This window comes from Diceros bicornis, unplaced genomic scaffold (assembly GCF_020826845.1).
Source record: "Diceros bicornis minor isolate mBicDic1 unplaced genomic scaffold, mDicBic1.mat.cur scaffold_161_ctg1, whole genome shotgun sequence".
In the NCBI taxonomy this organism is placed as follows: domain Eukaryota; kingdom Metazoa; phylum Chordata; class Mammalia; order Perissodactyla; family Rhinocerotidae; genus Diceros; species Diceros bicornis.
Window position 1 is genome coordinate 530,631 of NW_026691067.1, and position 144,179 is coordinate 674,809.

Here is a 144,179-nt window from a genome sequence, read left to right on the forward strand (position 1 = left end):
CGTCCCGTATAAAGTAGAAGAGGATGGGCACGGGTGTTAGCCCAGGGCCAGTCTTCCTCCAGAAAAAAGAGGAGGATTGGCATCGGATGTTAGCTCAGGGCTAGTCGTCCTCACAAACAAAAAAAAACAACACACAAGAGAAACAAATAGAAAACAGTAATGAATATAGTAAGTATATGTCAGCTATATCAAAAAACACTTTAAATGTCAATGATCTAAATGTCCCACTTAAAAAACAGAGAACGTCAGAAGGGATCAAAAAACATGACCTAACTATATGTTGTCTACCAGAAACCCACTTTCAATACAAAGACACATATAGATTAAAAGTAAATGGGCAGAGAGAAATATACCATGCTAACAATAATCAAAACAAAGCAACAGTAGCTATAGTAATCTCAGACAGAGCAGACTTTAAAGTAAGGAAAGTTATCAGAGATAAATAAAAGCATTATATAATGATAAAGGGGTCAATTCTCAAAGAAAACATAACAATTCTGAACGTGCATGTGCCTAACAACAGAGTGTCAAACTATGTGAGGCAAAAACTGATAGAACTATAAGCAGAAATAGACAAATCCACTATAATAGTTGGCGACTTCAACACCCCTCTCTCAGAAATGGACAGATCTAGCAGGCAGAAAATCAATAAGGACATAGTTGAACTCAACAGCATCATCAATCAACTAGATATAATTGACATCTATAGAGCAATTCATCCAATGATAGCAGATTACACTTTCTTCTCAAGCTTGCATGGAGCATTCACCAAGATAGACCACATCCTGAGACATAAAACACCTTAACAAATTTAAAAAAATAGAAATCATATAATGCCTGCTTTCAGACCACAATGGAATGAAACTAGAAATCAATAATAACACTTTACATGTTTTAAATTTACATAATTCACTCTTTGTGATGTATATTTCTATGGATTTTGACAAATGCATAGAACTGTGTATACCATCACAGTCATGATCCAAAAAGTTTCATCACCCCAAAAATTCCTGCTTGCTGCCTCTTTGTGATCAACCCCTCCCCACACCCCACTCCTGGCAACCTCAGATTTGTCTTCTATCTCAATAGTTTAGCCTTTCCCAGAATGTCATATAAATGGAGTCATACAATATGATGCCTTTGGGTTCTAGCTTCTTTCACTTAACAAAATACTTTTGAGATTCACACATGTTGTTGCATGAATCCATCAGGGTTACTTTCTCCCTTGTGTTGCTAAGTAGTATTCCAGTGTATAGATATACCACAAACTGTTGATTCATTTATTCACATTTGAGTTGTTTCCAAGTTTTAACAATTAAAAATAAAGCTGAAATAAACATGCGTGTACAGATTTTTGTGTGCACGTAAGTTTTTAGTTCTCTTGGGTAAATATTTGGGAGTAAGACTGCTACTCCCATATAAGAATAAGTAAACATATAAGCACTGTATATGTTTAAATTTGTTTGTTAGAAAAACTATTAAACAGTTTTTCAAAGTGGCCATACTGTTTTATAGTCTTATCAGCAAAGCATGAGGATTCCAGTTGTTCCACATCTTTGTCAACACTTGGTAGTGTCAGGATTTTTTTTTTTTACCTTCTAATAGACGTATAGTGGTGTTTCATTGTGATTTTACTTTGTGTTTCCATCATGAGTATTGGCATCTTTTCATATGCTTATTTACCATCAATATGTCTTTTTGAGTAAAGTGTCAGTTCAAAACTTATGTTTATGTTTTTTGAGTTATTTCTTGTTGAATTTTGTGAATTCTTTATATTCTGAATAAAAGTCTTATTTTATTGAGGTATAATTGATATATAACATTATATTAGTTTCAGGTGTATAAAATAATGATTTGCTATTTGTATATATTGGGAAATGATCACCACAATAAGTCTAGTTAACATCTGTCACCATGCATAGTTACAAAATTTTTTCTTGTGATGAGAACTTTGAAGATTTACTCTCTTAGCAACTTTCAACTATGCGGTACAGTATTAACTATAGTTATTATGCTGTACATTACATCCCCACTACTTATTTATTTTATAACTGGAAATTTGTACCTTTTGATCTCCTTCACTCACTTTGCCCACCCCGGCACCCCTCAACTTTGGCAACCAGCAATCTGTTCTCTGTAGGCATGAGCTTGTTTTTTTGTTTGTTTTAGATCCCACATGTAAGTGAAATCCTACAGTATTTGTCTTTCTCTGTCTGTCTTATTTCACTTAGCATAATGCCCTTAAGGTCCATCCATGTTGTCATAAATGGCAAGATTTCATTCCTTTTTATGGCTGAATAATATTTCAGTGTATATATACACCACATCTTCTTTATCCATTCATCCATCAGTGGACACTTAGGTTGTTTCCATGTCTTGGCCACTGCAAATAATGCTGCAATGAACATGCAATGAATATGAAGTCTTTTGTCAGAAATGAGACTTCTAAATATTTTCTCTCAGTCTGTAGGTTTATCTTTTCCTTCTCTTAACAGTGATTGTTTCAGAACAAAAAGTTTTAATGTTTATAATTGCTCACGTTTTGGCAGCATTTGACATTGGCTTTCTCATCCTTCAAGACTCAGTTTCAGGAGGCCTACCTGAATTAGGCTCCTCCAGCTCCTTTATCTTAGCAAATTTCTATCATATCACCCTATACATTTTCTTTATGGCACCTCTCACAAACTGTAATTATTTTATTCATTTATTATGTTTATTATCTGTATTCCCCACTACATTATAAGCTCTGTGAGGAATGGGGGCTGCATCTGCTTTTTCACTAGTACTATCAATGACTAATACAGCGCCTGGCAAATAACTATGGAAAGGAAGGAAACAAGGAGAGAAAGAAGGAAGGCACAAAGGAAGAAAAGGAAAATCTTGAAGGAGAGGTCAAAGATTATTCTGAGAATTCAACTTCAAGAAACTAGCTAATTGTTATGATTTAAATGGAAATAGAAAATACAGGATTGAACAGCAACTCCCCACTTCCAGCCCACCCCCCATCAGCCCTTGGCAACCACCATTTTACTTTCTGTTTCTATGAGTTTGGCTACTTTAGATACCTTATATAAGTGGAATCATGCAGTATTTGTCCTTCTGTGACTGACTTATTTCACTTAGCATAATGTCCTTAAGGTTCATCCATATTGTAGAATATGATAGCATTCTCTTCTTTTTTAAGGCTGAATAATATTCCATTGTATGTATGTACCACATTTTCTTTATTCATTCATCTGTTAATGAACATGTAAGTTGTTTCCACCTCTTGCCTATTGTAAATAATGCTGCAGTGAATGTGGGAACGCAAAATATCTTTGAGATTCTGTTTTCAATTCTTTTAAATAAATATCCAAAAGTAGGATGGCTGGATCATATGGTAGTTCTAGTTTCAATTTTTTGAGGAACCTCATACTGTTTTCCGTAGTGGCTGCACCATTTTAATTACCATCAACAGTGCACAAGTGTTCCAATTTTTCAACATCCTTACCAACACTTGTTTCTTTGACAATGGACATCCTAACAGGTGTGAGGTCATATTTCATTGTGGTTTTGATTTGCATCTCCCTGATAATTAGTGATGTTGAGCATTTTTCGTATACCTGTTGGCCATTTGTATGTCTTTTTTTTTTTGTGAGGAAGATCAGCCCTGATCGGATGGCACCCTAACATCGGATGCCAATCCTCCTCTTTTTGCCGAGGAAGATTGGCCCTGGGATAACATCTGTGTCCATCTTCCTCTACTTTATATGGGACACCACCACAGCATGGCTTGACAAGCTGTGCGTCGGTGCGCTACCAGGATCCAAACCTGCAAACCCTTGGGCCGCCGAAGCGGAGCACGCACACTTAACTGCTGCGCCACCGGGCAGACCCCTGTACGTCTTCTTTGAAGAAATGTCTATTCAAGTTTTTTGCCCACTTTTTAATTGGTTATTAGTTTTTCGGCTATTGAGTTTTATGAGTTTCTTATATATTTTAGATATTAACCCCTCATTGGATAACTGGTTTGCAAATATTTTCTCCCATTCTGTAGGTTGCCTCTTCATTCTGTTGATGGTTTCCTTTGCTGCACAGAAACTTTTCAGTTTGATGCAGTCTCACTTAATCTATTTTTGCTTTTGTTGCCTGTGCTTCTCGTGATATATAAGAACAAACCTTTTAGCAAGGTATTCCAGGCTTTCAAATTCTGACCCCAGCCTGCCTTTCTTCTTTGAGCTTCACCATCACACCACTGCACACCACAGTCCAGGGCACTGGAGCACTCCCAGTCCCTGAGAATGCCATGCACGTGGATGTGTCTCTACATATCGTCCTTTCTTCTTGGAATATTCACCCTCTGCTGTCTACCCAGCAGGTGCAGTATTACAAAAGTCTCTGGTGGCTTTCCTGATCCTCTTCCTCCCAAGGAAGGATTAGTTGCATTCAGCTTTGTTTGGTCCCCTAGTGAAGTATGTACTAGAGTTGTTTACAAAATTGTTTCCTATTCTAGACTATATCCCAGAAATTAATATCTATGCTAATATCTATGTTATTTTTTAAATAAATTTGGTCATTTTTTCTCAATTTATTTATCTATAAAATGACAGTGCTTTTAAATTTGCTTGTCAATAATAACCAGCCGAAACTCATTTTTGAAATACAGATTCGAGGCTCCCTCCCATAGATTATGATTGCAGGGTTCCAGGAATTCATATTTGAAATGACCTCACTATGTGATGCTTATAATCAGGTATGTTTAAAAGAACTGAGTTAGATTACTCTAGGGCCCTACCCTGCTCTAAATTTTTTCCTTTTTTTGTTTATAATTTCTTACGGCATAGAAGAGAATAAAAGTGAAGGACAAAGGTGAAGGGCATGTTTTAAGATGACTAGCCGGAGTTTTGGTAACTGACACCCATCCCCTCTCCTTCAGTCCTTATTTTCAAGGGCAATTTTGAAATTTTAAGCCTGGTAAACATGTGGAAATGTGATTAGAGTAAAGAGAAAGTAAGAGGAGAAACTGATTCGATGTATATCTAAATTACAAAAATACCTTAGACAATTTTCCATCAATAATCAAAATAACAGCTTACACCGGTACAATGCTTACAACTTGCAAAATACTTTCCACTTCCTTTATCTTTTTTACACTTTATAACCACACTGTAAGTTCAGCAGGGAAAAGCAGGACAGCAATCATTATTTCCATTTTATACAAATAGTTTTTGAGTGCCTATGTCATATGAGGAAAAAATAGAGTATTTCATATAGAAAAAGGCTATGATCTTCTATGCGTTTAAAAGAGGTAAAGTTCTCAAACTGTATATGCCCAGGTAAAGAGTTATTGGACTGAGTTGGAAAGATATATTATCCAGATATTTCAAGGCCATCGAAATCTTTTTTTCCCACCATCTATGCAGAGTTATTTAGGGAACTGCTATAAATGCCCTCTTGACTTTTCAAATTTGAAATAATTTCAGAATTACAGAAAAGTTGCAAAAATAGTAGTTTCCATATACCTTTCATCCAGCTTCCTCTAATGTTAACATTTTACATACCACAGTACAGTTATCAAAATCAGGAAATTAATGTTGGTACAATACTAGTGACTAAACTACAGACTTTAACATTTTTCCACTAAGGTCCATTTTCTGATGCAGGATCTAATCCAGGATCCCACATTGCATTTAGTTGTCAAGTCTCCTTAGTCTCCTTCAATCTGAGATAGTTCCTTGGTCTTTCTCTCTCTTTCGTGACCTTGACACTTTGGCAGAGATACTGGTGGAGTTATTGTGTCGCATATCCCTCGATTTGGGTTTGTCTGATGCTTTCTCATGTTTAGATGAAGGTTATGCATTTTTGGCAAGAACACCACAGAAATGGCATTGTGCCCTTCTCAGAGCATAAAGTCAGGAGACATGGTGGTCTCTGCCAAGTTTCTCCATGTAATTATTCCCCTTCCCTTGTCATTAATAAATATCTTAGGGGAAATACTGAGACTATGCAAATATCCTGCTTCTCCTCAAACTTTTACCCACTAATTTTAGCATCCTTCAATATATTTTGCCTCTGATAATTATCACTATGGTGTTTGTCTAATGAAGATTTTCTTTCTTCTTCTTCTTCTTTTTTTTTTTTTTGGATATCTGATCTTATTTGTTACTCTTAGAAAATTTCATTTTTGACAGGACTCAGACTTAGAGGTAGAAGCTCTCAGGACAGCCCCCGTCTCTTGGCAATCTGTTCCTGGTGTTTTTCTTTGGCCTCCTTCACTCTCTTGGCCAAAAGTTCAGCATATTCTGCAGCCTCTTCCTTTTTTTCTTAGTACACTGTTTCTTCAGAGCAATAGGCCGCCGTTAGTGTTGCAGGACGCGTGGAGTAACAAGATGCTGAATCCTAGTGGATATTGACAGACAATGTGAAGGATCATCACACTTTTGTGAGGCATGGAAGGGGATGCGCAGTGGAAAATTTTTTGGAGGGAGCTGAGGAATTAGAGTTCCTTAATATCATTTGCTCCTCCTTGTGAGTCCCATTCTTATGACTAAAATTTCACTTTCTGGCATTCAATGTAAAAACTCTGGTGTCAGACACAAGGTGGCAAAAAAAAATTATGTTGCAATGCAGTGGGTTTCCTCAGTAACTTCCTGATCTGGTTATATATTCTCAGACCAAAGGCAAATTGGCTTCCAATAATTGTCAAATTTGCTCCAATCTACTTTCATCTGAGAACTTTGTTTAGAATTCCTCTCTTCTCTAATATAGTTTCCAAAACTCCATGTTCAGTAACTGCCACACTTGACATTTTTTATATTTGGCTACCAAGTTCTCTAAAGCCCTACCTCAGTGACTATATAGTTGGAGTTCTAAGACACTATTGGAGAAAGCCTGTGTAAATGATTTACTATTGCATAACACACACACAAACAAGTTCCCATTTTAGGGCAGGAAAGTCTTTATTGCCTGCTACCCCACCTTGATTCAGCCAGTTTCACTTTCTCTGAGGTTTGTTATTTCCAACCCCATTCACAGTCAAACTGGAGCAGGACTCTTCCAGTTGTAATTGGCTGAAATTCACTTAAACCAGTTTAAGCAAAGACATGACATTGTATTATAAGGATAAATTATGATAAATAATTCAAAGATAGGGAGCAGACTCGACCTTCTCAAAGGACTGAGATCAGGAACGGTAAAACTATCAGGAACGAAAGCAGCTATCAGATCCGTGTCTGATATGTCAGCACTGCTCCATGAAAGCACAGACTCTGGAGTCACACTGCCTGAGTTTTATTTTAGCTTTAGCCCTTCCTTAATTTAGCCAAGCTTCTCAGTTTCCTTACCTATAAAGTAGGGATAACAGTACCAACCTCGCAGAGTTACAACACTCAGAACACGGAGTGACGAGGTAAGTGATCTGAGAGTATTCTTGTTCTACAACACACCTCTCAATCTCCACATGCTGCTACCAAACATGGCAGCCCTCGCCTCAATTGATAGGTTTCTTAGAACAGATCAGCTGTCTGATAAACTTTCTCAATCAAGTGTAAATCCTCAGGACAATCTGACTGGTCCAGACAGGGGTCAGGGTTCATCCTTGCTAAAGCCAGAGGCGTTAAGTCACCTAACACTACACACCTGCTGAGGCCACCCCTAAACGCCTGTGGATATTTCTCAGTGCTGGGGGATCACAAACCAAAGCTAAAATCCCCCCCCAAAAACAAAAGAAAAGGAGTTTTCAGTACTTCTCTCAACTCGCTGCTCTTCTGCTCTTCCATAGTCACAACAGGTCCTGAGGTGAGTAACTGCTCAGCATCACAGAGCCAATAATCAAGCTGGGGCTCAAAACCAGGTCTGACTCCAAACCCCAAATTCATTCCCACTGAACACTGCACTAGAGTTGTTTACATTTATTGAGACCACACTACGCAGCTGACCCTGTATCTAACCAAACACTGGAGATGCAAGACTTCCAGTACTTCAAAATTAGGTTTCCTGGGTTTTTTCCCTAATTTTTAATTTTTAAAAATTGGGGTATAGCATATGCACAGTAAAGTTCACAAAATTAAAATGTTCGACTTGATGAGCTTTCTCATACATATACACTCATATCCACCCAGATCAAGATACGGAACATTCCCATCATTTTATGAGGCTTCCTTACGCCCCTTCCAAGTCAATACCCATGCCCAGAAAGGTAACTGCTATCCTGACTTCTATCATCATAAACTAGTTTTGTTTGTTCTTGATTTCATATAAATGGAATTATATAATATGAATGCTTTTGTGTCTATTTCACTCAACATAAATTATTGTTTGTAGCAATTTATTCTTTTTTATTGCTGGGTAATATTCCATTGTATGAATATACTTCACTTTGTTCCAGTTTGAAGCCAAAATGAATCAAACTGCTAGGAAGATTCTTATACAATGCTTTTAGGAGACACCTGCATTCATTTCTCGTGGATATACACTCGGGAGTGAAACTGCTGAATTATAGGATAGGCATAAGTTTAGCTACAATGTACACTGCCTGTGAATTTTCCAAAGTGGCTGTAACCAATTTACACCCCCACCAGCAATAATACTTTCAGTTGCACTATAATCTTTTTTTAAACAAGGAAAATAATATAATCAGTCTATTGTGCTAGTCACATTTCTTAGTTCTGCAAACGGATTTTATTTGAGGCTCTTTTGTTGCTGGTTACAAGCAAGGCTTAGTTTTAGGCTAAGTTGTTACGTAGAATAGATCCTCCTCATTCATTAGCACCCTTACCAAACCACAACCCCCACCCACTGAGATTTCACTAAAAGATACTACCTAGTTTGCCATCCTTTATAGCCGGGTTTCTCAACAATGGCATTATTGTCATTTTGGGCCAGATAATTCTCTGTTGTGGGGGGCTGTCCAGTGCATTCTAGGATCTTTAGCAGTATCCCTGGCCTCTGCCCAATACATGTCAGTAGCAGCCCCCACCCAATTCATTGTGACAACCACAAATGTTTCCAGATTCTTGCCAAACATCCCCTGAGGTGCAAAATCTCCACCCACCACTGCCCTGTTAATAACCACTATTTTCTAAATAAATATTCTGGCCTCTCCACACTTCATCTAAACCAAATGTCATGAGTCAATGCAGTGTTAATACAATGATGTCCATAGTTTCTCAATACTAATGGCACATTAGAATCATCTTTGTAAAAGGGGAGCTTTGAAAGAACGCATATGCCAAGGCCCCACCTTAGAACAATGGAATGAAATCTCTTAAGTAAGTCTTGAGCATTTTTCTTTTTCTTTTTTTTGGTGAAGAAGATTAGCTCTGAGCTAACATCTGCTGCCAATCTTCCTCTTTTTGCTAAGGAAGATTAGCCCTGAGCTAACAGCTGCGCCCATCTTCCCCTATTTTTGTACACGGTTTGCCACCACAGCATGACTTGATGAGCAGTGCATAGGTCCGCAGCCAGGACCTGAACCTGCGAACCCCAGGCCGCCAAGGCAGACTGCGTGAACTTAACCATTACACCACCAGGCCGGCCCCTTGAGCATTTTTATTTTAAAGCTCCTTAGGTAATTCTAAACTTCGGCACAGCTGAGAACTACCTTCTTAACATATTACTCTTCCCAGGAATATATGCTTTCAAATAGATTTCTACCAAGGACTTTTCAAACATTAGTAGAGCATGAGGCATGTATCTGGGGAGTAAAAGACTCACAGAAATTCTCAAATTACACCAATTAAGTGTCTATAGCCCATAACTATAAACAGTGATATCTAGTGTTCAGTTCCCGATTGGAAAAAAAAAAGGTATATGTGTTAATTCTTACAGCTAACTCTAATATATTCAACCTCTCTTTCAAAGGGATATTTCCCATTGTCTTTGAAACACCTTAAATCTTTCACCTAAACAAACAAAAATCCACAAGCCCCCCCAAAAAAACAAACAGAAAAATTCATATTCACTCTCAAGTCAAAGTCAAACTGTCTGAGAGAGAAATTGAGACTCACTGATTCCATTTCTTCATTTATCACATCCCACTCCAATCTGGCTTCTGGTCCTATTATTCCAACAAAATAGTTCTTGCTAAGGTAAATGACCCTTATGTTACTAAATCTAATGGATATTATTCAGGCCTTAGTTCACGTGACTTCTCAACAGCATTGGACACTACTCACCACTCCTTCCTTGAATCATTTATGCCTTTGTCTTCCATTGCACAACACCCATCTGATATCTGCAACTCCTTAGCCAGCTCATCTTCCTCTACCTAGCCAAAAATTAATTTAAATTCTTCATTGCACACTCCTAGGTTGTCTGCTAAGTCTATTTCATGTATACTCAAGACTTTAATTTCTCCCTACATACTCAACAGTTAGTTTTCAGTCTAGATCTTACTTCTCAGCTCTAGACTTCTATCCAAAAGCCTCTTGGATGACTCAAAGGCATCAGAAACTCAGTAAGTCCTACACCAATGATCTCCACACCTACTCATCTCCAAACATATTACCTTTCAAACGGATGTCATCAATCAGCTCCATCCCATTCCATTGTATGTACAGCTTCCCTCCTCCTCCTGACCTTGAATCCAGTTGCATCAACAAATCCCTCCTCGCGCCCAGTGGGGAAGGGGAGCGAGCAGGGAGCTTACGTCGCGCGGGCGGCGGCGGCGGCGGCGGCTACGACGGAGACGGCTGCGCTTGCTCTGTCGGCGTTACGGCGGCTGCCGGGAGCCAATAAGCGGCGGGAGCGGGAGCGCGCGCGTGGCTGCGGCGACGACGGCTCCACGGCTCGTTCCTTCTCGCGCTCGTTCCTTCTCGCCCTCGCCGTTGGTGCAATGGATTGTTGGATCCGCTCCGCAGGGGGTCGCGCGTGGGAGCCGTGGGCCGGGGCTTCCCCTCCCCCTCCCCCTCCCGGACTCCTGCTTACCCCCAGACCCGGAGCCCGAGGACTCACCCGGCGGCGGAGACCTGAGTGGGCTCCCTCCGCCCCCGCGAAGCCTGCACGGCCGCCGGTAAGAAAGGGGGCGGCGGGCAGGTCAGGATGTGGCGGGGAGGCCGGGAGCCGGCCGGGCGGGGGCGGGGGCGCCGGGCGAAGGCCGGGGCGGCTCTGCGACGGCGGCGGCGGCGGCGGCCGGGCTGGGCGCGCGGGGGGCGCGTGAGTGGCGCGCAGGCGGCTCCGCGGAGCGCGTCCTAGCGCCGGCGGGCGGCGGAGCCCGGGCCTCCTCGGCGTGGGCGCGGCGGGGCCGCGAGGGCGGAGCCGCGGGGCACGAGCGGCGAGCGCTTGGCCGGCGCGTCGCCCCAGCCGCCACCCGGCCTCCCGGCACGTGGGGGGCGGCGGCGAGGGGGAGGGGCGGCGGCCCAGGCGAGCCCGGGAGGGCGCGGAGCGGGGCGGCGGGAAGTGTGAGGCGGGAAGAGAGACTCGGGGACCGGGAGGGAGGCCCTGGGAGGGACGGGGGTGGGAGTGTGCGTCCGGCCGGGAGACTGACTGGAGCGAAGCTGCGATGGACGGAGGAGGGAGGAGGAAGGCTTCCAGCCTCCTTTCGAGCCCCGCTTGGGAAACTCAGCAGGAGCAGAGCAGCTGTTGAAGGACCGGGCCCAGGGGAGGAGGGTTGGAGAGGTTTGACTTCATTGTTGAGACGCGGGAAAGGCTGGAGAGAGCTGCGTGCGCCTGGAGCTGCAGCACTCAGGGCTGTGAGCAGGGCCTCAGAAAGAGGACCGACTCGGGGAAGGCAGATGAGGGGGAAAAAGGAAGTTAGAATGTCCAGAGAAAGCCGTTTTGAGGAGCGAAAGGAAGGTGGAAAGGAAAGAACGAACAGAGGAGTGAACTTTCTCAACGCAGAGAGACTTTCGGGAAAGAGGCGGTTTGTTAGAGTCCCTAGATTTTTAAGACTTGTTGAACAGTAAAGCTCTTTCACGGGTTGGAATTAATCTTTAACATGAGGAATAAATGTTGTGTGGAAGAGTTACTTTTTGGATAACCAGTTCTTGCAAAGAGTCTACTGGACCTTAGTCTCTGGAGAATTAAAATCTCGATCTAGATGTAGAGTTTGCTGTGATGAAGTTGGCAACAGCCTGTTTTCCTCCTCTTTTTTTGTGGAATGGAGATCATCGTAGGACTGAATTCTCTTTGCTGAGGTCGGAGGACAGCTCTGCTCTCAGTCGGCTATCTCGGTCCTTTCTGGCTGGGGAAGGATCTGACGTCTCCTTCCCCCGCTTCCTCCTCTCCCTCCCTTGCCAGAGATCTTTGTTTATTCGTGGATGGCTTGTAGGTGACTCTCCAGTGTTGTGCTGAAATCTTGAAAGGTGGGAATGCTGTGTCTTGGTCAGTGATTTCTGCCCCAAACCTGTTACTTAAAAAATCATAGTGTATATTCCATTACCTTTTTTTCTTTTTTAATGAAATCTCTGCAAGTCCAACCTGGATAAATATTATTTAAATTGTATCATTCCACTGTCGGCTTACCTGTGAAAGTACACGTTTATTTTGACCTGTACAGTTTTTGCGAAGATTGTATGATACTTTTATTCTTCTGTTCTTATGTGAGCATTTTCAAAACTTTGCCTCATTCAAGTGTATGAAGTTCTTGGTGATATGAATTAGTGTTTGATTAAAGGTAACCTTTTCCCCCCTTACTTGGTTTGACAAAGTATCTAATAAGACTCCGTTTTCTATTCTTGGAATGTATGTATATGTTATATATTACCGTTTTTCTTTAGTTAGCTAGTTATCCGTAATGTGTATATATGTATCGCTACACAGCTGCAGTTAGTCTAAAAGTTTTATCACTCAGCAGATTTTCTGATTTCCTCTGTCAAAAATAAGCACTGGTGTGATATAAATTCTAGTAAGTAGTCAGGAATGTAGTTAATGGAAGCCTAGGTATTTCTGATTGGCCTAGGTAGGTTTGTATAAGTTCTAACTAGACTTATCTTTTTCTCTACAGGAAGTTTTCTTATTTTCTTAATATGTTTTCTTTAGGTGAATCAAAAAGGGTCCCAGGAAACCTGTGAATGTTGAAGAAAATTCGTCTGTGAATTTTTGGTATTCAAGGAGGAGTCAGTATTTATATTCATCTTTTAAACTGGGAAGATTTATATTTTATTTTAAAACTTGATATTTACAATGAATGGACACAGTGATGAAGAAAGTGTTAGAAACAGTAGTGGAGAATCAAGGTAAGCACTTTATTATCAAGTATTTATTATGAAGAGAATGGAAAACTTGTGTGACTCTTTTTAGTTTTCTTAGTAGATGGCAGTTTTCGGGTTCAAATTCTTCCTCTTAGGTATCCAAACAGTAAAAAGTTTCTAATATAAGGAGCTTTGTTGATAATACAGGTTTTAGTTATTTTTTTCCTTTGAGATACACAAAGAAGAATTTAAGTATAGAAGTTTGGGTTACTTAAATCTCCTTGGAGGTATATATTGTTTGGGTTAATAACTGAAGCTAGAACAAGTAGGAAAAGAGATTTAAATTGATTTGACTGTTAGTGCACTCTCTAAATAAAGGCAATAAGAATTTCTTTCCTCATCTTTTTCTGGCATTTTATCTTCTACCTGTGCTGTCCAATATAGTAGCCACTAGCCACATGTGGCCGTTTAAATGTAAATTAATTAAAATTACACAATATTCAAAATTCAGTTACTCAATCACACTAGACACATTTCAAATGCTGAATAGTCACATGTGGCTAGTGGCTACCATGATGGACGGTGCAGATAGAAAACATTACTATCACTACAGAAAGTTCTTTTGGACAATGCTGATCTGGATATTTGTTAAAGTATTGTTGCAACTCTTTTTTTCCTGCTATTTTCTTTAATTTGAGTTTTAATTATATATGAGTGAGTTAAGAGTTCTTACTTGGGCCATGTCTTTTTAAGGAAGATATAGTTTATGGGAATAAGCCATATTAAGCTATTTTAATGTGAAAGAAGCCTCTTCAAATACAAAGACTCTTTAAATTCTTCTGTAGCCCCCAAATTTTGAGTTATCTGCATATTAATAATAAAGTCCATGTAGTTATATATACTTATCATATGTAGACATCAGGAATATGGACATTGGAGTGAGACTGCCTGATTACTTATCCTGGTTCTACTTCTGGTTAGCTCTGTGAATTAGGACAAATTATTTAACCTCTGGGGCCAGCCCCATGGCCTAGTGGTTAAGTTTGGTATGCTCTGCTTCAGTGGCCCGGGTTCAGTTCCTGGGCACCGACCTACATCACTCATTGGTGGCCATGCTGTGGCGGCGACCCACATACAAAATAGAGGAAGACTGGCACAGATGTTAGCTCAGGGTGAATCTTCCTCAAGCCAAAAGAGGAAGATTGGCAACACATCTTAGCTCAGGGCCAATCTTCCTCAGCAAAAAAAAAAAAAAAAGAGAGAGAGAGAGAAAAAGAAAAAATTAACTTCTGAGGCTTTGATTTTTGCAGTTTTGAAATGGGGATTACAGTATTATTTATCTTATTTGAAGTTGAGGATTAAGTGAGATGCTACATCTAAAGGTCTTAATATAGTTCCTGATATAATGAGCACTCAATATTTGCTTATTATGATTAGCATTATGTTTTATGTAACATAGGGTACTAGATAACTAAAACATTAATTATAGTGATAGAGAAATGTGATGGACAAGAAACAGGAAAGTTTTGGCAGTTAGGAGGGTTTCAGAAAAAATGTTGGGGTAGAAAATGAAGCAGTGGTATATGTATTTGACCTGAGACTTGGGATTTTCTGGTCATTCTAGGAATACTTGAGTTTATCAGCTTTCACAGGTGCACTGTTTGGATAACAAGAACATCATAGAGAAGGAGGAGTAGTTACAGAAAGCAGCATGATTTAGCAGAACAAGTGTTGGTCTGGAGTTACAAAACCTGAGTGGACACCATCTAACTAGTTCTCTGAATGATTTCTCAACTGTAAAGTAATTAAGAGTTGAACTAAATGATTTTGAAGTTTCATCCTATCACTTGTACAATGTGTAATAAAATTTTAGATAACAGAGTTTCTGGTGATTCTAGTCAAACTCTATCTAAAACTTTATGAATCACCAGAGTTGAGAGGTAAATTAGAAGACTTTTGAATCTCAGTTTTGATTCAGATCTCTACAGGTATATTGACTATAGTAAGTGAATAGGAGAGTCACATTGTCCCGCATTGTCTTATTCATTAGTGAGCAGTGAAATGGTTGATAGGTAGAAATACCTAGAGGAGACACAGGAACAAAACTACCTGGAAAATAGGAAGTAAGCCTCTTGAGAGTAAATCCTCTTGTTGAGTATGCGGAGAGATCGCGTGCTGTTATATTCTGACCGCTTACCTGTTCGAGTAATCTTTTATATATTTTACTGCCATATCTAAAGCAAAGGTGAGTAGTAAGTCAAATTAGATGGTATAGTTGAAAAAAGTTAAACCCTGTGGAAGCAGATTTACTTACAGGAGTCTTTTATAATGCATACTCATTTAAAATAATTGCAAAGCATATTCTGTAATTATTCTGAGTCACCATTTCTACCATACAAGGTATGTGCTTCTGAGAAGTATGATTGTCGAGTTATCTAACTCTTTCAACTGCCTTGGTGTTTGTTTATCAGGAGGAGGAAGACCTGCTTCTATTTTGCTTTCATTTTCTTCCTTACTGCTGTTATGCTATCCTTTTCCTTTGCTCTACTGTCATTGTTACTAACCCTGAGACCCCCTCCCCAAAGCTTTTATAACAAGGCAGTACAGAGAAGGGAGATTGTGCCTAGTTAGTTAAAAGAGTGAGGAGGTGAACTTTATAGACATAGGGATTTTCTTGCAAACAACAAAAGTTTCAGTAACTATGAATGTTAATATAGAGTGATGCGAGGAGAAATATGCTCTCCTTTTAAAATTAATATACACTGTAAATAGTTTTTTTTTTGTGTGTGTGAGGACATCAGCCCTGAGCTAACATCTGCCAATCCTCCTCTTTTTTTGCTGAGGAAGACGGCCCTGGGCTAACATCTGTGCCTATCTTCCTCCACTTTCTATGGGACGCCGCCACAACATGGCTTACCAAGCAGTGCGTCGGTGCGCGCCCGGGATCCGAACCAGCGAACCCCGGGCCGCTGCAGTGGAGCGCGCGCACTTAACCGCTTGCGCCACCGGCCCGGCCCCTGTAAATAGTTTTTAAAGTAAAATTTGGTTTTTATTGGCTAGAATTTTGAAATGTATTTTTGCTTTAGCGTTTCTTTTTTCCTTTATGAAAATGAAGTTTATGAAATGAAATAGACTTAAGAAGTCATTTAGCATTTTTGGTTGGTATAATTAGCTTTCTACTAAAAAAAATGGTTTTTTGATTCTTTCCATGTAGAAAGCTTTCTATAACCATTGACTGAAGGGAAGAAGAATACATAGGAAAATGTCTCTTGGGCTGTGCTATAACGGACAGTTTTGAAACTTATTTACTAAGAAATCTGGGTCAGGATGCACCTGTACATCAGTTTCAGCTCAGCACAAAGTTTATTATGTAACTGAAGTTAAGCTTTCTGAAGATACTATTGGAAGATTTCAGAGCATCAATTCCTCACTGTGTGGATGTGTTGTTATTTGCAACCAAATTTCTCAAATCCTGGGTAGATATTTTTTATTTTAAAATTATCTTGAATGATGATTTACTCCAGGACTAGATTTATGGGTAAAGACCAGAAATATATTATCATATTTTGCTCATTTTTGGATGATTGATACATGCTTAATACTCAGAAGAATTTCTCTGCTTGCCTGTAGATTAAATTTTAATAATATGTTTGTCCATGTAAATTTGAGAATTTATTTGAATCACTTTAATTAGTCTCTGTATATTATGCTCTTGAAAAATTCTTACAGGGTGAGGAAGGTTGTTAGTGATGTGCTGTAATGGTCTCAACCATTTAGAATTAATCTCTAGCTGGCAATGGAGCTTTGTTGACCTGTAACACTTCAATTTCCTTGGCTTATAGAAAATATGTTAATTATAATTTTATGGTTCAAGAACCTTTGGATCTCAGCTTGTAAAGTGTTCTGGGTAGGCAGTGAATAGGGAATATGATCACTGGAAATGTTCCAAATGAAAACCTCCTTTTTAGAAATTCAGAGTTTTAAAGGCTTTTTAGAGGCTTTGAGAAGCCCTAGAGCCTCAATGACCTGTGAAATTTAAGGAAAACCGATTCAGAGTTAATTTGAACACAGGGCACAGTTTGCACCATGGATCTGTTAGTGTCCTGTTGAATTCTACTATGGTATACTGTGTTTGGAAACATTGTATTTATGTATACACATACCAGAAAGATTTCTTGCCATCAAAATCAGTTAGTTTCTTTCACTAAATAAATTTGAACAATTTTTAAAGTCAATACCAGTTAAAATGGTGTTTGCTGAGCTTATTTTGCAGTTATCTCAGAGTTTTTAAAAAAATGTCATTTTTTAAATTTCCAAAGTTTGTGTTAAGAAACATTTTAAGGAGGATGGGAAAGTGTGAAATCACAAAGCCAGAATGGCTAGAAATCATTGAGTTAAGGAAACTGGTTTTTAAAATTTTCTGTGATGTCATTAATTGCAGGAAAGTATGACTCTTTTACATCTCATTTTTTGTTATTCCCTATTTCTCAGTTCAGCATGTGCTTTCTTCATCTTTTCCTCTTTTTTCTCTCAAATATCCTGTATATGCTACTAAATCTAAGATCATCTAAGATCGCTTCTTATCCTTTGAAAACTCAAATCGTTAAGCAGGAGCCTTAGTAATAGGATACTCTGTTTCCAAACAGAATTTACCAAATTAAAATTTTCACACAATTTCCTAAGATTGTGGTTAATCTAGGTTACTGTAAAGTATTTAGGCTTTTTTATCTGATAAGGCTAAGAGAATTGTATATGACTTGACTTTGCAAGACATTACTTTTATCTACGTAGGTATGAGATCATGTGGGGGCAAACATTAATGTGTAGTTACCCCTTTTTTGTACAGTAGCCTCCCCTCATCCACGGGGGATGTGTTACAAGACCCCAAGTGGATGCCTGAAACTGCGGATAATACAGAACCCTGTATATACTATATTCTTTGCTATGCATTCATACCTGTGATACAGTCTAATTTATAAATTAGGCACCGTAAGAGATTAACAACAACAATAATAAAATAGAACAGTTATAACCATATACTGTAAAAATAGTTCTGTGAATGTGGTCTCTCTCTCTCAAGATACCTTATTGTACTGTACTCACCCTTCCTCTTGTGAGGATGTGAGATGATACAATGCCTACATGTTGAGATGAAGTGAGGTGAATGATCTAGGCATTGTGATGTAGCGCTAGGTTAATATTGACCTTCTGACAATACATGAGGAGGATCATTGAGCCGTGATGATGTTGATGGTTGGATGTCATAAGCAGATGATGTCCATGGTTGTTAGAACACAAGCACTGTGATACTGCGATAGTCAATCTGATAACTGAGATAGCTACTAAGTGACTAAATGGGCAGGTAGCTTATGCAGTGTGGATACGCTGGACAAAGGGTTGATTCACGTCCCAGGTGGGATGGAGCGAGATTTCATCATGCTACTCAGAACAGCACGAAGTTTAAAACTTACGAAGTTGGGAATTTTCTATTTAATATTTTCAGACCACAGTTGACTGCAGGTAACTGAAACTGTGGAAGGCAAAACTGCGTATAAGCGGGGAAGACTGTACTGTTGAAATAGTTGCTTATTTAAGATCTTGACGACTGGTGGGTTACATATGATATAGTTGGGTTTAAAAATAAGAGTATTTTTTGTGGTGAAGAGATAAAGAATAGATGGAGAAAACTTTATTGTATTTTTTAAGGAAAATTTAAAAACATGCAGAAATAGAAAAGTTGCAGCCCCAATTTTGGTCCTTGGGCCAGCAGCATTGGCGTCATTTGGGAGCTTGTTCAAAAGTAAAACCTTGGCCCTTAGCCCAGACCTTGTGAATCAGAATCTTCATTTTAACAAGATTCTCCAGTAATTCATATTCATATTAAATTCATACGCATATATATGAAGCGGTTCATTCAGCACCTTGCCGCTTTTTTTGTTACTGATGTTGTTATACATCGTTTTTATTTTCTGGAAACTCCCAAAGAACGGTGTCATAGGCCCTGCCATCAAGAGGCTGGGTACATTTCATTGCTCTAGAAACAATAATGCAACCAATAATCATTGAGCTCTTAACTCTGACTGAGCCAGGCATGGTGCACAGTACATGGTGCATTATGTGAATTTATCACAGTTCATCCTCACAAAACTCCTGTGATGTTCACAGTATTATGAGTCCCATTCTCTAGAAGGAGAAACCAGATTTATAACCATTAAAAAAAAAAAAAAAAGCTATTGGGGCCAGCCTGGTGGTGCAGTGATTTAGTTCACGTGCTCTCCTTCCGCGGCCCAGGGTTCGCAGGTTCGGATCCTGGGCGCAGACGTATGCACCACTTATCAAGCCATGCTGTGGCAAGTGTCCCACAGAAAATGGAGGAAGATGGACACAGATGTTAGCCCAGGGCCAGTCTTCCTCAGCAAAAAGAGGAGGATTGGCATGGATGTTAGCTCAGGGCTAATCTTTCTCACCAAAAAAAAAAATAAATTTCAAACTTCACTTGGATTTCATTGACTTTTCCATTAATGCCTTCTTTCTATTCCAGGATTCAACCCAGGGTACCATGTTATGTTTAATTGTCAGCTCTCTCCAGTGTCCTCTGTTCTGTGAGAGTTTCTTAGCCTTTGTTTGATTTCCTTAACAGTCATCAGAAGTACTGGCTAGGTGTCCTGTAGAATGTCCTCCAGTTTGGATTAGTCTGATATTTTTGTTAGGATAAACTAGGGTTATCAGTTTTTAGCACGAATATCACAGAGATGAAGTGTTCTTCCAGTCACATCGTATGGGGAGCATAATATCCACGTGACATTACTGTTGATGATAACGTCCATCACTTGGCCAAGGTAGTATTTGCCAGGTTTCTCCACTGTAAAGTTACTGTTTGTTTTTCCCTTTCCGTGCTGTATTCTTTGGAAGCAAGTGACTGTGTCTGGCTCACTCTCAAGGGGGTGGAGGGAGTGGGAATTAAGTTCCGTCTCCTGCTGGGAGGGAGTGTCTACATATATTATAATGGAATTCTTCTGTAGAGAAGTCATTTCTCCCCCGTTTAGTCACTCATTCATTTATATAAGCGTGGACTTATGTATATGTATTTTATACTTTGGGCTATAATCCAATAAATTTATTTTGTTGCTCAAATTGTTCTAGCCTTGCCCATTGTGAGCTTTCTTTCGAGTTGGCTTCTGTGTCCTTTTGACACATTCCCATTCTTTTGCCCTCGAGTCACTCATTTCTCCAAAGAGCTCTGGTTCCTTTTATTGGAGAAAAGGGTATTAGAAAGCAGATTTGGGTGCTGGGTATGCTCATTGCTACTCAGCTGTCACTACTTCTAGGCCCTCTCAGCAGACAAAGCAGACAGAGCTAGTAACATATGTATATATAGTAAACCACGTATGTCGGCATATCTATAGTTTTTTCTGTATCTGTCCATCTGTATACATATTAAGGTAAACTTGAGTTTGTACTGATGTCTCCAGCTATAATCCTGAACTACAGGATTCATCCTAACCTTCCTTTCTTGCTCCTTTATAATTTCTATCTCCAACAGAGAAACCTGGTTCCCACCATCCTCTACCTACCATCCATACTCTTCACGCTCAGCATATGGGTAAAGCAGTTGCAGAATTTCTAGGCTATTCTCACAGAAGAAACAAATTTACCAACTAGAATACAGTGTTTACGTACAGTGTACAGTTCCTATTATATTTAGCCTTACAGTTTCTAGTCAAAACACCCATTTTCCAAAGTTACTCAAGTTAGCTTCTGCCCCCCAACCCCCTTCAGTATGATGATATCATAAATTTATAATAATGTTAGATTCATTTGTCACAGTTTGCATTCCATCCTGGGATACTCAGTCACATGGGTTGATTTTTTTTAAACTTGCACGTATTACATACACTCTGTGCTACACGGTTTTGTGGGCTTTGACAAATGCATAGAATCATTTATTCTCCGCCACAGTACTGCCAGAATGATTCCTGGCTACCACTGATTTGTTGTCCTTCCCTACAGTTTTGCCTTTTCCAGAATGTCATACGATGGAAGCATGCAACATATGGCTTTCTGTCTCTTTCGCTTAGCAAAATGAGTTTGATGCAAATTAAGGTATAATTTACATGCAGTTTAACGTACAGATCTTAAGTGTACAGTTTAATGCATTTTGATAAATGCATACACCTGTGTAACCTATTCCTGTCAAGATATAGAACATTTTTCTCACCCCATAAAGTTCCTTCTTGTCCCTTACCAGTCAATCCCAGCTACTGCCTCACCTCCCTCACCTCACACTTTGATGCAACCACTGTTCTGATTTTTTCCCCCAACAGAGATTATTTTCTGCCTGTTCTAGAAACCTATATAAATAGAATCATATAGTATTTACTCCTTTCTGTCTGGCTTCTTTTGCTTGGCATATTCCTGCAAAAAATTTTAATTAATTCACAATAGAAGATGAAATACATATACAGTCTTTCCTATATACCAGGAAGTTTCATAAGTGCTTTACATATATCAACCAATTGAATCCTTAATACAAGTCTACGAAGTGGGCACTTTCATGTTCCCATTTTACAGATGAAGAAACTGGAGCACAAAACATGTTACTTGCCTGAGGTGAGCAGGTTATTAAGTGGTAGAGTCTAGACTTGAACGCAAATGGTCTCTCTCCAGAGTCCATACTCTTAAACTCTATGCTACAGAGCACTGCCTGAGTACCGGGTGTGATTTGTGGCACAAGATCTACAGTAATGGATCACACACACAGTCGTTGCCATCATGGTGCTTACAACCTAGTGGGGGTTGGGATGGAATAAATATTAGTCAAATAAATAAGTATATAGAGAGTTAATTGGATGGTGATATGTGCTATTGAGACGAATATCTCCCAATAATGATAAGAAATGTGGGAATTGGAGACTTGCTCATTTATCTGGAGTGAGAATGAATGCCTCTCTGTTCAGGGGACACTTGAGCAGAGACCTAAGTGAACTGAGAGTGAGCCATGTGGCTACATTGGGGGATATCAGTCTAGGCAGTACAGAGACCCTGACATTGAATTGTGCTGGGGTGAGGGAGCTACAGCAAGACCAGTATGGCTACAGTGGATGGAGCAAATAGGGGAGTGGTGGAAGGTGAGGTCAGTGATGTGATGAATCCTGATTATTTGGGGGCCCTGTAGGAAATGGTACAGACTTTCCATTATGCTCTCCATGCACTGATGTGTCACTAGGCCAGAATTATTCATGTTAACAGGACTAGGGTGTACGGAAACCAAAGAGGGATACTGCATATTCAGTCACTGGAAGAGCAAGGAAGAAAAGGTGAGGGGAGGGGGGTGAGTCTGGGGTCATAGTGGGCAGAGGGGAGACAGCTGCACCACAGGGGCTGAGAAGAGCTCAAGGGTAACATCTGGACCCCAGTTCTCCTGCAGGGATATAGTCACGGCATGGAGTCACTCTCCTCCATCCCTCTGATCTCCTATCTGGGCTCCCCACTGACCAACCCAAACAGAAGCCTAAGGCAAATGAGCTCTTTGATATAGTCCATCAACCTCCCCAAGCACAGAGCAGCGTAGACTAGAGGGGAGAGTGCCAGTGTTTGCCATTCCTTATATACAGAGTGTTCCTCTGCAGTGTATTTCTCATGTGTGTCTTTAGGGATGAGGGTCCTCTGAAGGGTTTTCCATTTTGATGATATTCATAGAGTTTTCCCTTAGTGTAAATTGTGACGTGACTCCCGAAGGCTATCACTGAAGGCTTTCCTATAGCTATTGCATTCTTTAGGTTTCTCCCCAGTAGGTCATCTTCTGGCACACAGTAGAGTCAGAGTTTGTGTTGAAGGTTTTACCACATAGAGTGCACTTAGAAGGCTTCTCTCCAGAGTGAGTTAACGTGTGGGTTATTGAATGCTACTCCATATTGTCAGATTAGAAGGATGAGGGTGTGCTGAAGGCTTTTCTTCACTGAAGGCCAGACTCCAAGAGGATTCCCAGTGATCTCTGTCTCCTGGTATTCATATCCTGTGTAGTTCCCTCCCACTGTGTGGCAGGATCAGTCTGGGTGACCAACACAATCCAGATGAAGAGAGAATATGGTCTTCTGAGGCTAGGTCATAAAAGACTTATGGCTTCTGCATGGGCTCTTTTGGATCACTTCCTTTGGAGGGAACCTGCTTCCGTATTGTGATGATACTCAGCACCATGGAGAGACCTACATAAGGAGAAACTGAAGGACTCCTGCCAACAACTGGCACTAATTTGCAAGGGATGTGAGTAAGCTACCTTGGAAGTGGACCCTTCAGTCCCAAAGACTTTAGATGACTGCAGTTCTGGTTGACATCTTGTTTCTCATGAGAGATCCTGAGCTAGAACTACATAGTTAATCCATTCCTGAACTCCTGACCTACAGAAATTGAGAGATAATAAATGCTTGTTGTTTTGAACCACTAAATTTTAGGGATAATTTATTACACGAGAAATAATTTATACATGCAATGTGAGTCCCGAAGATTCCCGAGGGATGGAAGATCCATGAATGCTTTCCCACAGTTATTATATTCATATCTACCTATTATGAATTCTCTTATGCACAGAAAGGTAAGAGTTAGTGGTGAAAGATTTCCCACAGTGATTGCATTCCTATGGTTTTTCTCCAGTGTGAGTTCTCACAAGTTTCTTAACAGATGAGAGATTATTAAAAGCTTTCCCACAGTCACTGCCCTCGTAGGCTTTCTCTCCGTTATGTATTCTCTTGTGCACAGTAAGAGAAAAGCTACTGCTGCAGGATTTCCCACACTCATTACACTCATAGGGTTTTTCTCCAGTATGAGTTCTCACATGCTGTGTCAGATGTGAGCTCTTCCTAAAGGCTCTACAACAATCATGACATTCATAAGGTTTCTCCCTGTATGCATTCTATTGTGGACAGTAAGGGATGAGCTCGTGCTGAAGCCTTTCCACAGTGATTACATTTGTAACGATTCTCCCCAGTATGAACTCTCCTGTGCCTTTTGAGGATACATCTAGTGCAGAAGATGTGAAAACACTGGTTACATTCATAGGGCTTTTCTCCAGTGTGAATTCTCACATGAAGTCTAAGGGATGAGGGATTACTGAAGGCTTTCGCACAGTCACTGCATTCATAGGGTTTCTCCCCATTATGTATTATCTTATGAACAGTGAGGTAAGAACTGCTGCTGAAGGATTTGCCACATTGATTGCAATCATAGGGTTTTTCTCCAGTATGAATTCTCTTGTGCTGAGTAAGATTAGATTTTGTGCTGAAGACTTTAAAACACTGATTACACTTGTTGAGTTTCACTCCAAGATGACTTCTCTCCTGTTGATTAAGAAATGAATGCTAACTATAATTTATAATATTTTTAATATTCAGTGCTATCATAGGAATTTTTCTTCCAGGAATTCTGCTATGTATAACATCATTATAATTGGTGTTTTTGCCACTTTGAGTGCCTGTATATGATTTCTGCTGGTTTGAGTTCTCAGAAGTTAAAAAAGATGGATGCTTTGCCATAAGTCCTTATCAGATTCACAGAGCATCTTCTGATAAGTTTAAGACAAATTTATGTTTGAAACACTCAATATCTGAGTCACATTTATGGAAACATTTACTTGTGTGAACACTCAGGGAAGAAAAAATTTTGGAGATAACTTATGCTTCTCTCCAAATTCACAAGAGTTTCAGGGTATCTCTCCAGAGGGACAACTTTTGCTTGGGAAAATGAATCCCTTGGTAACTTTGTGGCTTTTCTAATTTATGGTATTTTCCTACTGTGGAAAATCAGAAATCTTACCATTTTTAAACCTTTAGATTGTTCTTCTCTAAAAACATGCTGCTTAGAAGTTAACCCTTGGACTTTAAGGAGAGTCTCCAAATCCGAAACAAATTGAAAAGAAATTTAAGTTGATGAAGTAAAGAAAAGGTAAAATGTACACATTAGTGAAGGTAGACCCGAAGGGGTTAGAGATTTTCAGGAGGTTTACAATGAAAGGGACACGAGTGTGAAAATTTTAGGTTTGTATTAAAGAAGACTCTAGAAAGATTGAGATTGATGCTGATGGAAAGAAGGAATTGTCAGGAATGTAAAGTGAGAAGGAACTAGACAAAGAGCTCATATGAGACTTAAATTTAAGAAGGAAGAGAGAGATCTTTTTCCCCCCTCTGAGGCCAAAGTAAAGTATGAGATAATGAACAGAAAGTTAAAGAAAAAGCAAAGGAGGTCCACGAGGAGGCTCATACTAAACGTTTTTGGCCTTCTTGTCGGAAAAAAAGGGCATTTTACAAATGTCTCTGATGGACATTTCCTAATGTAATACTCCAAACTGTCAAGCCACAGGCCAGAGAGGTTCCTGACAAAGACTCATATATACCTAGTGCTCACCTGGACAGGTGCCTGGGAGAATTCCTCTTTCCTCTGTCCTCGCTTTATCTTCTTGCTCCAATTCGGAAAGCAGACTAGGTTTATCAACTTGATTCCCTATACATGGAGAAAAGACATATGATGTAGGGAACTCTGCATGGGACAAGAAACCTCACCATGGAACTGAGGCCCACACTTCTATAGATGAGCAGGTGTGACTTTAGGAGCAGCAGTACAATTATCCTTAAATTCTAACAAATATAGTAAAACTATCTTTCACCAAGAAAAAAAAATGCAAGCATCCTCAGTCAATATCCGGGGTGACGGGGGATAACTGGTCCCAGAAGTTCATGCCCAGTTTCAAATACAGACTTAAAAGCCCCAAAGCTTTTATCCATGGAGAACATGAAGTCAGGGCAAGGAGTAGATCTTCAGTTGATAGGGAAGGCATTAGACCACAAGCTCCAGGATGGTAGGGACCTGATTCCCTAATTCCTAGCACAGACCTCATTCACCACCATATTCCTAATTCCTAGCACAGACCCAGGAACATAAAGGTGCTTAAGAAAGACTTGTGAGAAGTGATGTCAGTTATTTCCCTTCTTCTACTGATTTGGGGCTTTGTTCTTCTTTTTCCAGTTCCTTTAGGTGCACTCTTAGATTGTTTGAGATTTTTCTTGTTTGTTGAGATAGGCCTGTATTGCTATAAACTTCCCTCTTAGAACCGCTTTTTCTGTATCCGATAAATTCTGGCATGTCGTATTTTCATTTTCATTTGTCTCCAGGTATTTTTTGATTTCCCCTTTGATTTCTTCGTTGACCCAATCGTTGTTCAGTAGCATTTTGTTTAATCTCCACCTATTTGTGGCTTTTCTGAATTTCTTCCTACAGCTGATTTCTAGTTTCATACCATTGTGGTCAAAAGATGCTTGGTATTATTTCAATCTTCTTAAATTTATGGAGACTTGTTTTGTGGTCTAATATGTGATCAATCCTGGAGAATGTTCCATGTGCATTTGAAAAGAATGTGTATTCTTTGGTTTTTGGATGGAATGTTCTGTATACATCTACTAGGTCCATCTGTTCTAGTGTGTCCTAAGGCCAATATTTCCTTATTGATCTTCTATTTGGATGATCTGTCCATTGGTGTAAGTGGAGTGTTAAAGTCCCCTATTATTATTGTGTTACTGTCTATTTCTCTTTTTATGTCTGTTAATAATTGCTTTATATATTTAGGTGCTCCTACGTTGGGTGCATAGATATTTACAAGTGTTATATCCTCTTGTTTGATTGTTCCCTTGATCATTATGTAATGCCCTTCTTTGTCTCTTTTTACAGTTTTTGTTTTAAAGTCTATTTTGTCTGATATGATTATTGCTACCCCAGCTTTCTTTTCATTGCCATTTGCGTGGAGTATCTTTTTCCATCCCTTCACTTTCAGTTTGTGAGTGTCTTTAGGTCTGAAGTGTGTCTCTTGTATGCAGCATATATATGGGTCTTGTTGTTTTATCCAATCAGCCACCCTATGCCTTTTAATTGGAGCATTTAGTCCATTGATGTTTAAAGTAGCTATTGATAAGTATGTACTTACCGCCATTTTTTAACTTTTTTCTTTGTTTTAGTAGTCCTTCTCTGTTCCTTTCTTCTTCTCTTGCTCTCTTCCTTTGTGGTTTGATGGCTTTCTTTAGTGTTATGTTTGGGTTCCTTTCTCATAGTTTTTTGTGTATTTATTATAGGTTTCTGGTTTGTGATTACCATGGGGTCCATATACGGTAACTTTGGGGCTGCTCCTCGGCGGCCATGAAGTGCTGCAGCTTGTGAAGGTGGCGTTTTTTCTCTCCAGAATGGAATTTCTACCTCTTCCACCTCAGTCAGGATTGTGGTTTGTTGCAGGAGTTCCTCTTATCTAATTTTCAGTTCTCTCTCAGGGGTAGTTTTTCCGCAAGTAGTTGTAAATTGGCTGTGTCCGTGGGAGGAGGTGGTTTCAGAGTCTGCCCATGCCGCCATCTTGACTTCTCTCTCTCTGTGTAGGTTTACTCTTAGTGTTGTACATTCTGTGGGTTTTGACAAATGTATAATACCATGTGTCCATCATTATAGTATCACAGAGAATAGTTTCACTGCCCTAAAAATCCTCTGCTCCGCCTGCTCATCCCTCTTTCCCCTCTAACCCTTGGCAACTGATCTTTTTACTGTCTCCATAGTTTTGTCTTTTCCAGAATGTCATATAGTTGTGATCATACAGTATGTAGCCTTTCTAGACTAGCTTATTTCACTTAATGATATGAACATTCACATTTTTTACCACAGCTCTGTGCTTGATATACTACTGTTTACTTAATGATTTTCTTTCACAGTCAAGTCTGAGGACACCTGTGTACCTGAGTGTGGACACTTTGAAGAGGGGAAGAGGGATGTGCTCCTTAATGTAGCATCTCAAGAGGGCCCTATGTGGGGGGAGGTGCCCAGCCCATCAGCTGTCACTGTTCAAAACTTTCTGGCCTTGCCCAGGGAGTTACAAGGTGGCCAGGAGTGCAAATCCACAGAACCTTATCCAGTCCCCCACCACCACCACCAGTGCTGTACCATTGTGTCTAAAAGCAGCTATAGCTGGGATATACTAAGTAATAAAAAGGAACAGCCTACTGATACACGCAACACTTTGGATGGATCTTAAGGACATTACATTGAGTGAAAAAAAGCCAGTTTCAAAATGAAATTACACTGTATGATTTCCCTTACATAACATTCTCAAAATAACAAAATTATAGAGATGGAGAATAGATAAGTGGTTGCCAGGCTTGGGGAAGGGGAGGGAGGGATGACAATAACGGGGCAACAGGCAGGTGATGGAACAGTGTCTTGATTGTTGCGGTGCTTGTGCTCATCTACAATTGGAATAAGTTGCCTGCGGCTGCACATGCGCACACAACACAAATGACTGCATGTAGAAACTGGTGAGAGAATCAGGCCTGTAATCTAGGAACAGTGTTGTCCCAGTGTCAGTCTCTGGCTTTGACATTGTACTGTAGTTGTGATGTCACCACTGGACAAGCTGCTTGAACGGCACTCAAGAGTCTGTACTATTTTTGCAACTTCCTATGAGTTAACACTTATTTCAAAATAAAAAATACCTTTTAAAAAAGCAGCTTAAGTTTACAATTATTTCAAAATGAAAAGTTTAATTTAAAAAAGCAGTGATCAGCTGAGTTGCAGTTCATCGTATATGACAACTAAAATAAGGAAATGTTAAACAGTTTCAGAGATTCAACTAGTGTTAGCCCACATCAAATAATAATTTAAAAAATCCCTTTAGCTTCAAACATCAGAACAAATAACTTCAGCTTATCTAAACTGCAGGATGCCATCCTGTGCCATTCAAAGTAAATGAGGATTAAAGTCGTGAACAAGAAACTGTCAAAGATAAACAAAGCTGGACACTAGTTAAGATGGTAAAGACAGATTTTTTTTATTATGTCTTTTAAATGGTAAATATAGATTTTATTCAGGAACTATTGCAATACAGGAAGAGAGACCTCAGTTTAGCACTGGGCTCCATTCCAAATAAAAGATAGGCAAATGGGGATTTATAGCCAAGGAGCAGGGTCAGGACACTGGAAGGAAATTACTAAGAGGAAACATCAGGGATAAGGGGTTCTGGTTAAAGAGACCCAACAGGATTCTTGCTGGAGGCAGACCAGGGTGATCAGATACCAAGGGTTGGGATGAGGAGTTTGATCAGATATCAAGGGTGTGGGGTTCTCTCTAAACTGATTTGGCAAGATTCTTGCTACAACTGGACAATTCAGGCCGGACACTGACAGATGCCAAGGTTGAGGCCTCGAGGGCTTAGAGGAGCCTGACTAGAGTTTAGTCAAGGAGAGAGTCTCTGTCAATGGTATTGTGAAGCCAGTAAAATTGTGGTATCATTTTGGCACTGCTCAGAGTTTAAAGAAAAAGGAATTGAATTATTTTAAGTGCATGCATTAGGAGCTCTTTTAAAGCCAGAAATTACTGTAGATTTTCAAACTTGAAATGAAAAGGCTAATGAAGCATCCCACAGGTTATAATTTCTAATAAGGTAAATATTAATCTCTACAACCCACATAAACAACAAGCTCTTTAGGGGTCCCTTTATGTTTTTAAAAAAGAGATCTTGAGACAAAAAGTGAGAAAACCACTGCTAATAATGCCTAGTCATGATAGGTCCATTTCTTGTTCTGAGCTCATAAAGACCCATTGTGAGGGAATCCCAAGCCCGTATGTAAGTCCCTGGCTAGGCCTACATTTTTGGTTCTTTTAGCCCAGGACAGTGGTTTTTGGTGACCTCAGGGACTTTGATCATAGTTGGCTTATTTCCTCTGTTCTTTTGTTTTCATTTGTTTATTTTTCTTTATTCTTTTTCTCTTTTTTTATATAGTTTGTTAGTATTGTTAGTTAATATTGTGAGTAGTGCTAGCAGTAGGTCACCATGCTGCAAGGCCTCAAGGCCATCTCTGCTGATAAGGAGACCCATATGGACAGTTACTGGTGCCTCAAGACATTGGCCAGTGCAGCTTTGCTGAAGTGAAGTTGGCCCAGCACATACATTCTGACTGAGACAGAGGTGGCCATGAAGGTTATCAACTAGAGTTAGTAGAGCTCTTTCAGCCTCCAGAGACTGTTCTGTGAATCACCTCAACATGGCAAAACTATGCGAAGTGATTGATTCAGTGGAATCGCTATACCTGGTCATGGAGTACATTAGCAAAGGAGAGGTGTTCCATCATCTATTGGACCACGATGACATGAAAGAGAAAGAGGCCTGAGGCAAATTCTGGCAGATAATGTCTTCTGTGCAGTACTACCACCAGAAGGGCATTGCCCACAGGGACCTAATGGCAGAGAACCTGCTTTTCGATGCTGACCTGATCATAAAAATGCCAGACCTTGGCTTAAGCAATGAGTTTACCTTTGGAACAAACTGGATTCCTTCTGTGGCAGTCCCCCTCGTGCTGCCCTAGAATGATGGATGTGTGAAGTCTGCAGTCATCTTCTTACACGTTCACTGGGTCCCTGCCTTTCAATGGACAGAACTTCAGGGAGCTGCACTAATGGGTACTGAACAGAATATACCATATTTCTTTCTTCATATTCATGGAATGTGAAAATCTGCTCAAGAAATTCCTGATCCTCAACCCTAGTGAGAGAGGCACTTTAGCAGAAATTGCGAAGGACCCGCAGATGAATAGGGACCATGAAGAGGAACTGAAGCCTCGTATCAAGCCACCTCCTGACTATAGGGACCCCTGGCTGAGTTGATGGCATTGACCTTATCCAAAGAGGAAGCCAGTTATGTCTCCAGCAAAAATGAGTTTATTCGCAATCAGCAAAGAATTACAATTTGAGGTCTGCAACCATGGCAAGCCATGTTCAAGACTCCAGCAGCAAAGGGAGGAGAAACTTGTATAGAGGGGAAGAAGAAGTTGGGAGGTCTATTGTAAACAAAGAGTCCATTGGAGGAGACTGGGAGTGTGAAGTGTAGTGGCTGAGTTGTGACAGTCTCACTGGCTGAGCTTCTTGCCAGTCAAGAAAGGAAGTTTCTTTTCTTCCTATTGGGCTCTGCTATCAACATAGGGTGTGAGAGCTCCCCCTTTTGACCTCCTGACTCCATTGTAATGAGGTTTCCATTGATTAATTTCCACAATGGTGTCTATGGGCTACACATGAGATGAGATCCAGGACTCATTGATGGGCCAGAAGTATGATGAAGTGATGGCCACTTATCTGCTCCTGGGCTACAAAAGACTAGAGCTGGAGGGCTACACCATCACCATAAAACCCCTGCCATCAGCTGGGCCAGCCAACAGCTGCAGTCCTTCCCATCCTGCAAGCCACAGCATAGGGTGTCTGCAAATCCAAAGCAGAGAGTTTAAGCCATTTCCACCTTTAATTCCTACTATAAGAGTTTGTTAGTGATGTTGAATGGATTCCGACTCCCAGTAACCCTGTGTACAGCAGAGCAGAACCCTGCCTGGTCTTTTTACACCCTACTCTCGCCTTCTGGAGCTATATCAGTCAATGCTCCACTGCTGTTCATAGGGTTTTCATGGCCAATTTTTTCAGAGGTGGGTGGCCAGGCCCTTCTTCCTAGTTTCTCTTCATCTAGAAGCTTTGCTGAAGCCTGTCCATCATGCGTGACCCTGTTGATATTTGAAATACTGGTGGCATAGCTTTCAGGATTGCAGCAACACCCAGCCACCACAGTATGACAATTGACAGATGGGTGCTGGGTTCCCTGACTGGGAAACAAACATGAGCCATGGTGGTGCACCAAATCTTAACCACTAGCCCACCAGGGCTGGCTACTATAAGAGAAGCAACACAGAAAACCAACAGCCTGGGGAGGGCCAGGAGTCGGGGCTGAAGTTCATCAGCATCACTTTTCAGAAAATCAGTGGCCTTCATAGGAAGACATCTGTGTTTCAGGTCAGCCGGAAAGACCAGGCAGGAAGCTCAAAGAGAGTGAAGCTATCAAACATCCAGTGGTGGTCAGCTAAGACAAGAAACAGTGTGGGGAATTCAAGCCATGCTTCCTGTACTTTGTGGAGCATGAATATCATAAGCTCCATGGAGCCCAACAACATGGTGCAGGAAGTCGACCAGGTGTGGGACACAAATAGTGTGGGTAGAAGCAGTGCAAGAAATATATGCTGCTGTTTGTGCATGGCAAGCCCAGCTGAGAGGACTTTGTACAGTGGAGGATGGAGGTGTACAAATACTGTGACATTCTCTCCATGGTTTTCAGACTAAGATGCTATCTGGCACCTCCATGGCCTTCAAAAGCATTGTGTCCAAAATAACTGCTGAGCTTAAAGGATGGCCAGGATCCACCTGGAAGATAAGAGGAGAGGTCCATTGGACCTAGGTGCAGGCCAGCCCCTCCACCCTCACCTGGGCAAAACTTCAGAGACTAAGTTGTTTTTCCTTCTCCCTTCTCCTACTCTTGTCCCTCTTTTCTTCCATGTTTATGGGTGAGAGGAGATGGTTCAGGGTTTCCTGCTAGCCAACTGAGAGGACACAGTGGAATGACCCCATAGGGGAAGGACTCATTACTCCTCAGCCTTAGGGAAGAGCTGGAAGGGAGTTAGCTTCACCAAGGACTTTCAACAGCTGACTCTGGTTCTGCATTCACAGCAGCTCCATGTGCAGGAGCAGGTTTCTGCTGTGTTCAGCCTCCAAGCTTCAAGAGTCCAAAAGAGCATTTGGTTGCTGAAGAGTAGGAGTCACAAGCATTTCTGGTAGTCTATCATAGGGTACAGTAATCTTCCTACAGCTCAAAAAAGAGGTTTCAGGAGAATTCAAGGGCATGGGTGGATCATCTATTCTTCTTGAGAGCCATTTTTCCCATTTCAGCTGCTGGTGCCAGTTTCCACTTTGCTGTCTGAGGACAGTTTTGATCTTGTAGCCGACACTGATGGATTTGTGGGAGCTGCCTAGAACTCTAAATAGCTTTGTTTCTTCCAAATCTTATAGTAAAATTGATGCTCCAGAAAGATGTACTACAGATATTATGCTCTTTTGAATCCTCTGTGCACAGAATTGGGGATGTGCCTGTGTGGCTGAGTTTCCTGTCTGTATAATGTAGGAGTTGGGCCTTCCACTGTGATGTTTTCTCCTTTTGATAACAGTGGCATGGAGCGGTGGCTCTAAGAGGCCTGCAAAGGTATGGGTTATTCAGCTAGTCTGAGGGTCCAAGGAGCACTCTGAGGTAAGCCGGATGTCCTGGGGGTCCAGAGGGAGGATTTATGGTAAGAGACGGCAGCGTGGCTAGACTGAGGGGATAGAGGGAAAGGCGGCTTTGAAAGGGCAAGTTCTAGGTTCTCAGGTAGTGGGTATTTTCATTTTAGGCCATGAATTGATGGTCAGATGCCCATCAGGGAGCTTCTGCATGGGTTCATAAGAAGCCCAAGCAACCAAGACAGATTTTATTCAGTAATAACTATTGCAGTATGGAAGTGTGGAAATTAATAGTAGAAATCTTAACACAATTGGTGTTAAGGCCTGTAGGGGGAGCTCTCACACCCTATCACACATCCTCAATTAAACCAAACAGGAAGAGATGTTTGCATATTGGACAGCAAGTAAAACTACTTTACTATTGAAGGAACATTTCTCTCCCCACCTGGCAACAGCCCAGCCAATGAGAAATGCCACAGCTCAGCCAATGAGAAGCCATTGCTGCCCTGAACTGTTACTCTCCCCTAATGAACTTTCCTTTACAATAGCCCCTCCCTACTGCCCCCATTTTCTCACCTTTTTGTGTTTTCTGGATTTGCCTACGGTTTGCCATAGCATGCAGATTCCAAATTGCAATTCTTTTGGCTATTCCCAAATAAATTCATTTTGAGATAAAATAACAGGCAAATTTCCTTTTTAAGTTGACAGAAGAGAGTCTAGTGTAAGTTCAGCCCAAATTCAACTAGTGCAGAGGTAACTACATGTTTTAAAGGGAGGATGAGGGAATGGGAAGAGAAAGCAGGGAAGTGGAAATTTACAAAAAGCAGGAAGGAGGATTGGTCCATATGACTAGGCTATCTGGGTTTGCTAACTGCTTGTGGACACTGGCTCCCACTCTCCTAGAGAGACTGGGAGACAGGGACCCTATCTTCAAGTGTTGGCTGACACAGATGGTAAATTCCTTTGTGAGCTCTGAGTTTTCCCAGGTAGGAACTTCAAAGGAGAATGGGTCATCCCAGGGACACAGCCTTGAGTTGTTAGAAATGATGCCAGAGTTTGTTCAAGTCTCTTAGGTAGGGTGGTAAAAGAAATCATTTGTGCTGGGAAACTACAGTCTTTATAGGCCAAGGTTGATGGTAGTGAAGAATAGGGCTCAAAGGCACCTGATTTTTGTCAAGGAATCTTTGTCAAAACTTCATATAAATAGGTGAAAAAGTTAACATCAATGCAACATGGTAGTCAGATTAGAAAAATGGGTGCTAATGTGCACCTCCCTCCAAAAATCCCAACCACCACATGCTTTTCATAACAAAAATGAATAAAACAAAACCAGCAGCCATGGCAAGGACGGCAGGCCCCAGGGGCTGTTACTGGAGCCCAGGATGGTGTCAGTGTCCAGCCACCACAGACCTTGGCTGCTGGAGGCTCAGGAGACCTCGCCTTCTGCGGCAGCCTTCTGAGCATTCCCACCTCAGGACAGTGGTGGGGAGCAGCGCTGGAGGTCCTGAGTCAGCAGCGAGGCCCACCGACTGTGCCTGGGGAGGAGGCATGTCTCCTGAGGAGCCTTAAGGAGAGGACACAGACTGGGTTGCAGAAGATGGACGGAGTCCAGGGGGCCGGAGGGAGCAGGGGGTCTCAGAGCACTGGGTGAGTGGCACATGTGAGGGCTGGTTCCCTGTGTGTCCTGAAGGGAGTAAGAAATATGAAGCCAAGAACTGGCAGAGGACCGTCATGAGGGATACGTGGTGGGCTGGGTCAAGGGGTTGTTGTCTAGAAACAAAGTGGTCAGCCCAGAGGACACTGTGGAAGGAGATATCAGAAATTTACGTCCTGGTAGGAAAGGAGAGAGCGAGCCAGCGAGGGGCTGGGACAACCAGGGAGGGCCTGGCTACACACATGCACATAGCCACTCACCCACACATAGAGGGGAGTGTGTGTGTGTGTGTGTGTGTGTGACATAGCAGGAGAAAGAGAGATTCATTTTGTGAGCTCCTATGTGGTTTAATCTCTCTTTATATGGCCAGAAAAATAGCTGAATTACTCACATAAAACCTGACTTTACATCTCAGATCTGGTCAGAACTAAAAAGCCCCTTATATTTAAAATACATATATTCTCATCAAAGTAAAGCAGGTTCATGTTTAAAGAGTAAAACTGAACAAAAAGCATTGTAATGAAAAGCAACAGCCCCCTAATCTCCCTCCCTTCTTCATCTCTTCCCTCCCCACCCCAGTCTTGTTGCCCGAGGGAGAACTTTGTGACTTTGGGTTTGGTTTTTGTGTAGTTACTTCCTGATGTCTGAATCCTGTGTTTATATCACCATCCCCCTCTGTTGACTCCCTGCGCTGAGGGGTCAGGATTAACTCATTTACACCACCCTCTACGTCCTTACCCGCTCTTCCCACGTGACTCTGTTACAATCCCATTGCCTCCCGTGGTCATATTTACATTTTGAACAATTATCTTTCAACTGAGAAAGTACAAGAAAATCTTCAGAAATGAAGGGAGTCAGAGAAATTAGACTACCGAAGGACATTTAATGAGATGAAATACTGGAGGATCTTTCAAGCAAAATGACCCCAAGAAAAGAGAAAGCGATGAGACATGTCACACAGGAGACAGTGAGGAGCCACAAAGTTGCCAAAAGTGGTGACTGCTGTGATGACTGCTGCTAATGCACCTGTGATTTCTAATACCATTCCAGAGAATACTTCCTAGAATAGAAGAAGGAAAACTCGTGTGTAAAAGCATCTGAAACAAAACGTCCAGGTGATTTCCGCCAAACCTGGGAGTCTGGAGGGAGGAGTAGAAAGGAAGGAAGAGATGTGAAAGCAAACTCAACATTGTGTCTCGTTCAGAAGTGACCAGCACGTCTAGCCACTGAGAGAAAGTGCAGGTTCATGGATTTCTAAGGGGAGTGGGTTAGGTTATAGAACTTTCAAACCAGTAGAGGGCACACAAAGAGAGAAAACTACAATCCACCCAGTCAGAAAAGAAAACATACAACAAAAAGAAATCACTTTTCATAGGAACATAAAGTTAGGAGAAGAAGAAGTCAAAGCAAATCAGTAACCACAAAAAATGTGACAAATTACATGCTCCTATTAAAATATGGAAACTTTATCTTGTGGCAGAAAAAAAGTCTTATGCTTCTTATAATAGATTACAATAAGGATGAAAGGAGCAAACACTAACTATATGCCAGACACCGTTCTAAATGCTTTATATATAGACACTTATTTATCTACAGATATATCTAAAACAAGATCACTGAGAAGGCTTGTAACAAAGGGATGTGATCAAGCACACAAAAAGTATTCTTCTAAGTCATTCTTTCATTAAGAGGAAAATGAAACTAAAATGACAGACTACTTGGAAATAAACAATAATAAATAAACCTTACATGGGATGGGCTCTAGGGGATACACAGTGAATAAGGATGAACCTTAAAGACTCTGTTAGAGAGAATTTGTTAGAGTGACACAAAGGAAATGAGGCCATAGGCATGTCAATCAGATGCCAAAACAGAATAATAAAATGACCTCTAAAAGAGTAGAAGGAAAAATCTAAAAGACAAAAGCAGATATCAAAGAACTAGGAAAATACATAGATTTGTTAAATAAAAACAATAGCTTTTTCTTTCAAATGGTAAAAAAATAAACTATTTTTAGCAAGACTTCAAAAGAAAGAAGGAAAGAAGGAAGGAAGAAAAGGAGGAACACATAAGTAATATCATAAACAATAAAAGGAATATACCACCAGATATAGCGGCTAAAAATTATGAGATTATCATGCATAGTTTAAACCAATAAATATGAACAATATATGAAAACATAAATGAATAATTTCCAGAAAAACTAAATGACCAAAATTGGTAAGTTTGTCTAGGCAGAGAACCTGAATAGAATACACTTCTACAGTGGTTACACATCTGCTTCTCCCAAAGGGCTTGTCCAGATGGTTCTCTAAGTTACTCGATCAAACAAACAGTTCTGTGATATTTAAAAAACTTTGCAGAGAAGATGGAAAGCTTTCTTACTTTTTCTAAGATGACTGCACAACCTTTATTCCAAATTGGATAAAGAAAACACTGAGGGAGAAAAAAAGAAAGATAAATGAAAGAAAATTATATACCTATCTCATTCATGAATATGGAAGACAAACCCTAAATTAAATATTAGTATACAAACAGAGCAGAATATTAAAAGAGTAATACCCATGACTGAGTAGAATTTATTGTAGGAATACAAGAATGGTTCAGCATTGGGAATTCTATTAATGAAACTCATTTCACTAAGGACAAAAATTATTAACTATCAAGTTAATAGATGTTTAACAAGCAATTGATAAATTAGACAACCATTCCATATTTTTAAATTCCTTTCAGTAACCTAGGAATAGAAGGAAAAGACTCGATAGTGTATCTTTTAGAAAACATGTAGCAAACACCACAGTTAATATTAAACACCAGCAGCATTAGCTTTAAAATCCAGAATAACACAACAATGTCTGTTATCAATGCTGTTACTTACAAGTGTTCTTGAGAACCCCAACAATGCGATTTTTAAAAGCATAAATATTGAAATACAAAAGAAAGAATGTATTTCTTGCAGATGATAAAATTGTTTGCCTAGAAAACCCAAGAGAATAAACCGAAAAACTATTCGAACTGATAAGAGAGCTTTAAAGGGTGATCAGGTACAAGATATAAACAACAGGGCAATGATTTTCCCCAGACACTAGCAATAACAAATTAGAACACTCTTTAAAATCCCTTTCATAATAGCACACAATCTGTGAAATAAAATCCAGGAAAAAAGTCTCAACAACTAATGTGGCTGAAGAAGAAAACTAAAAGACTGTGTTGAATGACAAAAAGTGGACTATATTCTTGGGTGGGAGACTAACATGTTATAAGGTGTCAGTTACTCCAATCCAAACCCCAAGATACTGATTTTGAAAAATACAGGAGATGATTCTGAAGTTCATATGGAGGAGCAAATACATAAATATAGCTCAAACACTTTAGAAAAGGAAGTATAATCAGAAGTGAGATGCCCTTCAGATATCAAATTGTCACTAAAACAGTGTATTACTGATATGGGAAGAGATAAGTAGGTCAATGGAACAGAACAGAGCATGTAGAAACAGACCTAACAATGTACGGAAATGCAGTAAGCATGAAGAGGCCGCTTCAGTCGGGGAAACTGGGGTTTTCTCTAACAGGCGATGTGATATTTGCTTCGCATGGGAGACTTTATATTCCCCCACCACACACACACTCCTAATGAATATAAACGAAACAAAACCTATAGAATTATTAGAAGAAGAGCCTAGAAATATTTGTACCATATGTTAATCATTTAAAACTAAATTTATGTTCAATCATGACACAGACCCCAGAAGCTGTAAAATAAATTATTGGCATATTTATCTACATTAAATTTTTCATCTCTCTAAGATGAAAGATACCATAAATAAAGTAAAAACACAAGCAATGGGTAAAATATCTGCCTCAAAGATTACAGACAATAATTCTGGTCAATATCCAAAATATCTAAAGAATGCCTACAAATGGATAAGAAAAGGCAAACAGTCGAGTATAAATATAAGCATGAGATAGAACAGACAACTCACAGACCTGAAATACAAGCAGACCATAAACATGAAAAGATGCACAACTTCACCAGGATAGGAAAAGGTGCAGTAAAATAAATTTAGCAAAATGCAAAAGATTTGTAACGTCAATGTTTATTAAAAAGCGTGTACAGAGATGGGCACCATTGTACCCTGCTTCTAGAAGTACTGATAGGCACAACATTTTTGCAGGGTAGCCATCAAAACCTTAAATGCATGTTCCCTGTTATCCGGCAATCTTCTGTTCTAAGGAGATAATTACACAAATGCACAGAACACATTCACCGAAGCATTTTTTGTAACAATGAATTTCTGCATATCAGATGCCAAGATGGACAAGATGGAAACAGTGCACAGAGCAATGGGAGTGGGGCCCTGTGGAGCGTCCCTTGCAGACTTCAGAACCAAGTCTCAACAGGGACACTGTGTCCATGACTAGCTCTTGGCCCATCTGGGGCAGGTTCTCAGAGCTGCACTCGGCCGTAGGATGTGTGGTGTCCTAGAAGCTCTGCCTCCCTGTTAGGTCAGTGGAGTCCCTCACACTCCAGGGCTTCTGGTTCTGGATTGCGCAATGAGGGCCTTGGGCGAGATGATCCCTAAGGTCTCACCGTGTTCTTCCATCTGTGGAGGAGCTCACCTCTATTTCTAGTCTCTTTGTTGCTGCCTCCGTTTTCCTCCTGGGAGTTGGTGTGTTGTCCCAACTGTGGTTGTTGAGGACAGTGGCCCATGTGCAGTAGAAGGGCCCTGGCTGGCCACCAAATCCACTGCAGGCTTCTCTACCTCCCAGCAGCCCCTCCCCTCCCCCAGCCCAATATTGGACAAACATTTTAGTAGTCACCAGAGGTCATCTCTGAACCATGTTACCCCCCTATTTCTCCCTCAGGCAGTTACTGAAAACAGCTTGATTCTTAGTTTCAAACTTCAGAAGGGGCCACCATTTGCCCTCTTGGGCCCTGTGACGGGAACATAGCTGCTCAGTTTTAGCTGGGGATTTGCATCCTTACTAGTTCCTAGGCCCAATGATGTAAGTACAGCAGTGAGTGGATGTTCTCACAACTAAGGCTGTGAATGTTCCTTTTTAAAAGTCTTTGTAATGACATTGTCATTTTTACTTAGACATTTAGAAACCTAATCCTGAAAGGACAAAGAGGAAGGCAGAAGGGTCTCCTACAAGGACCTCTAGTATTTGGGAGAAGACACTGTTGAAGCTGATTTTTCTGGCAATGTTTTCCAGATGATCCCATTTTATCTGGGCTCCATCAGGGATGGACTGGGGCTCATCACGACAGTGAGGAGTGCACGGTGCTGAGAAGGCCAGGCGGATGGTCCTGCCAGTTACTGCTCATTTAGGGCCAGGGTCAGGGCACTTTCCAGAAAAGCTGTTTCTAGGCTAATGACTTGTCAAGGTATAATTTTTAAAACAATAATAAATGTGTTTTTATTTTCTCATAATTTTTAAAACGTGAACAAAGTATAATTTTAAAAAAATTTAAACATGAATCATTCAAATATAAATGAACTTGTGTCAAAGATTTTATTCAACCCATTAGTTCTTGAGGGAATCAATAATATGGTAAAGAGTGGTTCAAAGAGCATTTGAAAAGTTAGGTACATCGAGGCAGCTTAATATAGCAATGTTGGGATAAGATTACCAGCTTATATATGAAGTGGTTAATGTCCCACCTTTTGGGACACCATACCTTTGTGACTATTTTCTCCATTAGACAGAAATTATTCGCAACTCTGTTGGACAAAATCTACAAGTTAAATATGCAAGTGCACTAAGTCTGGGACCTTCAAGTAATAGTAAACAATAGTCAAACCAAGTGCCCTAATAAATAATTAATCCTTATTGTGCCAGTGCCCCCATATGACATTGGAAGGAAATGTTGGCCACTTTTTGGCCTTATTTAGAAATTGTAAATAATTTTCCTTAAAATGGGTTCCCCCGAACAGAACAAACAGGTGCTGTTTGTTCGCCAGAGGAGCCAGGAGAGGTTGTGGACGACACTGTGCAGCCCGCCCATGCTGGGGAAGGAAGCACAAGTTTGATGCCCATGGGCGTGGAGCACCATCTTTAAGAAACAGCCTTATCACTTTTTCTTCCATTACAATCTTTTCGTAACTCAATCTCTGTCAAACTCTAAGTTTGGGCTGGCTCTCTGAAAAAGCATAATGAAGATACATCCACCAGAGCCCATCCACTGCCTCTCCAAATGGATGGCACTCATGTGAGCACTGTTCTCACAGGGCCTGCATTGAACTGGTGGCTCCTTCACAAGCAACTCTCATTCTATACGGCTCTGCATGCTAGGAGAGGATGCTGGCTAATTCTTTACTGCACAGGAATTCCTCTGAGGTGGGAGTATCTAATGCTGATGCCTTTGGGTAGCACTTTACAAGTTACCCCAGAAATGCCTGTTGACCTTGGAGACTTCAGGCTGGTTGGGCAGTGGAAGAGTATGTGCAGCCCCTGCAACCCCTGACATCCCCCGGGAACCAGCTAAAGATGAGTGCCTGCAGCTCAGAGAGCAATGTGCTTCTTCCTCTCTCTCAGTGTGTGTGTGCTTCACCGCCCGTGTGACAAAAGCACAATGGTGGCACAGGAATTTTCAGTATGAGTTCCTTGGAGAAAAACGAAGGAAAGTATGTAATGAGGAAGGTTCGGGAACAATGCTTTGGGCTCGGGGGGAGGTTGATGTGAAATCATCCAATCCATTCTTTCTGCCCCTGTTACGAGAGGTTCGGGGATTCAATCGGAGACGTAAAAGACACTTTCCACGCCAAACAAATGGACTGAAGGTATATTTTATTATATAGAGGATAGCAAAGGCAATAGTCTGCAAACAGATCCGAATAGGTCAAATATTAAGAGGGAAAAAACATCAGCTCGACTGGAAAGGGAAAACATCCATATCAGCGGAAGAGAAATGACACAAATCAACCGAAAAGAGAAACACCAGGTTGACTGAAAAGAGAACACATCAGATCAGTTACTTCACATCAAGTCAATTACTTCACATCAAATCAATTACTCACAATATTCACACCCCACTGCCGGGAGAGTCCTGTCAATCAACGCGGCTGGGCAAGGATCACACGTCCTGGGCAAGACGTCCCTTCCATAGGTGGAACTCTCACTAGGTCTCAGTTTCCAGCAGTTTTTATACCATCAATAATTTTTTGAGTAAGCAATTACAGAATTCGCAGAGCAAGCATTTAGTGTTTCCATGCACAAATGGTTATCAGTGGCGTGCGTGCATTGAGCCCCCTGGCTAATGTCTCAGCCCAGTAATTGTGTACGTGCATTGTTCTCTTTGGTTATCATCCTAGCCCGGCACAGATGGCCAGTCCATCCCGTGCTACGACGCTCCAAGAGCCTTGAAATGTTACAATTTGCAACTCTCTCCATGGGAGAAAGGCCAGTTCCCCGGGAAAAGGCCAGTCCCCACCACACAGAAAGCAGCTTTATATTTGTTTGTGTGCTGGTGGCTGTAGGTCAATGGAGCGGCCAAACATGGCTGTACTCATGTCAAGACAGCCCCTGAGCAGTGTAGACCAAAAACCATCTGCCTTAATGACTGTCTCTTCCTTTGTGAGTCAACCCATGCGACTCACCTATGCCAGGTGGAATCTGCTGGTGCCTGAGAATATGCCAAGGGCCGAGGAGACTTGATCCCTGAACTCCAGGGGTCCAAACTGTAGGTGAAAAGAAAATACAGTCACATAAAGACATTTGCAAATGTGTCTTATGAGATATTTTCACAAGTCCAAACTATAGGTAGCAACTTGAAGAGTGACAAGGAAGAGGTTGTGCACAGAGTTCACCCATGAAGACATTGGAAGAAGAAGTGTTGTGAGGACCTTGGCGAAAGAGAACATGGATTGGCAGAGAGAAGAAGTGAGCAGGACACCACATGCAAAAGCATGGGCGTGGATGTGAAGGCTGCACGTGCTGGGCTGGTGAAGATTAGGGGCCAAGAATAAAAAGAGAGAAGGCTGGAAAGCTACGATGGTCACTGAGTGGGGAGATAGAGGTGACACAAATTCCTGCATGGACTCTGAGGATGAGGGAAACATTTTATTTTCAAACTCAGGAGGGGAGATGACTCCCCTCCCTCTCAAGCCTGCCTCTGTGCTCACAAGTTTATCTTAAGCCACCCTTACTGCTGTCTTTTGCCGTCCTTCCTTGGCAGAAGAGAAGGATTAATCCACCTATCTGTGAGTTGGATATGACTTCCATTCCATCTCCTCTGGTGTCCCAGCTGTGTGTGAGAATGGCCTTTGTGTTGAGGAAGGGACTCTCCCGCTCCTCTGCCCGGGAATTCCCTCAGACCGTGTCATGGTGAGGGCTGGTGTCCACCAAGCAGAATTGTCCTAACGGACCTGATGGAGAGGCTGAAGCGTAGTGGGTTCTCCACTGTCCAAGGACAGGTGAGGGTCCTTCCTGTCTCACTTATAACCCACCAGGAGTCCAGCGCTTACTCTTTTTTTGAGTACAGGACTTTGTACCTTTCCTGAGGCCTTGGACTGGAGGTGCCCATATACAGCTGGTGAGACGGCCATGGGGTCCTGTTCCTGCTGGGTGAGCACCCTGGTGTGCAGGCAGTGCTAGGTGGGGTCTCCCTCCCACATCCCAGCAGGGCTGTGCCTGGGATCACAGAAGTGGACTCTGCCTGCTGCCTTTGCATTCCTGCTGTGACAGTCTCACCTCTCCCCAGGCAGTGTGGAGGACCTCAGGTAAAGGGCAATGAAAAGCAAGGATTAACGTTTCCAAATAGCCCCTTGGTACAGCCGCCATTTTCCTTCTCTAGCCTGAATCACTTCAGATCCTTTGAACTCCCAGATGGCTCTCAGCTGCCCAGGATGTCGCTCCACTTCCCTGTGTGGCGTGAAAGGTCCTTTGGAATTGGGTTCTATCTATTTTTGTCTAGCCTTCCCTTCCACTGGTGCGTTTCATAAACTCTCTCAGCAAGCCTGTAGACTTTTCATCTCCACACAGCAACCCCCCCCCCCCAGAATGTCTGTCCCCCTCCCCTCACCCTCCTGTTTCCTTGATCCTGTTCAGTGTCCATTTTAAGTTCAATCTGTCCCTGAGCACTCCTGTGTCTCCCCAGCCCCAAGGACCTGCACCCACCATTTGAGCTCACCACTTAGCCCCCTTTACTGTGTAGGACATCTTTATGCATGCATAAGCCCAGGATATATGCACCAGCCTGCCTGAACATGGAGGGTCACCTTCAAGTCAGTGCCCCATAGCTCACTGTTCTCACCTCCACCTGCTCACCCAGAGCCTGAGCACCTGCCAGGCCCCACCCCAAACATCAGGCATTTCTGAGAGTCTCTGGGGGTGTCTTGCATGTGCTTTAGCTACCCTGTGCCACAGCTCTGATCTGTCCCCTAGGGAGGGTGTCAGTGTGGGGTGCAGCCAGGTGGCTGGCACCTTGGTCCACTGTACTTCTCTCCCACTAATATCAAAGTTGCACCGAGGCCTATGTCAAAATGGGGTGGGTTAGGGTAGTGGTTGCTTCTTCTTTTTTGAGTTCCACTCCATTAGAGTAATCCCAATACAGTGCCCCACTGTATTTCCAAGTTGTGTGTGAACAGCTCTTGTGGGTTTTACTTATGGCAACGCTCCCAGGCTGTCTTCCTTCCTGCTCTTGCCCTGCAGGGGAGGGTATGGCAAGTTAAGAGCTGGGCATCAGCCCTTTCCCAACCCTTAGTTAGCGGATATTCCAGTCCAGTCTCTGTGTCTTTCCCTGTGATGGTTAAGAGAGAAGGGCTAGTCAGGGATGGCCATCCTGCCTCCCTGGATCCCAGAGATCCTGGGCAGCCAGCTGGAGCATTTTCTTCCTGCTCTGAGCCTCTGCAGTTTGCAGTTTCTACAAAGCCCCCAGATACCTTTGCTCTCCTTCTAAAACTTTGGCAGGACACTTTCCATGGAAATTCAATTCATGATTTGCCTCACAGAGACAGGATGTGACAGGGACTTCCTCACTTTGTTCTCTCCATCTCGATTTCTATAGCAAAGGACAGAGCAAGCAGTGCGTGTCTTAAGGTGGAAGGTGGGCGGATAATTCTGTCACAGACGATCTGGCCCGTCTGTGACAGAGCTGACTCGACTGTCAGCCTGTGTCTAGGGGATCTTAGCATCTGAGACCAAGACCCTTACAACAGTTGTCTCCTTTGCAGGGGAGTTGAGATCACCAGGACTCATCTGCCATTTCAGACCCTTTGCTGCTACCTGTCAGGTATGTGGCTCATTCTCACTGCCTATCTAAATGTCCACCTTGCAGAAATGGAAAGCAGAAAATGACAGTAGGAGGTTTTGGAGAGAGCACAGGATGGGTTGGCACCCTCTTGTCAGCTGAGCCTGGCTGCAGGACAGGGTGTTTCAAGTGTGGCCAAGGGGAGATGCCCATTCAGGCAGTTCCACTGAGGAGGCAGGATTCAGACACATCCCATTTCCACCTCAAGCCATTTCAAGCCTCACTGAGGGTTCCTTCTTTTTTTTTTTTTTTTTTTGAGGAAGATCAGCCCTGAGCTAACATCTGATGCCATTCCTCCTCCTTTTGTTGAGGAATATCGGCCCTGAGCTAACATTCGTGCCCATCTTCCTCCACTTTATGTGGGGCGCCACCGCAACATGGCTTGACAGGCCCTGCTTCAGTGTGCACGCCCGGGATCCGAATCTGCGAACCCTAGGCCACCGCAGCAGAGCGCACGCACTTAACCGCTAGGCCACCGGGCCGGCCCTGAAGGTTCCTTCTTGGAGTGGTTCATCTTTCTTAGAGGAGACTAGGGGTGGAAATCCTCTTGTGGGCCTATTGAAATCAAACAAAAACAAGCCAGTGGGCATTAACTGACAGTTTTACGGGGGCAAAGCATCGCAGCTGGCGCTGGATGGGGAGAAGGTGCAAGAGTGCAGAAGCCCTACCCGTGGGAGCTTACAGCTTCGGACGTGGGGAATGGGAGGAGGGCAATGCACACCACTGTTATGCAGCCCAACCTCACCAAGTAGCAAAAGCAAAAAAATAATAATCTTTAAAGAGACACCCAGGGGCCAGCCCCGTGGCGTAGCAGTTAAGCACACGTGCTCCACTGCTAGCGGCCCGGGTTTGGATTCCCGGCGCGCCGAGGCACTGCTTGTCAGGCCATGCTGTGGCGGTGTCCCATATAAAGTAGAGGAAGATGGGCACAGATGTTAGCCCAGGGCCAGTCTTCCTCAGCAAAAAAAGAGGAGGATTGGCAGATGTTAGCTCAGGGCTGATCTTCCTCATAAAACATTAAATAAATAAATAAAGAGACGTCCAGGAGCCGAAGGGCTGGAAATCAAGAGAACGTCAAGCGTTGTTTAGGAATTGCAGCTGCAGGAGGAGAAAACCGAATGGGGTTGGAGTGGGGCCAGGGAGAAAATGAGGAGGAAGAGGAGAAATGGGCTTCCCCTGGATCTCTTCAGCATTAGTGTGCACAACCCTTATTCCTCCCTCTGTGTCTTCAGGAGGAAACAACCTAGAGGCCCCTAGAAAGCAGGGAGAACGTACCCCACCAGCAAAGCTTAGCTCCAGTCTGAGACCCCCTTTCTGGCTGTCCCTCTCCTCACTGGGCCCTCCTTCTTCCCCAAATATCCAGCATGTCCAGTCTCTCACCTTTCCCCACCAGAAATAGACTCTGAAATCCATTTACAGTGTTTCCACTCACAAGGGTACTTGTTTGATAAGGATTAGAGCCTTTAAACCTCAGAGTGAGGTTGGAAGAGGGGTAACTTCAGGCAGCATGTGGGAAGGAGGGCAAGAAGGGCATTCAGCCCCTCTGAAGTCACTTCAGGAAATTGCCAGACTGTCTCCTTCTGATTAAAGGCTTTCAAGGCCGTGTCCTTGTGTGTTGGGAGAAAGGGACCATGGGGCATTTGTCTCCTATCCAAGAAGATGCTGTTGACAGGTCTGAGAGAGATTCCAGTTTTAAGTTGTATTATCAGCAGTGGGGTTTTTAGATTTTTATTCATTTGATGGTTGGTTGGTTGGTTGGTCTTGTGGCTGACACCTGTGGACTCAAGCCACTTCTTCAGAGCATGTGAGATGCCATCAGGGTGAGTGTTGCGTCAGGGTCTGTGGCCAGGAAGTCCCTAACAGGGTCATGGTTTGGGGGCTCGAGGACTGAGAATGCACCCAGCCCTGACACACGGTACAGCTGCTGAGGACTCTGTGTCCAGCGAAGCGCTGAACTTGAGAGGAACCCCCACTCCACACACCTAGCTGTGTGTTCAGGGCAAGTTACTTAGCCTCCCTGGCCTCAGTTTCCTTGTCTGTAATTTGGATCTATTAGTAATAATAATATTAATACTTCTGGTATAGGTAAGCACCTGGTAGATAGTAAGCGCTCAGTTCATGTTAGTTTTTATTGCTGTGGGCATGTGCACACGTATGTGTGTGCCTGTGTTTACAACCTCCTCGCCCTGCACCTTAGTGATGGAAATCACACAAGTGTATCACAACAGAGCACTGTAGTCCCGTTAGTAATTCCACGGTCTGGAACACACTGACTGCCCCCCAGGAGGGGGCACCATCCCCCGGCCCAGGGAAGTTGGAGCATGTGCTCCTCCTGTGAGGCACCCCCAACCCCAGCCATGAGGCCTAACGCCCCCTCGCTGCCTTGTGGGAGGACCTGAGTACCACCTAACACAAGTCTTGACTGATTCCTGAGAATCTAGCCGATCCAAATGGATCCATGTGAGCCCTGTTTGTTTTGGAAGGCGTTAGCTGGTGCTGATATAGCCCTGATGGCTGTGCCCTCCTGGGCTCCATGTGAGAGTCCAGAAAAAAGACTGGGACACAAAAGAGAAGGGGACAGGGAGACGGAGAGAAAATGCAAAGCCGCGTGCACCCCTGCTCTGGAGTCCTTTGTTGCCGGTTTCCAGGCCTGTCACAGACACATTCCTACCATCAACCAAAAGAGCAAGAGGCTGGACTGTTGGGCCAGAGCCTGGACTCCGACCCAAGGCTTCTGTTATGCTGGCTATTGGGTAAACAGTGGTTCCAATAGCTTCCAGCCATCAAAATGGCCAAGCCTCCCCAGAGGAGACTCCTGCCTCCTCCCCTAAAGGGGCTCTTCCTGAAAAATGAATGGAGCCACCCAACTTGTCCCTTTGCCTACAAGAGGGCAGGGCCCCCAGACACTGGCCACTTGCCTCGCAGGCCCTTGCCCCTCCCTCCGGCTGTATTTCCACCAGCCCAGGGCCTTCCAGCTCACAGTCACTCAGGGACCCCACCCCCGCCGCTTAACTAACTCTCACACCTCCTCTGACCACTCTTCTCCTGCATGACCCAGCAGCTTTTAAAGTCCTTTGTCCACTCCCTGCTGGTAGTATTGCTGATGGCATCTTGGGGGCTCTGCAGCCACAGGACCTCAGGCACATGCGCCATGTGGCAGGTCTGCAGGAGAAGGAAAATCAAGCAAAGGGGTTGGGGGCAGAAGGAGGGAGAGGGGAGACTGAGGTACTGGAGAGTAGAATGGGGGGGTCTCCGATGGGGTGAAAGGAGAGGGGTGCAGTCTCTGAAAGAAGACAGAGAGCAGATATCTGGAAGGTGGAGGACGAGGGAGGAGGTGCTGGCTTTCATTATAAAGAGCACCCAGCCAGCCCGAGGGAGGCTTAGCAGCCTTCTGAGTGGGCAGTGTTTTCTTCCACTGTTCCAGCAAAGAAACTCAGGTTTAGCCAGTTAAAAAATCTGCCTAATGTGGCACATCTAAACAGAGGAGAAATGTGGAGAGGATTCCGTACCTCCCACAATGTGTCAGCCACCCACACGCCCTGCCTCTCAGGCTGCCGGACATGACCACAGGGCCCAGGGGGCATCAGGGGTGCGAGTGGATGCCCCGCCTGTGCTGGGGCTGGGTCTCCTGGACCACAGATCGGGGGGCATGGCTAGAGGGACCACCCCATCCCTGTGGCCTCTAAGATGCTGTAGATGGAGTGGCAGTTACCAGCTGACCTTCTAGAGACTCCACCTGAGGTCCCAGGACTGGAGGAAGGTGTCCCAGATGTGGCTGGAGTTGACAGGCAGCTTCCAGGCACGCGTACCACTTCCGAAAGATCAGAGCTCTGTGTTTGTTCTTCTGTTTTGTGGACCTGATGTTCCAGGCCAAAGGGAAATGGGAGCAAGGTGGGGCAGGGAGAATGAAAATGCATCTGCGAGTCCTTGTAGATTTCCCTTTGTTTGGGGAAAGCCACTGAATCTTAGCTGAGCCCACACACAATGTGTGGCTTTATTCTTGGCTCTAAACAATACAAAGCTCAGAGCCGCCTCCTTTGGGACCCTTTAGCCTTGTCCCTTCACAGCTGCGTGGTCCTGCAAGGCCAGCGACGCCGGTAGCAGTGCTGCCTGGTAAAATCAGAAGGAGTTCCCACATCTGACTGTGCCTTAAAAGAAGCCAGTCACTGGGCCTGGTAAGAATTAAATAAAAAACAATTGAGGCATCAACAGACCTCAGGCCTGACGGGCTGAGTGCCAGCTCTCCAGCGTCACTCCACCGTCTCTTTGTCCTTCTCGAGGTGGCCCCACTGCTGAGGAGATGGTGGATTTCCCAGTCTCCCTGGACTCGTCCCAGCGAGCACCTCTGCCCAGCAGCCTCTTCTTCCTCACCAACCTCCTCCTTCTCCTCCAGCCTGGGGAGCTGAACTCAGGTAGGTGTCTGATCTGCAGCCCAGCCAGCCAGGACGAGAGCACATCTGCTTCTGCCCAGCCCTCCTGCCAGCTGCTCCCAGGCTAAGATCTTGTAGCCTTGTACCACACCACACCAGTGGCTAAAATACAAGATCTCCATTCCAGTTGTTAAAGAGCCACTGGCCCTGAGCACCATCCAGCCCCAGAGTATTCCTCTACCATCTCTCCAGCCACCTGGCACCCCTTACACACTGTCCGCGACCCTACAGCTCACAGGCATGGCAGGGGTGTAGCAAGAGGGTACAAAGAAACTCTTGCTGGTCTGTGCTTGGGCTGAACCAGTTGGTAAATATTTTTAACTCCACTCCTGCATATAAGCCATAGCTTTCAAAGGGCAGGAAGGATCTCGGGACTACCATCTCTCATGAAAGAAGCAGCCAACACAGAGTATCAACTAATTATGCAAATGCAATTCCCTAATTCCCTGAGCTGGGAACCAGGGATACCAAGGTGACTGGGCACAGCCCAGCTCCTCAAGCAGCTTGTGGTCAAGAGAGGGAGACGGACGTGATATCAACAGCTGGCTGTCCAGCTGTGTGACCAGGGCTGCAAGAGAAACTTATCCAAGGATTTGGGAGCACAGCTAAGAGAGCAATTTGTTTTTTCCAGAAAGCCAAGAAGAGTCATGGAGAGGAGGTAGTGTTTGAGCAGAGCCTTCCAGGAAGCACATTTCCAGCAAGATGACAGATAGGGGGGAAACTGAGGCAGGGTGTGCCCAAGGAGAGGGCCGGGCATCAGGTGTGGGGGACAGACAGCTGGAGAGAAGCCGGAGAGGGAAGCTGGTAGGAAGGGTGATGGGCTATGCCCAGTGGGCAGCAAGGGGTCCCAAATGGCGTGAACACAGAAATGCACCTCCACGATCTGTGGGATCCATGAAGGGAGAACTTGGGGATGGGGTTTTAGCTGAACTTCAAAGGAAGGAGATGAAGTGCACAGAAGCCAGAGAAAAGAGCGAGGGCATGCCGGGTGGCAGGGAACAGCACGTGCAAAGGAGCTGCTGCAGGAATGGCAACACTCATGGAAACTGCAGAAAACAGACTAGCTTGGGGGAGTAGAGGGGCCACATGGAGACACCATCGAAGACGACGACCAAATGAAAGATCCTCATAAACAGAACTCCCCAAGGCAGGATTTAGCCTTTAGATAGGAAAACCCGTGAGGCAGGGAGCCCACAGATTATTTCTGATACCCTTTGTTATCACAGAAGCTGTACTTATGCATTATACAAAAATTAGGAAATCAGACAAAGGAAAAATAAGAAAACATCTATTCCCATCATGCAGAAGTTACCACCATCAACAATTTGGTATATCTCCTTTCAGATCTTTTTCTCTGCACATTTATGCAAATATGTATTTTTTTAATCAAATAAGAGAATAGTAACATTTTTTTGACATTTGGTTTTTTTGGGTCAAAGATTCCATTTCATCGAATGCCCTGGCCACTTTTATATAATTGTCCCCAAAGTAGCATTTGCAGCTGGTTGGGTCAAACCAATAACCAGTCCAATACCACACATTGTATCTGTTTGTAAAGTGCCTTGTGTATTTCTTAATCTGGCACATTCACATTTTCCATGACAATTACTTGTTCAAGAAACCGAACCAGTCGTCCTGTAGTGTGTCTCATCTTCCTCATTTGAAGGGTTTGCTGTCAATTCCTGAGCTGCAAAGGGGCGTGATAAAAACATGTTTGAGGAGGGCTGATTTTGTCCCTTGTTCTGGCTTCTCGTCCTAGAGGCCCTCGACGAGGAGGTCAAGGTGGTAGGCCCCGAGGAATCCATCCTGGCGCTTGTCGGGGAGGAGGTGGAGTTCTCGTGCCACCTGTCGCCGTACCTGGACGCCCAGCACATGGAGATCCGCTGGTTCCGGAGCGGCCCCTCCGACGTGGTGCACCTGTACCAAGACGGGCAGGAGCTCCACGGTCGGCAGATGGCGCAGTTCCAGAACAGGACCCAACTCGTCACGGACGAGATCGCCGATGGCAGCGTGATCCTGCAGCTCCGCGGCGTCGTCCCCGCAGACCAGGGCCCATATGGGTGCCGGTTCTTCTCCAGCGACTTCTCTGGGGTAGCGGTCTGGGAGCGGAGGTAGCAGGTGCGTGACCCGGGCAAGCCCCAGCAGGGAAGAGGGAGGAGGGGTCCATTTGGATAGAACTGCTTTGCTCAGGAGTAGAGAGTCACAGTGAAAAGGAAAAATATCTCTAATTAAAAAAAAAAAAAAGATTAAAAAGAAAGATTCATTAGAAAACGAACAAAAGAATTGTTCATAAAAAGATACACAAATGGCCCTTAAACACATGAAAAGATGATCACTTTTACTCATAATGAAGGAAAGGCAAATCAAAGGTGAGATGCAGTTATTTTACTTATCAGATTGGCAAAAATTCAACAGCTGGACCACACATTTTGGTGGAGCTGATGGGAAGCAGGCCCTCTGCTCTGAAGAGATGGACAGAGTTCAAAGTTCAGACGCTCTGGTGCCGGGGAGTTTGGCAATAGCTAACAGGACTGTCTGTGCATCCACCCTCTGGACAGCAGTCCCACCTCTAGGAGTTTCCGCTGAACATACACCTCCCACACCTCCAATGTGAAAGAGGAGGATGTATAAGTTTCACTTTGTAGCCTTATTTGTAATTATTAAACAGTGGAAATGACTGAAATGTCCAGGCACAGGCGCTGAGTATGGTCCATCACACAATGGAGTGAGTCATGCTGTGCAGCTGGAAAAATGAGGAGGGGCTCCATGAACCAGTGTGGAGTGATTTCTAAGATGTTAAGACAAAAAAGCAAATTGCAAAAGAGGTTCTCTAGCATGTACACTTTTGTGTAAGGATGATGGAGAAACATTGCACAAAAGAAACACAGGAAGGATAAACTAAAAACGAACGAAACTGCTGCCTTAAGAAGGGGGGTGCATTGGGATGAAAAGATGGAAAACGGTCTGGGGCTGTCTTGATATACATTTTTTACAGTGGTGATGTTTAAACCATATTAATGTTTTGCAAATTCAAAATAGAAGGCTAACTCCACAAGGATGGGGAGATAAAGGAATGCATATGACACAAGCCCTTGAGCTCTGGTGGGATCCAAGAGACAGAAAACAAGCTATTGAAATTTGGGGTGAGGCTATTCTTCATTCTAAGGGACTGTCCCATGCATAATATGACTAAATGCCAGTAGTCCTTCCCTGCCAAATGGCCCCCCTCATATTTCCAAATGCCCCTCAAGGGTAGTACTGTCCCCATATCCCACACAGCACAACTGATTTAGACTGTTATTATAGTCCACGGGTGGGGGCTGTGAGCCCACATGTGTGTTAAGAGCAGTCACAGTTTGTCATGCCTTACGGTGACTGCAAATGCTGAGTAGTGGCATGAACTTCACATACAAGTTCTGGGAAGGAGCCTGATCTTTCCCACTCCTCCTGCCTTTCCCAGGGCTGGGCTCAGACCCTCATATCTCCCTTGAGGGCTTCAAGGAGGGAGGCATTCAGCTGAGGTGCAGCTCCAGTGGCTGGTACCCAAAGCCCAAGGCTCAATGGAGAGACCATCAGGGACAGTGCCTGCCTCCAGAGACGGAAGCCATCATCCAGGACGCCCAGGGCATGTTCAGTCTGGAAACATATGTGGTCGTCCGAGAGGGGGCCCACAGCAACGTGTCCTGCTCCATCCAGAACCCCCTCCTGATCCAGAAGAAAGAGTTCGTGGTCCAGATAGCAGGTCAGTGGATGCTGGCTCACCCTATCCTCGCAGTTGTGTCCTCCATGTCCATTGTCCCAAAGGCCATCTTTAAGGACACAGTGGTACTAGGTCCTGGCCGTGTTGGGGGTGGGCTGACCTTGACACCTAAAAAGTCAGCAATTTGGATATCAGGAACCTACTAAGAGTGCAATTGATAACCCAAAGACTTAATGGGCGAGGCCCCAGAAAGCCAACATTTATGTACCAAAGGCCGTGCCATAAGACCCTGAAATAACTCTCCTCATGAGGGGTCATCATGAGAGCCCGTGTGTTCCTAATGTCATCCCTCAAACAATATTTATTGAGTACCCAAAACCACAGTGTACGCAGAACCCTTGCCCTCAAGCTGACCTATTCCAGTGGCGGAAACAAGCAAAAGAGTGGATTACATCATAGCTTAGAGGGTGTTTGGTGTATAGAGAACAATGGAGCAGGGAGCGCTGGAAGGCGTGGTGGGGTGTGTATGTGGATTGACGGGTCAGGAAAGAAATTGCTTGGGCAGTAAGTTCAAGGTGAGGCCATTATCTAGGATCAAAGTGTTATTATGAGACACGCACTGAAGGGTCTAATGTTCATGGCTCCAATTATTTTAAATCTTGAGGATAAACCTAACCTATGAGCCATTTTTCACATTGGTCCAAATCAATAGTTACATTATCATAAGAAAGAAACCTCACCCTTATAAGCGATAACTTGACCTCAGGGAAGAGGACTTGACAACACCATGTGTTACACATAGTTCATCTGAAATTCACCTAGTAATTGGGGTGGCCATATGTGTTAGCTAATTGTTTTTATCCAAAGGAAAAATAAAACACCTTACATCTCTGTGACAAGCACAGTAGTTACAACTTGGAACCTGGCTAGGAAGTAAAACTTATGGCATGGAGCTAGGGACACTTTCTCCTGGGATGTTTACATTCCAAAGAAATGGCTCTGAGCTCCTTAAAAAAAAAAAGAAAAAAATTCTAGCTTGTGCTGGCCAGAGGCTAATTCAGCTTTCAAAAGGATTTACGTACAATCTCAAAGGGGTAGAGAAAGGATTTACAAGTTTTTTAAAGGAAATACTCTAAGAAAAGGGAAAGGGGGAGTATCTTTCCCTTTTTGCACCAGAGAAAATCCGTTTTTTTCCTTCTTAGATTTGTGTTTATCCTGTAGAAAGGGTGTGAGTCACACAGATATCTGCAAGGAGGTCATTCAGGTAGAGGGAATGGCAAGTGCAAAGGTCCTGGGATGGGAATGTGGGTGGCTATTGGAGGAGCAGGGAGGAGGCAGGAGAGGCTGGACAGAGGGACAATGTTGAGATTTCAGGTCAGGGTGGCATCTGACCCTGAGCCCTAGCTCTTAACTCTTAGATCAGTGCTTTGCAAACCATTTGTGGTGAAAGACCAATCCATTGTGGCCCAATACTTCTGTACAATACAATAAAAATGCATTGCTAGAAAAATAAAATTAAAAACAAAAGAATATGTTGTGCTAAGTGAAATAAGACACAAAAGGACAAATACTGTATAATTCCACTTATATGAGGCACCTAGAACAGTCAATTCATAGAGACAGAAAGAAGAGAAGTTACCAGGGGCTGGGGGAGGAAGGAATGGGGAGTTACAGTCTAATGGGGACAGAGTTTCAGTTTCGGAAAATGAAAAAAGTTCTGATGGTGATGGATGCATAATGTGAATGTACTTAATGCCACTGAACTGTAAGCTTAAAAATGGTTAAGATGGTAGTTTTTATGTTATGTATATTTTACCACACTAAAAAAGGAAAATATATTTTTTAAAAAGACCACTGAGATAAAAGCACCAATTTTTTATAATTGTCTTCAATAGACACAAAATTATTATCTTAAAATGCCACAAGAATTTCTAAAGGGTTACTCTCCATTTTTGCACCTGTCTCTTTACTGTGTAGCCACTGTGGATCTGCCCTGAGCCACATCCTGCCTCTGGGCTGATCCTCCCCAGGGAGCCTGGAGAGGACAGAGGGGCTTTGCTATCAGTTCTTCCAACGGTGTGAAGAAAAGTAGAAGCCAAGTATTTGCAAGGAGCAGGCGGATGACTTGTGGATTCCATGGTGAGGGTAGAGAGCAATAATTCACTGGGCTCCAGATATCAACAACATGCCTCGGATTCTCCTGATCTTCAGGTGCAGGGCGAGAGTAGAAGAAGCGGAGGAGGCCAGGGCGCTGGTCGCAAGGGCGTCAAGCCGGGGGAGTGGGCGGCCGCTCAGCCCCTGTCCTTGCACGTCCTGCAGTTGGCAGCACTTCCCCCTTTCCGCCGAGCAGCTTCAAGTTCGCCGCTCTTCCTCGGGATCCACCCCTCGAGAGCAGGTCCCAGTCCCACTTTACAGATGGCTTCGGTGGGGCCAAGGGGGTTGAATGCGCCAACAGGTCCCTCGGAAGGTTTTCCGGCACGCAGGGGCCGGAACAGTGTCGTCATTTAGTGTCTTCGTGGCGCCTAAATCGGGACAACTCCCTGTGGGGTGTTTTCCAGACGTATTTTCACCCGGAACCTCCCCCTGGAAGAGAGCTTTCCTCGGGACTCTGGCGGCGCTGCCGCTCCTCCCGGCTCTGCCCAGGGCGCTGGCGCTGCACCTCTCTCGCCAGCAGCGGAGGGCCCGCGCTACCAGGCGGCCCTGCCGGGAGGGGCGGTGGGGGCGCCGTCCCCCCGCGGGCGGGGCTGAGGCGGGAGGGGACAGGCGGGAGCGCGCACTCCCGTCCTCTCCCCTTTCTTCCTCCTGGCAGAAAAGCTGAAGGAGCAGGCGGAGAAGGACACAGGTAACCAAGGGAGGGGCGCGCTCTTCGCTCCCGGCCCTGACAGCAGAAGAGAGGGCGGTGGGTCCAGAAGGCCGGTACTGCAGACCCTCGGGCAGGGCAGATAGGGGGCGGCCGAGGGGTGCTCTTCCGCTTCCTCAGCCTCGGGGCCCGCCCCTCCCTCGCGTCCACCCCAGCCTGCTCCCCAGAACGCTGGGGCCCGAGGCTGTGCACTTTGGGGAAACGAGGCTTCGGTGTTCATCGTCGAGATTTCCCTCTTTTCTTCATTTCTTCTCCAGGGAAACTCACAGCGGAACTGGGTAAGCTCTGGGTGCCGCGCACACGGTGCTGGCCTGCGGGCTAGTGGGGTAACCCTGCTTGCGCACAGTGGAAGAAAGAGTTCAGTGAGTTTAGGCTCCCTTGGAAGAGCGATGGATGGCAACGACCCATCCCTCTGTGCCTCCCACCTCTCCACTCCCAGCCTGGAGCGCAGCTGCCAAGGAGGTCTGGCCTGAGACCCTGTGGACAGACCCTGCCAGCCCTTCCCCTGCAAATTATACGCTTCAGTTATAATTACACGTCTACTCCCTCCTGTTCATCGTCCTGGAATGTCCTCCTCTCTTGAATACAAGTGCCACTGGCAAGGAACGCCTTTAATTTGCACCAAAGTGGAGTGAATTATCAGATTCATTTTTCTACCTACAGGGACTTAGCACCTTGAAACCATGGTGTGTGTGTGTGTGTACAGAGGAGGGGAGAGTGAATCCAAAGGAAGGGGAATGGAGAAGGCCGCTGTGGGTAGGGGGAAGACCTAAAGAACCACCTTGCCGGCTCCAGTAAAACTCCACACAAAATTGTGAGGTTGGAGAAGTTTGTCTTGCAGCCTACCCAGTCCTGAAGGGGAAAAAGGAAACCCAAAAAAACCAACTATAATAAGTCATTAACACTGTAGTTGGAATTAGTATATAGTGTTGCCTTTCCCAGGAGCATTCAGTTTTAAAAGGACCTGGGGGGCCGGCCGGTGGTGTAGTGGTTAAGCTTGGCCTGCTTTGCTTTGGTGGCCTAGGTTGGCAGGGTTTGAGGGTTCAGTTCCCGGTGTGGACCTACACCACTGGTCAGCCATGCTGTGGCAGCAACCCACATACAAAAAAGAGGAAGACTGGCACAGATGTTAGCTCAGGGCCAACCTTCCTCAGGGGAAAAAAAAAAAAAAAAAGAGGACCCAGCATGAAAAAATCAAAGGAATGCGTTTCTAATGGCAAAATATCAGTCTTGGTATCTGGCCAGGGGAAATAATTGTGTGTGATGTCCTCCCAGTCCTTTAAATAATGTACCGAGGAAGCCGCGCTGAGGCTCCTGCAGGACCTCCTCCCCAGGAAAGCATGTGATTTCAGGGCAAAAGAGCAGTAGCCCCTTCAGCCATGAGCCCTGGGAAGAGGCTCCTGAGTACCAAGAGTGTTTTCCCTTCTGAGCCTGTGCAGATCTCTGCTTTAGAGCAAGGAATAGGATGAGGCGTAAGAATCCCGCAGATGGGCTTCTTTTCTTAGGGTGATGCAGAGACAAGGATGGGGTTGGGGTGAGTAGTGGTTCCCAGTGGCCTTACTGCCTTGGGAAGGTGTCTCCATTCATCCCCAGGCTGATGTTTTCCCTGCGTTTTGCTTACAGGGAAGCTTCAGACAGAACTTGGTAAGCGACCGTTCTTAGAACTATTTCTTCTTTAGCATCTGGGTATCCATGTGTGTTCTTCTCATCTCCCAACTAGGTATGATGCCCAGGCTGGAAACCTGCTGGCTGTATGGGTGGCAGGAGAAAGGGGAGAGGGGCAGGGGTGGGTGCAAAATGCATCATGTGAGCAGGGAAGCTGCAGGGACCTGGTGTTCTAATTCCATTTTCCCTTGGCTGCTTCAGATTGGAGAAGAGCTGAAGGCCAGGCCGGTGAGTGAAGCTCATGTCCCTCCCACTGTCCACTTTACATCTCAGCATCCCAGTCATTGCTATGATTAACCAAACATGCTTCATTCTGGTTTATTCCACAGCCACATGGCATATATTAATCTATGTCACTTGGTAGAGGTTATATCTGAGTTTTACTTCTGCATTTACTTTGATATTGTCCTGAGGTGTAAGCATACTGTAAATCGTTGGTGCCAATCCTGGTTGCACATCAGAGTCATCTAGATTCCTGGTGCCCACTCTCAAAGACTCTGACTCATGGGTCTGGAGTGGGCATGTTACCCTGTATGTAACTATTTCTCCCTGTACCTTCCTCCTTTCCCCCCATACAGCATACAGTCTAATGTGTATCTTTATTTTGTATATACAGTCATGCACCACATAATGACGTTTCGGTCAACGATGGACCGCGTATAGGATAGTGGTCCCTTAAGATTAGTACCAGACAGCCTAGGTGTGTAGTAGGCTGTACCATCTAGGTTTGTGTACACGCTATGATGTTCACACAATGATGAAATCGTCTAATGACACATTTCTCAGAACGTATCCCCATGGTTAAGTGATGCAGGACTGTATTCTTGCAAAACGTGAATTGCTGTTTTGTGCACATACATTTTAGTTTCTGTAAATAACATTTATAGTCTCATGCTGTTCCCTGCTTTTCTCACTCATCACTGTGTTTTACCTTCCTCCACATGTACATCTGATCTGTTTCTCCTTCCTGCTGCAGAGCACCCATTTTAGCCAGCCACTCTCCTGGAGACTCAAGCCTGCCTCTCACTCCACACCACCACAAACAACGCTGAATGAGTAGCCTCTTCTGGCTGTGTGTGGAGATTTCTCTGGGATGTATGCCCAGGAGGGGAGTTGGTGGCCCATGGGGGATGTGTCACAAGTGGGGTAGAGGGACCCTCTGAAGGCAGCACCATTATCCTGCCATTGGCAGTGCCTTGAGGCTCCACATGCCCACATGCCACATGAGCCTGCTTTCTAAGTTAGCCAGTCAGTGAGGATGAGTGATTTCTCGTTGTGCTTTTAGTCTGCACTCCTCTGAACACTAAGAAGTCTGGACCTCTCTTTATATGCTAGTTTTGGGGCTTCGTCTTCTGAAAATTGCCAGTTTGTGGCCTTTGCCCTTTTTTCCTATGGGATGCTGTCTCTTTCTTATTGATTCACATGAGTTCTTATATATATATATATATATAGGATATTAATCCCTCATTGATATTAAACATTGTGAATTCCTTCTTCTATTCTGTCATCTGCTATTTGCTTTGTCCGTGTTGCCCCTTATTGAAAAGAAATCATTAATTTCGATAAAATCTTATTCATCAAATTTGTACCCTGTGTTTTTGATGTTTTGTTGAAGAGGACCTTCCTCACTCTTAGGTCACAAAGATATTCTCTTACACTTCCTTTTATTCACTTTATGTGTGTTATGTGTAGGTCTTTAATCCATCTGAAATTCACCATTTTATTTGGTGTTAGGTGAGACTCCAGTGATTTTTCTCCATATGGTGAGTCAGTTTTCCCAAAGTCAGCTGCTCTGCCGTCTGTGATCCCCCCACTGATGTGGGGTCACCTTCAGTGCATACTCGGTTCCCATGTCGAGAAGAGTCTGTCCATTGGCCACCTAGCACTGCACTGTTTGTACTGCTGTGGCTTTTATAGTACCTGCAAGTACAAGTTCTCCTCCATTTCCGCTTTCTTTTTAAGGTTAATGGACCTCCTTAAAATAGAACTTTTAGGATAAATTTATGAAGTTCCAAAAAAAAATCTAAATGTAGTTTTACATGGAATTGCTTTGAATTTATAGATAAAGTTAGGGAGAATCAGCATCTTTATAGAATTGAGTTATTCTATGCAAGGGCTATATGTTTTTAAAGTCTACTGGTTATTCTGATGCAAAAGCAGGGTTGGAAGGCCTTGCTGTAAATTTGTGGAGCTCTGAAAACATCTTCTATTGCTTTTGCTACATGTTGCTTAACAACAGGGATACATTCTGAGAAATGCCTCATTAGGTGATTTTGTCATTGTGTGAACATCGTAGAGTATATTTACACAAACCTAGATGGTATAGCCTACTACACACCTAAGCCATATGGTGCTAATCTTTTGGGACCACCGTCATATATGCGGTTTCTCATTGACCAAAACATTGTGTGGTGCATGACTATATTTTACAACTTGGTGATCTCTCTATTGTAACACAGAACAAGATAAATTTTTTTTATTTATTTATTTTTCCCCCAAAGCCCCAGTAGATAGTTGTATGTCATAGCTGCACATCCTTCTAGTTGCTGTATGTGGGACGCGGCCTCAGCATGACCGGAGAAGCCGTGCATCGGTGCGCGCCCGGGATCCGAACCCCGGCCGCCAGTAGCGGAGCGCGCGCACTTAACCGCTAAGCCCCAGGGCCGGCCCGAACACAGAACAAGATAAAATGAAACAGAAATCCACTTAGAAAGGCTCACGTTAGGAAGGAGGCAAGACAAGATATCTAAAGGACATCTTAAGACTGGAGCCATGCTCAGCTGAGTCTCCTGGGGACTGAACTGGTCAGAGCTGAGGCTTCATTTCTGTCCTTCAGGGCATCCCAGCCGCATGTATTGGTTCTCTTTGCCCACATGCTGTGTTCTGCTTTGCCCAGCACAACTTCAGCCTGTGTGCAGCCTTGGTATAACCCAGCACTGAAATGCGCCCCCTACCCAATCCCAAATACCCGGGAAAATTCCATGGTGGGCCCAGACCCGCCTGGATCCAAACCAACTGTCATGGTGAGAATGGGGTTATTCAGTTTGCAGGCACCCCTCATGCGTCTTGAGCCTCCTCGAGGTTCCAGAGTTCCTGACTCAGATCTCTGACCTGCTTTTTCTTCTCTGTTTGGTTTCAGAGTGGAGAGCAGCCCAACAATCTGCAGGTAACTGAAGCCAAGGAACTGTGACTTAGACAGAAGGGAGGTGGAAAGATCTGAGATTAGAGGGCCTGTCCAGAGCCAAGTATGGGGCCTGCACACACAGACACACAACATGATACATATTTCTGCGTGTGCACACATTTACACATACACGCATTGCACGCGTGCATGTGATTGCACTCACAGGCTCCCACAGGCACGCATATTGCTTTCTGGGTTTTAGTACACTAGGTTTGTTTCCATCTGGTCGGAAGGCTGCTACCAGGGCCTGTTTGCAGGAAAGAATACAGAGTTTGTGAGGAACCTCTCATCTGACTGAAGGATCCCTGGGGTTCCCATCCATCAGATGGGTGTGTTTTGGGGGATGGGGTGTTGGACTACCTGGCACTGGACTAGATAACCTCAGCAGTCTCTTTCAGTTTTAAAATCCTAATATTGCCATAAAACCGAGGCCCAGAGCTCACGTGGTGATCTCCAGGTCACACAGGGTGGTGGCACCGGCCAGGACTAGAACCAGCCCTGAGCTCCTCCTTGACCAGAACTTGGGGAAGTGAGCCCGCCTCTATCCCCACGAATCTACCTTGTTTGCTATCTCTGCTCTCCATGGCACCTAGTATGGAATTGAAGAACCTTCCTGTCTGGGCAGGAAATAGGATTCCTCTTAACACTTTCAAATGCTGGGGAGTGACTTGCAGGCCAGTTCAGCCCCAGGGGGTGTTTGGGGTAGGGGTGCATGTGAGGATTCCACGGATTGCTCTACCAGGAGAATCAGAGGTTTGCTTGTCAGGGGAGGGGACAGGTGGGGCCCAGAACCGTCCTCTGTGGGCACTAACCCCACGCCTCTGCGCAGTGGACGTGACCCTGGATCCGGCCTCGGCGCATCCCAGCCTGGAGGTCTCTGAGGATGGCAAGAGCGTGTCCTCCCGCGCGGCGGCCCCCGGCCTGGCCGCTGAGCCGGGCGGTCTGCAGCGGTTCTCGGAGCAGACGTGCGTGCTAACCCGTGAGCGCTTCTCTGCTGGCCGCCGCTACTGGGAGGTGCACGTGGGCCGGCGCAGCCGCTGGTTCCTGGGCGCGTGTCTGGCCGCGGGGACGCGCGCGGGGCCGGCGCGCCTGCGTCCGGCCAGCGGCTGCTGGTGATGGGGCTGTGGAACCGCTGCGAGTACTTTGTCCTGGACCCCACCGCGTGGCGCTCACCCTGCGCGTGCCGCCCCGGCGCGCGGGTGTCTTCCTGGACTGCGAGGCGGGGCGGCTCTCCTTCTTCAGTGTGTCCGACAGCTCCCACATCTCACCTTCACAGACAGCTTCTGGGGCTCGCTCTGTGCGTATTTCAGGCCCAGAGGCCACGATGGCGGTGAACACGCGGATCCCCCACCATCTGCCCGTTGCCGGTTAGAGGGATACGCGTCCCCGAAGAGGACGACAGTGGCACGTGGTTACAGCCCTATGAGCCCTCAGACCCCGCCCTGGGGCTGTGGTGAAGCGCGCTCGCGGCCGCAGGGCTGGGTCCTGGGCAGCTTCCTGGACGCCCGGCCAGCGCTTGGCTCTCCCGCTTTGTCTAGAGTGACCTAGTGCACCACCCGAGTGTCCCGCCAAAATGACAGCAAAAGCTAAAGACTTCAGCGCAGCAGGGGGCAGAGGCGCCTGTGCGCATGTCGACGTGTGTGTGTGTGTGTGTCTGTGTGTGTGTGACCTTCTTTAAGAAAAAGAGGCGGTTCCAAGGCTTGTTTGTGTGTATGGTAGGAGTGAACAACAGAGTAAAAATAGATTGATGTTGCCAGGAGCCGGGGTGTTCCTGTGGAAGATGGAGAAGGAAACTGGGATGGGGGGAAAAGGGAGAAACCTGATTGGATTGGATTAGAGGTGTCAGTTAATTTGTATATTTTTTGTATATATTTTCTAGCTCTACAAACATCTAGAAGCAATGTCACTTCTTAAGCAGTGAGTTCATCTAGGGCTCAGATCCTAGTCTTAAATGTCAGTCCCCACTAAAATGAACTTGGAGAAAGCTGATCCCGGGGCTGGGGCAGAGAAAGCACGGTGTGCATCTGGAGCATCTTGTGCCAGAAAGTACAGATGTGCTCATAACTGATGGGGTCTAGCAAGAGGACAGAGAGGCTGGGCTGAAGAGGCTCCAACTCATCAATTGTGGGGCAATCTGAACATTAAAGTAAAGAATGACAAGAATTGCTCAACAAGCAAATAAGAAAATTCACCAAGCGTGCTGAGAGTCAAGTTTCTCTGTCAGAGAAAGGAAATTACAAAAAATACAGACAGGGGAAAGGAGAGAATGAAAGAATAACTTGTGACCTTGTGGTTTTTACTTTATATAGATAGATGGAACACACACGTGATAGATAGCTAGATGATTGATAGGTAGATAGATGGTGCATGATAGATAGATAGATAGATAGGGAGTTGGATATGTGTGCATACAGATGATTCCTAGCTCTAGCTGCTTTGAGAGCTTAGAAACAATACCCCTGTACCAATGAGCACTCCTAGCACCCAGAACTTGGTTTTTAGTATTATTTTCCACTGAAAGGAACCAAGGCTCCTTACAGAAATGAAGGACTCCAGGGCTGGGTCAGAGAAAAGATGGGTGTGATATTCTCATTTATAATAAGAAATATATGTTTAATCTTCAACCTAAGTTCTGGAACAGAGCTCCCAAAACCCTTGGAATTTCCTATGTGATAAGGGTGTCTTTTCATATTCATAACAAGCCCCTTTCAACCACATCCGAGTTTAAATTATGCCATAACTTCTGAAAAGTCCCTAAGGATGGGGCTGGTTGCCAGGGGAAGCAACTATGTGATTAGAGGGTTGTAATTTAGCCCCACTCCCCTCCCCTGGAGGGGTGAGGGGCTGGAGATGGAGTTCAATCTCTGATGGCCAATGATTTAATCAATCATGCCTATGTAATAAGGCCTCCGTAAAACCCAAAAGGAGTGGGTTAGAGGAGCTTCCAGGTTGGTGACCACTTGGAGATGCAGGGAGAGTGGCATTTGGAGAGAGTAGGGAAGCTCTGCACCCCATCCCACATGCCTAGCCCTATGCATCTCTTCCATCTGGCTGTTCCTGAGTTATATGCTTTTATAATAAACCAGTACTCTAGTAAGTAAACTGTTTCTATGAGTTCTGTGAGATGCTCTAGCAAATTAATTGAACCCAAGGAGTGGATTGTGGAAACCTCTGATTTATCGTGCATTGGTCAAAAGCACAGGTAACAACCTGGACTTGCAGTTTTTGTGTGAAGTGGGGGCAATCTTGTAGGACTGAGCCCTTCACCTGTCGGATCTGACACTATCTCTAGGTAGATGGTGTCAGAATTGAGTTAATAGCTTGGTGGTGTTGAAAAGAACATACCGGAATGAGTCTCCAACATCCTCTACCAGAAAGTAAGGAAATGTTCAAGGAATGATGGGGAGATGCCAATTGTACAGAAAAGTCAGCTTTAAAGGACTCCCACTGGCCAAATTTGAACATCAAATAATTAATGGGGGTTACAGATTAAGGAAAATAGGAATCCAAGAGTATCTATATCTACACTGATATACATAAATAAATGAATGAATAAATGAAGGAGAAGAGAAAGCTCTACCCTACAATAGAGGTCTGAAATAGTTCCCCACAAAATACTAATTACTTATTAATTTAGAAGTACAAAACACTTATCAATCAACTTTATAGTGGAGGAGTCTGGCAGACACCATATTAACCAAGTGACGAAAGTTAACATTACCAGATATGACATAAATTTACACTATGTGCCTCCTGATACAATGCGGTGAAAAAAACACAGCAGCATCACTTTTGAGGTATTCCTGCCCCCAACATTCATAAATCGTGAGGAAACATCAGACAAACTGACTGATACTCTTCAAAAATGTCAAGGTCATAGAAAATAAAGGCAAGGTTAAGGAATTATTTCAGATTGAAGGAGACGAAAGAGTAAACACAACAGGTGATGGTAAACACAACAGGTGACCCTGGGTGGGACCTTGGACCTATAGAAGACATTATTTGGAGAAAAAGAGACATTTTAAAAAATGGCTGTGGATCAGATAGTAATATTGGACAAATGTTAACTTCCTGATTTTGATGTAGGAGAATGCCCTTGTTTTAAGAAAATACACTCTTCAGGAGTAATGGGCTGGCCCGGTGGTGCAATGGTTAAGTGCGCACGCTCCGCTTCGGTGGCCCGAGGTTTGCAGGTTAGGATCCTGGGCGCCCACTGGCGCACTGCTTGTCAAGCCATGCTGTGTTGGCGTCCCATATAAAGTGGAGGAGGATGGGCACAGATGTTAGCCCGGGGCAATCTTCCTCAGCAAAAACAGGAGGATTGGCAACAGATGTTATCTCAGGACTGCTCTTCCTCACACACACACACAAAAAGTATTAAGGAGTAATGGGACCTGATGTTTGTAACTTATTCTCAAATGGTTCATTCCAAAATATAGTAATATATAAAGAGAATGATAAAGGAATGCGGTGGTGTCTGGAAAATGTTTAATAACTGGCTGTCTGGGGGAAAAAGTCTGTAGCATTTGCTGATTTCCATGGTGTAAGTAGTCCCACCGTGGCTGACCTCTGGCTGCCAATGTGACATTGCTAGTGGAGTTGGAAGGAGATGCACATGGTTGGCTCTCGGAAGACACCAGCTCCCGCACAGGACTCGTTTTATACAATTCCAAACAGGGCATTGGGCCATCTATTGTGATTTGTTTCTCTAACAAATCAAATAAATGCATTTTTGAACTTAGGAAAGTATGCTTGGCCACCTGTTATGATAAAATTATAGCCTTATTAACATATTGTGTATGATATTCAGAAAAATGAAGTTTCATTTTCTGTAATGATTTGCATTAGTTTGCAAATATTTTGGGATCCTACTCACAAATGTTTTTGTGATAACATTAAAGATATGTTCCTTGACTGTATGCGACCATTATCTATTCCTTTGAGATCATTTTTGTGCATTAAATAAGAAAAGCAGGGGCTGGCCCCAGGGCTTAGCAGTTAAGTGCGCGTGCTCCGCTACTGGCGGCCCCGGTTCGGATCCCGGGCGCACACCGACTCACCGCTTGTCCGGCCATGCTGAGGTGGCGTCCCACATACAACAACTAGCAGGATGTACAACTACGACATACAACTATCTACTGGGGCTTTGCGGTGGGGGGAAGGAGGAGGATTGGCAATAGATGTTAGCTCAGAACTGGTCTTCCTCAGCAAAAAGAGGAGGATTGGCATGGATGTTAGCTCAGGGCTGATCTTCCTCACAAAAAAAAAAAAAAAGAAGAAGAAAGAAAGGAAAAGAAAAAGAGAAAAGAAAACGTATAGCTGATACAAAAGGCAACATTAAATCATTTTTAAATGACCAGTAGCTCCATCAGCACATTTTAAATGATGGGACGCCTGGCCTTAAATTGGAAGGGATCTTAGACATTCAGCTACATGTTTTGTGAGCCACAAAGACTGTGCTGGAGGCCATTCAGGTGGGCAGAACATTCAGAGTAGACACCCATCTCCTTCCAGCCCATGTCCCATGACCCTTTTGCAAGTTTCTAAAAACAGGGCATGATATATTTAGTCCTCCCTACTGTTCACATTTTCCATGCCGTTATCCCTCAAGACTGGGAACCGGTGAACCCAGCACTTATGGGTGGATCCCAGTCCAGTGAACAAACACACCTGTGACGAGTCTGCTTGTGAGGCTTCTCCTGCTTGAGGCAGCCTGGGGACACTAACTCACAAAGGCTGAGAGAGGACCTCAACCTCCACTGCAGGTGCAAGTCAAGTCATCATTGGCCACACAGGAATCTTACATGAGAAGACAAACATTCCCATGAATTAGGCACTCCCACACATTTTTGCCAGGCTTCTAAATTGGTGCAGCCATATTGAGGTCAATTTTGGTAATGTCAACCAATTTATAAATGTGAACATTCCTGACCCAACAGTTCCACATCCCGGAATCTGTTCTACAGAAATATTCACACCAGTACCTAAAGTTACTGAGGCTGCTCACTGCAGCAGTGTAAGGTTGGAAACCACCTACATGCTACTAGGAAACCAGATAAATAAAGTATGGGGTACTGTGGCACTGTAAATTTTTGTGGTGTACATAAATTTTTACAGGGATCATGTATTGCTTTTGTAATTAAGAAAGTAAGTCAATGCTTCTTTTCTTTCTGCCTCATGTCGATGGGAAACAATCACAAAAAAAATCTTTTTAAAATGTACAGTTGAAACCTTCTGATTTAACAGTCTTCCTACGAAGTAGTGACATGACATGTTTTTATGTCTTTTAGCGTTTTCACATCACTACCTTTGCTTGCCTCTGTGGCATCCTTCTTTCTTGTCCCTCAGTAGCATCTTGGGCAGGGCCCACAGTGTTCATATAAATTTAATTGTTAAATGATCTGTCCAGTTTGCAAACACTGAACTCACATCCAGTTCTGACCCCTGACAGGTTGGGGGCCTGCAATGGGGAGGGATTGTTCTGCCTCCAGAAACCTCTCCTTCCTCCCTCTGACAGGCTCTTGCTGTTCCCTCAGCACCAGAGGCAAGAGAGAGAGATGAGGGAAACATCGTGCAGCCACAGCCTCCTCTGGGTCCTCCCCATTCCTCAGTTCCTGCAGGTTTGGCTGAACCCCTAACATCTGCTCTGCCTTTTCATTCCAGGACACCCCAATGCTCCTGTGATGCTGGACCTGTCACCGAGCAGACAGCGTGCTTAGAAAGGATGCAGCAGGGCCGGCTCCGTGGCTTAGCGGTTAAGTGCGCGCGCTCTGATGCTGGCGGCCCGGGTTTGGATCCCGGGCACGCCCCAAGGCACCACTTCTCCGTCCAACCCGAGACCGAGTCCCACGTACAGCAACTAGAAGAATGTGAACCTATGACATACAACTATCTACTGGGGCTTTGGGGGGAAAAAAATGAATAAATAAAATCTTTAAAAAAAAAAAAGAAAGGATGCAGCAAAATGGCTCAATATGGCCAGCTTTCCAGATGTTCTTTGACCCACAGGAAACTCACACCTTGTTGTGTGTGCCTTGTTGGGGGGCTGGGCAGATTCTCTCCAAGGGCTAAACCCCCAGTTTTCCTTTGGGCAGATCAACAGTCTTATCAAATAAGATGCCAAGCTCTTCTTGCAGGTATCCCCCAAAGTTACCTAATGTTCTTTTAGGGTTGGCTTAGGGGAGTGGCAGTACCCCCCTCCTCTCCGTGGAGGGCAGGAACTTGCCTCTCATGAGCATTACATTCCCAAGGCCTGGGAGACCCCCACATCCACCCCATCTACAGTTTTCTTCCCACCCCGCCCCCATTCGTCAAAGGAAATCCGCTCCTCTTTTAGCCACTTATTTCACACATTTATTTCTTTTATTTATAGCTTATGGTCAATGCAAATTAATTCTATAAAATGAGAAAGCATGAAGAATCAAAACATAATTATGCAAATTAAAAATAGATATTCAACACAAAAAATACAAGTATAAAAGCAGGTTCTTTCATGCACACACAGCAGCGCGAGATTCACCAGCTGTTTCAAAGGACAGCAATGCTTGCTTTTTGTCTTGAAGACCATGGCCTACCAGTTTCTAACGTCAAAAAACTGACTGATACATAGTGTTCCAAATGTAACCATTTTGATTCTTAAAGGTTAAAGTATTTTCAAAAATTATTTAAAAGAATTATTGCAAACTTAATGATGCTGGTGTTCTCCCAGCATTCCTCCAGCATGGGCATCTCTGGTTTGGCATCTGTGGCCCTGGGCCCAGCCTTCGCCCTACTCCCAACACTCCACTTGCTTCCTTCCTGGGCTCTTCCACTAGCAGCTCTGGACTGACTTCAGGCCATGTCGTGTCTGGTGGTGATGCCTACTTCCAAAGTCCTGGCCTGGAACTCAGTCCTGGAACCCCCCCCACGCTGATAAGACTTGGGGGACTCTTCTTCCAGCCACCGGACCCCTGTGTACTGGCTGCCACAGTCCACATGAGGCCAAGGAACTCTTACAGTCTTCCTCTTTCCCAGCAACAATTTGGAGAAGACTTTGTAGACCAAGGTCCAAAACCATGTCATTTCTGGGGCTCTGTGTATCTCTCACTGCTGCTGCCTCCCTGGGATGCTCTCCAAACCTCCCTTGCAGGGTGGATTTATAGAAGAACAGTCAGCGAGAGCCCTAGGACTGGGAAACAGAGAAGCAGCAGGTGACCTGGGCAGGATGGGGGTGCTGGGCGGAGTCTTTGCTCAGCCTGGAGCTGGTTTTGGCAAGATAAGCCCCACACAAGCTGGGGCCCAGCTGTCATCTGCCTTCTAGTAACCTGGAAGCTTACAACCTCATTGTGGGGCCAGGTACTGACCACGATTTCAACTGTCACCTTCTTGCTGGACAAGTTGCTTTCAGTAGGTCAAAGAAGCAAGAGAAGAGACCAATAGCATGAAAAAAATCAAGTCAATGCAAGGAAATGGGTCATTTAAGTGGAATTAGGTCTCTTTGTTGGCAGCATGAGAGAGAACCTCAGGCACAGTAGAAAGGTAACCTAGACTTCAGGTTTCTGCTCTGCAACATGAAAAGCTTAGACGCATCACTCCCATCCTTACAACAGAAAACAACCGAATAAACTAAAAAACAATATCTCCTCTTAGATCTGTCAGAGAATTGAGGTCACAGGGCAGACAACTACCCTGAACACTGGAGAGAGGTGGATACAGAGAATCACAGGTTACCAGGAGCAGAGCAAAGTGGAGAAGTCCGCTGGTGGACCCAGTACCAGCAGGAACACAAACTGTAGTTTTTCAACTGCTGGAGGCAGATTGTGGACTAGCTGGAGAGTTCCAAACTCCAGGGGACCCCTACACTTTCTTGAGTTTTACCTTCAGGAGCCTCACTGAGTTCTCACTGTGAAGACTGGAGGAAAATCCCCTCCTGCTATGAGCAGGGACAGAGGAAACGCCACCATTTTGAAATATGTTGGAGCACCCTGTTCTTCCTCCAGTTCTCTGTAACAAAGACCAGCACTCAAGGGAAACTATTTCCTCTGACCTGGGGAAGAGCGATTAGCCAACTCCAGCCGCCTCTAGCCTTCCTGTCATATGTAAGGCAGGAAAAAAGCTGAGAATCATTTGTGAAGGTCATATCTCAGGGGCACTGGCCCATAAGAAGACTGAGACCTAATCATAGAACCATAGGCCACTCCCCCTCCCAACACCTCACCACACAGCAACAGGACCCCCGCACAATAACAGCAGATTGCAGTTGAAAAGACTGCAAGGCTCAAACTCTATTTATGAAGGACTTTCTGGGGTAGATAAAAACAAGGACACGAGAGGAACCTGAGCTCTCAGAGAGCTATAGCCACAGCAAACACAGTGTAACTCCTAGCCAGGTCAACATAAATCATCACACTTAATCACAGCCAGTTTACCTTGGTTCCTAATACATAATGTGTTATGTCCAGTTTTCAACCAAAATTACAAGGCATGCTAAAAGGCAAGGAAAAACAGTGTGAAGGGAAAAAGAAAGCAGCAGAACCAAATTCAAATATGGCAATGATTTTGGAATGATTAGACAGGGAATTTAAAATAACTATGATTAATAGGCTAAGGTTTCTAAAGGAAAAAGTGGACAACATTGCAACAACAATGGATAATATAAGAGAGAGATTGAAACTCTAAGAAAGAATCAAAAAGAAATACTAGGAAACAAAAAGAAATACTAGAAATCAAAAACACTTTAACAGAAATGCAGAATGCCTTTGCTAGGCTGACCAGTAGACTGGATATGGCTGAGGAAAAAATCTCTGAGCTTCAGGATATGTCAATAGAAACTTCCCAAACTGAAATACAAAGAGAAAAAAGTGAAAACAAAACAAAACAGAATAGAACATTCAAGAACTGTAGGACAATTACAAAAGATACAATATATACATAATAAGAATACCAAAAGGAAGAGAAAGAGAGAAAGGAACAGAAAAAATATTTAAAGTTATAATGACTAAGAATTTCCCCACATTAATAACAGAGAGCAAACCATAAATCCAGGAAGCTTAGAGAACACTAAGCAAGATAAAAAACTAAAAATCTACACCTAGGCATACCATATTCAAATTGTAGAAAACAAAGACAAAAAGAAAAATCTTGAAAGAAGGCAGAGGATAAAAACACCTTACCTATAGAAGAACAATGATAAGAATTTCATCAGAATTCCGTGCAAGCAAGAATTGAATGAAGTGAAATATTTAAAGTGTTGAAAGAAAAAAAATCGTCAACCTAAAATTCTGTATCCAGTGCAATTATCTAGTACAAGATAAGAAAAAAGAAATAAAAGGCATACAGAGGGCCGGCCCCATGGCTTAGCGGTTAAGTTCGCGCGCTCCGCTGCTGGCGGCCCGGGTTCGGATCCCGGGTGTGTAATGACTCACCGCTTCTCCGGCCATGCTGAGGCCGTGTCCCACATACAGCAACTAGAAGGACATGCAGCTATGACATACAACTATCTACTGTGGCTTTGGGGGAAAAATAAATAAAATTATTTAAAAAAAAGGCATACAGATTGAGAAGGAAGACATAAAAATGTTCGTGTTCACAGATGACATGTTTATCTGTGTAGAAAATCCCAAAGAATTGACGAAAACTCCTGGAACTAAGAAGTGATTATAGTAAGGTTACAGGATACAAGGTGAACATACACAAGCCTATTGCTTTCCTATATACCAGCAATGAACAATTGGGATTTGAAACTAAAAACAACACAGTACCATTTACATTAGCACCGCACAAAATGAAGTACTTAGGAATAAATCTAACAAAATAGGTACAAGATCTATATGAAGAAATCTGAAGAAAGAAATCAAAGAAATTCTCAATAAATGGAGAGATATTCCATGTCCATGGATAGGAAGACTCAATATTGTTAAAATGTCAGTTCTTCCTACTTTGATCTATAGATTCAATGCAATCCCAATCAAAATCCCACCGAGTTATTTTTGCGAATATCAACAAAACTAATTCTAAGTTTACCTGGAAAAGAGGCAAAAGACTCAGAATAGCCAACACAGTATTGAAGAAGAAGAAAGTTGGAGGACTGACACTACCTGACTTCAAGACTTACTATAAAGCTACAGTAATCAAGACAGCATGGTATTGGCAAAGAAATAGACAAACAGATCAATGGTAAAAAATAAAGAGGCTAGGAGAGTGACGTCAGCATCATGGCGGAGTGAGTTTTCCCGTGAACTCTTCCCCCGATAAGATACAACAAAAGGAACAGTCACAGACCAACAATGGAATCCCAGACAGTGAAAAGCTAGATCAGAAAGATCCACACTACCGCACATCTGAGAGTGGAACGTGCTGGGCCCCCGGAGGAAGTGGGGAGAGAGGACTCAGAAGAGTCACAGGGCTACCATCAACATCTGAGCACCCCAGAGAGCGGATAATGAGGGGCAAATGAGAAGCCTCGCACACCAGGGACCCAGAGGGCAAAAGAGAGAGCCACCCCCTCCCCACAAACTGGAACCTGCAGCTCAGCTGACCAGACCAGACCAAGCGATCCGCGGCAAACTAGACCAAGCGATCTGACCCACGGATCTCAGCAGAAAAACCGAGGCAGAGTGCAGGGGGCTTAGATTACACAGCCTTTTACCACCACACAGTGGTGGCAGGTGGAAATTGCAACCAGAGATTTCCAGGATGAGGAAAAACAAAGCCAACACAGGACCCACAGTGCAAAGATATATGAAATCACCAGACCAGAAGGAAAATGACAAGCACCCAGAAACCAACCCTGAAGACATAGAAATCCATAATCTAAACGACAGAGATTTCAAAATAGCTATCATAAAAACACTCAACGAAATACGAGACAACACAGACAAACAATTCAATGAGATTAGGAGTTTTTTCACAAAAGAGATTGAAATCATAAAGAAAAACCAATCAGTGCTGATGGAGATGAAGAACACAATGGAGTAGATAAAGGAGAATCTGGAATCTTTAAAGAACAGAGCTGACAATATGGAGGAAAGAATTAGCATTTTAGAGGATAGGAATACAGATATGGTCCAGATGGAAGAGGAGAGAGAACTAAGACTAAAAAGAAATGAAGAAAGTCTCCGAGAAATATCTGACTCTATTAGGAAATGTAACATAAGAATTATAGGTATTTCTGAGGGAGAAGAGAGGGAAAGAGGGACAGAGAGCCTATTCAAGGAAATAATAGCTGAGAATTTCCCAAATCTGGGGAAGGAGCAGGAAATACCAGTAAGCGAAGCCAACAGGTCACCTAAATATATTAATAGACAAAGGCCCTCTCCACAACACCTAGTGGTAAGCCTAGCCAGAGTCAATGACAAAGAAACAATATTAAGGGCAGCTAGACAAAAACAAAAAATAATGTACAAAGGAACTCCCATCAGGCTCTCAGCGGATTTCTCAACAGAAACTTTACAGGCTAGGAGAGACTGGAATGATATATTCAAAATACTGAAAGACAAAAACGTTCAGCCAAGAATACTCTATCCAGAAAAAATATCCTTCAAATATGATGGAGAAATAGTAACTCTCTCAGATAAACAAAAGCTAAGGGAGTTCATGGCCATGAGACACCCACTACAAGAAATACTCAAGAAGGCCCTCAGGTCTGAAAAAAAGAAGAGAAAGGGAATACAAAGCTTGGAGCAAGGAGAAAAATAGGTAGACAAACTCAGAAAAATAGTAGATCTTTACTGGAATAGGTTAGCAACCATTTAAATACTAAAATCAAAGTCAAAGGAAGGAATTCACCAAAAATAAATTTAACCTCATCACTGTAAACACACAGCCACAACACAAGATAAAATAAGGTATAACAAGAACGACTTAGAAGGGGAAGAGGAAAGGGATTGAATTGACTTAGTATAAGGAAATAGGAGGCCATCAGATAATGGAATATCTCATACACAAGATTTTTTACACAAACCTCAAGGTAACCATTAAACAAATAATGAAAACAAAATCACATATGATAAACAAAGAGAAAACCAGAAGAGTCATAAGACAGAACAACCAAACTGAATCGGCAGTTCGAAACAAATGGGACAAGAAACAAAGGAAACACAAAAGAACCAGAAAATAAGTGACAAAACAGCAACATTAAGCCCTCATATATCAATAATTACCCTAAATGTAAATGGATTGAACTCTCCAATCAAAAGATACAGAGTGGCAGGATGGATTAAAAAGCAAGACCCAACAATATGCTGCCTCCAGGAAACACATCTCAGAACTAAAGCCAAGCACAGGCTCAGAGTGAAAGGACGGAAGACGATACTTCAAGCTAATGGCAAACAAAAGAAAGCAGGTGTTGCCATACTCATATCAGACAAAGTAGACTTCAAGATAAAACAGGTTAAGAGAGACAAAGAAGGGAAATATATAATAATAAAAGGGACACTCCACCAAGAAGACATATCACTTATAAATATATATGCACCCAACATAGGAGCACCAATATACATAAAGTAACTATTAACAAACCTAAAAGGAGACATTAACAACAACACAATAATAGTTGGGGATCTTAATACCCCACTTACATCAATGGATAGATCATCCAGACAAAAAGTCAATAAAGAAATAGTAGACTTAAATGAAAAAGTGGATGAGATGGACCTAGTAGACATATACAGAGCACTCCATCCAAAAACAGCTGACTACACGTTCTTCTCAAGTGTGCATGGAACATTCTCAAGGATAGACCATATGTTGGGAAACAAAGCAAGCCTCAATGAATTTAAGAAGATTGAAATCATAACAAGCATCTTTTCAGACCATGATGCTATGAAACTGGAAATGAACCATGAATAAAAACTGGGAACGTGACAAAAATGTGGAGATTAAACAACATGCTACTGAAAAACCAATGGATCATTGATGAAATTAAAGGAGAAATCAAAAACTATCTGGAAACAATCAAAAATGAAAATATGCCATACCAAAACATATGGGATGCAGCAAAAGCGGTCCTGAGAGGGAAACTCATAGTGATACAAGCCCACCTTAACAAACAAGAAAAATCCCAAATAGGCAACCTTAAATTACACCTAACAGAACTAGAAAAAGAAGAACAAACAAAGCCCAAAGTCAGCAGAAGGAGAGAAATAATAAAAATCAGAGCAGAAATAAATGAAATTGAGACCAAAAAAACAGTAGAAAGGATTAATGAAACAAATAGTTGGTTCTTTGAGAAGATAAACAAAATCAACAAACCTTTAGGCAGGCTTACTAAGAAAAAAGAGGAAAGGCTCAAGTAAATAAAATTAGAAATGAAAGAGGGGAAATTACAATGGATACCACGGAAATACAGAGGATTGTAAGAGAATACTATGAGAAATTATATGCAAACAAATTGAACAATCTAGAAGAAATGGATAAATTCTTAGACTCATACAACCCCCCAAAACTAAACCAAGAAGAAATGGAGAATCTGAATAGACCAATCACAAGTAAAGAGATTGAAATAGTAATCAAAAACCTCCCGTGTGTGTGGTGATGTGTTGTAATTAGTATTTTGGTGGTGAACATGATGTAGTCCATGCAGAAATAGAAGTACAATGATGTACACCTGAAATTTTTACAATGTTATAAACCAATGTTACTGCAATAAACAAAAAATTAAAAAAAAAAAAAAGAAATAGAAAAAAAAAAAACCTCCCAAAAAATAAAAATCCAGGACCAGATGGCTTCTCTGGTGAATTTTATCAAACATTCAAAGAAGATTTGATACCCATCCTTCTCAAACTATTCCAAAAAATAGAGGAAGATGGAACACTTCCTAAATCATTCTATGAGGCCAACATCACCCTGATACCAAAACCAGACAAAGACAATACAAAGAAAGAAAATTACAGGCCAATATCGCTGATGAACATAGATGCAAAAATCTTCAACAAAATATCGGCAAACCGAATACAGCAATACATTAGAAAGATCATACACCACGATCAAGTGGGATTTATACCAGGGACGCAGGGATGGTTCAACATCTGCAAATCAATCAATGTGATACATCACATCAACAAAACAAAGAATAAAAACCACACGGTCATCTCTATAGACGCAGAGAAGGCATTTGACAAGATACAACATCCTTTTATGATAAAAACTCTCAACAAAATGGGTATAGAAGGAAAGTACCTCAACATAATAAAGGATATTTATGACAAACCCACAGCCAACATCATACTCAATGTGGAAAGACTGAAAGCCATTCCTCTGAGAACAGGAACGAGGCAGGGCTGCCCACTCTCACCACTCCTGTTCAACATAGTACTGGAGGTTTTGGCCAGAGCAATTAGGCAAGAAAAAGGAATAAAAGGAATCCAAATAAGCAACGAAGAAGTGAAACTCTCACTATTTGCAGATGACTTGATTTTATATATAGAAAACCCTAAATAATCCGTTAGAAAACTACTAGAAATAATCAACAACTACAGCAAAGTCACAGAGTACGAAATCAATCTACAAAAATCAGTTACATTTCTGTATGCTAATAATGAACTAACAGAAAGAGAGCTCAAAAAGATAATACCATTTACAATTGCATCACAAAGAATAAAATACCTAGGAATTAATCTTACCAAGGAGGTGAAGGACCTATACAATGAGAACTACAAGACATTACTGAAAGAAATCCATGATGACATAAAGAAATGGAAAGATATCCCATGCACGTGGATTGGAAGAATAAACATAGTTAAAATGTCTATATTACCTAAAGCAATCTACAGATTCAGTGCAATCCCAATCAGAATCCCAATGACATTCTTCACAGAAATAGAAAAAGAAATACTAAAATTTATATGGGGCAACAAAAGACCCCGAATAGCTAAAGCAATCCTAAGAAAAAAGAACAAAGCAGGAGGCATCACAATCCCTGACTTCAAAACATACTACAAAGCAATAGTAATCAAAACAGCATGGTACTGGTACAAAAACAGACACACCCATCAATGGAACAGAATTGAAAGCCCAGAAATAAAACCACACATATATGGACAGCTAATTTTCGACAAAGGTTCTAAGAAAATACAATGGAGAAAGGAAAATCTCTTCAATAAATGGTGTTAGGAAAACTGGACAGCCACATGCAAAAGAATGAAAGTGGACCATCTACTATCGCCATTCACAAAAATTAACTCAAAATGGATCAAAGACCTGAAGGTGAGACCTGAAACAATAAAACTCATAGAAGAAAATATAGGCAACACACTACTTGACATTGGTCATAAAGGAATCTTTTCGGATGAAATGCCTACCCAGACTATGGAAACTAAAGAAAAAATAAGCAAGTGGGACTTTATCAGATTAAAGAGCTTCTACAAGATAAACGAATCCAGAATCAAGATGAACAGACAACCCACCAGCTGGGAGAGAATATTTGCAAAACATACATCTGACAAGGGGTTGATCTCCACAATATATAAAGAACTCACACAACTGAACAACCAAAAGCAAACAACCCAATCAAAAAATGGGCAGAGGAAATGAACAGACACTTCTCCAAAGAAGATATACAGATGACCAATAGGCACATGAAAAGATGTTCAACATCACTAATCATCAGGGAAATGCAAATCAAAGCAACACTAAGATATCACCTCACGCCTGTTAGAATGGCTATAATCACCAAGACAAAAAACAAGTGCTGTAGAGGATATGGAGAAACAGGAACCCTCATACACAGCTGGTGGGAATGCCAACTGGTGCAGCCTCTATGGAAAACGGTATGGAGATTCCTCAAAGAATTAAAAATAGAGATGCCCTATGACCCAGCCATCCCATTACTGGGAATCTATCCAATGAACCTGAAATCAACAATCCAAAGAGGCTTATGCAATAAAATGAAGAATAAAAATCACATGATCATCTCACTAGATGCAGAGAAAGCATTTGACAAGATACAGCATCCATTTATGATAAAAACTCTGAATAAAATGGGTATAGAAGGAAAGTACCTCAACATAATAAAGACCATATATGAGAAACCCACAGCTAATATCATCCTCAATGGTGAAAAACTGAAAGCTATCCCTCTAAGAACAGGAACCAGACAAGGATGCCCACTGTCACCACTCTTATGTAACATAGTACTGGAAGTCCTAGCCAGAGCAATCAGGCAAGAGAAAGAAATAAAACGGATCCAAATTGGAAAGGAAGAAGTGAAACTGTCACTATTTACATATGACATGATTTTATATATAGAAAACCCTAAAGAATCCACCAGAAAACTTTTAGAAGTAATAAACAAATATGGTAAATTTGCAGGATACAAAATCAACGTACAAAAATCAGTTGCATTTTTATACACTAGTAACGAAGTAGAAGAAAGAGAAATTAAGAATACCATCCCGTTTACAATTGCAACAAAAAGAATAAAATACCTAAGAATAAACTTAACCAAAGAGGTGAAAGAGCTGTACACAGAAAACTATAAAACATTGCTGAAAGAAATTGAAGAAGACACAAAGAAATGGAAAGATATTCCGTGCTCTTGAATTGGAAGAATTAACATAGTTAAGATGTCCATACTTCCTAAAGCCATCTATAGATTCAATGCAATCCCTATCAAAGTTCCAACAACATTTTTCACAGAAATAGAACAAAGAATCCTAAAATTTATTTGGAACAAAAAAAGACCCCCAATAAGTAAAGGAATCCTGAGAAAAAAGAACAAAGCTGGAGGTATCACACTCCCTGATTTCAAAATATACTACAAAGCTGTAGCAACCAAAACAGCATGGTACTGGCACAAAAACAGACACAGATTAACGGAATAGAATCCAAAGCCCAGAAATAAACCCACACATCTATGGACAGCTAATCTTTGACAAAGGAGCCAAGAACATACAATGGAGAAAAGAAAGTGTCTTCAACAAATGGTGTTGGAAAAACTGGACAGCCACATGCAAAAAAATGAAAGTAGACCCTTACCTTACAACATACACAAAAATTAAGTCAAAATGGATTAAAGACTTGAATGTAAGACCTGAAACTATGAAACTTCTAGAAGAAAACATAGGCAGTACGCTCTTCGACATTGGTCTTAGCAACATATTTTCAAGCACCATGTCTGACCGGGCAAGAGAAACAATAGAAAAGTAAACAAATGGGACTAAATCAAACTAAAAAGCTTCTGCACAGCAAAGGAAGCCATCAACAAAACGAAAAGACAACCTAACAATTGGGAGAAGATATTTGCAAACCATATATCTGATAAGGGCTTAATCTCCAAAATGTACAAAGAACTGATGCATCTCAACAACAAAAAAACTAACAACCCAATTAAAAAATGGGCAAAAGACCTGAACAGACATTTCTCCAAAGAAGATATACAGATGGCCAACAGGCACATGAAAAGATGTTCAAAATCATTAACTATCAGGGAAATGCAAATCAAAACTACAATGAGATATCATCTCATGCCCGTCAGAACGGCTATAATTAACAAGACAGGAAACAACATGTGTTGGAGAGGATGTGGAGAGAAGGGAACTCTCATGCACTGCTGGTGGGAGTGCAAACTGGTGCAGCCACTATGGAAACCAGTATGGAGATTCCTCAAAAAATCAAGGATAGAAATATCATATGATCCAGCTATTCCGTTGCTGGGTATTTATCCAAAGAACTTGAAAACACCAATGCGTAAAGATACATGCACCCCTGTGTTCATTGCAGCGTTATTCACAATAGCCAAGACTTGGAAGCAACTTAAGTGCCCATCTACCGATGAATGGATAAAGATGATGTGGTATATATACACAATGGAATACTACTCAGTCATAAAAAAAGACAAAATCATGCCTTTTGTGGCAACATGGATGGACCTTGAGGGTATTATGCTAAGCAAAATGTCAGACAGAGAAAGACAAATACCATATAATTTCACTCATACGTGGAACATAGACAATCACGTAGATAAGGAGAACCTATTCATGGTTACCAGAGGAGAAGGGGGTGGGGTGAGGGTGAAAGAGGTAAAGGGGCACATATGTATGGTGACGAATTAAGAACTAGACTCTTGGTGGTAAACACAATGCAGTCTACCCAGAAACTGAAATATAATGATGATGTACACTTGAAATTTACACAATGTTATAACCAATATGACCTCAATAAAATAATACTAAAAAAGAAAAACTATGAAGGACGAGTAGACTTATCAGATATTAAAATATACATAAAGTGTCTTTAAGTAAAAAAAAAAAAACCAAATAGGTAAGGAAGGAGATTCTATGGTGGTCCTAGCTAAAAGTAAAGCTGTTTCTTGGTTGTATGCAATCAAGTTTTACCCGATCAGAGGACTAGAGGACTTTGGAGGAGGATATGCCACGTGAATGGAACAGCATGAGCAAACCAAAAAGGTCAAACAAAAGCTGTATTTGGCAGCTGCAGGTGTCAGATCATTTGGAATATAGGGCTTGTTTAGAGGGAGTTGGGGATGAAAAGCTGAAAAGGGAGAGCGGGACCACATGGGAACTTCAATCCATTAGAGGTGGACGTGGGCTCAAAGTCTGAGCTGTGAAGGGACCCACAGAGAGGCTCTCAGTACACACTGCAGTACACTGCAGTACGCAAGGAGAGGCACAGTCAGGGCCATTACATGCATGCTGGCAACGGTGATGCTCTGAACACAGTGGTGACACCAAGGATGAAAACAGAGGGCTGGTTGTAAGAAGCAAGAGTCTGTGTTAAGACAAACCAACAGGACCAGGAGAGTGTTTGATTTGGGGTACATGGGGTAGCCAGCATGGATCTTATTGAGCTTGAATGGGGCAATAGGTATCATTTTAAAGAAATAAGATGGGAATAGGAAATATTGTTTTTCTGGGACATGCAGGTAAGAATTAAAGCTTAAATTGTTTTCTGTTTGAGGTGTCAGCAAGAAATGTGATTGCATATATTCCGCAGGCAATTGGAAGTTGGGGTTGGGGCTGAGGCTTGGGAGGGGTGTCTGGGATCCAATGGGGATTTTGGTCTCATTTGGAGAGACAGGAGGACAGAAAGATTCTCTGACTCCTCCACCTCAGCCTCATGGTCATCACCCTGAGATCTTTCCCTGAGTTTCACAGGGCCAGAAATGTAATTGTGATTTTCATCTATGATTACGAATTCCACTTCTACTAACCAACACAAAAGACAGAAACTTAACCATAAATGATCATGTATTCATCTGTGATGTTAAAAGATACACTGAGGCACATTAAAAATTTTAAGAGTTTATTTGAGCAAAAAGCAATTCCAATTGTGCAGCATCAAACTGGAAGTGGTTAGGAGTGCTCCACTGACAGGAACCAAGGGAAAGACTTTTATAGAGAAAAGGCAGAAGAAAAGCAAGGAAGTTATCTGATTGGCTATACTTAAGCATTTGACTTATTGGAAATCCTAGTTGGCTATTTTTGGTTGATTGTCCTTAGGTTTTGATATCTTTGTCTTGAGACATTTACAGGCTTAGGTTTGGGTTTGCTTGGTAGGATGGTAAGGCATTAAAGCCACTCAGCCTATTGGCCTCCTTGTTTAATTAATTTAACAGTGATGAGAGTTATATCCGAAAGGAAACCAGTACTGCCCTTCAGTAAAAGGATCTCTAATGTTTAAGAGTACAGATTATGGATCAGAAGCCTGCTGAGAGAGCTAAGAATTACAGAAAGGGAACTGTAATTTCCTATCTGAGAATTTCTCCAAGATAAGGTAGCTTGCCCTTCTAAAGATATTTTTCCCTCAAACAGCCAGGTATAAAGTATCTGGAACTTACATTCCAAAGGCCCCTTCTCAAGTTTTGGGAAGGGGCCCATACTTACTCACCATGTAACCTTGGACAATCCAGCCAGCTCCTCAGAGCCTCAACTTCCTCATTTGTAAAAGAGGGGCTAATTTAATAATCACTGTACCTTCATTGCAGGATCACTATGAGGTCAAATGAGGAATAGGTATGAGCACTGTGCGATGCAAAAGTCAAACATTATTTTTACTGATTGTGTATTGCCTGTCACTAGACCAGGCAGATGAGAAACAGACTGACAAACTCAAAATCTTTGATTCTTTGTTTTCTAGGCAACTTGCATGGCACCACCTTTCTTACATGACAAGATCACTTGTTAAAATTATCTGAGTCCCATTTATTTATATCAGCAATCAGGGTATGAGACTAGAACATGAAAGGCTGTGCAGACAGCCTCTAAGATGGTCCCATTGGTCCCCTTTTCCTGGTATTCATGCCCTCGTGGGCTCCCTTCCCAGTGAGCATGGGCTGGATTTAGTGACTCACTTCTAAAGACTAGAATTCAGCAGAGCTCACAGAGTGTCACTTCCAATTCCAGGTTATAAGACCACAGCTTCTGTGTGGGGTGCTTTTGCTCTCCCTCTCTCTTCCATCACTCACCCTGGGAGAAGTCAACTACCATGCTGTGAGGGGCCTTTGAAGAGGGCCTGAGGTCTGCCAACAGCCGCACGAGTGATCTTGGAGTGGAGCCTCCTCCAGTCCAGCCCTGAGAGGACTATCATCTGGCCAACAGCTGACGGTAACCTCCTGAGAGACATAACACCAGAGGCAAACAACTAAGCTGCACCCACATTCCTGATGCACAGAAACTGAGATAACAAATGTTCCCTGTTTTATTCCAAGCTGCTAAATTTTGGAGCTATTTGTTCCACAGCAGTAGATAGCTCATACAAACTTAAGGAAAAAATATTCACTGCTGTGCTACCTTCAGAACCATGAAAATGCCTGATAGTTCAGCCCTGGATGGATAATGAGACAAGTGAAATTAGAAGGAGGCTGATGAGAGAGAAGAGAGAGAATCCTATAAAAACCGTAAAGGCCTTAGACAGTGAAAACAAGGTTCACTGGGTGAGTGTGAGGACAACAATAAAAGAGTTGTGCCTAAATAATGGCAGTGTTTTCCACTCAGTTGTTTATAATTATTTATTCTGTTATTTGCCTTGGGTTCAGATACTGCAACTATCATATCATCAAGGGAGTTTTATCTTTTTTAATATGCATGACTTTTATTCCTCGATTTAGCTTTGTCCGTCTAAAATCAGGCCATGCCTCCTGTTCCATTCCATAGTAACATATTTAGAAAAAATTCTTGACCAAAGATCAAGGAAAATCCCTTTTCAGTGACACGTTCCAAATAAATTGATTGAAACTTTTATAAGGCAGTGAGTAAAAGGTTCAGAAAGCCAGGTGCAAGTTTTCAGTCAGAAGGTTTTTATAAAGAAGGCTCTTTGATTTCTACTAAAAGTAACTTTGTAAGTAGGTATTAACTGTACTTGATTCCAGCCCACTTATACTGAAGCCTTGATCCTGGAGTTATTTAAAAGTCTCAGCACAATTAAAGACCTCACTGTTCTTAAGAGGTTTGGGAACCAAGTCACTGTTGCTCCCCATTGGATTGTGACTTTTTGTCAACCCAATATTGACAACAATGGCATCCAACTGCAGCTCTTCCTTCTCATGTGGGGCACTAGAGAGCACTTCCATAATTGATATTACAAACATAACAAAGTGGCCAGCATGATAAACTCTCAGCACATACAGAAAGATATACAGACTAAAGAGAAAACTATGCTTGATTCCCTTCCCTTTCTGTAACACATAAATTATCTCATGGGAATGAAATGGCCTAAGCCCTCTTAGAGATAGTTTACCAAGTCCATGTGGTCTCAGACAGTAGACTCTGTATCATACAGTAAAGCCAAGACTTTGCCTGCTAAAGGGGATTGTCCAAAGGTCCCATGACACATAAAATAACTCAGTTTCTACTCATCTAGATAAGGATACACACCAGTCCAGATATGTGGTCCAATTCCATGAGCTGGGAGAACTCCTATTGCTGTGTCATAGGGATATGAAGGAGTGTCCTCTTCGATGTCCCAAAGCTTTTGTTGCTGAGGCCTCATGAGTTACAAACAAAACAGCTAGCTGAAGATGTGGAATGCAGAGGTTAAAGAAATGTCAGTCCAACCAATATTTTTTGTCCATGTTCACAGGTTACCGGAAACATCAACTGAGCCACGGAGACGTGGTTGAACCAATCATCCACAGATGACTTTGTCCCATTGGGCATCTTTTCCCACAGTCCAACTGACCTTGTACTTTTCTCAGCAATCATGATAGTCTTCACAGTGGCCCTCTGTGGGAATGTCCTCCTCATCTTCCTAATCTACACAGATGCTTGACTTCATACACCCATGTACTTCTTCCTCAGTTCTTCCTCATGGACCTCATGTTGGTCTGTACCAATGCGCCAAAGATGGCAGTCAACTTCCTGTCTGGCAGGAAGTCCATCTCCTTTGTGGGTTGTGGTATACAAATTGGCTTCTTTGTCTGTCTCGTGGGATCGGAGGGGCTCTTGCTGGGACTCATGGCTTATGATCGCTGTGTGGCCATTAGCCACCCACTTCACTATCCCATCCTCATGAGTCAGAGAATCTGTTTGGGATTGTTGGGAGCTCCTGGGCCTTTGGGATAATAGACAGTTTGATCCAGATTGTAGTAGTAATAACCTTTCCCTACTGTGGTTTGAGGGAGGTGGACCACTTCTTTTGTGAGATGCTATCTTTGTTGAAGCTGGCCTGTATAGACACATCCCTTTTTGAGAATGTGATATTTTCTTGCTGTGTCTTCATGCTGTTCCTTCCCTTCTCCATCATCTTGGTCTCCTATGCTCGCATCCTGAGGGCTTTTTTCCAGATGCACTCTGCTCAGGATGGTGAAAAGGCTCTGGCCACCTGTACCTCCCACCTGACAGCTGTCTCCCTCTTCTATGGGGCAGCGATGTTCATCTACCTGAGGCCTAGGCGCTACCGGGCCCCCAGCCATGACAAGGTGGTCTCTATCTTCTACACGGACCTTACTCCTATGCTCAATCCTCTCATTTATAGCTTGAGGAACCGGGAGGTGATGGGGACCCCGAGGAAGGGGCTGGACCATTGCAGGGTTGGCAGGCAGGCCTGAAGTTCCAGAGCATCCTGTGCCTGGTGCTGCCACCTCCTGGCTATGTGATGTTGGGTAAATAATCTACTTTATGTGAGTTTCAGTTTCCTCATTAATAATGAGGATTATGACACCCAAGGCTTGCAGAGGTCTTTTTAAACCCTAAAGCAGTACTCTATAGCTCTGATGAAAAACCAGCTTTTTCCCCTCAGTCTTTTTTGGACTAATTCTTTTGTAAAATACATTAAAATGGAATACAGGACTTTGTGAACTCAAGATCTGTGCAGAAGTAACGCATTGGGATTGCTATTACTTATTATTCAAAATGGGAACTACATCTGCTATCAGAGGATGCCCTGAGCTTAACTTCTTAATTCTTATTGCTAACGTCAATTCCTACATGCTTGGAGATTAATAAATACATTTGTAAACAACCCATGATTAATGAGTAAACTACGATGGAAATTAGAATGTATTTCCAATTAAAAATACTATTCCTCAAATCTTTTGGGGTGGAATTAAAACTATCCTTAGAGAGAAATGTATAATCCTAGATTATATATATTTATATATAATTGTGTATAATATAGAAAAGTTGAATTTCTAAGTTCTAAGCATTCATCACAAGCTAGAAAAAGAGCAGAAAATTAAACACAAAGAAAATAGACGACACAAAATGATAAATATTAGAAGAAGGCTTCACAAACTAAAAGACAAACATCGAAAGGATAAATAAAACTAAATTAGATTCTAATAAATGACAAATATACTCAATAAAATCCTAGTAATAATGTTCAAAAAAAGAGAAAAATTGCAACAAATGAATACCAAGGCTTAAAAGGGAATGAATTAGGGTCACTCTTTGTGTTGTACATTCTATGGGTTTTGACAAATACATAGTAATATGTATCCGCCATTACAGATTCATATAGAACTATGGTTTCACTGCCCTAAAATCCCCTTTGCTCCAGGGCCATAGAGGTGTGTGTGACCTTTGTCAAAGTCATAGATGTTTGGGGTGATGGGGAATACAGGGGCTCCTTCCAGCTAGTATCCTCTGCTTTAGGGTGACGAAAGGGAGGAATTTCTCACAACAGCATTAATAATGGAGGAAACCAATGTTGAGGGTGCAGAAGTGGATCATCACAACATATTGATCCCAGAATGAGCATGGTTAAAAGAACTGAGGAAAAGGAAAGGAGGTCAATTTTTAGAAAATCAAAAATGCAACTTTATTTCTGCATTGATCTTGAGTTACTGATTTGGAATCTTATAAATTCAGCATGACTTTTGCTTCCCCAGGCAGGGCCTCATGGGCTTGTGGTGTTTCTGCACTCATGATTGGTGTGCAGCCCTGCATGGGTCACACACAGAATGTCCTGTGACTGCCCTGGGCCCTGGGTGTGTGAGGCTGTCCCTCCCTATCTTGCACTTTGGAGGCTGTGATGCTGGAATGTTCTTGTCTGAGCCCTGAGTGACATGGGCCCTTTCTGACACTTGCACCTTACACCTGACATTGCCTCCTCTGATGCAGTTCATTTGCATCACTGCAAATGATGTTCATGCAAGTGACTTGTTGACTCAGGCTTGGGACCCAATCTGGCCAAGAGCAGATGGTCCCTGGAACCTTGTTATCAATGGACATGGATGAAATCATCGAGTTTAGGGATACCAAATAAAGGAAATGTGCATACCTCACTAAGACTCTATACACTCGTCCTTGGAGATTACATCCTGTGAGAGATGCATAAACACAGTCTCCTCCTTTCTTCCTTTTCAGGCACCTGAGAATGGCATCAAAGTAGACATGGTTTCATGTCTCCCCATCCCACACAGCCTTACCTGTGGAAATTTGTACAGTTCCAGCAGTGTTCCAATCTAGGCAGAAATTGCACATGTTGTTTCAGTAAGGACTGCTAGAGACTTGTTCTCTCTCCTACAGGTGTAATTTGGGTTGTCTTTGCCCAGCCCTGAGACCCAAATGAGGGAACTCTCCAGTGCCTTCTGTTCATTGTGCAGGACATTATAGAGATCAACTCCCAAAGATATGTTGGGTAAAAGATGGGAGTTTCTGTTGATTTCCTCAATGGCAAAAACCAAGGCCGGAACATACTGCTAGTTCTTGTACTGAAACCTGCTGAGAGGGATGGGGCTCCTTAGGGAACAGACTCAAACCACAATTATCTTCAAATCCAATGCAACCACTTAATTAAGGAAGAATGCCCAGCCAACTCATTCCATCTGTGGCAACAGCTCTCCTGAAGCCTTAGAATTTAGAGCTAAATCAAGTAACATCACCTGGGCTCTGGAACATCCTTAGTGAATTCCACACACATGGAGAAAAGTGATTAAGTTTATGAGAAAAGTTTAATGAATGGAAAAGCAGATCACATTCAGAGTGCGTTTTGTAAATGGTTCTTTGGTTCAGGATCCAAAATGCTTGTTCATTTGAACACATCATCAAATGCTTCAGAGAACAGCAATAACATCAACATGAGATTGGAGGTAGCGCTGGGGAGGAGGAGTAATTACACCTGAAGGCTCTGGGACAAGCAGAGAAGCACGGCGTCTGTGGGTTGAGAATGGTGCAGTAGAAGGCAGGCAATCAAATTGCTTAACCTTCGGCCCCATCAAACCTGTGTATCTGCCACCATCAACAACCAGGCAGCTAGGATGAGCTTCAGAGCTCCCATGAAGGAGGAATCACCGTAAGGCAGGCACATCCGGGAGAAGTATGAAGGAGTTAAAACTGAAAACACTTAGGAGTCTAAGAGACAACCTTGTACGGTGTAAAAATTGAAAATGTGATTACAAAAACTGACTAAAATATAACATAAAGAGAAAATATTATACAAAAGTGGCCATGTGGTTTCAAGAGGACATCTGAGAAAAAAATTCCAAATATCCACCAGGCCTGGAAGAATTTACATGGGTCGTTGCCTGCACGCCAACTTGGCCAGGAACAAGGTCTCCTGAGCTGGTGTGAATGGAGAGCAGAGGGTGAGAAGAAAAGCATTCAGCCTCTCGTCCTGCAATGAGAACAAGCTCTCCCTCCAGCATCCAGGTGCCTGAAGCTGCGGGGACACATGAGCTGAGCTTGACTTCTGCCCCAAGGAGAGTCACCCAGACCTTCCCTGACAACACACGTGTCATCATAAATAACATGTCAATACATTTGAAAATTAGATGAAATTCACAAATTGCCAGGAAAATGAAAGTTACCAAAACTGTCTCAAGAAGAAATGAGAAATCTGAATAGTCCCATATCTAAAGAAGAAACTGAATCCATAGTTTAAAACATTCCCACATTTCATCGTGGCCAAAACCTCTGCTGGCAAATTCCACCAAACATTCAGGAGAGAAATAATACACATTGACTCTAGCTCTTCCACAGAACAGGAAAAGTGGGAAAAACTTTTTGATTCATTTTATGAGAATAGCTTAACGTTGCTACAAAAATCTTACAAGGTCATTACAGGAAAGGAAATTTACAAGCCTCTTTTTTTCTGGAACTAAACTCATGTATTCCTAAAAAAAATTAACCTTCCAAATCCAGCTATATTTTTGAAGGAGGCCACATCATGACCAAATTTCCTTTATGCATTGCAATTCAGTGTGCTACTTCCTGAAAAAGGAGAAATAATAATCTGGGTAACTGTGGTTATTATCTATTATATACATCATGTATAATCTACTGTAAATAGAACTGGTCATGTTCTGTTTGTTGGCCTGGGTGTTGTTAACACGTGTACACTTTTTGATAACTTATCAATCTTTACACTTGGATTTGTGCTCTATTCTGATTGTATGTCATATTCCAACAAATATGTTTACTAAAAAGAGAAAATGAAAGCACAACGACGAATGAAAACCATAACAGTTATCCAATTGAGAAGTGCCCAGAGGACTAACCAGAAAGTTTGGGGAAAACAAACCGAAACAGACCTAACAAGTTAAAAAGCAGAGATATTTAGAGTCAATACAAACCAGAAATTTACCTTATTGAAGGTGAAATTGTAGAGATACACACATGTGCATGTGACTATTCTATCATGTATACATACATGTATATGATATACATAGGTACATGCATTATATATGTATGAGCGTTTGTGGACACACATGCACATATGCGTCTCTCTATATATATAACTTATAGGGGGTATATATATGTGTGTGTGTGTGTATTTATACATATACATACGGCTGCTCTGGCGAGGGAGGGAGGGACAGATGTTTACTGACCACCTACAAGGTTTCTCAAACTTAATTTTTCCAACATTTGAAATGTCAATTTTTAAACTTAATGTATGTTTCAATAATACATTTGTATTTTAATGTGTTATACCAGTATAATCTCAGCATTTTTAATTTGTTCATTAATGGCAGAATTCTCCAGCTTGTATGCATTCTCTTGATGCTGTGATGTAATAGGCTGGGCGCTGACAGCCTCCCTTTGGTATTCCAGAGGTTGTGTGAAACCTCAAGTTTGTGGTCTCTCTCTGGCCTGCGGATTTGGACTAAGTTTCTGCATGTGCTCACTAGCTGCCCTCCAAAATTCACTCTAACCACCACTGTTGGGAGCATACACAGGGAAGAAGCCCTAGGGTGGAGGTGTGTGTATGTGAGGCATGCAGAGCACTGGGGGTGCCTAAAGGCCAGCTGGGGAGATCCATGGGTGAGGCATACCCCACAAGTCATGGGAGACTTCTTGATGGAGTGCTCAGTGCAGTTACAGGATCCACATCCTTTAAAGCCCTCTAAGTGTACCTATCTGCCAATGCCTCCAAACTCTTCAACCCATCCAGACTCATATTTTTGTGCTCCAACAGAGGGCTGGAACTTCTCTTCTTGAAACCTGGACTTCCACAAAGGCCCTCTCCTCTGTGTGTCATGATCTAAGACAGTGTTTTCAGGGGTTTCCACGCAGCAGCTGAAAGGAGCTTGAGCTGGTTCACGGAACACTGCAGGGTCCAGAGCTGGGACCGAGGTCTGTCTGCCTATTACCAGATGCATGGCTGGGTGAGACTCCCTCTGTGTCCCTTGGCATATGGTGCTGGATCCCACTTCTCCCACAAAGGCACTTTTGTCTATGGATGGACGCCAAAGCATTGTTAGTGCAGGAGTAGAAAAACAGGAGTTGTCTTCTTCCACCATGATGCTGATGTCACTCTCCTTCTTCGAATTACAGCAATTCAAATTTGACTCAGTTTTTCAGGAGCCTGCTATTTGCCTACAATTCTCTACAACCTCAGACCCTCCCAGACCCACTCTACGAAGGACATAGAAAGAATGTTCTCAGATCTACTTACAAGGGCCAGGCAAATAAAAGCCAACAAATTGGTTCTGGTTACTCTGCTGGGAACAGAGGGCAGTGGACGTCTCATACATTCTGGTTTGGAAGCAAGACTACTTGTTCTCTGTGGAGGAATAAACAACAAGAAAAGAGAGCCTGTGGTAGGTAAATACATGATTGATTCATCTGAAAAGATCATCTCCTCCCCTTCAACTTGGAGGTTAGTGTAGGGCGAGAGCACGGGTAGTTTCCACTGTTCACCTTCTCCCTTAATATTGAGAACAGAGAATCAGTTTTATTTTGGGTGGCAATTCAACAAACTAAAAGATAAAATTCCTAACCCCTCTTGCAGATAAGAGTGACCAGACCAAATTCAGGCCAATGATGTGTGACAAGAAGTATGGAGTGGGAGTTTGTGGAGGCTGCACAGATGGAACTGACATAGATGGGAAGGGCAGCATTAGACACATGTGACACCAATCCACAGGTGTTGTAGGTATTATCTCATATACACCTGACGATGTTCCTAGAAAGCTGTTTTTAGCACCATCCCCATTGTGCAGGTTGGGAGACTGGGGAGATCTTGAGAGGCACAGTGGCTTTTCCAGGACACAGAACTGGTAGGATAAAAGAGGTGTGACTTCAGCTCTGTCTCCTCAAAGCTGGCCACTGGTTCCACTCCCAAGGAGCTGTGCGGAGGGTGGTGATGGATATTTGTGTACAGTGATGGAGATGACATGGGCAAGGAGGGAGAGCAGCCAACAGCCTAGCGGGGGCTTTGGGTGGGTCTGATTGAAGGAAGGGGCCAAGTAATAGAACCTTGAAGAAGTGACCTCACTTCCTTGGTGACAGCCCCCAACAGAACTTAGAACTCTGGTTACCAGGCACCCACATTGTAACCACAGCCTCCTGTCCAGTTCATTTGAGTGGAGACACTCGACACAGCAGGATGTTCTCGTGTTGTCCCGTGACTTTCCGAGGCTCTGGCTCCCGGAAAGCGAAGAATGAGAGCATGTTAAGTCGCTTTAGACATTGGCTCAGCCCTCACCTCGAATGTCTGTGGCCTTTTGGCAGGAGGAACCATCAGGTAACAGCGTAGCCCAGGGCAGGCCACTCTAGATCAGGCCACAACTGTGATCCCAAATGGACAGCCCCACACCCCTTGACCCTCAGTGTGTGTGTGTGTGTGTGTGTATGTGGGAGGTGGAGTTAGAGAAGGTAGTATGAGGAGGAACCACCCTGAGCAGGAGCAGGTAGCTAAATGGTGGAGATCTGGTGGTGTGTCATGTTCATACTGAAGATCTTGGCTGCAGGAGAGGATGGTGAGTGCTGGGGACCAAGCTCTTCTACCCACATGTGAATCCCAGGCCATCGAGGTGTCATCACATTCCTTCCCTGATGGAGACTATGCAGATGCCCCTCTGTGCCTGAACTGTGGTGGGGTTTCCCTCTGTGGCAAAGTCCAGGCAGGCCCCTGATGCCTCCTGGCCTGACTTCTGGGCACTGTCACTGCAGAGCTGCACCCAAGTGATGGTTGAGGAGCTGGTAGATGGTTTCCAGTTCGCCATCTCCCTGGAGAGGACACAGGTGCACCAGTCCATCAATGAAGAGGGCTGGTTTGAGGTGAGTGTGGGTGCAGAGGGGTCTTCATACCCAGGACTCTGAGATGACCAAGGCACTACTAGAATGCAGACTCAAATCTGAGTCTCCCCTGGAACCCCCCAGGGTTTTCTCATTAGAGTGCTCCACAGTCCCACTCCCAAAGGAATCTGGACCTCCACTCCTTCCCACCAGCTACACAGGAGGGTAGAAAGTCACCTCAATCCTCCCGCTGGTTCACCATGATGTCATTGAGTGTATGTACCTCCTCCTCTCCCTCAGTGTGAGGATGAGTCCACCGTGAATTTCAATGAGGTCTGCAGGATGCGGGCCCTCCAGACAGGCGTGATGGAGAAGCTGACAGAGTCCATCGCACCAGCTTTCCTGAGGAGGAACATCTCTAGCTTCACCACCTTCATGGTCAACTACTCGGCCTTAGACACATCCCACCAGGTCCTGGACCAGCTGTTTACTAGGTGAGTGCCCACTCCCTCCTCAACACAGTGGTGACTGTGCCCCCTGCCAGCTGTATGTCCTGGGAGTGTCACCAAATCTCTCTGAGCCTCAGTTTGCTCCTCTGAAAAGTAGGGTGGGAGAGGATAAATTTCATGGGGATCTTGCAGGAACTAATGGGGTCAGCCATGGTGGGTGCTTACCTGGTGCCTGGCTCTGCAGAGAGGGCTGTGGACGTGCTGTGGTTGTTCATGGTGTTTATTTCTCTCTTCCCCGTGAAAAGTAGTCTGCCTCACCCATGTCTGAGATGCGGCCTTTCTGAGTTTGGAAAAGCACATGGAAACCACCCTGTCAAGGAGTTGGAGATTCCATCCAGCTGGTCCTGGTCCTTTTCTTTGGGGTAGCCAGTCAAGGATCTCTGGGGCAGCAGAGAGGCCCTAGGCCCACTCAGGTGTCTGGGATGGTTCTGGGTGGATTACATTCATTCAACCATGTAGATTAAGCACCTACTGCATGCAGGACATTTGGAGACAGTAAACCCAGTGAATGAAGGAGACACAATGTGTGGCCTCAATTTCCATCTGAGAGTCAGACATTGACATTCGACATCATTCGCAGGTCTTGTCATCCACCGTCCATCCCAAGGGATGCCCTCATAGCCTCCTTTACCTCTGAAGGCATCTCCCCTTATTCCAGCCAGGAGGGCAGAGCGCAGGACCACCTAAAAAAGTGAGTGGTCTTTGGGTGCAGAAGGACGGCCTCCTGTCTCTAAAGAACAAGCTGTCGGGGGAGAGATGGAGGCTGTGGCTGAGGGGAGCCTGTCAGAAGCCGCATCTCACGCATCTTTTGATTCCCATGGGAAGGCAGAGGCCCGGTGGCTTCCACTCCAGGAGGACAGGAGTCAAAGAGCTATGGATGGGTGCCAGGACCCCTGGGAACCAGAGGGGTGGCTGGGCTGAGTTCTCCCCTAGAAACCCATTCCCACCGCAGACCCATTTTAATCTGCCTCCCCTTCTCCACATCTACCTCTTCTGACCACCGCCTCCAGGCCCAGAACAGGAGGTGTGTGAGCAACCTGGTCACACATCTGTCTCAGTGCTCAGTCCAGTTGCACAAGTGCATGGAGGGCTGGGGTGGGCTGTGTCCCAGACCTTCAGGAGAAGAGTGTCAGTGGGAAGAGAGTCACAACAGACTCTGTGTCAACCTGCTGGATAAGCAGGCCTGCCACTGCCAGGACAGCCTCACAGGGGTCAGGGCTGCCATGTGGCTCTCACCTGGATGGAGAGGGGCAGGCATAGGGTCCAGTCACAAGCCAGGGTGCCTTGGGTGAGAAGCGTGGAGGGAAAGGCCAGGCCTCTGACTCTGTTTCCCAATTGCCTCCCCCAGTGCCATCTCTTCTCTGGTGGGAACCTGCCCGGACCCAGGGCAGGATTTCTGCGAGCTCCTGCACTATCTCTGCTTCAGCATGAAGCTGGCCTCTCTGCATCTCAGCTTGCCTGGCTCGGGGCTGCAGGGCCACGCCTACCTTCTCCAGGTCCAGCTGGAGCATCCACGGCCCATTGAGGCAGAGCTGGAAGGTGAGGCGACTGCAGTCTCGGATGACAATTTGCAGAATGTTCAGAGGCTTGGTTCACTTCAAGGCAGTGGGGTCTTTCCTGGCTTTGACAGGCACAGGGGAAGTCAGCTACTTGAGTGACACTGTTTCTTTCTCCTCCTGCAGTACCATCTCCAGAGCTCCCTCCAGCTCCAGCGCCAGAGCAAGGGCCAGCTCCACGGCTAGATCCAGCTCCAGCTCTAGTTCCACCACCTGTGCTAGAGCTGGAGCCAGTGTCACCTCCATTAGTCCCTCCAGGGCCAGAGCCACCAACACCATCAGCTCCAGCCCCAGTGCCAGCTCCTGAGCTGGAGCCAGCTGGACCATTGGCTCCAGGGAGAATCCTCCCTCCACCTGGAGAGATAACAGCAGAGCCAGATCCAGTCCCAGAGCCCGCCTGCCCCTGGGATGTGACCACCAAGAAGCTGCTGAGGGAGGAGAAGCCTGACTTCTTGGAGTTCCCTCCCCGGCTGGTGGCAGAGCAGTTGACACTGATGGATGTGGTGAGCAGCGGGGCTCTCAGGGCAGGTGGGGCAGGCCTTCCCTGTGCCATCAGCTGCCCCAGACCTGCCATTTCCTGATCCAGAATCCCATGATCTCGGTCCAACCTCTTGCTTCCCCACATACCCTCATGTGACCTGAGCAGCCCTCTTAACTCTCGAGCCTTTGCTGTCCTCATGTGGACAGGAGAGATTGACACTGAGAGCAGCTGCCATGCAGAGTGGCTGTGCAGATGGATGAGGTGGAGCAGAGAGGAAGTTGGGCAGAGTCTGCGCTTTGGTGGGGGAGGGGAGCACACTGAAGTGCTGTCTTGTCCTTGGGTACTTCACTCATTTGCCCAGGAGGCCTCAACAGCCTCAACACTAATTAGGCACTTAATGTGTACATGACTACAAGGCAGACAAACAAAGCCCCTGGTTGTTGCTGCCTTGGGGGAATGTGCATCTGAAAGAGGAGTCAGACCCTAGGATGGTCAGAATGGGTGGAAGATGCCCCTAGAGATGGTCATGCAGGAGCCGAGTTCTGGTGTTTGGAGGAAGTGAGACTGGGCTGGGAGCAAATGTCACTATCCCGCGCCACAGTATCGGTTCCTGGGTCATCCTGTGCTGGGTGCCCTCAGGGAACACAGGCAACACCCAGGGACTCCCACAAGCCTCAGGCCACATTCTCAGCTTCCTGAGCTCCAGCTCTCACCACTGACCCAGCCTGGGACTGGGGGCTGTGGACACTGAGCTGGGCTGTGGCAGGGCTGGGTGACACTCCCTGTCCTCCCCAGGAGCTGTTCAAGACAGTGAGGGCCCACGAATTCCTGGATTCCATCTGGTCCCAGGGTGACAACAGGGACATTCAGCACCTGGCACCGACCATCCATGCCACCATCACCCACTTTAACAGAGTGGTCGAATGTATCATCACCACCTGCATTGGGGACCCGAGCATGACGGCCCAGGACAGGGCCAGGGTGGTGGAGCTCTGGATCCAGGTGGCCAAGGTAAGATGTGGGAGCCCTGGGAGCCCCTCTCTGGAGTTGGGGGAACTGCCCCTTCTCCTTTCTCAGCTCTCATGTTTGAAGTCTGTGGTCTGAGCCTTTGCACAAACCTTAGGCCCCTCCTGCCAGGCCTCGATGACCTGACTCCTGGTCCCAGTGGTGGGATGCTCACCCCTTCCTGGGCTCCTTTCTTGGCTTGAGCTAAAATCCTCCTCCCTGGAAGTATTCCTCATCAGGTTCCAGCTGTGCCTTTTCCGGGTTCCCTGAGCCGCTGTCTCATCCAGGACAGGAGACGTCAATGAGGGGACAGAAGCCAGAAGAAGCAGGGCTCCAGCTCCCCCTCACAGCTCATTCTCTTCCCTTCCCCAGGAATGCCACGGCCTGAGGAACCTTTCCTCTCTCCATGCAATCTTCTGGGCTCTGGAGGGCCCCTCCATTCAACGTTTAAAAGAGTCGTGGAGACAGGTGTCCAGGTGGGTAGGCCTCTCTCCATGCGAGCACCACCTGGGTGGACCAGACACCCCCCACAGGGCTGGCATTGCCCTTCAGTCAGTTGGGACCTCCTGGGAGACAGCAAACCCTGGGGTTAGGGTCTGACCTGGTTGGCAGGCTTGAAGTCTTTCTGAAAACTTAGGCCAGTGGTTCTGCTTCAGGAATCAGTTTCCCTAAGTGACAGACCATGGCTTGAACCAAATTGAAGATTTTCAAGTGTTTGCAGCAACAGAACTCTCTGTCCACGTGAAATTAAGACTGTTTAAAACACATCTGCTGAGAAAATAAGAGAATGGAGGCCCCAGGTGACAATAGGAGAGCCCCTCCCCAGTCCCAGACACCTCAGGGCTCAGAGGACACAGTGAAAATGCTCATCCAGGCTTTCTGGGTCTTCTGGGTTTTCAAATAAAAGGGATTTACCCTAAAACCACTCCACAGTGTTTCTTTCGTTTTTTCCTTCCTCAGGAAGAACTGTAAAATAGTTGAAAAGATCTTCCAAACATGCCACCGGGAGAGCAGGAAGCTTCTCAAGGAGGTGAGTGTAGGCTGGAAATCTGGAAGGACGGGAGGTGAGGTGGGGAGGGACCAGGCAGGATGTGCTTTGGTAAGTTTTTCACTTAAGGTTCCCCGAGAAATAATGGTCTGTCTTGTCCAGTTGGACAGGAAGCGGGGGTGTGAGCTGCAGGGGCAGGTGGGGACTGTTTGGGGCAGGAGGCCTTGGTCACGGGATACAGTGGTGTCGCCTGGACTGTTCCAAGAGGTGAGGAGCTGGCAGAATGAGCAGGTGTCTGGCTTCCATGGGAACCCATCAGCTGGCCCTCATCATCCTCCAGGCTGGCGGGTGGATGGAATGGGTGGGGGTTCCTTTCTTCCTAAAGCAGCCCAGTCTGTCCTCAGGAAGCCAGGCCCCTGCTGCTCCTTCTGTCTTCACTGCACCTCACAGGGGAGGGCACTCTGCCTGTCCCAGGGATGGGCACTGTGAGGTCACACAGGCCTTGTGAACATAGGGGCTGCACAGCCTTGGGCCAAATGGTGGATCTGGGACAGAACTGTGTGCTCTCTGGGACTGTGCACTGTAGCCCGATAGTGGTCACTGCTGACAAACCAGTGAGTCTCCCCCAGGGCGTTGTCGTCAAGGATACGCCCCAGATGGCAATGAGAATTATCAGGGAACCTACAGATTCTTAATGGACCTTCCTGACAGATTCTTAATGGCCTCCATCGAGGCCCTGGCAGGAGGGGCCTAAGGATTGTGCAAAGGCTCAGACCACAGACTTCAAACATGAGACCTGAGAAAGGAGAAGGGACATTAGAAGTTTCCAAGTGAAAAAGGATGCAAATGTCACCATTACACAGTGCCGTGGTCACCCCCTACACTGTCACTCAGATGTGGCACAATGGGGTCCCCTTCCTGAGTGAATGAAGGAGGAGTTCTGTGCAGGGACCATCCTGAGGGGATTCTAGGGAGCTGAGGCCTTTGGCATGGCCTCAGGTCCAGCCTGGTGTCAGAAAATCCCTGGGGGCTGGAAAACACAGAAGCCACTTGCATGGGACACCGAGAAACCTTGTGCCTCTCCATCCACGGGTCAGGTTGACTGAGGGCCTCAACACACCCCGAGAGTCCAGAGGACAGGACATTGGTCAGAGGTGTGTCTGGAGGAGGAGTGAAGGCCGGGGGCCAGGGCCTCTGGCTGCGAGGGGCAGCGGTCTCCTCTGTGGGCCCCTTAGCAATTCACTGCCCCTCTGTGGGCCTCGGTCTCCTCATCTGGGAAATGGAGGGAGATGATCTGTGGTGCAGGCCTCACAGGGGTGATGAGGTACAAGGGGGAGAGGAATGTGCAGCAGCTTTGTGCTCCTCCTCCTCGATGGGGGAGGGGACAGCACTGGTGACAGTCAGATGACACTGAGTCCTCAGGGGACCCTGGGAGGCATGGGGAGTCCTTGTCACACTTTCCTGATGAGGAGAGAGGCTTAGGGGCCTGGGCAGGCCTAAGGGCACAGAGGAGGGAGTGTTGGAGCTGGGAGTGATCTAGCATCAGGGCACCCTGGAATGGGAGCAGCCATAGACACCAGATGGCCAGGGTCCAAGATCAGGGCCCTGGGAGACACGGGGAAGGGAACATGGCCTCCCTGAGCCTGTCCTTGACCCTGCAGGAGGTGTCATCTGTGAGGGCCACCCATGAGATGGATCCGCAGGGAGCCCAGGAGAGGCAGCAGCAGCAGGTGAGGTGGCCTGAGGGGGAGGGACCAGGTGTCAGAGGAGGGGTCACTCTCTTCACGGCTGGAGGCCTCCCTAAGAGAGGGGTCCCTCCTCCTCCAGCCCAGCTCCAGGAGCCCAAGAGCCTGAAATGCCTGCCCTGGAAGTGACCAGGAGGAGGCCTGGAAGGGCTGGGCCCAGGATGGGTTAGGGAGGGGAGGGGCAGGGACCACATACCCTGGGATTTGCCAAAAGCCGCCCCTGGGAGGTGACTGGGGAAGTTGGGTGGTCCTGGAGGGGGCAACTGGGGGGAGGCCGCTGAGGGTCCTAGGCTGTTCTCTGTGGGAGTCTGTGGTGGGCAGGAGGCTGGGGTGAAGGGATTTGGGGGAGGGTCCATGGGGGCACCTGAGAGGTGGGACTCATCTCACCACTCCCACCCTCATTTCACAGGGTGTCGTCCCCTTCCTGGGCACGTTCCTCAATCACCTGAAGCTGCTGGACATTGGGATGGAGGATGATCTGGAAGTGAGTGAGCCTGGAGGTGGGGACAGGGAGCAGGATCCTGAGGTTTGGGTGGCGAGAGCCCTGCACTGGGACCTGAGCTCTCAGTACCTGGCAAACCTCCTTTCATGAGAGCCCCATAGCCACCCCTGGGAGCTGGGGAGTCAGGCCCATCTTAGCAATGCGTGAATAGATGCTCCGCATAAGCCCCCCACCAGTCTACCTGGGCTGGTGAAGCTCATAGCTGCCTGCCTGCAGAGCTGCAGGAGGCTGTGTCTGAGATGGATTCAGCCTCCCCCTCGGGCCCTGCCCCTGGGGGAGTGCCATCAGCCCCTGCAAGTGAGGAAGCACTTCTGTGTTCCAGCTGTCCCTTCCTCCCTGAGGCCTCAGTCTCCCCGTCTGTCATCAGAGAGGGTGTGCTACATAAGGTCTCTGGCCTCAGCTCCCCTGTCCCTCCTGCCCTGAAGCCCAGAGCCTGGCCCAGTGTCAAGTTCTCTTTGTGGAAGGTCTGCCCTCTGCTGGGCCCTCACATTCCTGCAGCCTGAGAAGGGGTGGGATGGGGGTTGGTTCTGGGCTTAGGGGGCTGTTTCTGATGGACATTGGCTGTCTCCCTTCCAGGGAAATTGGGTCAACTTCCAGAAATGGTGTGACGTGAGCAGCTATGGGGAGGGTGGGGATGTGGAAATCAGAGACCTCCCCTGGCAAGACTTTCTCTGGCCTCATCCCTTGGGTCTTACATTTATTGGGAGAGTCAGATCCACAAAGCTGGGCATCCCATCACGTTGGCGGGTGCGGGAGGGGCTGGCATCAAGGACACCTTCCTGGATGAGGAACTAATTCAAGCCAACTGTGAGGACAGGCAAGTCCTGAATGGAGTGGGAAGGAAGGAGGGTTCCCGAGTGAGCACAGACCCCAGACCAGATCCTCACTCCGCACAAGTTCCTGGCAGCGATCCCCACCCAAGCCCTGTTTGCATCCTGTCCTTCCTCCCAGAAATTCAAAGTCATCCATAGGATCCAGCTGCTCCAGCAGGCTGCAAATTCATATGACCTGGAGCCCGATGAGCGATTTGGGGCCTGGTTCCAGGCCATGGAGCCCATCAGTGTCCATGAGAGGTGAGGGGGACAGGAGTTGGGTGAGGGCAGGGCAGACTCTCTCTGATGACCAGCTCCAGAGCCTGTGGCCTGGATCGCTGATCAGCCACAGAACTCGTAGCGTGGTGACCCATGGGGCACCGGGACTCAGCTGCTGGCAGCCTCTGGGAGGGGCACCTGAGGTGTGGCTCCTGGTAGCTCACAGTTCCACTCTGTCCTGTAGCTACTGGGTCTCCTGCCGGCTGGAGCCCGCACACCAGAAGGCGAGCAAAATGCGGCTCTTCAGGAGAAAGAGGAACCGGACATCCTCCAGTTTAGGGCCGAGTGAGTGTCAGGAGCAGCAGCGACTGAATCCAGGGGCTCAGTACAGCTTCGGGCTAAGCATGGGCCTGGATCCCAGCTCCAGTGCTGACCAGGCCTGGGACAGGCCGCTCCCCTCTCCTCTCTGGGACTCGGTTGCCTCCTCTTAAATGGGTGATGCTAAATGATGCCTCCTGCATCAGGGACAAACAGGGTGCTGTTGATGGACTGAGCACTCGGCACAGGGTTTGGATAAGAGTGAAGGGGGGCAGGGAGGTGTGCCGTGAATCTCAGAGAGGCACCCCAAAATAGTCTGTTTCTTCTCTTCAGCCACCGTGCCCTTGGCGATGAGCCATAACCCTCTGGAGACCACCAGTTCAGCTCCTCCTGAGCAGCAGGGCCACTGGGACCCTCGGGGTGCACCGGGTCAGCTCTTCCCCCCCCATCCCAAGTAAAGGAGGACATCTGACGACTTTCCCTGGTTTCCACTAAAGCCCCAAATGAAGGGCACGACCCCCCTCCAAATCCCTGACATCTCCACCCCAGGGACTGTTTATCCATTGAGGAAGAGCATTAGTATATGTTTAAGAGTAAATATCAGATTTGAATGTGGCAGTAAGTTCTGTTTCTGTCACAGCCTGGGTGTTGTGGTGTGGTTCTTTCACTTCTCATGCTCATGTAAATGAGACACAGAATCTCACATTCTGCCTTGAGTTAAGAACTCATGTATGGTCAGAGCTTATGGTATGTGGGAGAAGGGAGGACGGCCAGTCCCCTCCCTGGCTACTGAATGACACTCTCAAGTCCCCCTTCCTCAGAGGACAGGTGCATTTCAGTGTGGTTCACCTGGGCCAGGAGCAGAGACAGCCCCTCAGATCTCCCTGGATGTAGAGGTTGGAGGGACTTTCCCAGGCAGAGCAACAACCACTGAAATGTGGGTGTCTTTCAAATACCACTTGCCAGGACCATGTCCGTCCCCAGGACAGCGGCTGTCTTTCTACAGCTTTCCAGGAAGAAGGAATGTTTTCTGCTTCTCCCATTGAGGTTTCTTTTGATCAAATATTGGAAGTTACCGTTTTCTAATCAGTCTCTGGATTTGCATCAACACTAAATGAGGAAAAAATGTAAAAAGATAAAAGTTTGCATGTGGAAAGGACAAGGCCAGAGGAAGACCATGTGCTGATGGAATAAGGGCCGACAGGATATCCCCATCAGGACGCCTCTAGGGCTCCCTGTTCACCCTTCGCCTAGACTGGAATCCTCCTGGGATCCTGGCCCATGCCATGGAAGTCCTTTTCCCATTTGTTTCATATCCAGAGGAAAAGATTCATGATGCAGCTTTTAAACCTACAACAGGACTTTCTTCCATAAACCTCACCACTCCCCGTGAACTAGGATTTCCAGCATCCCCGCACTTCCTTATATGATTCTTTTTGGGCAGAAATTCCCTAGAAGGCCCCCAGCCTCTCTGTCAGGTACATCGTGGCCATTCCTCCCTGGCTGGGCCTGATGGATCAGGGGTGAGCTCTGGTTTGCCAAGATAACAGACCTTAATCCTGGCCACTGAATGACCCACACTGTCCATTGCTGCCTAGGGTGACATCTGGGACCCTGGTGTTCTGAGGTCCATGGTCTCAGACAATCACTAGTTTACACACTCAGTCGTGTTGTTACTGACTTGTCCCAAAGGGGCAGCTGGGCCTGAGCGCATAGAGCACGTAGCCCCTGGGATGACTGTGTTCTTTTCCCCAGTCTGTGCTGTGGTTATGTGGATGTGTGTTACAGGGCTGTGAATCTTGCCTGTTGGGTGTTTTTAAAGATGAGGCACGAGAGCGGCAGGTATAGGAGTGGGTCCAGCAGGGGAATGCAACCCATCTTAGACAACACAGACACAACAGACACAAACTTACCAATTAAAATACTGAAACGCTTCCCACATGGGTGGTAAACAGACACTACTCTGAGCTCACCCCAAGAACCCACCCTACGACTAGGAGCTAAAGGGTTACCACCCGGCATTTTGAACATCATGCCCTGGAAACACCCTGTAAGACAAGGGCCATTGTCTTGAATTCCTTGGTACTTCTTCCCTCTCCTTTCTGAAGGCTGCAAGTGTCACCCAGGGAGGCCTTTTCAGTTCAGCCAGATGCAGAGTAGAAATCCTGGTTCCCACAGCACAGGCCCTTCCTGCCAGGGCACTGCCATCCAGGAAAGAAAGAATTCACACCTCGGTGTAGACATGTAAACACACACAGGCATATCCCACCCAAACATCAAGATGCATGAACTAGTAAGAGAGTAAAAGGCGCTTCAGAAACACATCAACCAATTGCAAAAAAAGGGTTTTTTAAAGATCCTGACTCAAATAAAATGCAAAACCAGGAAATCACCTTGAGAAAACTGGGGGACTTTGGATACTGACCAGATAGTTGATTATAGGAATGACACTTTTATTTTTGTGTGTGATAACATTAGTGTGTTTGTGTTCAAAAAATCCCTCATCTGTAAGAGAAACTGAAAATATTTACAGCTGAAATGATGTGCTCTCAGCCATCTCAGCTGGTTAACTCTAGCGGGGTGGGTGTGAGGATAAACGAAGCCAGATGGTATACGAGTTGACAATTTTTGAAGCAAGTGACAGGTTCACAGAGGTTGATTTTTCTCTACTCTGAGATTTAGAGATTTTTGAAAACTTTCAGAACACAATTTTGATACAAATAGTATACTCGGTGTTCACGTTACAATGTTACAAATTAAAACATTGATTGAAAATATAAAGGAACGCTTCTCCTTCCTGACCTAAGGAAGCTCTCTCTCAGTCTCGTTCTGTGAATGACCTGATGATGCCACCAACTGTTCACTTACCACATGTTTGTGGAGTAATTCCTATGTGCTCTGTGCTGTGTGCAAGGCGAACACATTTCCACGACTCTGGATCTAGTGTGGGAAGGAAGGCAATGAGTCTGCTGCAAGGTTCTCTACGGGGAAAATAATGCCTCCAGGGGGTGTGCTCATTTTTAAGATTCCAAAATCAAAGCTACACAGGTTTGCCAGGTAACAAACAAGAGATACTTAATTCATGATACAGAAATGACCTATGTCTGAATTAACATGTGACAAAGAAGAGAAAGATTGATGGATTTTATGTTAAAATTAGATGCAAAATCATAGTTCTGGCCCCTGGCCTAGTGGTTAAGTTTGGCAAGCTCTGCTTTGGCAGCCCACGTTCTGTTCACAGGTGTGGACCTACAACACTCAGCAGCTATGCTGTGGCGGTGACCCACATACAAAGTAGAGGAAGATTGGCAACAAATGTTAGCTCAGGGTGAATCTCCCTCAGCTAAAAAAAAAAAAATTACATGCAAAATGAGAATAATTTATGGAATCAGATTTAATATATATTAAAAGATAAATCTCATTCAAGTAGGTATCATCTCTTCATTGAGTTAACACTCAATGAAAAAACAGATATAAGTTCAAAACACTAATTCCTCAGCATCAATTATCCCATCAATTTTAATATAAAAAGGAAGAAAAATCATGGTAAATAAAAATTGATGTTATCATGAAAGGTTAAGATCACGACGGACATTACAAAGAGATGCTGTGAAAGTCAAGCCTGTCTCATGGGGAATTTCTCAACCACATCACTCTCTTTTTCTTCAGCACCGTTGTTGCTTTCCTCACTCTGTTTTCAGGATGCCTTTCTTGGCTCCTTGCTCTCTCTGCCTCCTGGGCAATCTCGTCTGTCCTCGAGGCCACAGTCACTCCCTCCCATGCTTTTCTTCACTTTCTGTGTCTGTCTCCTGATATCTCCAAAAGATGCTCGTTGCCTGCAGAGGGGCTATGAGAGACCCAGACCCAAACCAGGACTCATCTCTGCCCAATATGGACACTGGCCAGGGGTGGGCTCAGGGCTGGTGTGCAGACCCCTCAGCTCCAGCCACAGCCCAGGGATTCACCTGGACCCCCCAGTGCAACTGTTTTTAAGGTATTTGTGAATCCAAAGGACTTAAGAGTTCTCCTTCACTGCTGCAGGCCTGGAGTCCCTGCAGACCCCTGTATCCACAGACTTGCTGGGGATTCTCCAAGGTCTCCTCCCATTGACTGCACATGACCTCACTGCCAGGATGGGAAGCGATTCTAGTAACTGACCTCTGGAATATACAGCTGCTCAGCCTTCAGACTGTATAGAACTTCAGTTTTCTACTTGGTTTTAGTTTCATGGTCTCGTTGTTTCTACTATGAAGTTAGGACATATTTTTTGAGCTTTCTCTTTAAAAACAGAATAAAATGCAAAACTGGAACAAAGAGGAGCATGAAGACTACCATCCATGGAGAATGTTCTCAGCTCATTTGGATATTGCACCCTCTTTCTCTCCCTGGAGAAATGTGTCTCAAATCATACTGTCCATTACAATCATTGCAGAGTTTTTATAACTCAGATTGCTGGAACTCAACCCAAGTAGGTCTGGGGAGGCAACGGAGAATTTTCATTTCTAAGACGTTCCCAGCTGATGTTGATGCTGCTGATATAGGCATCACACGTTGAGAACGGGATTCTGGGACACTATCAAGCTGATGTGTCACTATCAGTGCAAATCCAGACCAACTTGCCTCCTCCATCTTGCTTAAGGGTGTTATTCTCTTCCCTTCTCTATCATTGACAACTATACACATGCTGGTACCCTGTAACCTACGTTATTGGGACACAGAGATCCAAGGACTCCATAACTCCTTTGAGTGTCCCATCTCTAATGAAATCACGCACTCTTCCACCCTTAGATACTCACTTCCACACCCAGAGCCTGTTTTCAACCAAAATTCTCCTGCTTGCAAATCAGTAACTCAGAAACACCACATTCCCACCACAAATTTCCACATTTCTAGTTTTTACACAAAGAACTCTACTGTATATAACTATTCTTTAAGAAAATAGATTACTCCAGTTAGAGTATCTTAACAAGGCTCTCTTCCTTCTCTCTTCCTACTCCTCCCTATTAATCTTGGATTCTGTGGTCCATCATTTCAATAACCCACTGACAACGCTCCCTAATTCTTTACTCTCATCATATCTGCCCTGCAAGCCTCTGACTTTGGATGATTCCAAATTCCTGCCATGCCATGTTGACACCTGCACTGAGGATCACCGCTGAAGAGAGAGCACACGAGGAGCCTGGGGGTCCCAACAGAGAATCAGCAGCAACCAATGGGCCTCCATGCATTCTCTAACGCTTCCTGAATGCTCTGTTCATTTCTTTCCATTTCTTGAGTTCCATAAAACTATTTTCTCTTGACCTACTTCATATCTCACAGACAAATTGTTAACCACCACACAAGAACTATTTCACACTCTAGTCATCAGATATAGAAATTTTCCTCATAAGCAATTCATTTATCACACCATTTCTGTTGTTTTATACAGATATATTTCTTTCTTAGCTAAAACCATTCTGATTTTCATCTCATCTTTCCATTTCAATGACCTTATGCTTTCAATATTCGCAGTACTTTCAATCACCTCCCTACTGGGATCATGCCTCATGTTTCAAATATGCACAAATCTCTACCATCTACAAACCAATCCCTCATCCATTGTTTCTAATGCCCCTCACCCTCGATGTCCTCCCTCTCCTCCTCCTGCCAGGGACTCATTGTGAAAAGTTCACTTACATCCCAATGCCTCTGTTTCCACACTGGCAACTGATCCCATGTCCCCATTCTGTGGATGCTTCTCTTGCTATGCTCACAGGTCAGGGGTCTTACTATTCCAATGTGGCCTTTACATTATTTGTCTGACATGTCCTGCAGTAGCATGTGACTTTGTGGCCTTCAAGTTCCTTTAGAAAGCTCATTTGTCCTTGGGATCCACCAGTGCTACACTGTCCTTCTCCTGCTCCAAACTTCCTGAGTCACTTCTTGGCTTCTCTTTATAACCAACCCACAATGCCTGATGCTTCCCAGAAGTCAGCCCTGCTCTGACATCTGCTGTCCACCTGCACCCTCCTACTAGGCAATCATATCCATTTCCCTGGCTTCAAATACCACTAATGAGCTAAAAATGTTCAAAGAATCAGCACAGATCTGACTCTGCCCCCCAGACCCAAATATCTACCTGCCCACTCAGCCCATCAGTGATGACTCGACTCACAGTGTCCAGGTTCCAAATTGAAAAAAACACATTCCCAAATAATTCACTTCTCTCTCAGTGTTCCCAAATTCACTTGTTTGTGCTAATATCCTGTCTGTCCCTGAGTGTCATTCTGGACGCTCTGCCACCCCACATTCATATCAATGAACCATCCATCCACCCTCCTGAATCCTCCTACAGATTCTTCACTTTTGGATTATTTCTAATCACCTTTCAGAAATGACACAAAATACCATTCCCACACAGTGAACTCTCCTGCTCTAGCAACCTAAATTACAAAACTCCATTTTTCCTCTTTGTTGATATTTTTTTCCACTTTACTTATATGTGCATCATCTCTTTCTTTCAATATTCAGTTCTCACTAAATGGGATACTCCATATAGACATGACTAATGTAGATTTTCTAGATGTTTCCCTCAACAGTGTTCTCATACGGCTTTGCACACAAAAAGAGTTCATATATTATATCCATCTATCTATCTATCTACCTACCTACCTACCTATCTAATTCAAATACTAAAAGTTCACTTCCTGAAATATTTTAAACCCATCCACTTAACTACATTTATGCAAAGATATCAAGTTTTTTTGGTATACTGCAATAAATTGGCAATTACAGCTTAAGATTTCCAAATCCTCTCTCCCTGTAATCAGCCAACGAGATTCTAGTTACAGTGATCTGTTTAAAATGTAAAACTGATCAGTTCACCTTACCTTTTAAATCCTCAATTTCTGTCTTCAGCAGATATTTTTCCTGTTGTCCTATCATAATTATTAATACTACCCTTTTCATTCCTCAATATGTTCCAGTTTGGAGAGAAAACTATTTGGTCATTCTATTTATAGAGCACCTACCACATGCAAAACTCTGGTGTAAAACCTGTGATCTACAAAAAAGCTAAACAGACTCACCGCCCCTGTTTGACCTAGTCTTAACGCGAGGAAAGACATAATAAACTGCAAAGAATTTATAACATGCCATGTGGAAATAACCATTGTGATGAACAATAGGGCAGAGAGAGAGAGTTTGAGCTTGAGTACATTTTCAAGGCTAGCTGTGTTTGTGTGTGTGTGTGTGTGTGTGTGTGCGCGCGTGCATGTGCTGATGCATGCTGCCAGGATAGGATGAGTTGCTTTCTCCTGTGGGGTGGGGGAGCCTCCTTTGCTTTGGGAAAGTTCCTCTCCGTGCACCTACTATGGACTTTGTCATCCACATGTATTAGTCACGGTTGTCTAGAGAAATAGAAATAGAATATATATAAACATAGAGATGTGGATGTATTACAGGAATTGGTTCACGAGGTTATGGAGGCAGAGAAGTCCCACAATCTGCCATCTGCAAGCTGGAGAACCAGAAAAGCTGGTGGTATAACTCAGCTGAAGTCTGAAGGCCTGAGAACCAGCACCTCTAATGTCCAAGGGCAGGAAACAATGGGCGTCCCAGGTCAGGAGGAGAGAGTGGACTCACCCTTTCTTTTCCTTTGTGTTTAAACTAATTCTTGCTCATATAACAGTATTTTTGATGTTTCATATAGGAATCTAGCTTCCTTTCACATTCCTCAACTTATTTACCAGTTGTAAACTTTATAAGTTATGTCCCACTCAAATAATAGATTTTCTCTTCTTCTCTAATATTACTTACCTCTTACTTTTTGATTCTCATTTTTTCATGACTGTGCTCTCCAGTGCCACACTGAATCACAATAATGTTTGCCAGGAGCATTTTCCTCTTCTTAAGTGTAGCGTAAACACCAGATAAATTCCTTGTCAGGGCAGAGCAGGCATCTAAGAGAGAGAAAGTAAAAACGTGCAGGGGAATCACTTCTACCTGGAAATCAACAGACTTGCTTCTCTTGGCTGTTTGGAGCTGGAGATGCTATGACAATGTAGCCAGCTGAGAATCAGAGCATCTCTCTCTAGTCCCAGGAATTAGTCCTGGTCAAATCTCTCAACTTCTTTAGACCTCGTTTTCTTCACCTGTAACATGAAGAGTTGGATGAGTCTTTTTGAGGTCTGAAATCCAGTGATTCCAAGATATCCTTCACCCAGATACACTTAACAAAGATCAGAGAGAATTTTTAGTTGTCTTCTTCTGCATCAACATTATTATCCATATCACCACTTAAAGACATATCAAATGTCTACTTTTGCATGACACTGATAAAACAGGTTCCATACCAAATCGCTGTTCATTGGGATAACAAATCCCAATGTTAATTGTTTAGAGGTAAGTATAGAGATGGGCCCTGCTGGAACCAGCAATGAATGCTTTAAAGCAATGTCTTGCTTTTTTTTACAGCAAGGCTGTGGAAACATTCCCCAATACACCAGAATTCTTCCGTACTTTGAAAGTATGAAATAAATGGGAGCCTTGAATCCATGGTTACGAGTTAATAAAGATATGATTTTTAAAATTTTACTAATGATGCCATTTGCCTAGTATGGGGCTGTTCTCTGGTGAGTCAAGAGCAGATGTATTCAAGGCCACTTTCATTCCTTTAATAAATATTTACTCAGCGCCTACCACTTGCTGCAAGATATCAGTGATCTACACTAAGAGCATTTATATTCTAGTAGGGTGACACAGACCATAAACAAAAAGAGAATCCTGAGGTGATCAATAAAGTTATATATATGTCAAACATTTTTCATTCTGGACTATTTTTCACTCTTTCCCTTCTTTTACTCTTTCCCAGAACTCTAAGCATGGACTTGAAAACCCAGAAAGCATGGGTCCCATGTTTCTTCTCGCAACACCCCTGTTTCAAAGACATAGTGTTGATAATCTGAGAGTATGTCTCCTTAAGACTAAGTTCCTATGAATCTGCATTATTTCATCACTTTCTTGAGAGGACGGATGATATTACGAAAGGAAAACAAAATATCATATGGGATTTATACTCGAAATGATGTTTCCACTCTAATTGTGTTATTTAATGTGGTGTGATTTGGGGCAAGTCAGTTACTCCTTCACAGACAGTGGTAATAATACCCTGAAAAGCATTCTATAGAGATTAAATGAAACAAAGTATGAGAAACTGCTTTGTAAATTGCAAAGCCATCTATTTCAGCTTATTTTTTCTAATAATATTTTCATTTATCCAATCCTTTTGGACTCTACACAACCTGCCTAGACTGAGTTTTATCATTTATTCAACAATAATAATGGGTCAAAATGGGTGAATATTAGAAATTTCATATGGTTCAACTTAATTAATAGGCCATCACAATATTTAATTTGGTTATAATTACAGTTAAATTTTTCATGTTGCCTTACCATGTGCCAGGCACATTCTAGGCATCTGACATGTATTCACTCATTTAATCCTCACAACAATGCTATGGAGACAATACTATTAACCCCTATTGTATGGATGAGGAATATTAGAGGTTATATAATTGTCCAAGGTCACACAGCTGGTACCCAGGCAGCCTACCTCCAAAGTCTCTTTTAGGGATCCATTAGAGGTCGTGGCGCTTACATTGTAAAAGGATCACCCTGGTTTCTGGTTGGCGAATGGACCAGAGGGGACTAAGCAAGAAAGCACATGATTACTGAAATGATCCGGGCAAGCAATTCTGAATACAGGATTTCTTTCCTTTTTAAGGCTGAATAATATTCCATTGTACAGATGCCCCAGATTTTCTTCATCCTTTCACCCACAGATGCACAATTAGGTAGTTTCCATCTCTTGGCTATTGTGAATAATATTGCGGTGCATTTTGTCAAACGTTTTCCTGGCACTTAGTGAGTTTGAAAAAATTCTCCTTCTACACATTAGTTACTGTAATGAACTACTTTCTAAATGTCTAAAGTTTAAATATTTGTCATTCTACAGAAATACCTTGCCTAATCATGATTTGTGTTGTTATCAGTTCATGAATGATCTAAGATTTTTGTACAAAAACTTGTTATAATGGCTTTTTTTGCATGTATTCAGGAACCTTGCATAATATGGGTATTCCCTGATTCTTGATTTTTAGTAGAGTTTTCTAGTAAGCCTTTAGGATAGGAAGTATCTTCCTAGATGTGAGGCAGAGAGCAGAAAAATAATAAAGTGATTGTCATATTTAATTACATCAAAAGAAAACTGTCGTTTTGCTAAATTGTTTTTACACACCCTTTGCTTATTTGTAAGAATGGCATATATCGTTTTATTAATGAAAAGAAAATTCAATAAACAATTTTAACATAAAACAACATCTATTGAGAAATTATATGAAAATTTTAGCAATATGCTGTCATCAGTTTCCTCATCTGCAAAATGGAGATAGATAATACCATCTTCCTACGGGTTGCTGTGAAAATACTCAAGAATAATGTATGTCAAATGCCTATCACCATGTCGGTTGGAAAGTGATGCCCCACTCATTTTTCTACCGGGATGATGAGAGCTATTTTTATGCTTGAAGTTGGTAGTTTTCAAAATATGTTCTACTGTTGTAAAGTGATTCCTTTTTACAAATTATTTGTAGAGTTAGATGATCACTTTGGAATACAAATTCAGGCTTCCGTGTGTGTGTGTGTGTGTGTGTGTGTGTGTGTGTGTGTGTGTCTATATGCACATCTCTCAAATAATACTTCAAGCCTTATAATGAAATCTACCTTCCCCACTCTTGACTCTGGTTCCAAAAACAACTTTAATTTTCTGGTTGAAAATCTATATTTCTATATTAGCTACTCATACACTTTTTCATTTTTCATCTTTTGACTATTTATAGTTTCTTTCTTCTCTGAAACAATCAGCATGAAGAGTTCTTACATACATTAAAAACATAATTCCCCTTGCCCAGTATAACTATTTAATGAATTAGGATAAATCAAAATTCAATGTCTACTGTTTTATGACATAAGTGTTTACCATTTTATAGCATATGAATCTTATCCAGAGATGTGCTACATCAGATATTATGAACACATTTTCTTTCTCACTTTGTCCTTTGACCTTTTAAATGGTAAAATTCTCTTATTTCTTTGTTGTCTTCCTATGGATTCATCACTGGTTCATCTCCTTCCACCAGAAATTTAAATCTCTTTTCAGTAACTTCTGACGCATGAGACAATTCATGGGCTTCAGGTTTTGCTTGGGGACATCCCTCTTGGGCTTGAACATATACACAGGCCCACATATACACAGTATGTCTGGAAGGATAGAGGAGAAAAGGATGTTTATCTCTGTGCAAAAGGACTGGGAGACAGTGGTAGAGTGAGAATATTTTACTGACTTTGCACCACTATTTGAAGTTTTCCTATACGTGTATCTACGACGTAGTGGCCTCCCTCCCCCCAGATTTTTAAAATTAAAATAGCGTTATATCCTTATCTACTGGCTTGGGACAGCAAGTTGTAGAGAAATGTGAATATATGATCCAATTTTTTAACGAAATTAAGAACAGCAAACACGCACAAAAAATTTGTAATTCTAAATATGGGCACATCATTCTATGAGGCTGTATAAACGTGAGGAAAGGAATGAAGAAAAGTTGTTCAACATCCAGCTACCTGTACAGTCAAGGGTCCACGTAAAGCCCCGCCTCCAGCCCCGCCCCTGGAGCTGATTTCCTCCCACTGTGAAGTCGGCCAGACTTATTCCAGCCCTACCCCCGCCTCTTCCCGCCCCTGGAACTGGTCTCCGCACAACGCTCGGGCCTGGCTCCGCCCACAGCCTGGTCCCGCCCCTTGCCCCGCCCGCACCCTTGTCCCCGCCCACAGCCCCGCCCCTAGAACTGGTTTCCACCCACAGCCCCGCCCCTAGACCTGGTCCCTGTCCCTGGTGCTGACCCAGCCCGGGGCCCGGCCTCACATTAACTCTAGAAACTAGACACCTCCCCCGAGGCTGGGGTGCGCGGCCCCGCCCTGCCCCGCCCCCCACGCCGCCTCAACCCAGAGCCCCCAAACGTCCGTCCTCCCAGAACGCCCGCCCGAGACCGGAAGCGGAAGCGCGGGCGGCGCCCTGGATGGAGCGGTAGGTCTGCGCGGTGTGTCCAGTCTTCTCGGCGCGGACGGGATTCCCGTGGACCTTCGGCCGAAGGGGCGAGGCGCGGTGAGTGGCGGGCGGTCCCGTCTCCGGTCGCGGTCGACGGAGGGGCCTGGGCCGTGGGCAGCCCCGTCACGGCCCGGCGTCCCCCCGTCCCCCCGGAGCCCCGTTTCCCCCGGGCTGTTCGCTCAGGGCGCCCGAGGCTGCTGTTCCTCCCGGCTCCGGGCGCCGCCGGCCCCTCCTCAGAGTCCCCGTCACCGTCCTCCGTGTGATTTTGTCCCCAGGGGGCTTATCCGCGTCTGGAGGCGGTGTTTGGGTTGTTACTAATGGGGGCGCTCCTGGCATCTAGAGGGGGAGGCAGGGATGCTGCTCAGCGTTCTCCAGGGCCCAGGACGGCCCGACAGAGAATCATCCGGCCCCAAATGTCAGTGGTGCCGAGGTTGGGAAAGCTGCTCCAGGGCCTGAAAATCTCCCGGGCCCTGAATGAAGTGTGAAAATTGTTTACAAGTCAGCGAGTCACTTACAGGGTCCCTAAAGGACAAGCTTGTTTAAAGGGTCCAGAGTCACCAAAAAGTCTCTGTCCAGCCAAGTGAGTTGAGCGACACAAGTGCACACAGCACGAAGCTGCTTCCTCCCATCTTGGGGAGCAGGTGACTGGATAGGAATTGGGAAAATCCAGTCTCAGCCAACAGTTACAGTTAAATCAGTAAATACAAAAAAGAAAAGTGAATTGGGTGGCCTTTCCATCCAACACCCTATAAAAGGCCTCAAAAGCTTGTTTGCACTTTTTTTCCCCCCTCAGACACGAAAAGCATCTGTGGAGCTCAAGTTTGAGGTGAAAGCAGGCTCAGAGTCCACCTGTGCTCGCTGATCCATGGATTTCTGTGTGACCAGGTGAGTACCCTGTGGACCTGGTACCAACAGGTTCCGGCAGCCTCCGCTGTGCGGAAGACCTGCTAGTGGGCTTTCCTGGGCTCAGGTTGTCACCACATGGACACTGAGAGTGAGGGTATCTTGAGAAAAATTATTGATGTTGGATGGATTATATTCAAGGGAAAGATGGTAAGCTGTGTGTGGTTCTGTGTGGGAAATATTTCAATAAGTACAGTTATATGCAAATAAGAACACATAAAACAAATGTAAATAACTGCAAATGTGTATTATAGTAGAAAATATAGATTTACTTGCATTGCATAATACTCAATAGTCAGGATTTATATATAATATAAATACAGAAATGTTTTGCGTGTGTATGTAGTATTAGAACACATCCCATGAAATATTAGCAGGGATACTCAGCAACATTCCTTAGACCCATTCAACTTGACTTCTAAAGTCCTATAAATCCTCCACAAAAATTTGAAATATAGGACCATTCAGGGAAAAAGATGATTGGAACTTCTTTGTATTAATAACAAATTTAACATTGAGTTTGCCAGTAGCCAGATTTATTTTGAACATTTTTTTCTTTATGACATTTCAAATCATTTGGAGGAGTACTAAGCAACGCTGTAGATTGAAGGGCAGGGCACTAGTCTCTAAAAAGACTGTCCTCATCACCTTGCCTTCTAAAGGGAATTAACTTTGTTTCTTGAAACTTTTCTGAAATAACGGTCTGGTGATTCACGTTGCAGAGAATCTTGTTAAGTAATTTTGTATTTAGTTGTTGGCCTCTACTAATTGTGTGTGTATGTGTGTGTGCCTTTTTCATTCTAGCTTTCCTGTGAGGTTCTTGAGGGGAATGTGTGCTTGTCATGCAATATATAGTCTTTGAGTGTATAATTTATGGTGACCCTCCATCCTTGTTTACTCAGGACAGAGGGGTTTTCCAGGACACAGGACGTTTAGTGTTCAAACCAGGGCAGTCCTAGACAAACCGGGATGGTTCCTCATCTGATGAGCCAGGCCCTGGGCCACATGCATGGGGACCTGGAGAACCAGAGAGACCTTGTCCCACCTCCGTGGAATTTATATTGTATTTGGGAATTTGGATTTTAGACAGTTAATGATGAGAGTGATGTGGGAGTTTGGCACAAGGGGACTCAACCTGAGGGGGCAGGGAAGCGCTCTTGAGAAGGACTGATATTTAGCTTGAGAGCTAGAGTTGGGACTGGATTTAGCTAGTTGGAGGGTTAGACTGGAGTGAGGGTGTGGGAGTGTGTTCAAGAGAGCGTTTCAGACAGAGGGACCCGCATGAGGACACCCCTGAAGCAGAGAGCCTGGTGTGTCCATGAACTGAGAAGAGGGATGGCTGAGCCGAGTCAACACAGGGGGAGGGGTGTGAGCCACGCCGGCGACGGGGGACAGGCAGGACCAGATCAGGGGTGACTTGGGACTCTGTTCTAAGGCCAGTGGGAAGACTCTGGAGAGATGCGAGTAGAAGGATGATGTGATTAGCGTTTGGTCTAAGCACCTTGGTTCAAATGGACTTCATGTTTAAGAATGTAGACTTAAGAGGCAAGATGCAAGGTACTGGGAATAAGATTAGGAATAAGATGATTGTTCCCTAGGCCTGGGTGATGGCTGTGGAGTAGGAAAGAAGTAGAAAGAAAAGACCTTGGAGTGTAGAACCGAGAGAACGTAACGGTACTTTCTTGCCTGCATGTGTCAGATGGCACAGGGCAGTGACTGTGCTCCTTGCTGCTGTCCGTGCAGACCTGCAGGCGCCCCCTGACTCAGGTCTGTGTGTTCACCCCTCTTTGTCACTCACAGGCCCCGCTCCACATCCTACAGGAAGTCAGGCCTTACTTGTGAGGGGGTTGTCTCACATGGGAGACACCGAGGAGAGCCTCTCCAGACATCAGAGCAGCCCCTTCAGCCTCTCCCTCAGCCTCCTCCCTTCCCCTCTCTCGCTTTCCACACCGAGAAGGACCCCTGCTCAGGATTCCATGTCCCCAGGTTCTCCCTCCCCCAGGCTTGAGAAGGGTGGGGCAGGCACTGGGGTGGACATCATCTGCACCTTCCACTTCAGAGAGGCAACGAGATGGAAGGTGGCTGGTCCAGGGCTGGACAGAGAGTGACTCTACTGGGAGCCGAGCCATGAGACCCAGGGCGTCACCCACCTGGGCTCCCTCACCCTGGACGGGGACAGCCTCTACGTCAGTGGTGAGGGGCTGTGCTACAGCCACACTCTCTCTCCCAGTCAGAGTTCTGTGTTGCCTCCGTTGCTCTAAAGTGAGCTATGATCCATCTCTCTATGCTCCTGGTCTGGGATCAGTCTTCTCATCACTGTGTGATCACTGGGTCCAGCCACCTTCCATCTCGTTGCCTCCCCCCCTGAACACCACTCCCCTCTTCCCCTCTGCTTTCCCCACCAAGCTCCCTACATCCTCCCTCTCCCTTAATCCTTTATGTTCACCCCAACTCTTGCTCAGCTCCTCTTGCCTTCTCTCCACAGATTACACCTATGGAGCCGCAGCCCCGACTACCACCAGTGAGTATTCCTGGCCCTGACATCCTGGGTCCCGTCCGCATTTGGGGCTGGGGAGCACTTGTTCTCCTTCACCCGCTGTCCTTGGTGAGGGAAGCACCTGGAAGGGCCCTAATTCATCCCTTCTCTCCCTCCCGGGTTCTGGTGGAGAGTCCCAGCCCAGGGTGAGAAAGCCTTAGACACAGACGTGTTCTCCACCACATTCTGACCCCACGTGGTTTTCACTTTAATTCTCCTGAAGCCCCGCCCTTGGTCCTCCTTTTCCAGGTATCCCATCCGTCTGTCCAGTTTTCTACCCGTCCATCTGTCTCTCCTCTGTGTTCAGTCTCTCTTGTTCACCTATCTCTGTCTCTTGGGCTGCTCTCATCCACAGGCTTGCTCATCCCTCTACTCACACAGTCACCCCTCCCCTCACTCTCATGTATGCTTCACCTGTGAATGGTGGTCCTGGCACAGCCACTGCTGGAGCCCGGGTGAGCCTGGGGGCTCCTCCCACTCTGTCCCTCCCTGAGACAGCCCTCGCCACAGCTCCCGAGCCAGCCACCACGTCCCTGCATACTTCATCATCACCTGTGCCGCCAGAAGCCACCACAGGTATCTGGGGGCCCCTTTTCCTTCCCAAGAGAAGCTCTCCAGCCCCACTCCTCTACTAGCCGGTTGTGATCCAGGAGCTGGGAAGCCAGGGTGTGAAATTCTGGTTTTAGGGCAATCATGCTGATCACAAAGATTATACCGACGGTTCAGTCTAAGGCCAGCCCTCAGAGAGCCCCTAGTCTTGTGAAATTAACACACCATTATAGTACAATGTGGGATGTTTCGGGGAGAGGCGCCTGGCATAATTTGGAGGGGAAGAGCTTGCTAGAGAAAGTTTCACCAGAATGGAGTCTTTAAGAATGACTAGGAGGGACCCTGGCAACTAGAGGATGAAGGGTTTTCCTGGCAGAGAGGATTCCATGAGCAAAGGCTCCAGCCAGAAACAACATGGCATATGGGGAGAATTGAAATGAATTTGGGTTGCGTGAAGCATAAAGTTTAACCCGCAGTAGATGGATAAAATGAGACTGAAAGGTCAGCAGGAGCCAGATTGAGTAGAGCCTTGAGTGCCAGGTCAAGAAGGTGGAACTAAACACTGAAGGCCATAGGGAGCCATGGGTGGTACTAGAGCAGTGGTGGCCCTAGTGAGGTATTCATTTCAGAAAGATCCTTCTAGTAGTCCATGTAGAACATCCTTTAGACAGAGCATCCAGTGAGCATGCTGGGGTGTTGGTCCGTGTGAAGGAAGTTAAGACCTGAGCTGGGACAGGGATGGAGTGTATGTGAGGACCAGTGTGCAAGTGGAATTGGTGTTACTGGGAGGGAGGAGGAGCTGAGCAGATATGCTGGTTCTGACTTGGGTGACCACACGGGTGGGTGGTGGTGCCACTGGGAGAGAAGACGACAGATGATAATAAGTGCAGGACTCTGGTGTGGTCTCAGGCCAGCTCTCAGTGATGGCCGTTGCTCTCCCTCTCATTTTGCAGCTCTGGGGCACAACCTGAAGACCCTCACAGTCACCTTCCCCATCTCCACCCTCTGGTATTCATCAGACAGGAGCAACGGCTCAGCCACGTTCCACTCCACTGAGAGGGTCCTGCAGAGCCTGGGGAGACCCTGGTCCCAGCAGCTCCTGGTGGGTTAAATCCCAACCAGCCCCTCCCCCAACCCCTGTCCCTCCTGCTCATCCTCCTCCTCCTTCCTCCCCAGCTGGATCCTTGTTCAAGAAGAGCAGCCTGGGCCTCTTCTCCTTGAGTTGCAGACTGTTCTCCCTCAGGTAAGAACCTCCCCTGAGCATTTGCCCCTAATGACCACTTTTGTGACCACCCCTCTCTGTCTCCCCCCTGTCCTCCCATTTCCTCCTTCCTGTTCTGGCCCCCACCCCAGAGGTTTCAGGACCTCTCTCTAGAGTCCCCACGTCCCTCTCTCCCCAGGCCTGAGAAGGATGGGGAAGCCACCGGTGTGGACGCTGTCTGCACCCACCGCCCTGACCCCGTGGGCCTCCATGCCTCTGTGCTGGGAGCTGAGAGTCTCCACGTGTCTGCTCTTCCTCTCGGTGGCTCCAGGCTCTGCACCCTGGAATTTATGCATGCAGAGAGAACACCAGCTGCATTTCCGCAGCATCAGCTGGAACCTCAGCAACCCGGAGCCCACATCCTCGGAGTACGCCGCCCTGCTGAGGGACACCCAGGACCAGGTGGGGTCTCCCCTGTCCCGTCTCTCCTTGCCCTGAAGGCACCGTCATTCCTCCGCCTGACTTACGTCTGTTACCTGGTTGTTTCAATCCTTCACTTTCCCTGCGTGTCTGGGTTCTCTCAGTTTCCAGAGGTGATGTCCTAGCTGCCTTCCCCATTTCTCACATGGGTAAACTGAAGCTCAGAAAGGGGAGTATTGTGCCTAAGATCACACAATGTGTTAGGGGCAGAGCCAGGATTTGAAGTCAGGTCTCCCTTGCCCCAAGATCTGTGATCTTTCACTGGCTCCAGTGGCCCCCTGCATCCCCAGGAGACCTCCATCTCACCCACTCTCCCTCGCGTTTGTTCTAGGTCACCAAGCTCTACAGATGCAGCCAGCTGTGAGACATATTCCACTCCTGCCTGGTCACCGACTTGGTGTAGGTTGAGGAGATTGGAAGCATTGGCTGAGTTGGTGGCTGATGGCTCTGAGCTCCCGTGACATATCCTTGATCTGGAAGTCACTGACATGGTACCCAGTCTCCCCCACATCCCTGTCAGCTAATCCTACCATCTCCTTCCATAGGTTTTCGGGAGTTGAGAAAAGCATTAACATTTGGGGCCACCAACCTCCAGCATCCTCCTCCTCCTCCTCTTCTGGAGACTTTCAACAAATATCAGCAGTCTAACTGTGCTCTCCAATAGTGGAGCCACTAACCACATGGGGCAATTTAAATTATTTATACACCTCTTGGGATACGATTCACATATTGTGTGTGTGTCGGGGGGTGTATTTTTTAGGTTTTTCTATATGCAATATCTTCTCCTGTGCAAAACAAATAGTTTTACCATTTCCCTTCCAATCTGGGTTTCTTTTATTCCTTTTTCTTGCCTAATTGCCCTCATCAGAACCTCTAGTACCTGTGATTAACATATCAGATGAGGGAAGACATCAATGTCTTGTCCCTGGTCTTAGGGGGAAATTTTCAGTCTTTCACCATTGAATATGGTGTTAACCGTGGGTTTTTCATCGATGCTATTTATAGGTTGAGAAAGTTTCTTTCTATTCCTAATTTGTTGAGTGTTTTGTTTTTTAGGCATGAAGGGTGTTGTATTTTGTGAAATTCTTTTCTATGTATATGGCCGAGATTACGTGGTATTGGCGGTTATTCTATTAATATGGTGTATTACATAATCAGTTTTCAGATATTAAGCCACCCCTCCAACTAGAGGTGAGAGATTCAGACGTTCTCAAGTCTGTCCTGGGCGTGCCACATCCCTGAGCCCTTGTGGCCTTCTAGAGGCCCACAAATACACTGGAGCTTTTCAAAGCCCCCTGTGGACATCTCATTCCCCCAATTTTTCTTCTAAGTTGTTGGCTCACCTCTTGCCTGCCTCTCCTGGTATCACTCCCTCAGGCAACTACAATAGAAAACAATTAGCCCTGATTGTTTTTAGCAAGTGCCTTGGGGACAGACTTTCCATCCTGGGCAAGCTCTGACTCAAGTAACGACAAGCCCTGAACATGGGGCGTTTTCGGGGAGCTGCCAGGCAGGTCAGCTAGTTGCAGTTGGGTGGGGAGGGGTCTTTTCAGAGCTCCACACCCACTATGGCTGCTGTGCTGCGGGTTGTCTCAGCCACCATGGTTCTGAGACTGACGGTTTTCACAGTTATGGAGGATGTTGTGAGAGCAGGATGGGAATAGTGCAAGTTATAGTGCCACAAAGTTTGCTCCCTGTATCAAGATTCCACCGTGTGTCTTCACTAAACCCTCCTCAGATTCTTACAAGCCTTTGATTAATTTCTAGACTTCTGAAAAGATGATTTCGACCATTTTTACCAGTGTTCTCATTGTTTTTATGCATTTGCAGAAGTCCTTGCTCCAAAGTTTCAAAAATGTTCTCCCTGTAGTTATTTATTTATAAATTAATTACTTGAAATGAAATTACATGAGAAATTCAGTTCCTCACTCACACACACTAGCCACATTTTAAGTGCTCGATAACAACATGAGGCTAATAATGAGTGTATTTGGTAGTGCAGACAAATGTTTACATTATTGCAGAAAGTTCTCTTGGACAGGACCCAGAAGCAGGGAATCTAGATTCAGGGTAGAATTCCAGACACCCTTGATTATCCTTTGTGCCCTTCCAGGTCTGTCCCCCACAGTAACCACACTGGAGTGGACTCCCTGTGTACCTTGCCACCTTGGCACAGAGACTGGACAGAGTTGCCATCTATGAGGAATTCCTGTGGCTGACCCAGAATGGTACCCAGCTGCAGAACTTGACCCTAGACAGGAAGAGTGTCCTTGGGGATGGTAAGGCTCCTTGGTCATTGGGAAAGGAAGTGAGGCCTTTCTGGGGACTCTGGAGGCCTGGGGCTGAGAGAACATTGAACTTTCTCAGGCTGGCAGGAGGTGGCATAGTCCCCCAGTCTTTAGCCACCATTGAGAGAGAGAAAAGGACACCAGTGTAGTATGGGAGGCCCTCACCTTCTCCTAGACAGCTCTGTGACCTCAAACTAGTCACCTCCTCTTTCTGGACTTTTGTTTCCTCATCTCTGCACTGAGAGCCACTGGCCGGATGGTCAGTGAGGGCCTCCAGCTGTGTGTGAAGCAGACTTACAGGTTTGGGGGTGGATGTGGTTTCTGGTCCACAGGCTATAGTTTGCCAAGTCCCGCTCTAGATGAGCAGCAATGCGCTAGAACTTTCTGCAGTGGTGGAATGTTCTATCTGTGCTGTCCAGTGCATAGCTGCATGTGGCTGTTGAGTGCTTGAAGGATGGTATTGTGACTGGTCTTTATTGTTACTGATTTTTAATGTTACTGAGGTACTAGAATTTTTCTTTTATTTAACTAAAATTAATTTTAATTCAAAAAGAGACTTGTTGCTGCTCCATATCAGACAGCACTCCTCTAAGAGGTTGTCTGGGTAGAGGTACAAGTAGGGGGACCTGCACCCCTCCTCCCATGCCCATTGGGTGCTGCGTGTCCTACCCTCCTGGAGTTTATGTTGTAGCTGGCAATAACAAGAATAGAAAATTGAAAATTATCAATTATTTGATGTGAACAAACTCATACTTGCAGGTGAAAATCAGAGAAGACTTCCTGCAGGATATTACATTGTAGGTTAATCCTAGAAAATGAATATTAAGCAGATAGATAAAGGAGAAGGGGATGAATGTGTTTCTAGGCACGGAAGAACACTTTTGAGTGGGAATTTACAAATTTAGAGAGATCCCATAGGCTTGCCAACTGTGACGACCCATTCTCCCCCCGGCCGTCATAAGATAGTCCACCCCAAATTCAGTCCTCTGTGCCCAGAGGTATGAATTTGGTTTAATTTATTAAACTTTTGTTCTGTGATAATGGTCTTGGATTTTGTAGCAAAGTGTGCTCACTTTTTAGAGATGGAAAGTAAAATGGGGTGAAACATGATGATGTTTACTTGACTTTAATATTTCATTGAAAACATGGGATGAATCAAGGGTGGCAAGTGTTAATAATTTATACATTGATGAAATATTGTTTTAATTGGATGGAATATACATGGTTAAATTAGATGATGGATGTTTGTGAGACTCTCCCTTTATTTTTCCGTGTCTAAAAAGTTTTATTAAAAAGAGTGAAACACATTCACATGCATTCTCCATTTCATTCACTTCCAGAATATTCTGCCAACAGAGATGACACCTCGACTGAGAAGCCTAGTAAACCTGCAGGAAGCCCCAGCCCATGGTAGGGGGCGAGTATCTTGATGCTGTGCCTCATCGAAGAGAACCATGCGCACAGGGTTTTGGATGATGAGGAAAGTTGGCCAACCCTTGTCAAGGACGGTTGAGGCACAGTGGGGTCAGCAGGAGCCCTGGGGCGATGACAGGAGGTGGCTCACCCCAGCACTTGTCTCCCCAGACCACCCTGTCTGGGCCCTCATCCTCATCTGCTTGGCGGGAATCCTGGTGCTCATCACAGGCCTGATCTGCTGTCTGCTGGTAAGCCATGACTTGTTGATTGTCTTCTTACTATTGGGTTGTAAGAGCTCTTTATATATTATAAATACACGTCCTTTTCTAGGGATATGTTTTGCAGATGTTTTCTCCCAGTCTGTGTGTGGCTTGCCTTCTCCTTCACAACATGAGTCATTGGGGAAATGTAAGTGACAGTCATCATGAGATTCCACCATACTTGAGAATGGCTAAAATTAAAAAGACTGACTATAGCAAGTGTTGTTGAAGATGTCAATTCACTGAAACTCTCATCGAGTGCTGGTGAAAAATAGCTTGGATGCGTCTTTAATAATTACGTACGTCTACCCAGCCATTCCTCCCCTAGGAATCCATCCAAGGGAAATAAACCCGTATGTCTATACACAGACTTGTACACACATATTGATAACAACCAATTTATAGTAGACAAAAACGGAAAACAACCCAAATGTCCATCTACTGGTGAACGGATACACAAAGTGTGGTATATCCCCACAATTGAATACTATTCAACCATAAAAAAGAATGAATTATTTTTTTTCATTATTTTATTGAAATTATAAAGGGTGTTAACATTGTGTAATTTCAGGTGTTCATTATTATTTGTGAATTTCTGTATAGACTGCATCGTGCTCACCACAAGTAGTCTGACTTTTATCCATCACCATGAATATGTGCCCCTTTAACTCTTTCACTCAACCCCCAGCCCCCATCCCCTCTGGTAACCACTAATCTGTTCTCTTTATCCCTGTGTATGTTTATCTTCTGCGTATGAGTGAAATCATGCATATTTGTCTTTGTCTGGCTTATTTCATTTAACATCATACCCTCAAGGTCCATCCAGGTTGTTGCTAACAGGATGATCTTGTCTTTTGTTTTTTCTGGCTGAGTAGTGTTCCATTGTATATAATACATACCACATCTTCTTTACCCATTCATCTGTAGCAGGGCACTTGGGTTGCTTCCATGTCTTGGCTATTGTGAATAATGCCACAGTGAACACAGGGGTGCATAAATCTCTTTGAATTGTTGATTTCAATTTCTCTGGATAAATACCCAGTAGTTGGATAGCTGAAAGGTATGGTATTTCTATTTTTAATTATTTGAGAAATCTCCATACTATTTTCCCTGGTGGCTGCACCAGTTTGCATTCCCACCAGCAGTGTGTGAGGGTGCCCTTTTCTCCTTATCCTCTCCAACATTTGTTATTTTTTGTCTTGGGAATTATAGCCATTCTGACAGGTGTAAGGTGATCTGTCATTGTAGTTTTGATTTGAATATCCCTAATAATTAGTAATGTTATACATCTTTTCATGTGTCTGTTGGCCTTCTGTATATCTTCTTTGGAAAAATGTCTGTTCATATCCTCTGCCCTAGATTGGATTATCTGTTTTATTTGTTGTTGGTTTGTTTGAGTTGTGTATATATTTTGGAGATTAACCCCTTGTCAGCTATATGATTTGCAAATATTTTCTCCCAGTTGGTGGGTTGTCTTTTCATTTTTTTTTGTTTTTGTGAGGAAGATCAGCCCTGAGCTAACATCCGTGCTAATCCTCCTCTTTTTTTCTGAGGAAGACCGGCTCTGAACTAACATCTGTTGCCAATTCTCCTCCTTTTTCTTTTCCCCAAAGTCCCAGTTGATGGTCGTATGTCATAGTTGCAGATCCTTCTAGTTGCTGTATGTGGGACGCGGCCTCAGCATGGCCGGACAAGAGGTGCGTCTATGTGCGTCTGGGAACCGAACCTGGGCCGCCAGTAGCAGAGAGCGCGCACTTAACCACTAAGCCACGGGGCCGGCCCTATCTTTTCGTTTTATTCATCGTTTCCTTTGCCTTGCAGAATCCTTTTAGTCTCATGTAGTCCCATTTGTATATTTTTTCTTTTCTTTCCCTTGCCTGAGTAGACACGGTATTGCAAAAGATGCTGCTAAGACCAATGTCAAATCCTGTACTGCATATATTTTCTTCTAGGAGTTTTATGTTTCAAGTGTTAGATTCAAGTCTTTTATCCAATTCGTTTTAATTTTGGTGTATGGTGGAAGATAATGATCTACTTTCATTCTTTTGCATGTGGCTGTCCAGTTTTCCCAACAGCATTTATTGAAGAGACTTTCCTGTCTCCATTGTATGATCTTGGCTCCTTTGGCAGAGATTAACTGACCACAGATGTGTGGTTTTCTTTCTGGGCTTTCAGTTCTGTTCCATTGATCTATGAGTCTGCTTGTGTGCCAGTACCATGCCATTTTGATTACTATAGCTATGTAATATATTTTCAAGTTAGGATTGTGATGCCTCCAGCTTTGTTCTTTCTTCTCAGGATTGCTTTGGCTATTCGAGGTCTTTTGTTATTCCACACATATTTTAGGATTCTGTGTTCTATTACTATGAAGAATGTCATTGGGATTCTGATTGGGATTGCATTGAATCTGTAGATTACTTTAGGTAATATGGACATTTTGACTGTGTTTATTCTTCCAATCCATGTGCATGGAATATCTTCCCATTACTTCAGGTCATCATTGATTTCTTTTAATAATGTCTTATAGTTTTCATTGTATAGGTCTTTTACCTCTTTGGTTAAATTTATCCCTAGACACTTTTTTCTTTTTGTTGCAGTTGTAAATGGGACTGTATTCTTGAGTTCTCTATCTGTTAGTTCATTATTAGAGTATAGACTTGCAACTGATTGGGGTGAGTTGATTTTGTACGCTGCAACTTTGCTGTAGTTGTTGATTATTTCTAATAGTTTTCTGATGGATTCTTTAGGGTTTTCTATATTTACAATCATGTCATCTGCAAACAGCAAGAGTTTCATTTCTTCCTTTCCAATTTGGATTCCTTTTATTTCTTTTTCCAGCCTAATTGCTCTGGCCAAAACCTCCAGTACTATGTTGAATGCGAGTGGCGAGAGTGGGCACCTTTGTCTTCTTCCTGTTCTCAGAGGAATGGCTTTAAATTTTTCACCATGAAGTATGATGTTGGCTGTGGGTTTGTAATATATGGCCTTTACTGTGTTGAGGTACGTTCCTTCTATACCCATTTTATTGAGAGTTTTTATCATAAATGGATGTTGGATCTTGTCAAATCCTTTCTCTGCATCTGTGGAGAGGATCATGTGACTTTTATTCCTCATTTTCTTAATGTGGTGTGTCACATTGATTGATTTGTGGATGTTGAACCATCCCGGCATCCCTGGTATAATTTCCACTTGATCATGGTATATGATCCTTTTAATATATTGCTGTGTTCGATTTGCTGATATTTAGTTGAGGATTTTTGCATCTGTGTTCATCAGTGATTTTGGCCTGTAATATTCCTTCTTTGTGCTGTCCTTGCCTGCTTTTGCTGTCAGGGTGATGTTGCCCTCATAGAATGAATTAGGAAGTGTTCCATCTTCTTCAACTGTTTGGAATAGTTTGAGAAGCATAGGTATTAAATCTTGTTTGAATATTTGGTAGAATTCTCCAGAGAAGCCATCTGGTCCTGGACTTTTGTTTTTTGGGAGGTTTTTGATGAGCATTTTGATCTCTTTACTTGTGATTGGTCTGTTCATTTTCTCTATTTCTTCTTGATTCAGTTTTGGGAGGTTGTATGAATCTAAGAATTTATCTATTTCTTTTAGGTTATTGAAATTGGTGGCATGTAAGTTGTTCAGTGTATTCTCTGATTGTCCTTTGGATTTCTGTGGTATCTGTTGTAATTTCTCCTCTTTCGTTTCTAATTTTATGTCTTTGAGCCTTCTCTCTTTTTTTCTTAGTGAGTCTGGCTAAGGGTCTGTCAATTTTGTTTCAATCTTCTCAAAGAACCAGCTCTTTGTTTCATTGATCCTTTCTACTGTTTTTTTTAGTCTCTATTTCATTTATTTCTGCTCTAATTTTTATTATTTCCCTCATTCTGCTGACTTTGGTCTTCATTTGTTCTTCATTTTCTGGTTCTATTAGGTGTAGTTTAAGGTTACTTATTTGGTATTTTTCTTGTTTGTTGAGGTGCGCTTGTATTGCTATGAATTTCCTTCTTAGAACTGCTTTTGCTGCATCCCATAAGAGTTGTTTTGTTGTCTTTTCATTTTCATTTGTCTTCAGGTATTTTTTGATTTCTCCTTTGATTTGTTCATTGATCCAATGGTTCTTCAGTCGTGTGTTCTTTAGTCTCCACATATTTGTGACTTCCCCATCTTTTTTCTTGTAGTTGATTTCTAGTGTCATAGCATTGTGGTCAGAAAAGAAGCTTGATATGATTTCCATCTTAAATTTATTCAGGCTTGCCTTGTTTCACAACATATGGTCTATCTTTGAGAATGTTCCATGTGCACTGAAGAAGAATGTGTATTCTGCTGTTTTGGGAGGGTATGCTTTATATATATCGATTAAGTTCATCTGATCATATGTTTCACTTAATTCCACTATTTACTTGTTGTCTTTCTCTGCATGATTTATCCATGGATGTAAGTGGGTTGTTCAGGTCCCCTGCTATTATTGTGTTGCTGTTAATTTCTCCCTTTAGGTCTATTAATAGTTGCTATATATTCTTTTGTGCTGCTGTGTTAGGTGCATATATCTTTATAAGTGTTATGTCCTCTTGGTGGAAAGTCCCCTTTATCATTATATATCGCCCCTCTTTGTATCTCATAGACTTTTTTATCTTGAAGTCAGCTTTGTCTGGTATAAGTATGGCAACACATACTTTCTTTTATTTGCCATTTGCTTGGAGTATTGTCTCTCATCCCTTCATTCTGAGCCTGTTTGTTTTTAGAGCTGAGATGTGTTTCCTGGAGGCAGCATATTGTTGGGTCTTGTTTTCTAATCCACCCCACAACTCTGTGTCTGTTGATTGGAGAATTCAATCGATTTACATTTAGAGTGATTATTGATACATGAGGACTTAATCCCACCTAATCTATATTTCCATTGTTTCTCTTCCTTTGTGTTTCTGACTGCCATTTCATTTTGGGGGTTGTCTGTGGAGGTTTTCTCTTTTTTTATGATGTATGGCTCTGCTCTGATTTTTTGTTTGATGGTTACTGTGAGGTTTGTATGAAGATCTCATAGATGAGATAGTCCATCTTCTGATAGCCTCTTGTCTCCATTAGTCTAAGCAGGTTCCATCCCTTTCCTCTTCTCCTTCTGAGTTATTGTTGTCACAAGTTATTCATTTTTGTGTTGTGCGTTTGTGACTAAGCTGAAGTGTTTATAGTTACTTTTGATGCTTTCCTTCCCTTCTTCTTTTAAGTTATAATTAAGTATTTGCTACCCTATTGTGAAACAGAGCTGTAGCTTTCTGATTTTGTCTGTCTATTTATCTCTTTGCTCAAAGCTTTGTAGACATTTGCCTTCTTTTTGTTTCAGGTATGAGGGCGTTCTTGATCATTGCTTGTAGAGGAGATCTAGTGGCGATGAACTCCCTCAGACTTTGTTTATCTGGGAAAACTTTTATTTCTCCATTGTATCATAAGGATCGTTTCACTGGATAGAGTATTCTAGGCTGAAAGTTTCTGTCTTTCACTATTTTTAATATATCATTCCATTCTTTCCTTGCCTGTAAAGTTTCTGCCAAGAAATATACTGAAAGCCTGATAGGGGTTCCTTTGTAGGTTATTTTCTTCTGTCTCGCTTCCCTTAATATTTTTTCTTTGTCATTGGCTTTTGCCAATTTTACTATTATATGCCTTGGAGAAGGTCTTTTAGCATTGATGTAATTAGGCATTCTGTTGGCTTCATGTATTTATGACTCCGGTTCTTGCCCAGGTTTGGGAAGTTCTCAGCTATTATTTCTTTGAACAAGCTCTCTGCTCCTTTCTCCCTCTTTTCTCCCTCCAGAATACGTATAATTCTTATGTTGCTTTTATAATTGAGTCATATATTTCTCCAAGAATTCCTTCATTCTTAAAAAATCTGACTTCTCTCTCCTCGTCCACTGGAAGCATTTCTATATTTCTATCCTCTAAATCACTAATTCTTTCATCCATAATATCAGCTCTATTTTGTAAGGATTCTAGATTCTTTTTTATCTCATTAATTATGTTCTTTATATCCAGAATTTCTGCTTGTTTTTTTTAATAGTTTCAGTCTCTTTGATGAAGTATTCCTTTTCCTCATTAATTTTATTTCTGAGTTCATCGAACTGTCTGAACATTCCTGTAACTTGGTGAGTTTCTTTATGACAGTTATTTTGAATTCTCTGTCATTTAGATTGTAAATTTCTGTGACTTCAAGGTTGGTTTCTGGAGATTTGTCCTTTCCTTCTGCTCTGAATTGTTACTGTAGTTTCTTATGGTGTTTGATGAACTAATCTCTTGCCTGAGTATTTGTGGTAGTATCAGGTCGCAGATTCCACCTGCTACTGCTGTGGGGGAAGCATGAGCTGTGTTTCTGATCCCCCCCATATGCTGGAAGTTGTGTGGGTACAGTGGGTGTTCCAGCCAGCTGGGAAAGCATTCACACTGGGCTCAGAGCTCCCGCCACACGGAGGCAAGTACCCAGTTGTGAGAGCGCAGCACTGCTATGGGTGTGTGTGCATCTGGGAAAGCATCTGCATGTGCGCGTGTATCTGCTGCTGCCTTTTCTTATGCTCATGGCAGCCTCTGTGCTTGGTGGGTGGGGCTTCTTCACGGGTCTGAGCATTGGCCGATCATTGGGACTCCAGTGGCACGGTGGGCTTTCCAGCCATCCAGGAAAGCATTCATGTGCGGGTCCAGGGCTGCCGCCAACCCCTCCCAGAGTTGCACCAAGGTGCATTCCTACTTTTGGGGATGCAGCAGTACTATTGGATCTCACGCCAACCTGGAAAGTGCTCGGGCTTGTGTACAGTGCTGCCAGGGAAGGGTTGGGGATAGGAATGAATTCATAGTACATGCAATGACAAGCATGAATCACAGAAAAATTATGCTGAGTGAATGAAGCCGGTAAAAAATGAGTACATAGTATATGATCCCATTTATAAAAATTCTTGGAAAATACAGGAAAATCTATAGGGACATATACCGGATCACTGGTTGCCTGGGAATGAGAATGTGTTTGCAAACGGCAGGGAAGGAGGAATTAAAATGAGCATGAGGAAATTTGGGGAGGATGGGCGTTCCTTTTCTTGATTGTGGTGATGGTTCAATAAGTTATAATCAAAATGTATCAAATTGTTCACTTTAAATATATGCAGTTTACTGTATGTCGTTAATACCTCAATTAAGCTAGAACATGTAGGGGAAAGAGAGGGAGAGAGAGCCGAAAGAGGGAAAAGGGAAGGAAAAGAAGGACGGAGGGTGAAAATTAAGTGGACAAAAGGAAGAGAGAGACACAGGAGGCTTCGGGTCTCTGTGGCTTTGGCATCTCCTTCCCCTGGAGTCTCCCATACTGGGCAGCTGACTGGACCATTCTGATGCGCCCTCGTCACCTCACAAGTCACTTGTCTGCCGGCAGAAGAAGGAGGGCAACTATGAGGTCCAGTGACGACGCCTGGGCTATTACCTGCCTCGTGGCGACCTACGGAAGCTGCAATGACTAGATCTGACTAGATCTGAGGTCCCATTTCCCAGATGGGGTCCGGAGCAGCTTGACTGGAACAGAACGAAACCACATTGGACGGACACAGGCTCCGAGCCTTTCTAGACTTGGGCCCTGACTGGCTCACAGGGGACTAAGCTGAAAGGTTTCAACTTCCTTAAGTCCTGAAAGTGACCGTAACTTCTGTCCTGTGGTGTCACACCAGTTCATCCCTCAGGGACACCAGAATTGGTGAAACCAGCACAGACATTGCCATCATGTAAAATCGAATCCCCACTTCAGTGCAAGTTTTCCCTATTAGGAAACTTTGGAACATCCCTCCCCTTGACTCTGTGCAGCCGTCACACCCCTCTCGGTTCCTCCATATTCCTCCCCCACTGAAGCACTGGCAGTCTCACGTTCCCCTTTTCTGCTTCATTCTCTGAAGCTCAGATTCACCAGGACTTCCAGATCAATCTCCCTCGATGGCTCCTCTCCCCACTCATGGGTCCTCCGTGACGGGAAACAGGCCAAGATGAGAGGAATGGGTGAGACATGACTCTGCAGTCACCTTGGGCCTTGGGAGCTGAAATGACTAGGTGTCTGGAGACCCTGAATCCCAGAGTAACACCAAGGCTCTGGGAAGAGAGTATCTGCTCTGGATGTAAAAGTGAATAAAACTCGGGGGTGGGAGGAAATCTGAGGGAAAAGAAAGAGTCTTTTTTCATCTTTCTCTGTACAGAGTCCAACTAGCCTCACAGCATTGGCCCCGACAACAAGCAGCCCAGAGCATCCAGGCATGAGGCAGGCTGCGCTGTTCTGCCGTGGGTCTGTGGGAACAGATTACATTATCTGTGCACACTGTGCAGACGACCACAGCTGAACATACCCAAGGGCTGAGAATTAAATTCACAGTCATGCCACTCTCTCAGACTTTTTGTGTGTGAGCTTCACATTCTCAGTCTTAAGCAGTGATTCTCTGAGAATGCACACTCTGAAGATTATCATGATTAATAATATTAATATATTATTATTATACATTGCATACATTATACGTTATACACTGTACATTATAGTTATAAATTAATGTATAATAATAATTATACATTAAATATATTATTATGATATATTACATTATTATAATAATATCATTCTAATGATTAATAATAGTTACCGTTATTGACTATTTAATTTCTGCTAAGCAACATGACTGGCAAGCTCTGCGTGTATTATCTCAGTTACAGTCACCATTTTTAGGGTTTTATTCCCATTTTAAGCTAAAGATATGGAGGCTCAGAAATATTAAATAACTTGACAAAGAAGGAAAAAAATTACTCCAAAGCTAAATTAAACACCTATTCAAACTATGTGTCAAAGAAAGAAAGACATTATCTGACCTACAAGCAGACTCAAAGTTGACCTCCCACAGGCCTGCAGTGAAAGAACCGGTAAAGAATGTGCATCAGGAAGAAGAAATGTGAACCCAGGGAAACAAAACAGGAGTCACGAGGAAAGGAAAAAACAGTCTGTCTAATTTAGTATTAGTTTTAAAACAAGACATTAAAAACACATTCGAACCAAAATTCCAGATGATTACCCATGGAAGAATAGAGGAGAGAAGATTTAGCTAAAAAATAACTCATTTTTAGGGAAGATATAAATACTAAGATACTGTATTATTGTTTAACACATTGCTCTCAGAAACTGATAAATCTGTGGGGTAAAAGTAAGTAATGATAAAGAGGATTTGAAGAGTGCAACATGCTCCATCAGGCAAATAGACAAATCCCAACACACTGGCTTATTGTGAGACTTGTGATGCTGAAAACAGTCGTTCTCCTGACAGCATGATACCGCAATGGGACATCAATTTTCATGAATCAAATTTCCAATGCATATAAATCTAAAAACAGGGAAAATCCAGTATTTCATTATATGGAACTGTGATTCAACATGCAACAAATACCAGAAAAATAGAGACCCAGAAGTAGGTGTCTTTTTTGAGAAGACAGATATAACAGCTCTTTAGTGAAATACTATGTTGGAATCTGTTGCAATATTACGCAAAAAGGACAATCCATTTGGACTAGGTATGTTTTCTCTGTGACTGTGAGGGCAAAACTCTAAAGAATCCCCTGACTGTGATAACTCTCTGTTGATCTTAAAATACAAGTACATGACACTCAGGAAAGGAAAATGAGAGAACAAAGTGAGAAGGAAAGATCTCCTTTCTCTCTTCACTTAAACCCAATCTCTCACCTCCGAAGGATCACTGTCTGTATCTTCTCTGTCATGCAAAGGAATCAAAGAAAAGAAAACTATTGGTATATATTAAAGTTTCAAGAGCTTAAAGCAAGAAGACATCAGGACCCCTGCAGAGGCATTAATGTAGTGTGAGCTGCATGTCATCTGCGCCGTCTTCTCTTTTCTTCATCGTGTTTGTCCGGACGTCCTTCTTGGCCCCTCACTCTCCCTACCTCGCTAGCGAGTCTGTCTGCATTAGTGCTACCGCCAGTGTCTCTCTTGCCATCTTCACTTTCCCTTCCTGTTTCCTGATATCCTCCTCAGTCACCAGAAGTTGTTTGCAAAGGAGCTGTGGGATGTACAGACCAGCTCCTGGGATCATCTCTGCCGAATCTGAAGACTAGGCAGGGGTGGGCATGGGACTGGAGTTCAGACCACCTGTGAGCACACCTGGCAGGGATGCACCTGTGCAACTAGGTGCAAGTTTCGGCAGGGCTTTGGCAATGTCCAAAGGACTTAACAGTTCTCCTGTACTCTGCAGGCCTGGAGACCTTGCAGTCTCTTCTGCCAGCAGAGTTGTTGGGGCTGCTCCAAGGTTTCCTCCCATTGATGGCATCTGATCTCATTGGCAGGATAGGATGTGATTCTAGTAACTGGCCTCTTGAATATGTAACTGGACATCCTCAAATGGATGGAGATGCTCAAACCAGGCTTTGGTTTGGATTGGTTTCCACAATCATGTCACTTCCTCTGTGATGATTTGACCATCATACTTCTTTTCCTCTTACCCTATAAAAATAAATTGTGAAAGTGGATCAGAGTTATAGTCTGTCAGGGAAACCTGCCTTCCCAGGACAATTATGTCAGATGCCTTGTGCTTCTACACTCCCTCTCTCCCTGTGGGGATTAATCTGACCTGTGTCCTGGGACATCATCAAAGAGATTTGGGTCCAGAACAGAAAGCTCGAGGTCAAAACTCAGGACTACGGCAGGTCATTTCTTCTCCCCTGTGTTGTCAGACACTTATGAGTATGACTTTATTCTCTTCTTGTCCTTGTCACTCTCAACAACAAAATCCCTGGTGCCCCCTGTCAGGACACACGGTCCACAGTCTTTTTCTAAATCCCAAATCATACCAGTCTTCTGTACTATATGACTATTCATTTGATTAACCCATTGACCAGTTGGTGTTCATAGCTCCATTAGAGCTTAAATCAGTAGTGAAATTATCATCCACCCCACTCCTAGTGACGCTTATTTGACAACTGTGAACATTAACTCTCAGTACAGAGAACGTATGTCTGAAAAAACTCAACTTACAAATGGAGATTGTGCTGTAAGTGGGAAGTACACACTGGATTTATGAAACCCAGGAAAAAAATGTAAACTCTCTCATTATTAGTTTTGTATAGACTGCACCCACATTGATGATATCTTGGTTATAGTGGGTTAAAATATACCATTAAAATTAGTTTCACCTGTTCGCTTTCCTTTTTTAAAATGTGGCTACTAAAAAAATATTTAAATTCTATAATAGAGTGTGCTTAATGTTGCTATTGGACAGTGCCGATGAAGCCATCAGTGAAAATAAAGTCCAGAGAAAGTGGTTCGGGAAATTTTTTCCCTAGAAATGGAGTCTACACTGGCCCACACTGCAAGATGCAGCAAAAACTGTCATACACACACACACACACACACACACACACACACACACAGACACACTGATAGAATGAAACAAACCTCTTCCTAGAGTCCCACCACTTCTCACATGGCATGAGGTTGCACTCCTACTTAGTCCTTAGTGGACTAATCTCAAGAAAGAAGGCAGAAGTCAAGGTAACTTACCAGTTAGGAAGATCTAAAACCAGAGACTAAAGCTCAAGATATGTGGTGAATTTCCTGTCGTGGCTTCTGTTATTAATTCAATATGTTAGGGAGACTTTTCCAAGGAGGGTTGTTTTAAAACTCACTTTTTCTTTACTATGTAAAAATAGACAGGCTATGTAAAGAATAATTACTCTAGCCAATCAATGAAAAGGAGATGATAGAACACAAATACCCTCATTATAAGTCACTACTGGATTAGAGAGTCAGGGAACAGCTGACATTGGGTTAATTTCCCCTAAATTAGGCTGATTCTGATTTCATGACCGTCATATTGATTGTATTATGCTAGAACCTACGAAACTTCCCAGCCTGCCCTACTATTTAACCACCGAGGCCCACCAACCAGACCAGTCCTTGCTGACACATCCCCTGCCTCCATCCCTGCTGACAACACCTGGAGGATTTTCCCCAAATCCCACTCTGTCCCTGCGCTCTTCTACCTACCCCAGGGTCAGGGAAACATTTTCTCCAAGGCTCAGGCTCTGCGTGTGCCCAGCTCTGGGGATGGCACTTCTCCCTCGAGTTAAGACAAGGATCAGAGTGCAGACCCTGTGAGCTGCAGCAATTGGACAAAGACTGGACTTTGCTTACAGAAAAGAACCTTTAGTGGGCACGGTTACCAGGGTCCAAGAAGCCCCAGTGATTCCTCCAGGGAATGTGATGCAGGACAGAGCAGGAATGTCTGCGTGTGGTTCGGCTTGGGAATGCCTGTAGGGTGACATAGGTGACATTGGTAATGCATTTGCCAATGTTGTTCACTCATTTATTTATCGTATGTCATGGAGTGCTTTCTACATACATCCAGGCAACAGTCTCACCCTCTGGGGCTCACAGGCAGTGTCAGAAGAATTTCTAAATTTTATTTCTAATATATAGGTACAGCACTGGGAATACACTAGGTGTTCCAAGCATTTTTCAAACATTAACTCCTTTAATACTCTCCATAAACCTACAAAGTAGGTATGCTGATCATTATTGCCAACTGAGAGATGAAGAAACTGAGGCACCAATAAGGCAAATAACTCTGTCAATACAAATATCTAGTAAGGGATTGAGCTGGAATTTGGACGTGAGGAGTTAGCTCCATAGTCTGTGCTCCTAAGCATGACATTTACTCTCTAAAGACTTCACATCATGAAAAAATGTGATCAGTTATCCATTTTCTTGGTGCATTGAGTAGCCACACTATTTTATCTGTGTCTGAAAAGTAGAATACCTGCGTAGAAACTACTGCACATACACACTCAAATTACATCTACCAATGTCCCCAGTCCCTGAACATTAATACAGAGAACATTTCAGAATGTTTCTTGCCCAAGTTGGGAGGACTCTGAGGAAATCTCAGTGTTACTGTAAGAAGCTGAGGACAGGCTGGGAGTGGGTCTCAGGGGAAAGGTGTCCTCAGGAGTCACCATTGAATGACAACATTGATGGGAGGGTCTCAGCAGTGACTGAATTCAGGATCTGGTGGTGTTTTAACCTGGTGCTTATCTTCTGGCTGTGGGTTTATGGTGATGCAGCACAGGGAGAGGGGATGGTTCACTGTGTTCTTGGGGAAACCAGACCCATGAAAGAGAGGGAATGTTGGTTTCCTTAAACAATGGACTCGTGGTGGGAAAAATTCGGCCTGGAAGAGACAGTCGTGTTCCTGGTATAACCAGAAGGAGTTGCCTCTGCTTCAGCCAAAGCAGACAGCCCTTCCTCATGTACTCATTTTATCTCAGTGGGAGGAAGGAGGAGGAAAAAAATTCAATGGGGTGTGGCTGCCTCTCAAATTTTAACAAGTTTATAACAATTCACTTTGGGCAACTGGGAAAGAATCTGCTCTCCATCCCTCTCTACTCTGCTCTGTGCACTGGTAGGTTGTCCTGTATGGATTGTATTATCAGCCCACTCTTGTGCTCTTTCTTCCAAATGAGTTTGAAAATGGTAGCCGTGGAAGGAGAGAAGAGGGCTAGAGAAGAGAGAGATGAAGAAACTCCCCCTTCCCTGCAGAGACTGCACATTTGGGCAGTGGTTCAATTCTTCTGTCACAGGCTAAGCCCCTTTCCAGGTTCCTGTAACTGCTCCATCCCCTTGGATCAAAGGGTATCTCCTTTAATCCAAGAAATGATAAGCGATCCCTCATATTGCTACTCCCAGGGTGTCCCACCATCCTCTGTTGGTTTCTCTTAGCCCTGCTGTGATGTTGTGATTTATAATAAAAAATATATATTTGGTCTTCATCCTGTTTCTGGCACAAAGATCCTAAGACCCTTGGAATTTCCTGAGCAATAGGAGCCATGGGAGCATCTTTTGTTGTATTTGGTCTCTCCTCCTCAGTTCCTGAGCCATAAAGGTGAAACGGGTGACCTGTTATTCATAACAAGCCCCATTCCAGCATAAGTGGGTTTATGCTAATGAGGTGACTTTTGGAGAGCACCTAAGGGGGCTGGTTGCCAGTGGAGCCAGCCAAGAGATTAGAGATTTGGAATTTTCAGTCCCACCCCCTGATATCCAGGGAGGGGAGAGGGGATGGAGATTGAGTTCAATCACCAATGGCAAATAATTTAATCAATCCAATCAATCAATGCTTATGCAATGAAGCCTCTAGAAAAATACAAAAAGGTGGGTTCGGAGAGCTTCCAGGTTGGTGAAGACATGGAAATTTGGGAAGAGTGGCACACCTGGAGAGGGCATGGAAGCTCCAAGCCTCGTCTCCGTACCTTGCCCTATGCATCTCTTCCATCTGGCTATTCCTGAGTTACATCCTTTCATAATAAACCAGTAATCTAGTAAGTAAAATGTTTCTCTGAGTTCCATGAGCCACCCCAGCAAATTAATGGGACTTGAGGAGGCGGTCATGGGAACCTCCAATCTATAGCCGGTCAGTCAGAAGCACAAGTGACAATCTGGGCTTTCGACTGGCTTCTGAAGTAGGAGGGGAGGCAGTCTTGTGGGACTGAGCCATTAACCTATGGGATCTGACGCTATCTCTGGGTAGATAGTGTCACAATTGAGATGCATTGTAGAACACACAGATGGTGTCAGAGAATTGCTTGAATGTGTGGGGAAAGCCCCCCACCTCATGCTGTGGCAATTGATTCAGAACCTATTCTACCTGCGCACACTTATATAAATTGTATCTTCATTAAACCCTCTTCATTTAATCCGTTTGGCTGGGCAGGCGCTTCTCGACAAGTTGCCAGCTAACGTACACCCTGGCACTATAGGGGCTCTACTCATTCTAACCAGAAGCCAAATCTTTCTTATTCACTGTCACAGAAGAGGAAGCCACATTTCAAGAAAAGAAGGAAACGTCACCCTTTGCCAATATATGAGTTTGAAGCACAAAACACAAAAGCCACTTCCTCCTTTGCCTATCGTTTGAACACAATTGTTTCTCAGCAAACTTCCCACGCCTTGAAGCGGTGATATTTGGTTAGGAGGATTGGCTGGAAATAAGGTGAAGGTGTTCTGCCCTGCAAAGAACAGGACACAAGTATCAAGTAGAGCCCAGTATTTCTGCCCCATCAGAACGGCAGCCTAGACTTGATGCCAACGTGGTCCTGGTTAGTGGCTCATACAAACGTTCTTTCTCACCCGGCTCACTGGAAATCAACTGAATCTTGCCCTTAGAATATACTGTCACTTTTGTTTCAAAGAAACCTCTCATGCCAAGTGTGCTTGGTACCTGAGATTCTTTAAAACATGGCCCCACAGGGTGATGGTTGCACAACATTTTGTGTGTTCTAAAAGCCACTGGATATTAATTTAAAATGGCTAAAATGGTGAATTTTATGTTATGTGACTTTTATTAAAAAATAACAAATAAATTACTGGTCCCATACGGGTTTAAACAGGGAACCTAGTTGATCAGTTTGGGTTTTGGCAAAATCATATCCGTTACCCAGGGATTTTGATGAACATTATTTTTCATAGAATCCAGACAACATTGGCTTTTTTTTTTTTTATCTCTGTGGTGATCATGCAAAATGCTGGTGGGGAGGGCACGACATGATGTAATTCATACAAAAAGTGTGGATGTTAATTCTGCAAATGTCCTAACTGAAGCTTTCTAAGTTTTCTTTTTATTCTATGTGGAAATAAAATCACAGGATAGGCTGAAGATGTTTAGGAACTGCATGTAATGCTATTGAGAAAATATCAGAATGGACAAGGATAAGAAATTGTAATTGATAAGATTTGGTGAACCACATCTTGGAGCTGTGGTCTTCATTCAAGGGACAGACAGCTCATGGTGACTCACAGGGAAGGAGCTAAGAGAATAAATACTCTGACCTCTCCTCCATTTTTCTGATATCCTATTGGTGTTTCCCACTGGCCAAAACCAACTGAAAGGCAGAGGTCAAGAAAGTCCATTGTCATACTCCAAAGATGTCAGCATTCCAGGCAGACAACTGGATGGATTTGGAGGGGTCAATGGAAGACATCCAGCTCACTTTAATATCTATTTACTTGTTTATTGGGTCTCCCCCCACCATTAGAATGTAAGTTCCATGAAAAGAAAGACAATGTATGTCTTGTTTAGTATCACAGCCCCAGTTTCTAGACAATAGATACTTCATAAATATTCAGAGGATGAATAAATGACATCGTGACAATTCCTTAACATCTCCAAGCCTCCTGGGTTTTCTCAGCTGTCTGTCACAGGGTGTTTGGGCTGGACCAGAGGTAGAATTTAGATGCTTCTGGAAGTGATTGAGATACACCCTTATAACGCCTCCAAAACACCTACCTGCATGAGTCAATATGCATGGAGGTTTTGAGAAGATTCCACTGGAAGGAAAAGAGAGAGAAGACAGAAGGGTGGAGAATGTCCATGTGTCCAGCAGACCTAAGTGGTTATTTGGTGGCCCCTCAAGTGAAGGGATAGAATGAGAGATGGTGCCATGGTGTTTATGAGTCAAAAGTGATTCCATGCCCAAGGGCAGCTTCTTTCAAGCTCGGGAGACAATGGCAGCCCCAAGCTGGGGAGAGAACCTGCTTCTTCCAGCACAGGTCAGGATGACTCTCGGCACTCTGTGGGCTTGACCTGGCCACAAGCAAATATCGCTGTGCTGAGCTGAGCAGAAACTTGGGGAAGGCATATGAGGGACTTTGACAAGGAGGTCAGAGTAGAGGAAGATGGGGAGCAGAGACCAGATGCTACTTCAGCAAAACCCACAAACTCCCAAAGAGGGATTTTTATGAGAAATAGGGAAGAGGAAGGAAGGCAATCTGAGATCCCATGGTCAAAAGCTAGACAAGCAAATTGAGCCAGCTGATATCTGTAGCACTGGCAGACGCAGCTTGAGAGTTTCAAATTGCACATACAGTGGATACTTTTATTAAAGCTGGGAATTACCCATGAAGTAGGGTCACAGAAGTGGGACATGACAAAGATTAAATATCGATAATAAAGCGATATAATGTTCAGGGAGTAATGGCAAGTACTATTGGGTGTTGTACATTATAGGATTTCAAATAGAAAGTATGCCCCCTCCCAAGATAAGAATTAGAAATGTCTCTTTCTGACACTTTTCATATTTTTTAAAGATGGAAGTACTTTATTAGAGGTATATTTGGAAATATAAAAACCATTGCATTCTAGACTCAATAAAGCCAAATGGTAACAGTAAATAATCTTTAAGATCTTTAGTAAGAGGAAGGTTTTACTGGAAGGCCTAAGAAGTTTGCAGCATCACTTGAAACAAGTTGTTTTAATGCAGTTCGAAATCTCATTACAATGAGCTTCAAGCAAGTATCTGAATTATTGATACAACTGACTTTTTCATATTTGGTGGTCACGAGGATGGGGCGAAATAGTCAATATTGTTGGTGGCTCTCCCTAGTCCCCTTTTTGGGCCAGCTGTCCCCTTCTCCAGAAAATTGGCCTCAGCCAAAGGGGAGCTGTTATACATCTTCCCACCACCATGGGGGCAGCACGCAGCCAATAATTAACTGACACAGGGACAAAACAGGCTGGTCCCTGTGCCTCAAAATGGGACCAACGCTGAGGTACAATTCATGCTCCAGAGCTCACAGTGAGGTCAGGCTGCAAGTAGGTTCCAGCTGAGACCACAGCCTTGCTCCACTCCTTCTTCTTCCCGTACTTTCTCTCTTCTCAGAGCACTCCCTCAAAGATCATGGGCACCAAAATCCCTGTCTCAGGCTCTGCTTTTAGGGAAGCTGACCTAAGTTGCTTATTGTCGTTTTAGAAATAGCAGTGTTCATAATGGAATTAGCACAGACATATTGTTATTGGAAACTTAAACAAAAGGGTCTTGGGCCTGCCCTGTGGCTTAGTGGTTAAGTGCTCGTGCTCCGCTGCTGGCGGCCCGGGTTCGGACCCCGGGCGTGCACCGCTTCTCCGGCCATGCTGAGGCCACGCCCCACATACAGCAACTAGAAGGATGTGCAGCTATGACATACAACTATCTACTGGGGCTGTGGGGGAAAAATAAATAAATAGATAAAATTAAGGCATATTAAAAAAAAAGGGTCTTTGGGTGACTCTGCAAGAGCATGACATTATCTGTAAAATCGGGTGTCCTTCAGGAGGCAGAATAGAGAACAGTGTCCTGTTGCTGTGTGGTAGATTGACACACTCTTTCCTTGATGCATTCATTAAACAAACATTATTGATCCAATCCGTGAACCTAATCTTCTGTTGGGTCATAAGCGTGCAGAGATAAATGACAAGGAACTCATAGGATAGAGGGGCACAAAAACACATGAGCATCTGATTATAATCCAACATGCTGAGTATCACAAATAAAAGATTGATAACTTTAGGCACAACAGAACAGAAATGTTAAGGCAGGGAGGCAACCAGATGACTTAGAACTGAGGATGGAAAGATTTTCTATGAGTAGAGCTTAAGTAAACTTCAAATTACTATATTTCTAATGATTTACTTTTGGACAGTTTGTGAAAGTTTGATAGATTTGTGCAGTTACTAATGTTTTTCTTCAACCAGACATTAAGGAAGACATATAAGCTTCCTCTCACTGATAACCTACCACTAATTTTAAAAGCATTTAACTAGAAGAGTGCTCAAAATTTAGCTCAAAGATGTTTATTACAGTATAGTTTATAGTACTAAAAAGTTGGAAATGATGCAAACACAGGCTAAATACATTATGATGCATGTATACCGTGCAGCTCTCGAGAAAAAAAATGAAGTTCTAAGAGGTTCAATGAGTTGAAAAGATGTTCACAATACGACAAGTGGGAAAAATAAAGGTTTTAAAATAACATGGGCATACTTGTTCTATGTCACCCTGAGGATAACTTTCTGTGTAGCCATGAGACATCTGGCACTATGTTATGGTTTTCTCTTTCCATGTAGACAGGTGTGACTAATACAGCATTATTAATACTCAAGTGTTTTTAAGCAAGGGGTGCCAAGGATGTTGTCCCACTTCCTGAAAAACCAGTATGAATCTGCCCCCCAAAAATCATGACCAGGGCCTGCCCCAGTGGCCTAGTGGTTAAGTTCCGCATGCTCTGTTTCGGTGGCCTTGGTTCGGTTCCTGGGTACAGACCTACACCACTCGTCTGTCAGTGGTCATGCTGTGGTGGCAGCTCACATACAAAACAAGGAAGATTGGCAGCAGTTGCTAGCTCAGGGAGAATCTTCCTCAGTAAAACAAAAGATCACGATCAGGGCCAGCACTGGGGGGAGGGGAGGGAAGCACTCGTCTCAGGCACAAAATTTAAGTGTGCATCAAAAAAACTAAGTAATCAAGATAAATACCATGTAAATGCAATTTTTAAAAATATCAAAATCAATGCAAGAAAAATCCATGATAAGCAAAATATCCAAATCCAAGATCTGACAGTGCTATGCTGGGGTCATAATGGAACCTGATACAAAAGGAAAAATGTGAGCCCCTACATATACTTTTTCAATGTACTTTTAATGGTTAATTTTTTTCTAGAAATTGATTTAGAAAAATTATTGATGAATTTTCTTCCATTAAAATCAAGAAAGTCAAATTTTAATAAATTCTGGTTTGGGGAAAATAAAATATTTAAATTTAAAATAATATTTTATGTTCTAATATCCTTGCTTTTCAATTTTTTAATTTTTTTCAATGATGTTTAATGGTTTAGGAAGGAAAAGTACATTTTAGGTGGTCAATAAATATTTCTTGAATGAATGGATTCTGTCTTTTTTTGGACACCATAAATTATTTGGATTATAAGAGGACAGAGTTATTTCACTTTATATTTATGGGATTTGAGAACCATGCAGTTTTTATTCTAAGTGTCTTTTCTGTCTCTAGGGGAGGCATATGAGGCCATGGGGGTAAAGGAACGTACCAAGCATAGCTTGATGTTTATAGTAAGAAAGATCCTTATTGTGGAGGTTACAGCTTTCACTTACCTTAGAAACATAGAGTTCCTTAACACGATTGCATTTTAAACCAACATGTAACACTGTAATAGAGATAGACAATGCCTTGTGCAAGTCTTCTGTCAGAAAGAACTTTATTCAAGCATTATAGATTTATAGACCTTGATAGCTAAGAGGAAATATAGATGCAAATCCTCCTCTTTGTATATTCCAAATTGTTGCAATCAAATGCAAAATGTTGACAATCCATTGGCTGCTGTATCAGTTAGCAATTGCCACAAATAACACTTCATAACAAACCACTCCTGAAACTCAGTGCCCTAAAATAATGATACCTGATTGTTGCTCCTGAGTTGATGGGTTGGGTGGGCAGGTCTGCTGATCTTGACTTGGCTCACTGATGCGACTGCAGTCAGCTACAAGTTGGTTAGGTGGCTGATTAAGGACAGCCTCAGCTGGTGTAACGGGATGACTTAACTCTCCTCCATATGTTTCTCACATCCCTCCAGCAGGTTAGACTGGGCACGTTCTTATGGCGGAGGCAGGGGTGCAAGAGCGAGCAAGACAAATCATGCAAAGGGCAAGAAGGGATGCACACCCAATTTTGAAACCTCTGAGTCATGCTTGCTAACATTCCGTTGGCCAAATAAACTCTCAAGGCCAAGCCAGAGTCAGAGAAGGAAGGGTTACAAAGTTACAGGGAAGGGGTGTGGAGGCATGGAAACCATTCTTGAAGGCATTGATGCAATTAACCTACCACAATTGGCAATGGGTAAAAATCATGCCTTCAATATCCCTTAGAATTGTCACCTCTATATTGAACCCTCTGGACAAGCCAGGCATTGAAGACCAACCTATCATAAATGAACTCTTGTTTGTAAACATGTGTCAGCCCCCCTCCCAAATTGTGGCTGCCACAAATAACAAAGACTGAGCCTCCATCAATCAAGTTTAATGTTGTGATCAAATTGTTCAACACAGGATCATTACCGAGCGAACTGAATCCTAAATGATAAGTTGACTCAAAGTAAATAGTCTTTTCTCTGTATCCCCAAACTAAGAATTCCTAGGGTCAAAGAAAGAGAAGGAGAAGGACTAGTGGCCTGGAAGAGGAGCTCTCTGATCAAGAGTTCAAAGCCCAGCTCAGCCCGCTACAGCTGTGTAATGATGGGAAAGTTACTTAACCTCTCTGAGCCTCAGTTTCCTCATCTTCAAAATGGAGAGTAACCATTCATTCACGCTTTCATTCAAAATATTTATGAAGAATCCACTGACTATACTTCCCTGCACTTATGGAGCTCAGAATCTAATTGGAGACACTCAAGAAGAAAAGAAATTATAATACAGAGCTAGAAAGCATGAAGCCTTAGAGGACACGCAGAGGTGACATCTAATCCTACTTGAAGAGATCTAAAGAGTGCTTCCTGGTGGAAGTGACGACTAAGCTGAGACTCAAAGAGAGGGTAGAAATTAGTCCAATCTTGAGGAAAGGTGTCCTAGGAAGAGAGAATGGCAGATGCAAAGTCCTAAAGCCAAGAATATGTTTTCCTTTCTAGTTTTAAAAACAAGCTCTGCTATCAGCATGGAAAACAGAAGAATATTCTAGAGCATTCACTCACGCACAACAAAAACCCCCCGGGGATCTCATTAAACCACAGGTTCTGGTTCAGCAGATCTGGGCTGGGGCCTGAGATCCTGTTTATCCAACAAAGGGATGCTGATGCTTCTGGTCCACGGACCACACTTTGAGGAGGCAGGCTGGAGAGTGGCCATGGAAGGGAGGATATGTACATTTTAAATTTTCCTTCTTCTCTCCTTGGCACTCAAGACTTTATGGGGGACGAAGAGCAAGGCAGGATGGTGATGACTTTGCAAGCAGTGTGAATCCTAGCCAAGTCACAAAACAGTTCCAGGAAGGAAGGGAGATGTTGGTTCCCTGAAAGGTTCCAGGAAACCAAAATATTTCCCAAGGCTTTGTCATCAAGTCCTTCAACTCTCTGTGAAACGCTGGAATTCTGCTCCATCGACCGCTCCTGCTTACCAACATAACTCTTTTAAGTGTTTGTGCCAAAGTAGCGTCCATGTCAGTGAGCTTTGTTTATCCCCTGGGGCTCTCGTTACAGTCTTACTGGCCATTTCTTTACAGGCAGGAGGAGTCTTTGTTAAAGGGTAAGCCAGTCGGTCAGAAGACAAGCCATTTCCTGAAGCCGTTTCCATACTCTGTGACAGGCGCTGGAGAGGCAGGCTTGCAGCCACACGCCAAAGAACTTAGGAGAAAACAAAACGGTAGCCAGATGTTCTTGGTCATGCCATTGCACTAGGATCTATTATTTCCTCAAAACTCTGGAAATTCAAAGGGTTGCAGAACATAGAAGATAAAATGGTAATCTGGAACAGAAAGTCTTGTTTCTCACCAGCGCATGGAACGTGGGAAGAGCGCCCCACCCATCAGTGCTCTGAATCACCCAGAGAGTCCTGGGGCTGGTGAGATCTGCAATTCCACATTAAGCCATGAAGAGAAGATTTCAGCGTCAGCTCCTGCCGGCACCTGCTG

General features: G+C 44.1%; 2 pseudogenes; both read left to right on the forward strand.

Moving 5' to 3' along the window:
- The first annotated feature begins 12,638 nt into the window (after positions 1–12,638).
- LOC131402592 (butyrophilin-like protein 9) lies at positions 12,639–63,222 on the forward strand (annotated as a pseudogene).
- Positions 63,223–83,396: 20,174 nt separating this feature from the next.
- LOC131402586 (olfactory receptor 2V2-like) lies at positions 83,397–85,362 on the forward strand (annotated as a pseudogene).
- The last annotated feature ends 58,817 nt before the right edge of the window (positions 85,363–144,179 follow it).